The 144,179-nt window shown below is 40.3% G+C and overlaps 6 protein-coding genes, 3 long non-coding RNA genes and 1 other non-coding gene across 14 annotated transcripts in view; 6 read left to right on the top strand and 4 right to left on the bottom strand.

Annotated features, from left to right (window-relative positions):
* The window catches only part of fam110d (family with sequence similarity 110 member D), a 19,134-nt gene extending 12,821 nt beyond the window's left edge, over positions 1–6,313 (top strand). Inside the window, exon 2 of the mRNA XM_086153667.1 lies at positions 2,549–6,313. Coding sequence (XP_086009793.1) covers positions 3,249–4,601 — 1,353 coding nt within the window. The 5' untranslated portion in view covers positions 2,549–3,248 and the 3' untranslated portion in view covers positions 4,602–6,313. The remainder of the gene's footprint in view (positions 1–2,548) is intronic.
* Positions 6,314–14,496: 8,183 nt separating this feature from the next.
* Positions 14,497–14,569, top strand: trnav-uac (transfer RNA valine (anticodon UAC)). Its single transcript has one exon. It is a non-coding gene; the product is annotated as a tRNA-Val (tRNA).
* A 14,003-nt stretch (positions 14,570–28,572) lies between these two features.
* On the top strand, positions 28,573–29,475 carry LOC147230339 (uncharacterized). Its single transcript, XR_015106746.1, has 2 exons — positions 28,573–28,934; positions 29,153–29,475. It is a non-coding gene; the product is annotated as an uncharacterized LOC147230339 (long non-coding RNA).
* Positions 29,476–32,192: 2,717 nt separating this feature from the next.
* On the bottom strand, positions 32,193–37,320 carry LOC147230338 (uncharacterized protein C1orf232). Its single transcript, XM_086154369.1, has 4 exons — positions 37,095–37,320; positions 35,868–35,945; positions 35,204–35,310; positions 32,193–34,453 (listed from the first exon to the last, which is right to left on the bottom strand). The coding sequence occupies exons 1-4, from the start codon at positions 37,173–37,175 to the stop codon at positions 34,096–34,098; spliced, it is 624 nt and encodes a 207-aa protein (XP_086010495.1). The 5' UTR covers positions 37,176–37,320; the 3' UTR covers positions 32,193–34,095.
* Positions 37,321–54,081: 16,761 nt separating this feature from the next.
* On the bottom strand, positions 54,082–62,447 carry LOC147230337 (uncharacterized). The gene is made up of 3 exons (XM_086153665.1): positions 62,272–62,447; positions 57,410–57,518; positions 54,082–56,396 (listed from the first exon to the last, which is right to left on the bottom strand). The coding sequence occupies exons 1-3, from the start codon at positions 62,430–62,432 to the stop codon at positions 56,250–56,252; spliced, it is 417 nt and encodes a 138-aa protein (XP_086009791.1). The 5' UTR covers positions 62,433–62,447; the 3' UTR covers positions 54,082–56,249.
* A 4,690-nt stretch (positions 62,448–67,137) lies between these two features.
* Positions 67,138–70,495, bottom strand: LOC147230336 (uncharacterized). Its single transcript, XR_015106687.1, has 6 exons — positions 70,349–70,495; positions 69,183–69,200; positions 68,676–68,705; positions 68,174–68,218; positions 67,814–67,870; positions 67,138–67,725 (listed from the first exon to the last, which is right to left on the bottom strand). It is a non-coding gene; the product is annotated as an uncharacterized LOC147230336 (long non-coding RNA).
* A 733-nt stretch (positions 70,496–71,228) lies between these two features.
* dhdds (dehydrodolichyl diphosphate synthase) lies at positions 71,229–78,029 on the bottom strand. Of its 2 annotated transcripts, none has more exons than XM_086153659.1 (9): positions 77,985–78,029; positions 77,581–77,661; positions 74,835–74,951; positions 74,603–74,745; positions 74,030–74,146; positions 73,429–73,530; positions 73,229–73,343; positions 72,615–72,722; positions 71,229–71,886 (listed from the first exon to the last, which is right to left on the bottom strand). In XM_086153659.1, exons 2-9 carry the CDS (start codon positions 77,641–77,643, stop codon positions 71,644–71,646), a joined length of 1,008 nt encoding a protein of 335 aa, XP_086009785.1. In that variant the 5' UTR covers positions 77,644–77,661; positions 77,985–78,029; the 3' UTR covers positions 71,229–71,643. The 2 variants fall into 2 exon arrangements, with proteins under 2 accessions (XP_086009785.1, XP_086009784.1); XM_086153658.1 differs by having other exon boundaries at positions 77,961–78,013.
* A 1,057-nt stretch (positions 78,030–79,086) lies between these two features.
* ago1 (argonaute RISC component 1) lies at positions 79,087–98,955 on the top strand. 2 transcript variants are annotated; one of them, XM_086153656.1, is made up of 19 exons: positions 79,087–79,652; positions 83,009–83,195; positions 86,672–86,792; positions 88,038–88,219; positions 89,780–89,916; positions 90,193–90,327; positions 90,744–90,831; positions 91,436–91,583; positions 91,706–91,825; positions 92,652–92,774; positions 92,948–93,081; positions 93,686–93,870; positions 94,779–94,938; positions 95,121–95,211; positions 95,898–96,092; positions 96,196–96,330; positions 96,414–96,515; positions 97,517–97,716; positions 98,775–98,955. In XM_086153656.1, exons 1-19 carry the CDS (start codon positions 79,628–79,630, stop codon positions 98,881–98,883), a joined length of 2,577 nt encoding a protein of 858 aa, XP_086009782.1. In that variant the 5' UTR covers positions 79,087–79,627; the 3' UTR covers positions 98,884–98,955. The 2 variants fall into 2 exon arrangements, with proteins under 2 accessions (XP_086009782.1, XP_086009783.1); XM_086153657.1 differs by lacking the exons at positions 79,087–79,652; positions 83,009–83,195 and having other exon boundaries at positions 86,681–86,792; positions 87,980–88,219.
* A 2,746-nt stretch (positions 98,956–101,701) lies between these two features.
* Positions 101,702–132,112, top strand: LOC147230333 (protein argonaute-3). 3 transcript variants are annotated; one of them, XM_086153663.1, is made up of 19 exons: positions 101,702–102,544; positions 116,403–116,574; positions 116,867–116,987; positions 118,151–118,359; positions 119,326–119,462; positions 122,354–122,488; positions 122,655–122,742; positions 123,537–123,684; positions 123,840–123,959; positions 125,408–125,530; positions 126,346–126,479; positions 127,473–127,657; positions 127,763–127,922; positions 128,095–128,185; positions 128,475–128,669; positions 129,329–129,463; positions 129,892–129,993; positions 130,504–130,703; positions 131,809–132,112. In XM_086153663.1, exons 1-19 carry the CDS (start codon positions 102,526–102,528, stop codon positions 131,915–131,917), a joined length of 2,583 nt encoding a protein of 860 aa, XP_086009789.1. In that variant the 5' UTR covers positions 101,702–102,525; the 3' UTR covers positions 131,918–132,112. The 3 variants fall into 3 exon arrangements, with proteins under 3 accessions (XP_086009789.1, XP_086009788.1, XP_086009790.1); XM_086153662.1 differs by having other exon boundaries at positions 125,408–125,551; XM_086153664.1 differs by lacking the exon at positions 101,702–102,544 and adding an exon at positions 113,755–113,861 and having other exon boundaries at positions 125,408–125,551.
* Positions 132,113–133,768: 1,656 nt separating this feature from the next.
* On the top strand, positions 133,769–140,207 carry LOC147230332 (uncharacterized). Its single transcript, XR_015106688.1, has 2 exons — positions 133,769–134,944; positions 135,059–140,207. It is a non-coding gene; the product is annotated as an uncharacterized LOC147230332 (long non-coding RNA).
* Positions 140,208–144,179: the final 3,972 nt, after the last annotated feature.

Here is a 144,179-nt window from a genome sequence, read left to right as displayed (position 1 = left end):
AATTCACAACTTTATAATGTACTTGACAATTTCAGTATCAGACTGTTCGTAAATTAAGGAGTATGTGTAACAAGTACAGATTAAGAGTGTTCATGTCATTAGATAACATATCCTGTTGCTGCCTTTCATTAACAGCCGATATCAGGATTAATGACTTTGAAAGAAATAATCCCATTTAATAATTCAATATTACACACCTTTTCCCATCCCAGACACAGAACAGATTGTCAGAGCAGAGCTGTTTGATAAATAGCCCACCCCCACCCACCAGTGACACACCCCATAGTACTCATTACCAGTTCAACGTCCACCCATCCCCACCCCCGCACCTGTTACATGTCATTTTTTTTCCCCAGAAGTACATCTAAACTTTTCCCGCGCCTGGGAAGCCTGACATCTGGAAAACCTAACTAGGAGGCCCCCTTTTTTCTCACTGAATATATAGTGACGTGCCATTTCACAGGTCAGAAACGAATGTCACCTTCAACAATACTTGCCGGACTGAAGGGAATTGGGGAAACCAACTAAGCCTTAGACTTCTTCAAGCAACCTGTATTATCACCGTTGTTCTGCCCTACATTTGTGAGGAATGCAGGTATGCGCAATGGGAAGGTTGATCATTTTGAATCTGGTGTAAAAGAGGTTGCAAGACCCACTATGGATAAAACAATTTCTCACATAAGGAAGCGATGGTCCCAATAACCCAATGAGAAAGAGTGAGGGGAAATTAGTATGTCTCGATGCAGTTTTCCTTTTTTGCAACGTGGGCTATTGTTGTTGTCCTTTCGGTATATAGTTAAGAATTTAAAGCATGCGCAGCATTCCAGTCGCATTTTTTCCCCAGTCTTGTTGCTTGGTTCATAAATAACTTGGATCAGTTGTTTCTTTGGATCATAAAATTAGTTCGGAGAGCAGAGACTCGTCTGAGACTCCTCCCGATGATTGACCTTGCAAATGTGGGCTCCCTGTTGCTTCCTTGACACAAAGTTTGGAATCCACAGTGACAGACGGCTGTGTGACTCTTACTGCACGTGAGTAGCAGCCCATTTGTGAGTCAGTCTGTGATAGAAAAATAAAACAAACTTTAAAGAAAAGAAATTGCACAAAGGTCGTGTGAAATGATGCCTTAGGACGTGTGGATAACAGACAAAGTGGTGTGTTAACAAAAACTAAGTGTGTTTATTTGATTGCTCTAATCCATCACAGACTTTTGACTGCAAAATCAGCATTGGTGTAAGTATTTTTGTCACCTTGACTCTTTGCTGCTATCAGCAGTGTCATATGGTTCGTTCAAGGTGAGAAGTCATAGATCCTTTTTCCTGTCAAAGGAGGCTGTTCATTGTTTTATTCCACTTGGAGGAAATGCTAAAATAGCATTTGATAATAGTCAGAATCAACAATAGGGACAAAAATATATCATCTTCCTGCTGTAAAGGGCCCGGGAGCTATAATGTACCTTGGGATATTTTTAAACACTTTCAAATGTAAAAAAAATGTCTACCTAGTCTGCCTGCTGATTGACACATCTCTGGAAACTCAGTGCTGCTGTATGTATGGCAAAAGGAGAATAAAAGAAAAGCCTGATAACCTGCAACCTTGATGAAATTACTCTATGTACCCCCTTGTTTGCAGGGAAGCACCATTTTTTTTCCATATGCTGACAGACATATGAACACAAATATACCAGTGACCACATGTGTTTATAAAAACAAAGTTTTCAAGCTATAAATGCTGTTATGAGCGTGTGCTCCCCTCCCCAACGCCCAAACACTATCCGCCTTGTTTTAAAGGAAACACCATACTAAATGTAGCTGTATTTTTATCACATCTTGGCCTGTGTTTGGTTTACAGTGTCCTTAAAAGTGTTTTTTGTGGCTTGTTAATTTGAAAATGAAGCTTTTAAACCGGGACTATGAAATTCTTATTAGTTACCAGTGGCTATCAGCAATTATACCGTGTCTTTTTAATGGAACAGAACATTTCTGTCTTTTTAGCTCACTCACTGCATGAAAGTGAAAAATATTTTGTTTAAATGTGCAAAAATAAAAATATTAATCGCTTTTCTCTGTTACGCAGATGGTGTTTTTTTGCATCTATACTATTTCCAGTGATGTAATTCATACAGTTTCACCATTCTATTGAAGGTTGCAACTACCATATCAGACTTCTACAATCTCTTAGAAATCCAATTAAATGTCATTTATGTCCTGTTGTTTTTAGAGAGGAAAAAAATTTTCACTGTCTCAGCAAAGACATGAGCATGTTACCTTTTAACCCACGGACTGCTGCCTGAGCTAGGAGTGTCAGCCACATGTTTAAGTCGAGTACACATTGAAGTTATTACAGCCAGAGGAGGCTCGATAAATTTTTGACATGTCAGGTTCGTGTGTCGCTGCAGACTTGCCGCTCCCTTTATCTTTTACGTAACCAAAATATGGGCATAGGTTAAGGTAACACTGTCCTGCCTGCTATCTGGTCTTTGTAGCCTGCCTCGGAGAATAGCACATCCAGCTCAAGCTACTTTTTTTCTCTCTCTCCTTCTCCCTAGGATACAAAAAGGTGAAGTGAGGACAAGGACGAGATCAACATTTATCCATCTTTCCATCAACAATCCAAGTGCCTTGGTGCCAGCTACCTTGAGGTCACCTGATCCGCAACGTTTGCCCAACAATACAAGTCTTGACCCGACGCACAACAGACTCACCCACACAAAGCAAATATTTGAGGCCGTTATATCTAATGTCACTCAGCAGCCCCCTTTGAAAAGATCAACAGTCAAGGGTGTTGTTGGTAGACTGAAAGAAGAAAAAAAGTGGGGGAGGAAAGAGTAATCCTTTCAAAGTGTACCCTGCCTGCTATTTCTGCTGCACTGTGGGCAGGGAGCGCCTCATTTGGGAGTGCAGTTTGCTGACAAAAAAAAGGACTTGCCAGTGACTGTGTAAATACTGGATAGAGATATCAATTTGTGTAAGCTCTAACTTTGCCCAACAAAGAGACTGCAAGCTATCTATAGAAAACTTTACAACACTTTGGGAGTCTGTGGTCTCCTGAATTGCTACCTATTTGTTGCCCTTCAAGGAAGATTCAAGGGCGACGAGAAAAGGAATGAGAGCTGTCCCGGTTTTACATGCTTGAAAACCATTAAACGCTTTGCTTTGAAAACTTTGCAGGGCCAAAAGCAGCTCTCAGGGGGACACCAGTAAATTTACAGCTGCAGCTTTCATGTCTTCCGAGCCTGGTGAATCAGCATGAAGCCACTTACACCCATTGGATCCCCGTCTCCTCTGAGGCTCCTCAACAAGGGTCCAGACTACCTGCGCAGACAGATAGATGGTGGAGGCCATGGCCGCTCAGTCAGCGCTGTTGAGAGGCTTGAGGCAGACAAAGCTAAATATGTTAAGACTCAACAGGTCATAAACACCAAGCAGGAGCCAGTGCTTGTACCATGTGCTACCCCACCACCACAACCAAGACGAGCTATGGCTGTTCCTGGCAGCTTGACACCTCAACTTTCTCCTCGACGTTCATCCGCCACCCCTCTCTCTACGCTGTCCTATACCTCAAAAGACGAAAATGACAACGATGACTCCAGAAAAGAGAACCGACGGACTTCTTTTGATGTTGAAGCTCATAACAGGAGTAACATGAACAAAATAACGCCCCCTAGCCCCAGGACACCCAGACTTAACACCTTGGTCGCTCCACACAGTGCCCCGGTCCTCAGACGAAGCACAGGAAAACGCATGCTGAGGCCAGACTCACTTGTAATCTACAGACAGAAGAAAGAGTGCAAGAGCCCCACCAGTTCTGGTGTGGGAGATAACAATAACATGGAACTGAAGGGCTACAGTTTTGTCCGACGCCTTTTCCAGGGGTCTATGAGAGAGAAAAGTAATGGAGGAGACAGACTTCAAAAACTGGTGATTAGAGAAGAGAAACCACCATCACGAGATGGAGATTCTCGCATGTCCTGGACCAACGATAAAGACACCACAGATGGTGGACCGGCGAGTAGGAGGTCAAGTAAAACAGACCAAGAACGCAGCACTGGGCCAATCCCCAGTCCTGGTATTAGCAGCACACCTGAGGAAAATAATGACGCATTCCCAAAAGCCGACATCGATGGCACGAACAATGCAGTCACTGATGGCCACCATTCAATTAACCAGAATGATGAGAATGACCCTTGGAAGCGAGCATCTCCACCACCACCAGCCAGAAGGGTGTATGGGGATTTGAACCGCTCTAAGTCAGATCTGTATCTATGCTGTTCTGTGGAATTGTCAGACCAGGAACATTTCTTTGACTTCTGTGGTCTGGACATGGATATGATAGACTGTCTAGGCCGGGAGAATTTTCTCTCTGGTGCCAGCTCCATAGACACATTGTCACTGGCGCTCCGCAGCGTCGGCGGAGACGGCTGCGGAGGCTCAGAACCAAGCGAATTCTCACGGCATTCGGGGGACGGGCTGTTCCAGGAAGAGCTCGCCGAGCAGCTTCCGACTGGCGTTTCGATCATCGAGAGAAACGCTCGTGTCATCAAGTGGCTTTATGGGTGTAAGAATGCCACTCGCGAAGGACCAAAAGAGTCAACGGTTTGATCCAGGGACAAGGGTTGGGATACCGAAGGAATAAGCCGGTGCTGACCAGGGCTTCGTTAATCTCGTGCAGACAATTGCTGCCGAACTACACGGCAAAGCGAAAGCTCAATTTGAATCTTGTTCCATGAACGTTGTGTGATATTAGTTCACTAAAAATTGGAATTGCTAAATAGATGTAAGTCATGCTGAGATTTACACAACCAACTGAGGTGAAGAGTTTGCAATGATGGCAAATCTCATGGGAATTATAATATGTTTTAGACAATGATGTCCACATGTTGTGTTTCTTGTACTTCCTCAATCCAGAGGCTCTCAAATGGAACTCGTCTGACTGCAGTAGTTCTGTAAGAGAGTTATTGTATTAATGGGAGTTCCTTGAGGGTATAAATGAACCATTGTTGCCAGCAACATGTTTTTGGCGTCTGTAATGTGTATGAGGTGGATATTACTCTCCTCTCATCGTAGCTTCTAATGACAGAACTGGATTCTGAATCTATCTAGAAAAACCTGTGTAATCTGCCCATCTGCCTCCATCCTGGGCGCACACTCCTTTATTATAACTAAAACAAAAAAGCTATTTTTTTCTTTCTAAACTGGAAAACGGTTGTGTGAGCGTGAAGTGAACCATGAGTACCTCATTTGGAAATGCCCCAGTTTAGTTTGTGTGTGTCACTCTTTTTTTTTTTTTTTCCCCCTTTTATTCCTTAAACGCAGGCGTTAAAACAAACATGCGAGGCACCCCTGTGGGGTTGTTAATGCACTGAACTGGACAAAGAGGAAAAGGAAGCTCGAGATATAGGTTTTACTCTTTAGAGAGATGCATCTCATATGTTTAACACTGAGCTGGATTCTAAATAAGATCTCCATTGTGGGGGACAGAGAACTGTTACTGCTTATAATTAACATTTTTCTTTTCCAAATGCTAGAAAGAAAAGAAATCTGTGTTCAGTGTGCACACTGACCAGTAATCTATTGCAGCACAGTCATTGATTGCCACAGCTAATGCTTCATGCCTCTAAAGTGCTCACAACTGTGGAAGCTATTAAAAAAAGTCCCCCAAATCAAACACTGTATACTTAATGCATAAATACGTTTGAAAATGTCACACCAAAAATGTTCACCTTCAAGTTGTGGGACAACTGCTTGCATTTGATCTAGGATGCCACTTTGACCATCTGGCAGTTTTCAGCTGTTAAACCTCTTCAGCTGGCTCCATCAGCCCGTTTTCCATCAAAACAACTTGAGGTTGAAGCCACCCTCCCTTTCCCTGATAACCACTGATCCTACCTCACTTCATCCATCCATCAGTGATTCTCACTTTATCTCCATGAAAGGTCATTTTTACTGCCTGGCCTGGATGAGGGCACTGAAATACAAAGACGGGGTCTGCCAAAGAATGCAGGGGTTAGACTGAAGACTCGCGTCAGTGTTGTTGAACTCAAGGGCATGTTGTATTTGTATATGATAAATTAACAAGTTTTTTGCTGCCTTGAATGGCCTTTTGTGTATTTCTCATCCAACCTGACACGCTTCAGTCTCCTCCAACTCGGCATTTTTGCATTTTGTAACTCCTTCCTCTTCAAAATCATTTGGTTGCATGTTTACAAAGTTGCTCCATAGATTCTGAATCTTATTTTGACGAGAGGTATATGAAAGACTTTGTTTTTATTCCAAAGATGTTTGTGTATCATGTACACAGCAAATAAAATGAAAAAAAATAAATGTGGTCTTTTTTGCATTATTGTGTCAAATTGAGCATGTAGATTTCACAGCAGAAGGACAAAGTTTTAAAATCTTACAATTCTTTATAAAGCAACACAAATTTCATACATACACCTGACATAAAAGTGAAATCTTTTAACTGTGACTTTTCCTCTAATCTTGGAAGGTTAGGGTTGAGTGAATCACTGACTCAGTCTTGTCCTTGACTCAATTTTCACATTATCTCAAGTGGCTACGTGCTAATCCTTTTAGCATTCCCTGCATACTCTGCCCTTGAATGAGTTGCAACAGGTCATGTTTATAGACGAGGTGGCCTCTGTGCCCCGATGCTTTGTTCCATTGAATGCAGGCCTTCTTCCCGCCACCCAATCTGAGAAAGTGTAATACTCCCTGAAGAAACTTTCAATATGTCTGCATTGTTTGGTCAGCGAAATACCTTACATAAAATATCTTCCAAGTCAGTTTTATCCAAAGGTACTCCAAAAGTGAAGCACGTTTGCCGAGCTGCAGTCTGAAGGTTAAAATACCATGATAGGACTTTTATCCATGACGCAAAAACAAGCAAAAAATCAACAGGGTGAAAGGAAAAACCGTTCCTTCATCAAGCTTGATATAGTTGTTTAATTTGTATTTCTTTCTATACATTTTTATCTTCATCAGACGCCACCTATCGAGTGATAGTGTTGTTTTTTTACGGATTTAAATGTAAAGATGATTTGATCAGGTCTAAGTATAGATCCAATCATTGCCCTTGAAGATAAGTTTTTGCAAAAATTGAAAAATGGGGTTTAACCCTATAACACTAATGTTAAAATAAGTAACACCATCACTAACGTTGGGTATATTTTACCCAATACAATATCCTGGATAAAATACAGTTTTCATCCATTTATAGATGGGCCGGCGGGAGGAGGGAACAAACATACAATCAATAACATCAGTGAGCAGCCTGAAGCTAACCAAGGACCCATAAAACACAATGGCAACATAATGAAAATCACATGACAAGAATTGTGTGGGTGAAAATCACCCGATGTTAGTGTTCAAGGGTTAAGTCAAATGTCAGTGTATTATAGGATAGCTAAATCATTAAAGTGCCATTTGCTGATATTTGCTTTTGTGCGAGACCAGGCACAAAAAGATAAATCAATAACATTTTTACAAGAGCTTTGACAAATATGCACGATATGAAGGGACAAGTTATGTGACAGAAGCTCTTCAGAAAATATGTGTGAAAAACAGATAAAACAGATTTGTGAATAGATATGCAGTTAAAAGCTCTTCACACCTGAACATCACAAATTTTTGTCTGGTCATTTTTACCAAACCTTGACCTCTGAAAATCTGCCAGGAGGTTCTGCGGTGAAGAACTATCCGACTTCCTGGACATCAAAATTTTTGTCAGAATAAGTAAGCAAAAGTATGTGAGTTTTCTCAATTTCTTATGAAACTATGCAAAATATGTTATGTTACAGAGTGATAGGTCTTTCATAGATTCTTGAAGATAGAGGGACCACTTTGCTCCTTCAGCCAACAAATTCTCAGAGTATTCTGGGCCATTGTGTTCAAGTCTTAAAATATCTACAAGCAGTGACTTATTAACCACGCACAGAGCAGCTTGATGCAAAACATCAAAAAGAAGCGCTGGGAAAAGTGTCAAAACATAATGCTTTACTTATAAAGTCCAAATAGAATTGATAAAATATACAGGGCTTCAGATGAAAATTAGAAAAGGTCTCCACGTCCCAGCTCAAATCAACATGTTCTCTGTCGGGCCACAAGTTGTTCCATTATTCAGTCTGTGGAGTCAGTACATTGTATGGATATGATCTCACCAGTTGTTCGCCTTAAAGAAGAGGCTTGTTGAAAATTCCCCACGGGGGAGAAAAGCCTTAGATGACTATTTTAAGAAGCCTTCCCTTTAAAGAAAACTGGATCCAGGACTTCAAACGGTCTTTTGGCTCTGTTCTGCAGACGCAAGACAAAAATTTGCAAGTTGGTTGGTTCTTCAGATAGCCTGTAAGCATCAAATTGAAAATATATGGCAGGCACACACGCACACAAAACAGACAACCGTGTCAGTTTTTTTTTTTTCTTCCTCCCTTAATATGCCTCCATTTCCCTCTTCATCTTTCCCAAAGCAGAAGACAACAATAGCCTTGTGTTTCTGTGTCCATGTCAACCTTCCTGACCGGAGGGCCTGCTGTGACATCCTGTTTTGGGTTCATAGGACAAGGTTTAAACATATGGTCGTGTTTTGAGTTTGGCCTTTCTTCCTTAGCCTGCTTAGATATAAACAGACAACAGCTGTTAGAGGGCAATTCATTGCTTATAAAGGATGTCGGGGTTTTGATAGAACTAGCGCTGACATAGCAGAAGTTTGTCTGTGTGTGTGTGTGTGTGTGTGTTGGATGGAGGGAGGGTTGTTACCTGGTTATGACTCAGAGAAGTGCCTCGCAGTTGAAAAACGGGATGCTAAACTGGCAGGCGTCCTCAGTTGAAGGCTTTGATGCTTCTGCTTTGGGTTTTGCTTAAAACACAGGGGGCCTGCAAACCTCCTGCTTTACAGATTCAACCAACAGTGCATCCTGCCCAGTAAAAACTCCAAACCAGCCAGTCAAGCTGTAAATGGGTCAGGGGAAAGTGTACACTGAAATTTTCACAAATAAAAGCCACAGATATCATCACTTCAGTAGTTTCTTATCTATTCTCCAGAAAGCATCTCATGCTTGAGTTCGGGGTAATGTCATAGGACTTTGGGAGAAATTTCACATTCGCTGGTGTATTGGATGCTTGCGGCAACTGTCACAACAATATTTTTGATTCATCACACATGAAGGTGGGACTTATTCGTGAAGTAGAAACAGAGTGGGTGCAGTGAGCGGCTTCAAACTAGGATGCATTGGTCAATGGGATTTCTTTTCCGCCGTTCTCTGAGAAGCACTAATCTGTGTCAGGGCTAGCATGACTTGTGAAGTGTGTCAAATCTGGCCTAGTTCTTATATGCCAGCAGCTTCAGCAGACTGCAGATGTCTAACGCTTGAGAGAAACTTGGTTCATGACTCAAGGACCAAAAGGGTGAAGACAGACGCAAAAACAGAAATGATGCAGTGTTGCCAAAGCCCACTTTCATGAACACTGTAAGTGACAATAGACATTTTTGTCTATAGCAAACCATAAATAGAGTTGGAATGCCAATGTGTCAAACTGGTGTTTGCATGTGACTGCAAACGGTGTCAGGTGTCAACTTTGAGGATCAAGAATATGGATAATCTCTGTAACCAATGGTGGATAAAGCCACGTTAAGGATTTGATCCTGCCATTTGACCACTATTCCTGATGAAACAAAAAGAGAAAGTCTATTGATGGCCACGGGGGCCTCAAAAAAAAGGAACCCCAGAGTACTAAAGGTGCAACTGTGACACAAACATCAGAGTTTGGTACATTTAATATTGGGCTTACACACAATTATTTTCACGATAGACTACAAACTGAAAGCCAGAAGGAAATTTTCAGTCTTACTGGAGTCCCAGCGTACTGCCTTCATCGCGGTCATCAAGTATAAAAGGTAATCTCAGGAGTTTTAAAGCAGTCTTTTCCTCGTCTTTGGCTTACGACACTATCAAAACTGTTTGAGATTGTAAATCAGGAAAAAGGAAACCTGGTAGACAAACAATCACCAGAACGGAATTGGCAGCAGAGACATTATTTGTTGGCAGTATTGCTGAATGGAAACGAAGAAAGACATCCTGATCAATATGGATCATCCTGAAAGAGGAACGGATGGTGGAGCTGGATGACCAGAACAGCCCGGCATGTACGATGTCAACTTTCAAAAGTATCAGAATGGAGAAGGGAAAGCGATGGACTTAAATAGCAGAGGTTCCCAGGTGAAAATACATTGCATGGTGGTCAGAAAATGCTGAAAGAATCTACTTGTAGCCTTAAAAATAATGGCCCTTTAAGATTCACTGTCTTTGTAAAATCTCAGTCTCAGCCCATTCTTGGAGCAGCTGTGGGATGAGTCTTTTCCAAATTTTTTCAGTCTTTACTGGATGAATAGCTTAAGAGGCACTAAAAACAAAAAAAAAATAAACCACCTTGGACCCAGACCTTTGCTTGCTATGCCATTTTATATTTCACATAATCTAAATAAGTATCATCACCAGTCACTTTCTTTCTAGCCAAACTGAAGTGCTACAATGTGGATCACTTAAAAGCTGAAGAGCCCAGAGACAGGAGGTCACCCAGACTCGACCTCATGATTTTATTTGATACAGATTGAAATGGATTAACACGTTTTCACATTTTCATATCAGAGTCCAAAGAATGACTGGAATGATCCAACACAGCAGCAATCAGTTATGAGTGGTTTTTTTTCCAAAATCCAACAACTGGGTTCAATCAGAGGATGCAATAAATCAAATGGACGATCTTGAATAAATGCAAACCGTTATCTGAACACATGACAAATTCAGCTGGACCTTGAATGCCATGCTTCCCCCTCAAAATGAAACCTTAAACCAACACTGTCAGGAGGAACTTGGCAATCTGCTTTGCTGTACCCTCACCTCTGCAACATAAACCATTCCCAGGCTGAAGGTATCCTATAGCTGCGTCGGGCCATAAATCAGAGGAGTGTCCCTTTTCACTCCCCGCTTATGGGTGACCTCTACAGCGCAGGGGATCAAGGGAGCTGGGATGGGTCTCAGCCCTGCGGGAAACCCGACCAACGGCCCGCGACCCTGTTCAAATAACTATCTGACGTTGGAGAAGGCGGTGGCAGAACAACAGGAGAGCTGCCGGAGGGCCTCTGGTTCAGTCTCAACCAAAATTTCCAGGAAGAAACCAGAGTTTTATGTGTTTTCTTTTCATCGTGCGGCGGGGTCGGCCGACCCTCATTGTCGAAGAAGGGCAAGGTCGGCTGAATCGAAACGAAGTGTCGAACTGTTTGTGCTCTTTCAGGGGAGGAACCCATCCTCTGAGAATTTCTTTGAATCCCAAAAGTCTTTGACAGAAAAATTATTCTTTCCCATATTGGCCTATGGCGCTGCATAATTGTTAAGACTTTAAATTCATGTAACCTTTGCTCTGCCATTAGTTTGTTGAGTTAAATCAGCGGTGTCAAACTCATTTTGTTCCGGGGGCCACATACGGCCTAATTTAATGTCAAGGGGGCCAGACCAGAAAAATCATTACCCAGAAGTGACACTAATTCCAAATTTTTCCTTTGTTTCAGTGTAAAGGAGGTAAACAGGAAAATTTAAAAAATCTTTATATGTAACGAACTGTTCCTTTAAAAATTACATGACGAAGTATTTTTAAGAATGAATATTAAAAAAGAATTGATGAATTACAACGTAGAAATATTGTGAAGTTAAAAGAGAAAATCTTGTCACTGTGGGAAAATTTGTCTCTAAATTTTATTCGAGAGATGATTGTTAGCATGTATAAGAGGAAGTATAATCTTTACAAGGCTAATGGTGGCTATTCTGGTTATTAAATCAATCTTTTTAATTTAGCTTTTTTTTGCTATGTTTTTTTTTTTTTTTTTTATAGAAATGAGAAAAGAAAATATCATTTTAACAATGTCACCAGATGTTTTATGCATCAAAAAATCATTCTGTTTTCAAATTTTGAAGCAAAAAATACATTTCAAAGTAACCTTTTCATTTTTTCCTTGCCCGTTTTCTTTTTTTAAACCCACTGTACAAAACCCCCTGATGCATGTGAGGAAAAACGCGCGGGCCGCACTAACACAAAGATTCGATTTCAGGCACGGGGCCATAAAATATTATTCAGAGGGCCCACGGGCCACGAGTCTGAGACCACTGAGCTACATCTTCTGAAGGACAACTCAGAGTTAGATGCCGAAGGCGGGGAGGTTGTCATAATGGAATTGTCAACCTTGACCCATGACAATGTAGAGAGAGAAAATATGACAGACGGCAGAAGGGTATCCAGTAATCTGGCTCCTTTGAGTTCATTTGCGACCAATGACCTGTTTGGTGCAAAAGGGAAACTCTTATCAAAGATACATTGTCTGATTTTTTTTTTTTTTTTTTTAGTTAAAACAATGTCAATGTCCAAAGCATGTTGGGGAAGACTTTGAGTTCTCAAAATATTGGGTTTTCCACAGGAAATTTGATCTTTATCTCAAGCAAACTGTGACAAAGATTCAAGCAGAATAAAAGAAAAGTTCCAGGTTTACATGAAAAGATGTCCATTCATCCCAGTCTTAGAGAGCGTGTTCGCTCTTCATGCTCCATATTTGCACTCTTTGTCTTAGATGATGGTATTCAACGACATCCATTTGTCTGTCTAGTCTGGCCTCTCCTCCCCCCCGGGTGTCGGCCATCACTACCTCAGTGTTAATAGAAAAAGGTTCCTCCTCCTCCTCTTCATCTCAGACGTCTCCTCCCAACTTCAAAAGCAGGTATTTTCCACTGTGGGACTTCTGCATTTTTGACAGGCCCCTGGTTTCAGGTTCTTTCTCCCACAGCTTTTTAAACATCCCTTTTTCCCCACCCCCTTTCGCAAAGTCAAATCTTTTTTTTAATAGAAACTACAGGTCAGACTAAATTGTTTGGATTTTTATTTTTAATCATTCAGTGTAGAAAATTAAGCTTACATGTATAGTTTTCTGTTTCTGTTTACAGAATGCAAAATAGATGAAGATGATGGAGAACAAAACCTGTATTATTAAGAATCACTATTGAGATTCTTAGTAAGGAGTAAGGAAATTAGTTTGCCATAAATTCTTGCAGAACTTTGAGTGATCACTGATAGATAGATGGAGACACATACTGTAGGTGTACTTTTTTATTGATCTTAAAACTGGGAACATAGGCTTTAATATGCAACAAATGCGTTGTTTATTGTGCGAGTCTAGAGGAAAGCTGTATGCATGCAAAACATTTATATCTCTAACTAGGTGTTTTTGTTTGTGCCTCAAAAATTCTGCTAAATTCAAGTTGTTTTCTGTTCTGTGAGAGGGAAGAATTAAATGCCCACACAATTACACGTCAATACCAATACCAACACGAATATTCAATACCAATATTGTCGAAGAAAAATACAAAAATTCTGATGCAATGTAGTCAAAGTGAAGAAAGATAGCTATGAAACAAAACATTTTATACAGCAAAATCACCCATCTGCATCACTTGTCAGTTAAATTTTCAAACCCTCGATGAGTTAAGGTCATTTTTTCTAGATGGAATATTAACCGTTCAAACCAGCTCTTAAAACAAATTCCCAAAACTAAAATGAGAAATTCTGATGCCAACATAGAGTGAAATGAGACATTTTCATTTTGCCTTATTTAAAAAAAAAAAAAGGAAATATTCCAAAGATCTATGTTATTTATGTGCCCTTTCCTTTTTGTGACCAGGAAGAGGGATTGCATTGTAGCACATACAGTGTTTATCAAGGGATGCAGGCTGCGTGGTGTAACAGGAGCTGCAAATAATCCCGTCTGTTTGTTTTCTCCTGCCTGCCTTGTGGATCAGCAGGATTTACTGTAAGTTCTGGTGTGACAAAAGGAGAAAGTTCAGCCGTGAGTACATTAGATCAACAATCACACATTGGAGCCCCGTCATTCCACAGAAATCCTTCTGATCAGGAAGAAAAGAAAAAGTTCTCTGTTGACAAGGATTTGATTCTGGATGTTTGATTAAAAGATTAAAAGGGAATAATCTGTGACCAGAATCTCTAGAACTGAAACTTTTCATTTTCACAATAAGGAAACATTCCCAATGGGCATTTTAGTAGAGTTTTTTAGTACAGCTTTAAGATGTTGTGCAGTGATGGAAGATTAAGTTAATATTCAGTACTCTGAATTAATTTTCGATCACTTTCTATTCACTACACCTATCTAAAACTTTTAACTTTTTATCCAATAAACAATTAGGGATGTGTAAATCACATAGTACTAGAACTATCTCGATGAATAGTACAGTAGCGTTTTATTCAGGGAAACACCCGGGTGTTTAATAAGCAATAGCTGTTGTTGGCCACGGCCACGCCACACAAGCCTGCAATACAGCTAACTGTTCCCGTTCAATTCCAGGTAAAAAAAAAAAAACATAATTCCCAGCAACCCCAAAATCACACAGAAAACAAGCAGCAACATAACGACACAATTCGTACAGTACTATTATACAGCAGTGCAGGTTCCATGGTGTAGCGGTTATCACATCTGCTTTACACGCAGAAGGTCCTGGGTTCGATCCCCAGTGGAACCAATACTATTTAGGGGTGTCATTGTGTGTAGTTAAAGCAATGGCTTTTGGAACCAAACAGTCCTGGTTAAATACCCAGCTCTTCCTAGTATGTTGTTGAGCAAGGCAAGGCAAAAGACCACTACTCATGGTTTGGCCTTGATGGGTTAATTGCATATGATTGGACATTTACATATTGAAATAAAAAGATTGGAGCACTTTGCCCATCACTCTGACTCAGAACTACATTTTTCCATTTGGTTTAAAAGGGACTTCTTGCTCTTGTCACGAACCGGTGTCATGAATTGTTTCTGAGGATCTGTGATCCCGACGTCATGCGACGGAAGGGGTCAACTGCAGACCACTGTCATCTCCCAGGGTGCCCATCTTCACTGGTTGTCTCAAACTATTAACGTTGCAGTTAAACCGGCCGCTGTAGCTCCAGGTGTTCATGCCAGTGGTCCACCAAGAACTTTTTGCTTAAAGACCAACAATGTGATATCTTGCAATGATGCCACTTATTTGGTTGCACACATAAATAAGATTAATAATATTTAATTGCATTATACAGAGAGAAACTATCCCTTCAGGTATGCTATTTATCAATGAAAACCCGAAGGCATTCAATTTTGTTTGGATCAAGTGCATTCAACAATAGAAAGTATTAAGTGTTTTATGTCTATCAATTGGACCGACTGGCTATATTTTCAATCCATATGGAAATATAGAATCCAGTACTATCAATACTTGCATATCAATCATGATTTCAAGGTTTTAGACCCTTCAAGATGATGCTGCTCAAAATCAGACAAAACAAAAAGGTTGTAGTGTTTCCTGGCATGCCTTAAAATAATTGGCCATATCCTAGTCAAGATAGCAAAAACAAACAGTGAAGGTCGTTGCTTGCCAACATTAAATGAACTGGATTCAAATTGAAAAACTAACCAAAAACAGGTAATAATTTTCCACAGCTGATTGTAACTGAAAAAAATAAGAAATAAATCTGGAACACAAACCTGGAAAAAAAATGGTATATTATAAAACTGGATTCAAGTCAAAAATCACTGCATTTATCAAATCCAGATGATGCGGGAGAAGAGCAGGTCTGAACACAAAAGGAAGGAACCCTCATGAGAAAAAACGTCTATTTTAATCCACGAGATTCATATCGACCAAAAAATCTTTTGAAGTCATGATGACTCACCTATAGAGTTAAAATACTTTTAATTTTACTACTATATCACTGTCCGAATGGGAACATGTGACTCTGTTCAATGGAAATACAGAAATGCCTGTAAGAAGTGAACCAAACATCTGTTGATGGGCAGTAACTGATGAGGATTCAGACTCGATAGGTTGCGGTTGCAGAGCAGACAGACTGATTACAACGCTGAAAACACCCACCAGTCCGAAAACCATGGGTGTGTACAGTACTTTGGAAATTACTGTTATCATTGCAACCATAATCATTTCATTTGCAAGCTGATTTCACATCTTTTTGTTCTTTTATAGTAAATTCCAACGCCACATTGTTCTCTGCAAAAACATTTTTTTGGCCAGTGGGCTGTGAAAGGAGAGGCCTAAATCACAGAGCCCGATTTATTCCCTAGTCATGTGGGAAAAGAAAAGCATCGGGTGGACAGCTGCCCGTGTCCACTTCGAACTCCCGTCCTCACTCCCGCCGCTCCAGTACTCAACTCCTGTGAGCTCAAAACAAAAACTTGCTTCATGGATTTCATTCACTGTGTTTGTGCAACGAAAATGGGTTTGGAAAAAAAAAAAAAAAAAAAAAAAGTCCCAGGACCATGTGTTCACAATATGGTGCACTTACAAGCAATGAAAGGCTCTTTCCTTTTTGGGGGGGGTTGCCGCTTTGATGTGTTCCAGTGCCAGTTAAATTTGTTTGGCAAAACATGCATTTTAAAAAGACAAATCATCCGCACCCTCAAATAGTCACAGAGACAGACAGGGACGGTGAAGCCCTCAGGCAGCATGCTTTTTAGCCGCACCTCACCATGGTAGCTTTCAGGCAGTTATTTGTGATATATGTCGCTTTCTCTTACTTTGAAAGGGTGATCATGGGATTCTGTGCCTGGATCCGTCACATCCCAGAACTGTAAATTAGTTCATTCCCATACATTTGGATGCATTCAAATCAGAGGCCATTTGAATCCTGGTTGTCTGGGGGGGTCTTGCACAAGTATGTTGAAAAATAAAAATCTATATATATCGTTAGAGGTCATTATGATCTCTCTCCTTCTGTGTTGTTAGAGTGTAAATGTTTATGTGAAAAACAGTGTAGTGCCTGTCCTAGGGTAACCTTTCTTCCCCTTCCACATATAAAATGTCATTTTCTGCTCTTATTAAATCTTGTGAACAAAAGGTTGTATTTTTTTTTCAGATTTCTGCACTATTTTCTGTCGTTCAATTTAGATTCCATTCATTTTAGATAATTATTACCATACTTATGGTTTTGTTTATGATAATGCATTTTAAATTTTTTACCAGCGCTTCTGGGATGATCAGTTTATTTGCCGGTATCTCTGGTTTTGGAGATCCTAGAAGTTTTTCAATGATTGGCTTTAATTGTGATTTAGGGACATAATGTTGGCCTTTTTTGTGAATGTATATACACAGTTTCTGATGCAATTTTTCCTTGATACATTTCGCGAGGTACAATTTTCGACCATTTGAACAATATTTCCAAAGCATCAATCACCTAACCTGTAATTCTCCTTGGATTCCTAATCCCCTCATGATCACCTGTTATTGAAGCACTTCTGTACATGATTTACAATGAATTGTTATCGAAGCTTTTTCAGATATTGTGAAGTTCTGGTCACTTTGTTGCTCTATCCCTCATCAGCAGATTACCCTTGGCAACAGCCCAAAACACTGCATGGATTACGTTCCCAAGCACACAACTTTCACTCATATGGAAACATTTAATGTATAAACTTCAAGAAAAAAATATTAATTCAGAGTGGAATGTGGGCACTGCTCTGAAAAAAAAAGAAGCAATTTTGCAGAAGGGGGTTGCCTTCAGGACACAAAATGCCTGAAAAAACGAAACAAAAACACTAAAGCTACTTTCAAAAGCCACACCTGCAAACAACAACTTGATTTGATGCAGTGCGTCAAATCTCTGGGAAATACGTAAATACACAAATCATGAAAACAGAGCATGAAGAAGAGCCTCGGCTTGTGCTGCATTAAACTTTTGGAAAAACGTGCTCAAACTTGGGAATATTTTCAGTCACGGTATTAAGGCCTGAAATACGAAAACGCGCACACAGGCGCCGTCTAAATGCAAGTCATGAATCAACTGGCTCTGTCAATGGTTTAAGATGGCATTTTAGAATCTCAGCAAAGATTTTGTCCTCAGTTTCAGACAAAGAGTGTGACTGGGTGGAGGTGGAAACATTTTCCAGATGGAGGTCAGCTAAAAAACCTTATGATAAGCACGTTAATTTCCTTTCTTTGTTAGACTTTTAATGAAAACATTGCAGGCTCAAGTCCAGGTGAAAACCTCTCTTATGTCGTACATTAATTTCAAACAGAACTTGTGTGCAGACAGACAGAGCTGAGGCTTAGACTTGAACCTTCCGGCTATTTGAGGGAATATGAAGGTATGCAGTCTCAGCAGTGGCACAAATCACTGCCTATATTCCTGCAAGTCTAAATCGCAGAGCTGTATTTATTACTTCATGTCCTCCGAAAAAAAAAAAAAAGATAGGAAAATTGGTGCCGCTTGTTCCCGTTTGGGAATCTAAATGTGTATTTAGTGCTTAACAAGTGAAAACTCAGCGGTACTCAGTCGGGTTCAAGATGAAGAGCATCTTCCTCTGCAGTCATCATCAAAGCAGACCAGAGCGTTTGACCTCACCCTCGTCTGCGCTGGATCTCTGGGGTTTTTGCCTTTTCCTAATTTAACCCCGTTGGGGTTGCCTGGAAGGCGCAGTGCAGAGGAAGGCGCATCACCGCGGCGCCACACTGGGCTGGACCTCCCCTAAGGATCCGGCTGATGACAGCCCCTCGTAACCACAGAGGATCCACACCTGACAAGTATGTCTCTGTGGTATCAAGTTAATGCCTTCAGTGGATCAAATGCTGACTTTAACTCAAAACCAGATATATCTGCCAGTGGAATATCTGAAGATATCACATTTTCCCTCTTTACAAGTGATATTCAGCTTGTCGGGTAAAAATTGGAAAAAAAAAAAAAAAAGCAGTTACTTCCTTTATGGATATTTTATTTTTAACTTGTCCAGTTTGTTTTTTTAAACACTGTTGGAGATGAAGAGATTTCCAAAACAACCTGCAAATCTGCTACTTTCAAAGTGATTGACTCAGGACTTCAGTCCCGGTGTCCACCAACACACCACGTCAATTCTGCCATTTGACTCACGCATACCGAGGATTGAAATAGCCTTTTTTCAACACTTAATATATATACATATATGTATATATATATCAGACAACAGCGAATTACAACGAGGTGGTACGGTTAATGCAAGATTTGAAAAAAGTTAAGTTGCTGTAGTGTTTAAGTGACAGCAGTGAAAAAGCACAGGTGCAATGATCAATAGTTTCTGTTTATGTGGGTGAGTTCGATACTTATTGAGGTCCTATTGATATATAAGATTTTCTGCAAGCATAAAAAGATGAAATCTTGTGTGACAAGAGAATAAACTTAAAGGGGTGATTCAAGTTGGAAGTAAGAACCGACACTGATGTCATAACTGGCAGATTAAACTTAAAGGTATAATTTTGAACAGCATATGAATTATTTGAGGACCAATCAGAACACACTGTTTTTCTTCTCATCCTATTGACCGGCATGATCACTGAGATCATGATTTTTTGCCAAGTTCTGGATCACTAATGACTTTTTCTTTTGATTTACATTTCTGATATTAGCTATTTTTTCCTTATAGAAGGTTTGTGTTATCAGCAATTATAGCTTTGCTGAAAAGCACTTTGTTGAATAAAAAAAAAAAAATGCGCGTTTGATATTGACCACCATCACTGCTTGACTGATAGCATCTGAAAACACTGATTCCAAAGAAAACCCTGAACACTAGCAGCAATTTGCGTCAGATATAAATGTTCAGGTGACATTCACAATGTCTATACTTATTATTTGTATTCAATGTCTTTTAACAATCTTAAGTTCACACTAGAGATTGATAGGTTCATCTGTAATCTTTTCTTCTGAACAGTTTATAAATCAGGGTTGATGGACTTATTTTCACCACAGAGGGGCAGAAAGGATACAGTCTAGTCTACAAAAATCACCTCTGATCGCAAAGGGTTAAACCTCTGGCCAACCGTGAGTGAAGACCACAGCTGAAGGTAAACAGAACTGCCTAAAACATGATATGTGGCCTGAGTCCGGCGGCAGGGTTCTGCTTTTTCTCCAGGAGAACAATGACTGATCCAGACGCCTAATTAACCCATTAGGGAATCACACAGGTTTGAATTTTTTTGAAAGGAACAATTAGTCAGTTGGTAAGAGAAGATCGAAAGACTTCAAAAGCTGTAAGGCAGTAATTTTGCCCGATGCTACTTATCCTGACCCTTTACAAAGTGTCCAGGGAAAAAAGATTTAATCCATAGTTAAATAACCATTTCTACACTATATCAACAAAACCTTTTGTGATGTGTCAACCAGCAGCAATTTTCCAGGACTTCAACACGTCGACAGTAAATATTCAGTCAGAGTAACTCAATTTTCATAGATTAATCACATTTTCAGATAAAATAAAATACTAGTCATTTGTCGCTTTTATGTATGAATTTTTAAATTCCTAATCCGACAATTGAGAAGTGATAATGCCTTCTCTCAAAGTTTAAGTTTAGAATAAACTCAAAACATTTCCAGCATTTTAACATGATGAGTAGTAGAGTTTGAACAAGGTCTAGCAGTGACAAATCTTTTTTTTTTACATGGCACAACAGAATGAATAAAAAAAACTATTAGAATCCTCAATCCTCGCCCAACATTTGTTTTGTGGATCTGGAGAAGGCATTTGACCTTGTCCCACCAACAATCGGTGTCGGACGTTGGTCCTCACTGCCAGTTGTAAGTCGGACGCATTTCCAGTGAGAGTTGGATTTCGCCAGGGATCTCAAGCTCTCACTGGAGCGGTTCGCAGCCAAGCAGCCGGGATGAGGATCAGCACCTCTGAATCCGAAACCATGGTGCTCAACAGGAAACGGGTGGAATGCCCACTCTTGGTCGGGGAAGAGGTCCTGCCCCAAGTTGAAGAGTGGAGAACTTCTTGTTCAGGAGCGAGGGAAGGATGGAGCAGGAGATCAACAGGATTAGTGCGGCATCTGCAGCGATGCGGACTTCGTCTGTCATGGTGAAAAGGGAGCTTCGCCTTTTGGCTCAGCTCTCAATTTACCAGTTGATCTACGTTCCCATCCTCACCTATAGTCACGAGGTGTGGGTAGTGGCCGAAAGAACGAGATCACAGATACAAGCGGCAAAAATGAGTTTCCTCCCAGACTCTCCCTTGGTGAAAGGTTGAGAAGTTCGCTGATCCGGGTGGAGCTTGGAGTAGAGCCACTGCTCCTCCGCATAGAGAGGAGTCAGATGAGGTGGCTCAGGCATCTGGTCAGGATGCCTCCTGGACGCCTCCTCGGGGAGGTATTCCGGGCACCTCCATCTGGGAGGATACCACTGGGAAGAACCAGGACACGCTGGAGAAACCACGTCTCCAGGCCGTCCCGGGAACACCTTGGGGTTCCCCCAGAGGAGCCAGACCAGGTGGCGGGGGAGAGGGAGGTCTGGGCCTCACTGCTCCGGCTCCTGCCCCCGCGACCCGACTCCGGATAAGCGGGAAAGATGAATGGATGGATGTAATCCTCAATAAAGTGGGTTTCTTGCAGTGTTTTTACTATCACTTTTGATGCAACAAGGGAAGCAGAGATAATGGAGAAGTGAGACTTGCAAACAGCACATTTCCATTTGGACTAAATCACGCACTGCATTGTCAAGGAAGGAAATGGTCAAACAAACAAACACGTCCTAACGACAAGACAAGAACCACAACTCCAACACAGACAGCCTGAAAAGTAGCAAATAACAACATATGACTTGGGTAACATTGTCTGATGTGTGCAAAAACCACCGACAGTGCATCAATGTCCAGGCGAAGCTGTTCATGAGACAATGAATACTCATATTCCAAAACAAAATAAATGTAAAATTCTGCTGGTTGCGGTGGTCATTTAGATCAGGTAAAAAAATCTACGAAAACTGTGCAATTGTTTTACATTGGAGGAGCTGTCCACGAAACACGCCGGACAGATGGTTCAGCTGTTTTTTTTTTTAAATACAAATGTTAACACAAAAGACTTGTAAACATTTAGATTTCATAAAATGGGTATGGATATCAGGTTCATAGTATTGTCCCTTTTCGCCTTGTTCACATGGGGTAATCAATACACATAACCAACTGATGTATTTCCGGTTGCACTGGTATAGTTTGATCATTTAATCTGCATTTTTTTAAATTTGTCTTTGTTAAAAGAGGAAGTAAACAAGTGCACGCGGTGTACGAAACAACACATGTATGTGAGAAAGAGAAAGAAGGATCTTGTAACCGCATATGTAGTTTATCTTACAATCTCATGAAGAGGTAATATGAAGAGGTTCAGTCTCATGACAGCCTCCATCAGCTCTTCATTAAGTTGTAAGATCCAACCCGGCACCCGACTAGTCTCCAGGCTCAGAGAGCCCGTGACACCCTGGATTCCCATGTCAAAGAAAGAGTCAGAATGGAGGACAACTGACTCTGAAGAGAAGCAATGTAGGAAGTTTCTGTTGGGGGGTCGGAAAGCCGAAGAATGACTATCCAAAGGAGAGACAAGGCATTTAATGCAATCCTGATGACAGGCTGGACGGGAGAATGAACAGCCCCTGCAGAGGAGGGGGGAGGAAGAGAGGGGGACGTAAGATGAGCCGTAAGGGCCGCATAGCTGTGAATGGACAACTTTTCCTCTCCGCGTCTTCATTCTCGCTCTGATTATACATGATGAGAAACAGGAGCATCACGGACTCCAGCTGTGCATCAATTTGTGTAATTTCCAACTCGGTCGGTTATGTTTCGGGCCAGTGGTTCCCCCAGGCTCAATGGGCTGTGCATGGAAGCATGATCGGGCTTGTATGAGGGATGTTCCTCTTTAGGAAGAAAGTGTTTTGTATCAGTCCTTTGTCTAAATGCTATAAATCTGGACAGGAAAAAGATTACGGTCCCGCCTCAAAGGCATTGTAAAGATGTCTGACGGAAGTACTTTTGTAACAAGTAATGAACAGAATGACTTCAGAAATGTTTTAAACAATGACATCAATAGTTCAGCCTACTGTGGAACCAATAGGGCAAGTTTGATGACATGATTCATGTTTGGCAGTAAAAGTGACCCTCCACCTCCAGCTGTCAACATTGGAGGTATATACCAAAAAAAAAGGTTGAAAGGTACAAAACTCAGTTTTTTAAATGATTTTTTAATTGTAAAGTGAAAAGAAGTCCCTCATACTTCATTTTAAAACTGAAATATTCTCCAGAGAAAGACAGTATGAGGAAAGGTGTTGTCATCTATTTTGCATTGAACTGGGTCCATATCATACCCTTCAAAATATCAAAAAAAGACCGCCCACATCCCGGCTACAAACAATTCTTTCTCCTACCCTCAGGCAGCCCAACGGGACAAACAGGTATAAAAAAAAAACACTTATACCAACAATCAATCAGATGAGGAACAGGGAACAATAAAAAAAAAAAAAAAAGAGTATTCCTTAGCACAGTCACAATCTTATCTATGTCCTGTATCTGAGGTGCAATAGAACCAAGTGAAATCGCATGTTGTTGCAGCACTTTGCTTTTAAATGATTCTCACTGTATATTTATTTTTGTCCAGATTTTGTTAATGTGAATGAGCATGTGATATGTGATACATAATTTTTTCTTCACTACCTGAAGAGATGCAGCAATGCAAATGTCATTGTACCTCTGACCAGTGATAATCAGAAGTCAATCTATCATTCACACATCAAAGTGGTAATGATGGAAAAAATGCATCCATGTCATGAGAGGCATAAAGTGAATGGCTAACCTCACAAAAAAAGATTGAGAAAGACTGAACTTTGACGTTTTTTAATCGTCAAATCCCAACTTTCAGGACCAATTTCCAACAAAGTGAAACACCAAGGTGCCCTGGGGCTGGACCCTTACTCTGCTCCCATCAATAGGTAAATGAACCGCTGGACAGGATAAACGTGCTTTGAGGCCACTTTTTCTAAAATGTATTGCTGTCAACATGAGACAGTCTCCCAAAGATCAGTCACTAGCTGCTTATGACTAATCACCAAGGGGAGCATTAAGGTGTCAACAAGCTGGAAGAGTGGCAGAAAGGTCCAGGTTATTTTTCTACTTGGACTCATTAGTGTTTTCCCTCAAGAATAACTTTTCATTTTGAATTATAGGGGCAATGCCTTTGACATATGTTCACAACAAAAAGGCAAAGGCAATGGTATTTATATTTGGATGCGTGTACATGGGCAATATTTGTGTGATATGAAATTCATTAATATCGTGCTTCCCAAATTTTATTATATGGATGAATATATTATCAGCATACCCCAGTTCTCGAACCATAAATGTACGCTGTTGTTCGAGGATATGAATCACCAAGAACTAACACCAGCTTCTCTGCCACCATCACACGAAAAACAGCTATTTTTATGCATCATCTCAAGAGTGAGTCATATCGCCCTTCCTTATGTTCTTAACCCAAATTATTAATACAATGAAAAATAAAAGGTTTTATTGTATATTCGTCCTGCTACACAGACCACATGAAAATATATTATACAACCAAAACACAGCTGAAGTTACCCGCTGGTGTAAGTTTGTGCTAAGCAAGTGAAAAGCAGATAAAATGGCTTCTACGACCAACTCGACGTTCAGCGGCTCAAATTATTCAACACCGAATCCAGTGCCAAGATTCCCGAAGGGATAAAGCTGTAACTCACTGGAGATGATGTACAGGAACTTTGCAGAGTCGGCGGCTGTGGAAAGCAGTGAGGAAGTCCTGTCAAATTGGAGGTAGAATCTCGATCTTGATCTTGAAACTTTCAAGCGGCAATGCAGGTATCCATATCAACAGTATAAATGTAAAGTATAAATGTAATTCAATCAAGTAATGGGTTAAACAAAAGGGAAAAAAATATACAGATATCAGGAAAGTATGGAGACATGAAGTCTAAGCCAAACTAACAACGGCACACAGGTGTCACGATTCAGGCAGAGCTGATTGGACGAGTGGCTCATTGACTGATGGGACACTGTTGGTGATGGTTGCAGAGACAATGCTGGGAAATCACACAGGAGCAAATATCAATCAAATAAAACAGGGAATCAGAACCAAGCAGGTCCAAAGCAACATCAGTTACCAACTCTGGGCATGAATCACAAATATCCAAAACATCCAAAATCAAAAATGATATTGAAAGATATTGCCTGAATCACAGTATCAGCGTTTTAGAAAATCTATTGTATTGAAGAGCAATGAAAGTAAAAGTGTCGAATGAGGGAGTCCCCTGTAGGAGCGCTCTCTAGCAGCCCCTCTAGGGACCCCAAGAAGGGCGGGTAAACTGAACTTTTGTTGGGTGCATAGCCACAAACAACAGTCAGAACACAACCCCCCCCCCCCACCTGAAGGCAGAGGGAGGCTACCCTCTAGGTTACTGGGTTGAACCCAAACGTGCAGGTGCAGAGATAGGGGGCAATCAATACGCCCACACCTGCCCAGCGCCTCTCAACCAGAGTCAACTCCAGAATAAAAAAAGAGTCCAGCCCCTCTCGAGAGGGCCTGGTTCCAGACCCCTCGCTGTGCATCGAGGTGAATCCGACTATATCTAGTCAGAACCTCTCAGCCTCGCGCACCAGCTCGGGCTCCTTCCCTGCCAAAGAGGTGACATTCCTTGTTCCAAGAGCCGGCTTCTGCAGCCGAGGATCGAACCGCCATGGTCCCCCGCTCTGGTCACTGCCCGGCTCACACTGCACCCGACCCCCTTGGCCCTTCCTGTGGGTGGTGAGCCCAGGGGAAGAGGCATCCATGTCGTTCCTTTGGGCTGTGCCCGGCCCAGCTCCATGGGTGAAGGCCCGGGCAACCAGGCGCTCGCCGGCTCTGGCGTCCCCTGTCTGGGCAAGGGAAAATAGGTCTTCTTCATGATGGTCTTCTGAGCCACACCCAAATTGGTCCCTCACCTGGGACCTGTTTGGGATGCACAAACCCCCTCCCACGGAGAGGTGGCAGTTCACGGTGGGGTTCATTAATCCCTCATGGGGAAATTGCCTCTCTGCATTTAATCCATCATGAATGAACCATGAGCAGTTGGCTGCCGTCCACCAGGGGAGCAGTTAGGCATTCGGTGTCTTGCTCAACAACACTTTGGCGCACTAGGAGGAGCAGGGAATCGATGTTCAGTTTCAAGGACGCTCACTCTACCTCCTGCGCTACGCTACCCCTTAACAATGGGCTTGTCCGGGATTTTAGTTCGGGACTTTTCAAACCGTAAGTGAGAGTCATACCACTAGACCAATGAGCTGCAATCATATAACATACAATATCATATATGGAATCCACAAGGGAAACAGGGGAACATAAATTACCACTGTGAACTCTTAAGTAGTAGATTTTTTGATTAAAATTTGACCCCTTAAAAATGTGATGTGGAAAAAAATCAATAATGAGACTGTTTTTACCTAAAATATTCTAAAAACTCATTGCAGAGTGCTTTTTTTAAGCCTTTGAATACCTTTATTGGTTCTCACAGTGAGCTTAATCTGTGTGTGTGTGTGTGTGTGTGTGTGTGTGTGTGTGTGTGTGTGTGTGTGTGTACTTAGGTTTATAGGGGCTGAAGCTGCAGGTCAGGAGCAAGAAGCAAAGAACAACAACCTTAAACAGCTGTAGAAACAGAAACTCGAGCCTGACACAGACTGTAGTGGAAGGCTGGAGGCATTCCAGCAACCACATTACCGAAATATCAAACACACACACACACACACACACACACACACACACACACACACACACACACACACATACATACACACACACACTTGTATTTTTACTGAGAGACCATGACAACCAGTGTTGACAAACAACATCTTGATAATCAGTATGACTGATGGACGGTAACTGTCTGCCATTTAAAGAATCCTTAATAATAACCCCACAATCCGACATTTTGGCATCAGAAATATCTCTGCTGCTCTGTTTCACATACTCGCTCTCGCTGTCATGCTCATGTTCGACCGGCTCAGAAGTCCTCAAGGTAGGAGGCTGGTTGAAATTATCATCAGCAATGATCGATGCAGCCATTAAACAGACAAACACTGTGTGAAAACATGTTGATGGTCATGTGACTTTCCTCAAAGCCCTTGTCATAGCGACAGGAAAATCGATCTATTTACAGTAGAGAGAGAGTCGGACGAAGATTCGGCCACGAGTGATCAGATTTCAACAGGGATGAAGATGGCAGTATGTTGGTGTGCGTCTGTGTATGTTTGTGTTTTGGTGGGTTGTGGTCAGAGGCAGGGGGGGCTTAACTGAGAGATTACCGCACAGCTGGGAGATAGAGGGGGTCGGATGGCCAGTTTTCTTTTCTTGAGGGGGAACCAAATCTCTTCCTAAAGAGCCGTAGGATTACAGACGTGAGGCTGAGCCTGCAGCTTACGGGGATGAAACAGTCCGTGAGAACCCTGTGAGCAAGGTGATGGACAGAGCATAATGTGCCCTTTTGTCTCCTAAACATGGTTAATCTCCCTGCAGGCTTTCTCTGAAACCGTAACAGCTTTAGAATAACATCAATAATTATCTTACTTCAGAATACACAGAATACAGTGGTTCGTTAGTGGGCGGCGTGACGCAAGAGGTTGAGTGATCGTTCTGGCGTGTTGAAGTGTTGTTGAGCAAGACGCTGAAACCCTAACTGCTGGGGCCCTGATAGGGTAAATGCAGAGAAGGAGAAAGTATAAATTATTATAGTTAATATGTTTAAAATAGTTTGAGCCCTGGTTTGATGCCTGTCCACTTTCCCCTGCATCAACCCTTGCCCATTACAGTAATTGACTTCCTGTGATTTGTCAACACCATGAGCTGATTGGTTAGACACATCTGGGCCAATTCAAAAAGGAAAAGTCCATAAAAGTAAATTATCATGTTCTTTTTCTGACTTCTGAAAGTTGTTTTTAATTTTTCTTACATGAATCAATGCCAACCTGGTGAAGTATGATCATCACCACGCCACATAATGATGACAGTCAGCCATGACGATCTAAAAACAACTGATGTCAACAGAGTGTACTTATAGTTTGAGTATTTGACTACCAGCCAAAAGGCAATCAACCCGTTTCTGGTCAGTTATCATTTTCATCATCATAAAAAAAGGATGTTTAAAGAATCACCTCCAATGTTTCTCACCATCCCAAGATGAAAAGACGAGGCTTTCACCAACACAAAGAAGTCATAATACCCCAGAAAGAAGATACATGATCCTTTAAGAATCTACTGCTTACTCTGCAGATACATCTGACAAGTGCTTTGGATTCCTGTTTGTTTTGCACACCTCCTGCTTTTTGGCCAACAAGTCTATCGAGAGTTTTAGTCTGGTGCAAAGTCACGGCTAATCTACGTTTTCCAGCTCGAAAAATGACATGTTTTTTTAATCCTGGTTGTCATCTTCCCAAGAATGACAGTGCAATTAGGGATGACAAGAGGAAACATGAGAGGGGATTAGCAACCTCCAAGGATATATATATATATATATATATGTTAGTGGTAGATATTTATATCATGCTCCTGGGCTGGGTTTCGTGGTAATTATGCAAGTAAATGTTTCCTACTTGGACGTCAACAAACATGGGCTACCAGGAAACGTACATATGGTACGTTTAAATTGAGAAACCAAACCGTTGGATATTTGACCAACTCAGTACGGCTCATTTCTTGGTTTCAATCCACCTGTTGAACGCCACTAACACAGAACGATAACCCCGGGAGCCTGATGAACCGCTGAGGTTATACTTTGAAGATAATGACAATTCGCCTTTTCACGCACTCGAAGCCAGGACGTTTTTGAAAAGTCAAAATCTTCTTGTCGTGGCAACTGGACTTGAATTTCTTCATTTGAAGACGTTTCATCCATCAGGCGAGAGGCTTCTTCAGTTCTAATGACCTGTGGGGAGTTAACGAATATTCGGAAACAAGAATTCACCATGACCTGGATGACTGAAAACCTACACAGACAGCTTGTGAAAAGGGTTACTCAAGGGATGTAATAATACCAGAAAAGTGATAAGAGAGACAAACAAAGGTGACTTTATTTATTTGTCTGACTTGAACTCCTACCAATTTATTTTCAGAAGAACTGAGCATGAAACTAAACAAATCTCCACATTGTAACCGACACAATAAGCAGTCTTCTCTGTGTTGTTTATTTTTTTCACTCAGTAGTTTTTTACATCATTGTTTATGTTTGCTTTGTTCATTCATTCATTATCTATCGAACTATACCTGTTATTCTGCACTCAGAGTTGCAGGGGACCCGGAGCCTTTCCTAACTGACAGTGGGGCGGGAGGCGGGATTCGCCCCTGGCCGGTCGGCCACGTATTGAGACATGCAACCATTCACTCACTCATTCACACATCTGAGCAATTTTGGGTTTCAAATCAACCTTATGCATGTTTTTGGACTGAAGAATGAAACCGGGGAACCCACAGGAAACCCATGCTGCCAAGAGGAGAACTTGAAGACTTCATGAAAAGGCTCCATGTTGGAATTGAACCAGGGACATACTAGCTGTGAGCCAGAACTGTGCCATGTTTATTTCATTTTATGTAAAAATAACCAAAAAGTCTGTAATACTAACATAAAAAGTAGTAGCAAAAATAACTCCTGTTTTAATTCTGCTCTGACATTGTCATTTGCCACTGACAGTTAAACACACTGGCACTTTTCCTATATTTTTATACTGCGTTTGAACATGTTAAAAGGAAAAAAAAAAAACTTTGAATGCACTTTTTGCCTCCTGGACATCCAGACTGTGAACGTGCTGTTAAGATTCTCCACATCCCAGTGCAGCAGGTGTGGTGGCTGCAGGTGGAGCTCAGACAGTGTGTTTGTGTGCGTTGGTTTCCAGATGGGGCTTCTGCTGCTGGAGAAAATGAGTCACTGTCTTCGCGGAGACGCCGCAGTGTCATACCTGAGTGCTACCAGACATGTCTGTCCGTCAGACCTTCCGAAGTTAGAACTGTGTGTGTGTGGGCGTGTGTGTTGGGTTGAAAAGACAAATATCACATTACTTGCTTGCTTATACTGCCACCCCTCCAGAGTTTCGTCTACATCTCTTCTTCACCCAGTTGACTTGGCAATCTCAGACAAAACAAGACGGCCAGATATCACCCGCAGGCGATATTTTGATGCACATTTCTATGTGATGAACTATTTCTCAAGTTGAAAAACCTCAAGTTGTCACCTGTAATCCAGGCAGCAAAATCCCCCATTCTGGCAAAGTCCACTTACTTTGACTGTATAATTTATGACTGTAAGACTCACCCATCTGAGTTTTCAAAGGACCTCGTGCTGCAAATTCAACATCGACTTACGATATAATCACACATTAGTCTGAGCCAAAAGTTTCCTGCTGCACTGAGTCTGAGATGGACCTACTGACCTGATGTGAAGCTTTTCATTTCTCCTCTCAGTCTAACATCAGCATAGAAATATGTTTTGTGGATAACCAAAGTACCCACAGACAATTACATAGGCATCAACATGTGATCTGAGTTTAATTTGAATTTTTTTTTCCACTTTGGAAATCCATCGGATTTGAAATGATTTCTGTTGAAGAGCCGTTGCCTGAAACCACTTTTGATTGAAAAAAAAAAAAATGTGATCAATGCTGTAAGTATTTTTATTGTTTTTGTTGTTATCATTGATAATTTCATCTAAATGTAATGCAAAAATGCTCACAAATTGAAATATTGCTCATATTTCTAAATATTTACTAAAATCTGAAGAATAAATGTTTTCATATAAAAATAATATAGGCGATGCAAACAACTTGAAATATATATCTCAACTATGTGACACAAACTTTAAGTGTGAATGTAATGTATACATCATTTTTGGGGTTGTGCAAACAAATTAAAATTTATGGTAAACCAAACAATAGGGTTTATTTTTTATAAACGTATCTTAAAACTAGTGAGATAATGGAGATGAGAAGATAATCAGACTAAATTTAGCACACAGAACCAAATTATAAACTTAGATTTTGTAAAACTAGGAGTGAGTGAAAAATTTGATCTCACGAGGAAAGATGATTGCAAAAGTTGAGGAATCTTCATCATCTTACTTTCAACCAGACTATTACATGAATATTAGTATTTCCTCAAAAATGTACATGTGTCCTATGGTGATAATGCAGCAGAAAGAAGATGATATATGGTGAGATCCGACAAACAGGTTCTTCAGTTAAGCACTACCTTTGTGTTGAGTAATGAGAGAGTGTGGAAGTGAGCCCAGGGCGAGGTGAGCTCACTGCTCACCTGCAGATATGGAAAGTGTAAGCCAGGGCTGTTTGTGCGTTTCTTAAAGCCAAAAGTCAGCCAGGTGACAAAGGCTACAGACCGGATTTGAAATGAAACTCTAGCTCCTGCTATAATGGTATAACATTATGTTATGAAGAGAGATACGTTTTTCAAGTACTTTGCATTTTCATGCAAACATTCATGCAAACCTGATCCATAACAATTGGTGGATTTATTCTTTCACAGAAACTGCACAGTCATCATTGCATCACAAAGTGCGGTGTTACCCTAAAAGAAGATCCAAAACCCATTTTCCTCCATTGCCTGTTTTCATGCTCTCTGACTCAAACACTACACAAAGTGTCCCAAAGACGAAGAGAGGATCTCTTCCGACTGAAAAACGCGAAAAGCTAGAATGAACAGATCGGACTCACTGAGCCTCAGGGATGTTGATTAACACTTTAAAAGACATGCGATAAAAAAAAAAACACATATGTAATCCACAGCATTTATTGTGACGTGTTGTCAGGTTCACATGGAAACAGCAGTGGGTAAACTGTACAGGAAGCAGTATTGTATCAGAGGAAATGGCACAGAGGGAGGAAGTGGGTGTCGTACAAGAAAAACAAAGGATGAAAGAGGAAGAGGAAGTAGGATTTACATGAGTAGTATCACTGTGAAGAAATGCTGCCTTCCTCTGACTGCCGTCTACATGGGGCTGCTGGAGATGATGGTGTTTGTGCAGAAGAGAGGTGAGGAGCACTCCCTGCTGGTTAAAGTACAGGCCATACAGTCTGGATGTGTATTTGTGTGTGTGTGCATGCATGTGTGTGTGTGTGTGTGTGTGTGTGTGTGCAATCACAGGTCCCAAAAAATGAGCCCTTTGCACTCCACAATTATCATGAATAGTTTCCATGAGAAAATCCCTGGTCCGATGTATAAATACATAATCTATAATCTGAAATGAATTGCAACATTATAATAACCTTTTCGAATTATTTATGTTTACATAGATACTTATATTTATTCTTTTGTTTATTCTGATGTGGATACCTACAAATGACCATTTTCAAAATTCAAGCTAATTTTCAGATTATGTTTCAAAAACATTTCCTTTTTTGTTTTCTTTATTAGTATTTTGTCTTGGTGGTTTCTGAACATTAGCTGTTTATTGGTCTTTTTTGTTTAATTGATTTTTAACTGTAATGAGCGCTTTAGAATAAAGTAGTTCAGGATTTTAAAATAATGAAATTTGGTGAAAATTACTGAAATTCATTTTTATTTACTCATTCGCTCTCGCCCAAGTTACACAATGGGATACAGCAAAACAAAGAAACACAACACTTTACAGTACAAGTGGAGAACAATAAATAAGTGAAAGGAGAAATACTAAAATTCAAATCTCACTAAGTTTCGGAAGAATGAAAATCACACACCTTTCAGTCTCAACGGCAGATTCGAGTTTGATTTGTACGTCAGGCCTTGACAACACACACAGACACGCACACACACAAACACGCACGCTTAAGTGTTCACACGTATTGTAATCGTTCCTGAACTGTTCCCATTTCCGGAGCATTTCGGCAATTCCTGCAGAAAATCATGCAGTGACTAATCTCTCAGCTGCCCACCAACCTCCCGCCCGGACAGGTTAAGTGAGATAATCCCCAAGTAATCCTGTAACTGCTGCCCATGATCTCTTAATCCTGTTTTTACTGGACTTCAGATTAGATCAAGGTTAACGGCAGGTGGAAAGGCCACTTCTTTGTGATCTGAAAAGCTCTTTCAGTTAATTGAGGCAATCCCAGAAAATGGAATTTAACACCGAGCGGAATTATGATCCCGGTATCATCCAGGTGTACTGTATGTAGCCTTGTTCTTTTGCAATGCAAACGATATCAGAAAAGTGTATTGTTTACAATTATAGATGCATGTGCTTGCTTAATAACACTTCTGAATATTGTATTGAGTTGGACAAAAATTTTAAAATCAAAAAAATATGTTGTCTAAGATTTAAAACGAGAGTTTTATAATTTTTTTCCCTTTAAGCAATCCAGTATTTTCATGCTCAGATTAATATTGATTCTGGTATCTTTTTTTTAGAAAGACACTCTTCATAATTATTATTTATAGCAGCCACTTTCAAGAAATACATCTAATCCCCTAATCAAATGTCCCATATTTTTTTCAAAAACACAGTAAATAATAATAAATACATTCAAATAGAAATAATAATTCCATATTTTTGAATGGAAAATGTCTTGTTCTCAATGAACGCGTGTTCAGTGTTTGGGGTTGAGATTGAAGGATAATAAAATGAGCCCAAACCACATTCAGTTGCTTACATAACATTTCCATAATATTAAGGTTATTTCACGTGAAACCTTTCTGTCTTGGATCACTTTATTAATGCTTGCCAGGACGATTTGAGTGGGTGGTGAGTAATGAGTGAATAATGTATGATTCAAAATATCATTCAATTGAAATTGTTCATAAAATCTCACTTCCTACAGGGTTTGGGAATAAGCTTCTATTATACAAGAAACTATAGATTCACGCCTCTTTAGCATTTGCGTCAAAATTTAGCATTTTGTAATGATAGTTAAGATATCATGCTGATAAATGTTGTGATGACACATTTGTGTGTCTTTAATTTACTCTGCAAAATTATTCACTGTCAAGTGTTTGAGGAATCAACACCCCTGATTTTTCCTGTTTTTTGTAATTATATCTAAAGCAGCACACCTCAGTACTCTGTTACTGTTGCAGCCTGGATGTGGATGTTAAACTATTTAAAATATTAGATTATCATATAGTGTTAAATGATGTGTGTGCAAACAATGAAAAGCAAAATTGACCAATACCAACAGTTACTTCCTGTGTCAAATACTCTGACTTCCTTACGAGGCTTATTTATCCCCTGATTTCTATCTTGAAGGCTACTAGTTGGTCTTGGTCTTCAGCTCAGCCAGTTTGCTGGAGATAAAGTTCCATCTGAAGGAGGCATCCTCTCCATCTCTGCCCAGAGACACATATTTGGAAAAGCTGTTCTTGCTGCTTCCTGCGCCTTCCTTCTCCTCTCCCTCTGTGATCTGCCCGTCATGCCTCTCCTCTCCTCCGGCCTCCATCACCCCTTCCTCCTCCACCTCCTCACCCTGCCCTGGCGCTGCCTCCTGTGCGGTGGTGGCAGCCGCAGCAGCTCCCGCCTGCTTCTTGGCAGCCCAGCTGGCTGCAAAGTTATCCCAGAATCCCGCTCGCTTGGTGGGCCGCGGAGGCTCCGCCGGTTTTGCCGCCAGCGGGCTGATGATTCAGGAGGAGACGGGAGAGAAAATCACATACACTATTTCAGTGTCAACGGGTGTTTCATTTTAATGCTAAGCTCCAGTAGATGAAGGTTCACATTAACACACAAACTCAGATAGATTCTAAATTGCACTGATATCAGGCTAATGTGCTTTTAGCAGCCTCTTCATCTGATCTAAGTAGCACTCACAGCAGCTCAATTCAAAATGGCAATTCAAATGCTTTTGCATCTACTGGGCTGGTATAAACCCAGAGAGGGCACCTTCAAGATCTTCAAGTCCACAGAATTAGGACCAGCCATCTGAAGAGTTCTACTTCACATCAATTTTGGATTTGCATAACAAAACTATCTGGATTTTACTCAAGGTTGCACAACCCATCTACTTCCTTCCGTCGTTGCACTACAATTACTTCTTTAGGTACAAGTAGTACAGGAAGGTCTCTGAGGTAGGATGAAAATTGCACAAATCAGTCAAATTGGGGTTACTATGCAAAGCAGTACAACTCATTAAAACAATTTTTTGAATCCCTAGACCCCTGTGGTCCAGTCGCATATCACAAATGCATATTATTACATTTTCCAAAATGTATTTTGGGTTTGATAATTGGATGTCTTTTCTTAAGACAATCAGAAAAGAAAAGGCTACTGGGTGGTAACATTTGCTCCTCGGACAAATTGCTTCATGATAAGACCTCAGAGATCCTCAGAGATGGATCTGAATCAAGGCAATAAAAACTTGCACTCACTGATCTGCTGCTGGAGGGCTCTCAGTTTCTTCTAGAAGCTGATGTTCATCGTCTTTGCTGAAGAGAGCCGAGAGCCTGCTCCAGCCTTTGGTTCCGGCCCCTTGCATCTAAACACGAGGACCCGTACAGGGTTAAAGGCCAAAGGAGTTTTATTGGGTTTTTTTTAAGGGTCTCAGTTGAATGTGGACAAAACAGAGCAATGCTGAAACACTGAAACCAATTTGAACACTTTCTCTCACTGAAGAAAATAATAATTTATCCTTTATTAATCCTCGTGGGGAAATTGATTCTCTGTAATTAACCCATCATGGATGAACCATGAGCAGCAGGCATGCCATCTAACAGCGCTAGAAGAGCAGTTAGGAGTTTAGTGTCTTGCTCAACAACACTTTGACGAGCCGGGAATCAAACCAGGAATGTTTGCTTCCAAAGACAATTGCTCTACCTTCTGCGCCACACCAAATTTAAATGCTTCTTAAAGTGTGAGTGTCAGATTTAGTCTGTGATCAGATTTCAATTAATCAGTTATTGGGTGATTGGGTTACTTTTTGGAAAGGATTTGGCATCACAATAACATCACTAGAGTTTAAGCAACACAACTTCTTGTCCATACTGAGGTACTTCATCAACTTTCACAGTTCTAGTATCAGATGTGTCCACTTACTCTCCGGGCCAGCTGGGATACGGCAGCCGGCCCCAGTTCCTCTTGCACAGGACTCATATCATTTGCCATCTCATCGACCTGCAACAGCCAAGGAAAGGACAACACGTATATATAACCTGCATGCAAGAATAGGAACTTTCAAAGAACTGCATAAATCACAAAGACATTGGTTACTTCGGGTGACATCTAGTGCACCAATTGGATATTACAACAGATTAAGCTGATCCTGACACAATAATTATTTCATTTATCCATGAAAAATCTATCGTTTAAAATCAAAAATGGTTTGATTTTCAACAAATTTCCAGTTTGCATACGAATGTGTATTTTCACCGCAGGCCATGTTTCGACATTTTGAAAGGTAATAGTAATCGACTAAAGTCATCTCACGTTTCCCAAGTGTGCAGGGAACGATCCCGACTCAAATAGCAACTGCGCATTTGTCTAAATGGAAACTATCTGTCAACACACACGCAGGCGCAAACACACATCCATATCATGGCCTCAATGTGCTGGCATTGCCAAAGTTTGACTTAGTGCTATGTCTCGTCCTCCCGCCAGTCACTGGAATGCCGGCTAATCCATCACTTCAGCTCCTGTGCGGGTGAGAGTTTCAGAGCTCTCTCGAGATCTGGGTCAAAGCAGCACTAATGGTTTTGCTGATACTAAATATCAACTGGGGTACAAAAGGAAGTGCAATGAGACAATGCAAACTTCCTATATTGCCTGTGCAGAAGTACAACAGATTCCTTTTGTGTCACTGGAAAACCTGTTATAAGTCAGTGATAACAATAAAAATGCATCATGTTAGCATGACTTCTGCTTTCCAATATGAAAACAAGAATTAGCCATTTCCTCTACTGGCAAAGCTTTATCTTTCAGATATATTAATGTCTATGAAAATGGCCATGTGCAAGACATCGAAGAAAAAGTCTCATATATTTGAGATGTCAAATATTTTTACTATAGTTTATAAATCTGATTTGACTGTCATACACATGTATATATACATATATATTCATGTGTATGACAGTCAAATATATATATGTATGTATATATATATATATATTTCTTGCAAATTAAAAATGGCACAAAAAATAAAATCTAGCTCTTTTTGCCCATGAGTTCAAAATTGCTTTGCAAAAAAATAAAAACAACATGAGTGAAATAAAAACCAGGAGTTTTTATGATGTACAGGGGACACTAGGAGAAATGGTATAATTGTACCTCTTCAGCAGGGTCCTCTTCATACTCAGGATTAAGGGTCTTCATCACTTTGGTCTTATAAACTTTCCACAAAGGATTCATATTTGCTCAGAAAGATGCTCAGTACTCAGCTGTCTGCGCTGTCCAGCCTATGACCGGTCTCCGTGTCCAGCTTCGGTTTCAAATCTGCCCAGTCAACTTTGACCTTTTTCCATTCATAAATTTCTCAGCAGCTTTTGTAAAAGTGTAAAACTTCTTCAGCAACGGGACATACGCTCCGTCATTGTCTTAAGTCTGTCTTATCAAACGAACAAGCTTGATAGTCCCCGAAGACTGTATGACAAGGGTAACTGGGCTACTGTGTTGTTTTTTGTGCATGTGCCCATGCAGGTGTGCACTCACACAAACATACACACACACACACAAGGGCAGGGTCACGCTTCAGAATCCCTGCGATGGTTACCTGGAAACAGGTGTTGAGTTCCTCATGCATAATTCAGGAAGTCTCTTTTCCAAAACCAGAGGTCCATTGTCATCCAGCATCGGTAGACTGGATCCTGTAACCCTGACACACATGCGTGCATGCATGCGCTCAAACAAATGCATACACACACACAAATACAACATCCTGGTGTTCTGCAGAATATAAATCTTATTTTGACATTATTTGTATTGCAGGGCTTCCGCATGCTGACAGATGTTCTTCATCATCTTTGTATGTTCTTCAAGATGATGCTGAGACCATCTTTAAACAAGTGCCAATTTATATAAATATTCTTCATGAACATGCATTTTACTAAAAGACTTGTGTCAATGCGTGTGTACATATATATATATATATATATATATATGTATATACATATATATGGGAAAGGAAATGTACCATACTATTCTCTCACTGTCACTACCTCAATGACTCCTGCAGCACATTTCTCAAACACCAATCACATTCGTGCAGACTACCAGGATTTTTTTTTGCGACTGGTTGCTTGGCAACCTGAGAAGCCTATGCCACACGAAGCTGTCTGAAGCATTGACGACTGATTGGGTCTCTGCCTCTGGTCATAGAAACGCAGAGAAATTAGCTTCAGGTGCCAAGATTAAAAAAAAAACAAAAAAAAACAGGCATCAATTTCCAGAATAATACACTCGCCAGAATCAGATAAATACAGGATCTCTGTCTGCTTGGTCCACCAGTGACTATAAAGAAAAAAAGGAAAATAATTGTTAAATCATCTTAGGCCATAAAAGTATCATAGATCATGGGTTCCCTGTATTACCCTTTTACATCAACATGCACAGACTGGTGGCTAAAATATTCGAAGAACAGCCAGTCTTTCACACTGTCGAAAAGGTTTCACACACATACACACACATACACACACACACACACACACACACACACACACACACACACACACACACACACACACACACACACACACACACATATGCAGACATGTCAAGTTGTAACAATGACATGCTTCTGAATACCTTGAACCTATGTTGTATTGATAAATAAAACTGGAATAAAAAAAATATGGATTTTGTCACCATCAAGTTATGAGAGGAGCGTCATGGCTTCGGCAACAGTCGTTGTGGCAGCTGCAGGGGTACAGTTCACCAAATAATCCATGTTCCAAATGACGATGTTCTGTTCATTAATGATATTTTGATTTCCACAAACACACATACACATCAATATGTATATGTGTGTGTATATATACTATACATATATACATACACACACAAGCACAAAACGAAAAGATGCAAACACACACATAGTGTTTGAGAGTGAGACACGTCCGCTTCACGGCTGAGGCCTCGGATAAAAAGGCTAGCAGTTAAGAACTAAGACCATAAAAGAAGTACGCTCTGGAAGATAGAAAACATCTACACTGATTTCCACATTGAGATTATTATGACATTATACTCACATTAATATTTAAAATAAATGAAGATTGCATCCTTTTAAAATGGATTCTGTCAATAAGCTGTGGTACTGAATTTATTAATTTGATTTAGTAATTTGCGACTTAATGAAAATACACTGCTCTATTCATATGTATTTTTGTTGTGCAATTAAATGTTTACATGTGAGGAAATACGCTGTAGAAACTTGTTTAACTGTATGTCATAACGTCAAATTACCGCTAGATGGCAAAAGAGACTTTCCAAAGATTTAGAATTTCGAGGCCGTCTTTTCTGAAAATTTGCAGTGAAATTTGTTTTAAAGTCCAGTGTGGCAATCTGAGATAGGATTGCAAAATTTACGTTGTTTTTTTGTGTTTTTTTCTTTCTCGAACAATTAGCTAAATGTCTGAATTGAAGAAAAGCATTATACTAATCATCAGTTTGGAGATTGTTTGTTGTTGTTGTTTTTGCTATTCATCCCATGCCAGATATTTATGGGTATCCATGTATTTCAATTCAACAGACAACACCTTAAAACATGAATAAAAATTATTTTGCTTATATTTACAGTAGTTTGTTGCTCATCTTAATATCATTTTGGATGTAGGGCTGGATTAGGATTGATATTTTAAGAACTAGTTATTTTATTGATCAACCACTTAGATAATCCATAAGATGTTAAGTAGTGGTAAGATGATATTCTAATATGGTCCCAACCCAAATTTATTCAACTTAATGGCATAGATAGATAGATAGATAGATAGATAGATAGATAGATAGATAGATAGATAGATAGATAGATAGATAGATAGATAGATAGATAGATAGATAGATAGATAGATAGATAGATAGATAGATAGATAGATAGATAGATAGATAGATAGATAGATAGATAGATAGAATGGTTTGTCGCAGCAAGAATATATATGTGTGAATGAGAGGAACCTGGTTGGAACGGTGAGACCACCGGGAGTGGAAATCAAGATGTTGGAGGATTTCAAGTGCTTAGGGTCAACACGCCACAACAGCGGAGAGTGTGGAAGAGGTAAAGAAACGGGTTGGAATGGGAGGACAAATGTGTCAGGGACACTGTGTGATAGAAGACTATCAGCCAGAAAGAAAGGAAAGGTGTACAAGACAGCGGTGAGACCAGTGATGCTGTGTGTCCTAGAAACAGTGACATTGACAAAAAGACAGGAGGCAGAGCTGAGGGTTGCAGAGATGAAGATGTTAAGGTTCTCTTTCGGAGTGACCAGGATGGATAGGATCAGAAATGAGTCTTTCAGAGGAACAGCACGTTAGATGTTTTAGAGAGAAGGTCAGAGAAGCCACACTGAGATGGTTCGGTCATGTACAGATAGTGAATACAGGAAAGTCTCTGAAAAGTAGAATATTGTGATAAAGTTCTATATCTTCTGTAATGCAATAGCAAAAACAAAAATGTCATACATTCTGGATTCATTACAAATCAACTGAAATATTGCAAGCCTTTTATTATTTTAATATTGCTGATTATGGTTACATCTTAAGAAAACTCAAAAATCCTATATCAAAATATCAGAATATCATGAAAAAGTAATTTATATTTTTTTAATTGCATTACAGAAGATAAAGAACTTTATCACAATATTCTAATTTTCTGAGACAGTCCTGTATATTGGTAGACGGATGCTGGAATCGGAGCTGCCAGTCAGAGGACTCGAGTATGACCAAAGAGAAGATTTATGGACGTAGTGAGAGAGGATATTAAAGTAGTTGGTGTGAGAGAGGAGGGGTCAGAGAATAGGGTTAGATGGAGAAGGTTGATTTTCCATGGCGACCCTTGAAGGGAAAAGCCGCAAGGAAAAGAAGGAGGAGGAAATAAACTCTTTGTGCAGCGAATGGTTATAGTGATAATAGGTGTACAGAGATGTGGGTCGTAAAAATAAAAGGATAATGAGTAAGGTGTCTTGGAAAAATCAGCACTATAATCAGCAGGTTGATCTAATGACCCCTCTTTTCAACACAAATATTAAAATATAATGTCTTTGTGTGTGTGATCCTATGATACCAAGTTCCTCCATGCCTGAAGCCAGTAATAATACTTAACAGTACATTTGAGATCCATCCTTTTTTGGTAGTGTTCCTAAGCTCAACTCTATTTTTGACCACTAGATGGCAAATGTGTGGGACACAATGTACAGAACAAAGTGTACGTGTGCATTGCTTTGTCATGTTTATCCTACACATGCACTGCAGTGTCACCTGTTGAAAGTCACAGAGAAAAAACAGCTGCACAAGACTCCACAGAGCTGGGAGAAGTGACAGAGGACACGCTTGTCCTGTGTCACTGTTCCAGTCCCCTCCCCTAACGCAAAGAATGCGAAGACTCCGGCTAAGAGAAAAGTGATCCAGTGCAGGAAAGGTGCAAGAAAACTGCACAAAGCCAGCTAAGCACACACACGGGGTTCGTTTTATTTTCTTTTGTTTTGTTTTTGGTGGGTGAGGTTGATGGCCCTGTTATGTCACATGGACAGAACTTCACATTGCCTAAATTCAGAACAGCAGCCATAAATTTGACAATGCATTACATGAACCAGGACTGACAGGTTAATGGGTAAACAGGTGAAGCTGAACTTTATGCTGTTTTACGTAGGGCACTTATTTTACCAGAGAATCAACTTCAGCAATGCTTTCAGAATATTTGTTTTGGGATGGAAACTAGATTTAGAAGGGGGTCGTATTCTGTATTACATATATAACCAGTACATCATTATAATATAAAGAAAGTTTATTCAAACAAACATGACAGACTTGGCAATTTGATCTTAGAGAGGACTCATAATATGTTTATAATTAAGTTCCAAATTGCTTGGGTGCGTGATACATACGAAATCTCCGTACCGTCTTGTGTGATGTGCGGAGGGCAGGTGGGGGATGGGTTATTGACATATGTCCAATGATGATGTAAGGACCGGCCAATAGAAATGGGATAAAGTTTACATAAATACAAATAAATTAGTCGTGCTGTCACTTTGAATCAGTTTTGAGTGATGAATGCAACAGCAATGACTAATAAATGGTAATGAAACACAGTGGAGAAAAAATTAAAAAAGAATAAAAAAAACATGAAAACTTGCTGCAATCTGTCTTGTGTAGTTTATCAACATGTTGAAAGTTGTGATGTCGGGAAAAACGCTTTCGATCCTCAGTGACAGCATGGCCGCACCCAGGTCAGCGGACACCGCAGCATATTAATGCTAATTTGAAGGTGAAGATCCTCAAAGCAGGCCACCACGTGTGTGTGCTTGTCCTTACTCTCAGTCTCTCGCCAACCCCCACCCTGAGCCCCTCGTCTCAAATCCCCGGGTGTCCCACCTCCTGCTGGCGCCTGGATAGGACAGAGACAAACTGGGAGATAAGGATTACATGGGCCGTGTTCATGAGTAAAAATGCCAACCAGTGAAATGTTTCCACTCCAAAATAGCCCTGGGCGTAGAGATAGATCAGCACACGGGCAGGATTGGGTGAATGCATGTAATATGGATCCTGTTGCCTTTTGCTCTATATCGCCAGAAGAAAAACATGGCCTGAATGTTGTAATGTTAGAGGTAAAGGTTAATGCAAATGAAATTATCAAGTTAGAAACACCTTACATTCACTCTGAGGGATGATGATTTCATCCAGGTCAGTGGGTCAGATAGAAAGGCAGCTGCTTGGCCTGCGTTACATGAACGATCGGCGCTTCGATTTTTTTCTGCTTAACAGCGCATATGAATGTTAGGAAGACAAAATAATATGTTAAGTTGCGTTAGTCATCACGGGGTTGCAGAAACAAACTCAGCTCTTCAACCAGTGAGGTTGATTATCTACTTTAAATGGCTTCAAGCTCTTTTGTATCAGCAGTGCTTTAAAAGATTTTTTTATCCCCAAAAAAGATAATTCACAAGGGGTCAATGTGTATAGTTTACTATGTGATAGTTGCAAACTATAGTGTATATTTGTGATAGAGACCATCAGTGTGAACTTCCGTTAAGTGAGGTTGCACTTGCAAAACTAGCAGCAAAAACAATTTTTTGTGTGTATAATTGCTACTTTTGTTTGATATTGACATTGTTTGATTTGAAATGGTATTAGATGGGTGTCTGAATATTCAGTACTCAGTTCACTTTTACTCACTACTTGCACTGACCGCACTGACCGTGTGGTTTACTTTTGCAGCCACTAGTGGACGTAAAAGTGTACCAACATGAGGACGGGGCAGGGTCTTCTGATAACTCAGGGTAATGATAGGCTATTTAAGATTATGATCTGGCATTATTTTAAATGGACAGAATGGGCAGAGCTGGACTTTTTGCTGATTTTATATATTTCTCGTAACTTTTTGATTGTTTGTTGATTGTCATTGTTCATACTCCACTTGAACATGTATAATTGCATGCTCTTCATACAATGAGCCTGTTTAAATGCGGTTACATAAACTAGCCACGACATCGCGTGAGCAGCTCCACTTGTACACACACTCCTCTATTTTCCTGTTGTGTTTACGAGACCTCGCAGACATGTGTGTTATGAGCCCATGCATTTGCCATCCTGCCAACTGTTGTGTAACACCCAATAAAGTACCCACTCACGGCTTGTTTTATTTTCCAAAATTCATTTTAATGAGTCTCTCTTATGTCATAACCTTGTCTCAAACTGAATTCTATTGTTTCATAGTTTTTAACTTATTCTAAAAGAGATTTCTGTTTTCCTTCTTAATAAGGGGTGAAGTCTTTCGCTATGCTCTGCATCTTAGGGCATAGGCTATGATAGTGGAAGAAGGTAGTTATTTTAAAGAAACAGCACATCTGTATGCATTTGCAGAAAACAAGACTACCTACTTCACGACAGAAAATATTTGAATCCTTTAAAGCAGAAAGTCGGGATCGGTGCTTGATGTAGTTTGGTATCAGATTACCTGCAGCAAAATAACAAATAAAATCGGGGAGCATTTAAGATACATCTATAAATCATTCATAGTCACTTTATCCTTTCCGATCAACCCAAATTTTTATTTAAAGTTTTGTCATTTAACTTGTTCTCTTATTTTTTTTATTATGGATTAGAAATTTCATCCTAAAACAATACTTGACATGAAAACATTAACAGCAAAGGCTTCATAGAAATATCTCACATATTTTCTTAATCCTGGCTTCCCTGGAAGACACTCCTACAAGGTTATAATCCATGTGATTAAAACCCAGTCATCTGCAGCCCACAGGCTGGCCTTCTGCTGCTGACTGACCCCATTGTTGCCATTGAACACACTTTTACACATAAACACAAACACAAGTTGTCTGTTAAAACACCCATAAAAACAACTCAGCGGTAGAGATGTTCACTGACACATTCCAGTAACTGACAGGAGGCACTGATGATTCAATCATCCTTCTACTACTAGTGACAGGATGAACAGATGCAAGGTGACATATGTGAGTACGTAATAAACAGATTGTGAAATTACAAATGAAATCCTGTTTCCAGGACATCTTGCAGTGGAATGATAGTTGCATCAACTGACATCCCAACCATCTAGACTCAGTCTATCACACCTTCATCAAAGTACCACTTCTTTCTTACTACTGCAGGTAGTAATGAGCTTCTCCATTATTCTTTCTGTCCTTCAAAACTATGCATGTGAAAATAACCGCCATTGCCTCCACCAATAGAAAGCTGTGTTCAACAGCAGTGGAGAGAATGGAGAAGAATCAACAATGGAGACGGTTTGGGGAACAGGAATGACAAATTAATAAAATAATGATTATGATTCTTTCATTATCTATACCGCTTATCCTGCAATCAGGGCTGAGAGACAGGGTTTGTCCTTGGACCGGTCGCCAGTCGAAACATTCACTGTCTCATTCATACGTCATAGAAACGAACAACCATTCACTCACTTATTCACAGGTCTAGGCAATATAGGGTCTCCAATGAACCTACTGCATGTTTAGGACTGCTGGAGAAAGTAGAGAACCTTGATGAATCCCACAGAGACAGGTGGAGAAAATGCAAACTTCAAATTGAACCAGGGACCTTCTTGATGTGGGGCATAACTGATAACCACTGCACCGGCATAATGATTGTTATTATTTTAAATCAGTTTCTTTCTGAATATAATTCAGGAAAATGCCTTTTCGGGGCCTGGTGACTGACACCATACTTGCAACTCCACAATTCGGTCACAAAATAGGCTTACGGTGTTTTCACTGTATTGATATTTCTTAGCCTGGAAAGCGGCAAGTTAAATAATAATTTATCAATCTCCACAGGGAAACTTGTTCTCCACAATTTACCCATCATGGATGAACCATGAGCAGGAGGGTGCTGTCCACCAGCACCAGGGGATCAGTTAGGGGTTCAGTGTCTTGCTCAACAACACTTCGAAGCAGTAGGGGGAGCCGGGAATTAAACCAGGAAAGTTCAGTTTCAAACACTATTATTCTACCACCTGCACCACGCCGCCCCCATCTACCTTCTCCCTTGTGCTTCTAAGTCATAATATTGAGCACATTAATGGTAAAGAACTGGTCTTTTACTGCATAGAGCCTATAAAGGGTGCAAATCTGATGGTTGGTTTGAGTCTTATCTCTGGTCTGCATGCCCAATTATCCTTAGGCAAGACACTGAGCCCCAATGGTCTTGTTGATGCCTTGCACAGCAGCTCTGCCCCTATTAGTGTGTGTATGTGTGTGTGTGGGAGAAAGAGAGAGAGAGAGAATGGGTGAATATAATCTAGTGTAAAGCACTTTGAAACCACAAGGTGATAGAAGCACAGTATAAGCAAAGATCACTTACCGTATAAAAAGGAACTGCCGGAGCTTCCCAGCTGGAAACTAATTCTTTCTGAATACTTGTTATGTTTACTGGAAGTTTGTATGTGTTTGTTTAACCTGTATGCTTTTTATTTGCTACCAAACATTTAATCCTCTCAATGGACCCTCCTTCAAGAGTTTCAAGACACTCCTTCCCTCCAGCCCTTTTTAGAGCCACAATCCAGGTGACCATTACCTGCAGGTGTGGAGGATTTTTTACTTTCATGCAGGTGTTGGTGAAGCTGCTTATTTGCTAGAGTCCGTGAAATTTGCTCACGTGACTTCAGATTGGGGTGGCACAGTGGTTAGCGCTTCGGCCTCAAACAACCGTGGTTCAATTCCAACAGGTTTGCATGTTCTAATCAAAACCTACTGCAGGTCAATTGGAAAAATTGCCCAGATATGCAAATGAGAGTGTGCATGGCTGCATGGTCTGTTTATGTGGCCCTGCGATTGACAGGTGACCAGTCCTGGGTGTGATACACCTCTCACCCGATAGCATCCCCTACAAGCTGGGTAGAAAAAGCAGTAGACGATGGATGGATGGATGGATGGACTTCGGATGGTTCAGCAGGCTGCTATCAGTTTAGTTTGCCTTTGCCCTCTCATCACATAGATAATGTGTACGTGCCTTTGTTCATGACACATGCTAAAGGGGCAAGACATGTTTAAAATTGGGTCATTAAATGGGCTGACAAATGTGATTTTTGACTAAGTTTTATTGAATTTATAAGGGAGAACTGAAAAAGCTGCTGAATTTATATATGTAATGTGCAACATTTCTCTGATGTGCAGTCATGCAAATATTTCAGCACAGCTAGCAGATTTTTTTAAAAGGTACAAGCCTGTCATACCCCTGTGTTCACTGTGTTTCCCGACTTCTCCGAGGACTTGTGTAAGATTTTTTTTTTACACGGGGCAACCAGTTCTAACCAGATGAGGAGTGGCTCAGAGCTGGTTTTAACTGAAGCGCAGGAGGCATTTTCCTAACAACCAGCCTGCTCTTTCTCCTCACTTCAAATTAAAAGTTCACTACCAAAATGTAAACACAAAAACAGACATGTTCAGAATGTGTTAGATTGATGCGGTTACATTTAAATCACAAAAACACATTACACAACTTTTCTAAAACAGGAACACATAACACACAGGTGTGAAATTCATCACCAAACAAAGCCCATCTCAGTAACACTCAAGCAATGAAAATGAATAGGTCAACACACAAGCATGAACCGATGTGCTAAATGGGAAAACATGGGATTAATACAACTTTTTTTAAGTGCACAAAAAGAGATACTAACGTGACACGGATTCAGGATCGAACTGTCGATAATAACAAGGATCGGATGAATGCTTTACTGGTTCCAGTCCAACAAAAGCCCAAAAAAACCCTGTCATTCTGCCAAAATAACAGCACATTTGGCACTGGTTGCAGCATGAAAATTAAGGATATGCATTTCAAGAGCTTGCATTATCCAAGGATCCCTCTTTGTGTCCATCTTAGCTAATGCATGACCTCAGTTATAGCACTAAGCACCAAGTCAAAATGGAATTTTGGACACTTGATGCCTAGCTGTCAAAGCGCCTCCGGTGGAAGCAAGATGAGATTCTGATGAGTGATGGGGAGCAGGTGTGGGGAAATCAGCCAGGTGAAAGAAGCGTAAACACAAACCAAGAAAAAAAAAAGAAAAACTTGCTGTACTAGTCAACCCAGAGAAACTGATTAACAAGAAACAGAACAACACACAATAAACATATGCAAATGTCCAAAAGATTAATTCTTTGCACTCATAGTTTACTCTTCAGCAGCCCCGGTGAGAAGCAAAGCAAGACTGAACGCAAGACACCGACCAATAAATGTACACAGCAGACTATCTGCACATTATGTTAATTAAACATAAACATCAGTGTATGTAAAGCACATGTGACCATCTCAGTGGGAAACTATGCCAGCCTAACTTTACGCTGTCACGAATCATGTTGTGCAACTAAATGAAAAGTGAGTCTGCGTGTTTATGCACCTAAAAGGACTCTGCACCACCCCCACCCCCGCTACCGCAGAGCAGAACTGGTCTAGAACGTCTCGAATTTGCATGCAAGTATAAGTTTTGCAACAGAGGAGAAGGAAGTTATGCTGCTCAGGAAAGATTGTACCGACAGAATTAATTTACAGTATTAAACTGTGACAGCCAGTTACAATAATTAATGCCTTTTTTTAAAGTAGTGGAAAGACACTAAACAGAGAAGGTACTTTTTTGGTGCACAAAAGCAAGTGTTTATTTAATACTTTTGTCTTGTTTTGATTTAGTTTTTCAGAAACAAAAATTGCTGTCAACACTAAACTAGCATACCATTGTCCTTAAAAGCAACTTTATGTTATGCTTTTGCACAGTCAACTGACATTAGAGATAACAAGTGTAAGACTCTGGTAACTGTGAGTGAAGCAAAACAATAGTACAGGAATTGAGGCATCAGATGTAACAAAAACAAGAACTTTTGCCAGTACAATTGCGTTCATTAAGAATCTGATTTAAAATACTGATCATATTTATGATGTTGATGCAGTGGTTAGCGCCTAGATCTCACAGCAAGAGGTTCCCTGGTTAGATTTTGATAAGGAGCTTTTTTGTGTGGAGTTTGCATGTTCAGGGGGGTTTAGTCCACATACTCCGGTTTCCCTCCACAGTCCAAATACATACAGTAAGTTCACTGAGGAACCTAAATTGCCAAGACATGTGAATGGTTGTTTGTCTCTACATGGCCCTGTGATTGACTGGCGACTGGTCCGGAGTGAACCCTGCCTCTCACCCAATGACAGCCCCCAACCCCACACAACCCTGAGTGCAGGATTAGCAGTGCAGATAATGAATGGATGGTGTATAAAAAGCTTCTGAATCTCCCCCTGTTTTCTGTGCATATCTGTCTCCAAGGGCGAAACAAAAAGAATGCACTTCTGCAGGGATGGCCTGATGGGTCTGCTGTTTTTCTAAAGGAAAGTTTAACTTGATCTCTTTGCACAAGTCAAGTAACACTAGTTGGATTCTGTTTCTGACCAGCAGCTCTGGTTTGGATGCTGGCCCCCAACCATGCCTAAGAGGCCCAGGCCTGAGAAATATGACCTGTTTAGACCCCTTCGTCGGCAGTGCTGAGCTGAAGTTACATAGGGTGAAATTTGATTGACGTTCAATACAAACCTGAAATTTTCTGACCTTTGATTCTGTCATGGAGCTAAATCATGTGAACAAAAATATAACCGAGGACAAAGAAAACCATCATCCAACTTACTTAATGATTCTGTAGAACTCAGCAACATCAATATTCTGTGTCCTTTATAACTGATAAGTTAAAGTCTATGGTAAACTTCATAAATATATAATCAGTATTACTCACAAATCCCACAACTTTATGTTTAATCACAGGGGAATCCATATAAGCAGCCTGATAAAAGCTGTGAGGTCATTGGAACAGGTATAGAAAGGTAAAACAGAAGCAAAAGTGTGTCAAAGTTCATATATAAGGATGTAGTTTACTGCTGAAATCTAGGTCATAGCGGCTGCAGGGCATGTATATGTTCTGATAAGAGACAGGCTTACACACACACACACACACGCGCACACACACACACACACACACACACACACAAACACAGGTAACAGCAAGTGGAGGAAACAAAACAGCAACAATAGATAAATCTTTTGGCTCAAATCCTTTTTGTGAAAAAGAGGAGTTTGTGAAAGGTTGGGATGTCCATATAGAATGAGAAGAGAGGCAAAGTGAACAATGTAGAGAGAAGCATAAAAAAATCCAGTTTTTCATTTTGTTTGCACTGATTTCATTACTTTTAAAAATGTTTTTCTTTTAGATCAAATGTTCCACATGACTTTCTCATACAGTCTGCCTTGATGTTGTTCTAATGCATTGTAATGATGTCTTTCTATTGCCTTCCAAACAAAGTTGCCTTGCCTGAAGGGAGACAACCTCTTCAGGAAATTAAAGTGGATACCCTGCATCAATGCGATGCTGATGTTAACTTTCCCAGGGTAACTATTAAAATCAAACAGGAATATCTGAGAAAGTACCAAGTCTAACTTTTAAAACCATCAGAGCCAGTCTGGAATTTCCCAAATCAATGCCTATTCCTGGTTCTGGCTTTCACAGCCGCTGTTCCACTCGCAAACATCCCCCACCCGCACCGACAGGAAATCACAAGCTCATCGGCTCTGTCCCTCTCATTCAGCAGCTCAGCGCAAAAATGTGCCTGTCAAAGCCCTGCGGGGTGTTAAAAAAACTTTCTCAGGCTACAGATAGTTAATGAAGTACAGTAGTAAATGGACAGGTTGGTCGGGAGACAGTATTTCAGAGGTTCACAGAAAATTGACAAACTTCAAGTAATTTAGCATTTTTCAGTAAAAGAAAGACTCCAAACAGGCCAGTGTGTCATGTTGACCTCAGTCACCCCTGTCGAGTGAGAACAAGTTCAGATTACATTCCATCCACGTGAACAACCAGTCAGTCTAAAATCCAGGAGTACATCTTACCTTTGGCTTTTGGAGCCTTTTGTGTGATTTGTTTGAAGAGTGTATTTCTTGCTGAGTCTCTTCCTGGGGTTTCCACACTGGCGATAAAGGAAAAAAAAATCTAGAAATAAGATTGTTCCTTTTACCTTGTCCTTTATCATTTTAACCTCATTCTGCATTAGTAAAAGCTCAAAGGGTGTTCTCTCCAGATCCCTTTTCATCACCTATGACCTGGTAAAGTGTGGTTAGTGGAAATACTGCTCTTTGTGAGAGAAACTCGGCATCATGAAACATTAAAACGCATGACAGCCCTGCAGTGCCCTCACCGAAAACTAAATGTGGTTACATGTCTTGATTAATTTGTTAAATCATAGGAAAAACAATTCATAATTTTATGATCCCCATTTTACCTCTCCATGGCACCTACACCACTTTGGGCAATCTAGTCCCATGCGCTGAACTCAAAATTATTATCATTAAATAAAATGTCGGATTAAGGCAGACCGTTGTATAGTCCTGGTGACCCATATGCAGCAGTGAAGAATTAAAAACAATAAAATCTCAAAACTAAATACTAACAGTCTCATAAAGAAAAAAAAAGACAATCAACTAACAAACAAACGCACCAACAAAAGTAGAGCTAAAACAACACAAGACAGGTGTGTGACAGAATCAGGGCAGATTGTGATTGGCCAGACACCAAGTCAAGTCAAATGAAGGCATATTTTAGTGCAAAATACCTAAACATTTGACTGATGACATTCTATATGTAGAACAGGTCTGGACCAGACTCTTCAAAACGATTTACAGAAAACCAACGTTTAACTGTAAACAAGCAATTGGCGACAACAGCGAGGAAACATTGCCTTTAACCAGTGCAGAAACCTCAGACAGATCTTTGCTCAATGCGGGCAACCTTCGGTCTCGACCGGTTGGCATAGAAAGAGAGAGAGTGAGTCCGCTGCAGTAGCAGTGCCCTTAGGGAACCTGCAAAATGAGAGAGCGCAATAAGTCAGGAGAATATTTGAGGATGCCATCCTGCATGGAGTGCAGACAGGATAGGAAGAGTAGGAGGAATAAGAGAGGTCCATCACGGGATATCCCTCAGCAGAGTAAGCCCATGGCAGCATAACTAGGGAGCAAGCAGCCGGCAAGGACAAATTATTTGAAGAGAATATATACATATGAGGTAAAACCCAAAATAGAAAAACGTCATTAACCAGAGACAGAAACTCTTCATATCAAAACAGAACCATGGTAAAGAACACAAAACCAAGGAGATAAACAGGATCCGAATACCCTCTTGTCACTTCATCCAATCCGCTGTAATAGATTTTCCAGCACAGGGGTTTAATCCCTGACATGGACTGAAACATCCACTGTGAAAAAGCTTGATTATAGAAGAGATGCCAAACAAACACCAGAAATATTCAACTGGTGAAAGATTTGGGAACTTGTCCATTGTCAGTTGTCAGGGGTTAATGAAACATGACAGTCAACCCTTTCTTAAGTTTTATAGCGTTTATATGTAGTCTTGAGGTCAAGGCGGACATTTTAATTTTCTAACTTGACACAAATGGTGGAATTCAAATGGCTTAGGAAATCTTATGGTAAATCAGTACCATGAAATAAAAATAGATTTTTCATCTGAGCATCAGTATTTGCCAACAGAAATACAGCAACTTCCACACAGCATGACAGCATGTTCAGTGTCAATCCTTTATATCAATGTTATGTAACAGCTTCTCTCACTTCTACGCTCTGTTAAGCTTTCAGTCAGTGTAAAGCCATACAGGAACATGGCCTTTGTTTTCATATTAGCGTAAATATGTGGACAGAAATTTGGCACAATGGCCGACATATGGAGTGTCACTACTGATGAGTGTATCACAATGACTGCGGAGGCGCTGAAGAAACACAGGAAATAATGTCACAATGATTGTTGTCGCCCCCAATTTATCCTGATGAAAGCGGGTTCTGGCTTACACTAGATCAACGGGTGGCATGTCTGAGAGCAGACCGGACTGAAGTCAGAGTTGATACTTGTCCTGGAAAATGAGACACTGACCGTGACAATATCGGTTTAATGAACATGACAAAATGTCATAAAAAGATTCGCAGACGAGTCAGTCGGATGAGAAGTGCGTGACTGAAGTCGAATGTTGCATAACATTTCTGTTTGTTCCATTAATAAACAGGACAGATGGCGGTTTAAGTCAAATCACTTTTCGTCCTTCTGTGAGTTTCATTGAGGATGTTCAACAGGCTCTATTCATGTTTTGACGAAATGCTGACAGTGTATAAAAGAAAATCAGCAATAATTCTGGTGTCATTGCTGAAACTGCCTGTTGAGCCCATGATGATAGTTATTGATTAAATTCCACTTGTAACAGAATAAACTGGTAATTGCAATATATTTGAATACATATGCAGGTATATTTCTATTAAAAAAAACATAGAATACAACAAGCTGGCATGGTTACACAGTGATTAGCACTCCTGCCTCATAGCAAGAAGACTCCAGGTTCGATTCTTTCAGTCTTTCTCTGTGAAGTTGGCATTTTTTCCCTTGGGGTTTCCTCTAAGAGTCCAAAAACATGTAGTAGGTTCATTGGTGACCTGAACTGGCCAGACATGTGAATGAGAGGATGAATGGTCATATATTTAAATATGACATGTGAATGAGAAGGTTAATTGTTGTCATGATATAATGTGCTCATCTTGATTGCAGGATGAGCGGTATAGATAATGAATGAATGGACATAGGATTTAATATAGAACAAATTTTCTCCGAATACAGTTCGCATGTTAGGCTGAGATTACAATATGTCGTTGCTGATGTAAATGATGACATGGTGATACTATTCTGCATTTATTTTCCTTGTCTAAATAGTTAACATAGTATAGATAACACAGTATATTAGATTATTGGTAACTGTAGAACAGCAAAATAGATTAAACCAGCCTTTTCAAAAAATATTTAACCAGAATCTTGGTACATCAATCAGAAAATTCTCTATTGTTTTTTTCTCTGAATACAATATGTGGCCTCAGGCAGCAGCTGCCAAAGGTTAAATGATCATAAACCCAAAGGGAGAAAATCTTTCAAGCCGTAAATGGGAAGCTGGAGATAAGCAGCTTTCTAAGTGAATCCTTATCAAAAGGCACAGTAGGTAAATAGGGAGAAGAAGAAGAAAACATTTAACAACGGGGCATAAATCTTTGACAAGATAAGGTAAAGGGCTGTGGAGAACCTCTAAACTATAACCTTACAGCTGTAAATCAAAAAATAACATCTTACACCTCCACTTTGAATAATGAGCTGTTGAAAAATAAATAAATAGAATGAAAATAGATCCAAAGTATTGACCTTGTTTTTTCCATCTCATGAGAAGGATTTGATGTAACGGAAGATATAAATGGACACTGCTGAATGTGCTGCGATGTGTGCGTGTCGGCAAGAAGAGACATTGTGTTCTTTACACTTGGAAAGTTTCGTGGTAGTTACAACAGCAGTTCTTGGGGTGAAGGCTAACCCGGGGCGAACCCTCTGCATCCAGACCAAACCTGCTGGATGAGAGCTGATGGGACACATGGGTGACATGTGACCAGCCTGTGCATATTTTCCTTCTGGTGTAAAAATTGCAGATTACCTTAATGCCATGAGATCATGCATGTCAGATGTATAAAACCGTGACAAATTTTTCAGCAGTGTTTCAGATGGCCGAATAACCAGAGAGCCAATATCTTCACAATTTTTTATTGGTCAAAATAGCAGCAGAAAAAAAAAACATGAAACATTCTTGAAAGTCTAGCTAGACCCAAGACTTCATATATTGGACCATATACAGTACTTTTATTCTGGAAAATAAAACGTTATCAGTGCAGTGTCAGTCTAAAACAGAGTTATTTGATTTATTACATCAAAAAATGAGAAGGAAGTGCACGAAGTGATGGCACAGTTAGTGATTAAATAAATGTGGCAGGTGAGAATGAGCAGCACAGTCTTGTTTGTATCTCTTGTTCACACCTGTACCCAGGAATTCCATCCATTCCCAATCGAACCAACATCATCTCAGAAAACGTGTTTCAAACCGCAGTCACCCCTCCTCCCCCACACACACAAACAAAGACCCTCCCATCCATATTCCCCACCAATAGCCTTTCTGTCCCTTAGTCTCTGCGGTTGAAACCAGGTCAGTTCTGGTGACGCGTCAACGCTCGGCCAATGGGCGCCCTTCTTCAACGTCTGTGTCCTGAGCTAGCATCGCTAGGGATGCCAAAGTGAGATGCTCGCGGGTGATGTGCGAAGGGAGGAGTTTGTGTTTAGGGTCAGACGAAACACTGCGCCCAATGAAGTCTGAGCCTGTCATTAGGAATCATGTCAGGGGGAGCAGGCATGCGCACATTATCACGACAAGGGCCAACATGCTGAAAAGCAAGCATTGACCGCAGTCAAACCTGTCTGGGACAGGAAAACGTGGAAGCGAGCTGCCAAAGATAAACGTTCGCATCGGCCGGGCAGCCGCCATTAGAAGCTCCACATGATATGCCATTGCCACGATCAAGCATATAAACCAAAACGTTTAACGTGCCTGAATCGTTTCCATTTGGGTTTCCTTCACACATCAGCCGGCCAAAATAATCTTTGGCCCTTTCCCACATTCCAAAATGTTCTCATCGGAACATTGTATTGGTTGCCCTTCCTTATTTGCTATTACTGGTCCATTTTTCAACATTACAATTTACCAATTGTGTTCAGCACATTACCTTTGTCATTACAACCAAAAAGATTTTGCTGATTCATTTGAAGTTTGGGCTTGCATGTGCAGAGAACCACACATAAGAAAAGTGGGAGTCTCACAGTCACATAACAATTTCCTGTTGCAACAGTCAGGCAGGAAACATGTGGCAGGACCAGCTTGCAGTACCAGCCTCCGCAGCGATCAATTCTTAACTTGCAAACAATCACTGTTTGCTCTTCAAGTATCGCAACTCAACAGCCACTGTGCAGCCCATTTAAAGTATTCACAGCTTTATTAAATCAATACAAAATAAAGTCATACATTCATCAGTTAAAAACAGACTCATGAATTTCTTTGATTAAAAGTCTGCACACTCATGCAGTGGTCAATGTCTAGGTGGAACTGTAGTAGATACTGCAGGAGGGTAAACGTAGCAACATCTTGACAGGACTTCATCTATTAATGTTAAAAGCTAAATAAACAAAAAAAAAAAAAAAAGTCCCTCTGCAGATCTGTTGTAGTATTTCAAAATGTTTTCCTCAGCTTGTGCAAATACAGGTTCTGACATTGACAGATACTCTCTTTCTCTCTCTGTGCGTGTGTTCTAACTATAGCTCAGTCTGTTCACAAGGCTTTAAAAAGGTTTGCCCATTAAAGGCAAACACCTGCAGGGCTTTAGGTTCCAACTACATAATGGGTCTGCCATCACTTCCTTACAGGTATATCAGTTGTAAAACAGTTTCCCCTTGTAACTGTTACTGCTTAGATTATTCACCCTGTTTGAACATGCTGCCCCCTTGCTTACAGCATAGAACAGTTCTGGTGGCATCTTGAAGCCTGTACCTTAGTAAGGACTAATGGTTAAATCCAGCTGATTGTGCTCAATTCATGAACTACCAGCCTTATTGAAAACACCCTGAGTGAACCAACCCCCAATAAACCCCCAAGTTTCCCGATACAGGAAATGTGGAGAATGCAAGGAGCCCCGGAGCAGCTGAAGAGCGAGGGTTGTGTTAATTCAGTGTGTTTGTGATTGTTGGGTGAGGGGACAAACAAGGCCTCAGAAACCACTGCCATGTCTTCGCTTGGTGTCCTCCCTTTCTGTGTCCTTCACATTTCATTGGCTCATCCTTCGACATCTGTCATGTCAAAAAAATTTAAAAATCTTCAGGGCTCCGGCCTAACATGGACCTTCTCCGTCATCTGTTTGGCACTGTAGTAAGAAAGACTTAGACCCATGATTGCCAGCATCATGGCTATCTGGTTGATGGCACGGTCTTGGGGCTGGGTCTGCACCTCCCCAGCAACTTGCCTCTGCAGAGACAAACAGAGGTCAAAGGTTAGCCTAGGCGTATACACTGACCCATTCAGAAGAAGTTTGTGACATCAGATGACAGCACAGCCTGTTAAGACCAGTTAAAGAGCTCATTCAAATATTTTACCCCTCCTTCTGCAGTATGTGATCCAACATTAAATTTAAGCACAAAGTTCTGAGTCACAGGGTAGTGGATGCCATCTACGACAGCTGGGCATAGAAATGTCTGCATTTTACTGGCTCAGGCATGTCAGGCAGCTGCCCACACTCAAATACTCTTTTTACGCTTCGAACAAAAGCATCAACCAATAACGGCTGGGGGATTCCCCTTTGCAAAGATCCTCTGACTTATCTATTTTAAACCACATGCTTGTGAAATAGCTGCAAATGGTTAAACTATATCTATCATTATGCTGAAATAAAGAATGATGAGTTAAAATCCTTTTGAGTAAAATCTCAATTATTTCAACTGACAATAAGAGCAGTTACTGCTACGTATTGCCACATATACAGTCATGCAAATGTGCCTTATGTAATCACTTCTCTTTAGTGTCATGAGCTTTGAATCACAGAAACATGGCTTTTGTTTTTCAGTTACTGAAAACCCACACAACCATCAGTCACCTGCATTAATTATTAAAAACTAAATATTCTAGAATACTGTTTTGATCCCCAGGGGGGAAAATTGCTCACAGGGTACAGATGAGAAATAAGTGAAAGAAAGAACAAAAAATAAATAAAGACAAATATATATTATAAGTTATTGCCCAGCAAAAGGAGATTAATTGCACAAGTACACTCAGAGAGGAGTTATACAATTTGATGGCCACAGGCAGGAATGATTTCCTGTGGCACTCTGTGGTGAGATCACCCTGGTACTAAAAGAACTCCTGTATCTAGCCAGCACATCAAGGCATGGGCTGGACATGGGCTAAGATTATTTGTGACAAACCCAATATTTATTCTGAGCTAAGGTGTATAAGAATCGGTTTCTGAATCCAAGATTAAATACCTGCAGGAGGCGGAAGTATCCAGGTGTCAGTCTGCCCAGTCTGATGATCATGGCTTCTGATGTGGTGCGGGGGTTTTGGGAGAAGGAAAGGGCTGGGTTGATTAAACGCCTGCAGAGGGAAATCAGACTAAGTTTAAAATAAATAAATAATAATCTTACATTAGTATCAATCCCACAATTGAGAGATTGCTAATGAAAGAGTGAGATCAAACTACAATTGACATTTTCAACCAAGGGCTCAAAACAAAGGGACATTGCGCCAATGGGTTTGCAGATAACCTAAAACCATCTGACCTGAGCGCGGAGGGAACATCTCGTTCCAGAAGTACCTTCGTAACACCCCACCCCCCACCAACATGTGGATAAAAACCCGTGGTAGTGCAAATAGCCAGTGTCACATCTGGAACCAGTTTAGATTTGACCTACTTGGCAACAATTTACCCTTTGTTTTATCAATTTTAAAAATATCCCGTGTTATTAAATCATCATGAGTGAAGCCCATCTGTGTCTGAGGACAGTACTTTTATTCATGCTGCATCAAAGTACATTAAACTATTGCATCCATTGATAAGAAAAGGTGAGACTTCTGCACACAAACCGCGTCCACCCGACAGCAACACAAGCGCTAACGATTTACAACTGTCCAACTGGTGCAGGGATGGAGAAAAGGGAAGACAAGGAGGCTGGATTAAAGATCTCCCCAGTGTCATGAGGCATTCTGAGACTGTTTGCTTAAAATGACTGGGAATTCACCTTCAGCTGGGTTTCAAGGGAAAAAGTGAGGGAGGAAGGTCATACAAGCAAGACATATGTGAAAAATTAATATCCTAACCTGGTCAGAGTCAAACTCCGAGACTGAGAGACCAGTCAAAGCTTTATAGAAAAAGAAGTTGCGCCAGTGCAGAAACCGTCTTGTTCGGACTTTCCAGAAGCCCTCTGGTGGAGGGGAAAAAGAAAAAAAAAAAAAACGTCCTTACTTCCACAACGAAAATCCTAACAGATACGAAACAACGCGGTGAACTACTAAGCGCCTGTGCTCCGCCTTTATATAAAGCCAAGCTCTCACCCAACCAGATCGGCGGGCTTCGCCCCCACAATACACACCCCCTTTCAAAAATACTGCTGTCAGGATGCATTACTCTCAATGGGCCGCTTTACCAAACACACCCCTCTCCCTCATTTGCCCAAAACAATTGGGTGGTTAGGATTCGTCAGTTTAGGCAACACGGGGACGTGGAGGGGTGGCCACGCTAATGAACGTGGCTGTGCGTTCCAATAGGATGCATCATGTTGGCCAGCCTGAGATTACGCAACAGCCTGATATGTCCGCCGATCTAAATCTGGGCAGAAACAAAAGGTCACAGACCTCAGTACAGATGTGCAAAACAAAAAGGCTCATCATAAAAGTTTAATTCAAGGAAGTCAGTCTTTTGTTATGGATAACAGTCTCATGAGGCTAAGCCAACAGTGGCTGCTTCCTATGCAGATCTATGATGTAATCAGCAAATATTAACTCTCTTAAGTTTCCAATACTGACTTAAGTCAAATGATCTATCATTTTGTTCCAAGGTTGGTTGTGACCAAAATGGGAAACAGCTCAGTCTGAAGTCACCAGTTGGCGGGGGGAGGGGGGGGGTCTTTGGTCTCTGTTGGTTTGGATTGGTACATTTGGAGGTTCTTGGACATCTACCAAGAGTGGCCTCAGACTACAAGTACAGGAAATTTGGATTTCTTCTAGCTCGATTTGAGGGATTTCACCGTCCTTGTTTACATCAGAGCCACTTAGTCACCCATTAGGGACACTAGAATTAAAAGATTGGATTATGGCCGACCCTGCCCAGAGTGATGAACGGTAAATTGATTTTGGGACGATAAGTAAAAGCATTTTTGCTTTGTCAGGAGGGACAGGGTTTATTAAAAAAACAGTTATTGTACAAATACATTTCCGTGTTTAACTATTGAATAAGAGTCCAATCAGAAGACTGATTGACAAAGCCTTATAAACACCCAACAGATGCAACTCTGTCATGCAATTGCATGACCCCCAGCGGTTTTTCACGAGCAGCTGACTCATGGTTTTTTACTTGAGGGCGTGGTTCATTACATGTTTCTGCATGAGCTCAGGTGAGAAATACTCTCAGGGAAAAGAATGTTTTTAGTACATGGGACCAAAAAAAAAAAAAAAAAAAAAAAGACTAGTGACAATAAAGACATTAAAAAAAGTCACTGAGCAGATTTTAAGTCCAATTGACAAGACCGTATAATTGCAAATAAATGCATTTAACACGCGCTTTCAGAATAATCCTTTTATTCATTATTTCCTAAAGCGAAGTCAATCATGCACCAGGCACTGTAACATTCAGAGGGAACACCATGTACTTTACTCCAAGCAGCCAATGAGATGGCATCAATTCCCTCTAAGTCCCGCCTGCTCACAACCAGCCCATCCTGCATGAGACAGGACAACCTAGGCGGGGTGGCTCCTCGGAAACACGCATGAGGTCTAATACAGGCTCCCCATCACTGCAGCAGCGGAGGATGACAACTGGACAGTCCTGTCGGGCGACTGCAGTCGAGGCATTCCTTGCATTCCTGGTTTCTGCAGGCACATGGCTGCAGCTGTGGTTTTGCCAAAAATGTTAATTGCTGCAACCAGCAGGTACTATGGACACTGGAATGCCTACAGGCTTTCAAAAAATACATCCCACAATCAGCAACCTCCTTCATTGACGTGTTATCAAATGTAATTTCACAGCCACTGACATGCCATGGTTTCTTCTTCTTCTTCTTCAATAATCAAAAAAAAAAAAAAAAAAAAAAAAAAAGTGAGAAAGGCATAGTTAAATCTTACATGGTGTGCTTTCACCGAGTAACAGCAAAGTTGAAAATGTTCTGGGGGGGCAATGATCATCTCATTATCAGCAAAGTAGGATAGAATAAAAGTGACTTATTAACCAAAATTTAAGCTGTCTCAAAAGGAGGTTTGAAGACATGAAAAATGTCACTACCAATGACTTACTCTTACTCCCAGTGCCATAAAATAACCACATTGCTATCAGGCTGGCCCCACCCCCAAAATGCCACCAGAATCAGGTGGGATGCTTTTCCGATGTGACCCCCCCGCACCCATAGGTGCCTCTTCAACTCTTTACTACCCCTACTGCTGGCTAGCGGTGGGACTAAGAAGTACATCTCCTGTCCGACCTTACACCCACCCCACAGAAAAAGATTTTAGAGCTCCAGCAACAGGATGATAGCAACCCTCAAAGGGAAATCTATTATGGTTGCTCCCTTCAGGGGTCGCCACAACAAATCAAGCTCCTCTATCTAACACCATTCTCTGCACAGTTGAGCTAGAATATCAGCCGTAATCACTAAATTGCATATGAAAATTCTTCCAATCTTCATATGCAATTTTCAATTAAAAAAAAAAAAAAAGTCACCATATTGCTTAACTGTTATTACAAACCTCCAGATCACTCATCAGTGTACACTGATTTAGAACAAATTAATTACATATTTTCATTCTGAATATGTAAGGCGAAAAGTGGGTTCAAAAGTACGATATAACATTCTCCCATACTATGAATACTCTAATTCACAGAATGTTAAGTAGACTGCAAGCACATTTGATGTGGTGTCAATGAGACGGAGCGCAAACTCATTGGTAACAGGCAGTGTTAGTTATATATTGAAACATATACATCCCTAAATACCTAAGATTTTTCTTATGAGATTTTACCTTGGAGACTGGCTGCATGACAATCAGAGGGAAGGAAGGAAGAAAGAAAGAAAAAAAAAAAAAACCACACACACACACAAAAAAAAAACAACACACACAAAAACCACACTCCCTCCAGTAAAACGGATATAAATTACAATCTGGATTGTACATTAAATGGGCTTATAATGAATCAACAGCAATATATCCACCTATTGTGGGGCATTTTGTGCGTATATTTTATTTATTTATTTATTTATATTTAATTTTTTATTTTATTTTTATTTTTTTAAGTGCCCCAAACGATTTACGAAAAAGACTTAAATGATTGCAGATTCAATCTTGTAGCCGGGTTGCAAATGTTAAAATTAATCCAGATTAAGATACACTTTTGGACTCTTGAAAGCAGATATGTACCAAAGACACGGTGGAAGCAAGAAGAGTCTGCAGCCCTCCAGTTACAGCCAGGGCACAAAATGTACTGATGCGTTGAGGACAAGGAGTCTTTGGAAACGGGCAGGAGACTCGATCGGCTAAAGAAAACAGGATATATCCCGGAATATGGCTAACATCAATATTTCGAAAAGTGATGGAAACTGTTTAGGTTCTTAACTGACACATCAGGATTTTGGGTGATTAAATCACATGGGGAAATTATACCAGTCTCTTGTCTTCAGGTAATTTTTTGAGACGAGAAAAAAAAACACAACAACGAAGATTGTGTTCTTATAACGTATGAACAGTTAATTTAAAAGTACTGTTTTTACCATTTCAGCCCTCTGTTGAAGGTGGTAATTTCCCCCCCCCCTTAGTTTTCTGTTAGCATTTTTCAGAAGAAAAAAAATGTTCCTTCAAGCTTTGCAAGACAAAAAAACGCACATTTGAAAAGCTTGTAATAAAGTAGACTTTGAGAGAAAATTAAACTTAGTAAAAAAAAAACCTACAATAAAATTAGTTAATTTTAAACAAAATTTAACAAAGGCGACAATGCGGCGTATAGCATGAATGTTGCTAATTGTTGAAAGACAAAAGAAACAGGAGAAAAAAAAAATCAGAAAAAGAACTCTATTCAGTCCGACACTTGTACTTAAAAAAAAAAAATTAAGTTACAAAAAAAAAAAAAAAAAAAAAAAAATCTTACCGGCACCAATTCAGGCGATCACTTCTGTTTTCCGGGGAGCCTGCTGGGGAACACGGCGTACTAGGTTCGACCTCAATCAGTCTATATAGGAGGCCGGGACATGTTGTATACCATGAGGGGGGGGGGCGTGGCCCTCGTCCTCCAGCACACACAAGACACATTTATGTACATGCCGGCCGCAGGGACCCCCGCGTCTAGGAAGGAATGGGCTCGTCCACTCTACGCACGTGTTGTTACGTGCCGGAACGTCTTCTTCTACCTACGGTGACAAATGTCGAGAAATGCCAAGCAGGGGATGGACACGTTACCTTCAGCCATTCCGGGGAATGAATGGACATAAAACATTGCACAGGTGAAGGTATCTGAGGTAGTAGGATGTCGAACTTTGTTTGGGAAAACGACCTGAAAACTTTCAAGATGACCAGAATATCCACTAAACGAAGGCAAGAAAGGTTAAGATCATTTTTACCTATAATACCTTTAAGAAGATATAGATATATTCATGGGATTCAACCATGGTGCTGACTGCTTGAACTAAAACACAGAAGACAAACAAACAAACAAAAAGGTCATTTAATATGACCTGAAGAAAGAAGTTATCCTGAAAAAAAGTCAACATAAACTTACGTAAAAGCTGACAAACAACAGATGAGTATTAAATTTGAGTACGAAAGGATGAATCCATTTTTCTAGACAATTTCATTTTGCAGCATCAACCAGTCGCTGTCGCCTCTCACATGCTGGTTGACGTGACAGTGAACTTATAATACACATGTAGCCATGTGAGCCCAGGGCCAAAAATAAGACACATTCATGCAGGCACAAAGGCACAATCTCCATAAAATTCAAAATGTGAAGAAAATACAGCCAAGGAAAACTTATATCAGGTTTAATTCATTTTGTCCTTGTCTGGGTTTGGACAAGTTGTGGAAATGAACTGATTGTTACAAAAAGGAACTGATCGTTACAAAAACAGTTACAAAATAGAGCTTTGCTGCTCATGACATCTTGCAGCTTCTCATTGCTGTTTTGCACTCATTCTTAAATTTGGAGAAATGCTTTTTAAATATCTGATAAGTTTCACATTGCAGGAAAGCTTGCACTCAGCTAAATTGCCATTATTTTAGATAATTTGCATATATATTTCAATAAAATTAATCTGATAGTCTGTACCAAGAGCAAAGAGTTGCCACTTTCTTATTTATTTGCATTCTTTTCCCTCCCACTTTGTTTTGTCCTCAGATTGTATCATCCCTTGTGCAAGAATGCCACTAAAATCTGGGAAAAAAAATGACTGTCCAAAAAATCTGAATCAAACTATCTGGAAACATGCCAATAGTTACTTAATCAAGTAAACAATAATTTAGGATACTTAATGTATTCCTGATAATGGGTGCAAAAGGAAAATGTCAAACATGACATGGTTTCAGATTTGATTTTTCTCAACTGTTTTATGCCTTGATGAGTTCTTGCTGGGTGGCAAAGGTGCAGTGGTTACACTTTGGCCTCACAGCACGAAGGTACCTTGTTTTAGTTCAACAGGGGATCTTTCTGTGCAGAGTTTGCATGTTCTCCTTGTGTCTGTTTGGTCTCCTCCCACAATTCTAAAACATGCAACAGGTTAATTGGAAAATTTGCCCGGATGTGCAAATGAGAGAGCGAGGGTTGTCTGTCTGTATGTGTGGCCTTGTGATTGACTGACAACTAGTCCAAGGTGTACTTCACCTGTCGCCTGATGGCCACCGGGGTGGGCTCCAGCATCCCCCATGATCCTGAGTAGAATAAGCGGTAGACGATGGCAGTGTGTTCGTGTTGATTTTTCGAAACCCACCCTTTAAAAATATATATCTTATAGTGCTCTCTCCAGTGTGAAATGTGCTCTAGAAAACCTTTTCCTTATTAGGTTTCATTTTTTTTCTTTTAGGTGGAAATAGCCTTCAAAGAAAACCTGGGACAAAGAGGATGGCTGATCATATGCTTCTTCCAGAGAAAAGGCAGTTTTAACACATGCATGAGTGGCATTCACTGACTAACGGTTACAGGTCTTCTACCTCAAAAAGGTGAAGCACTTAGCATCACTTTAAATCGGCCAGTTTACTACTTTTAAAACGTCACAACCTGGCTAATGCTTTCAAAACAAAACTCGTCATATTTGACCGACTTTCGCGGGGTGAGGAAATGGAGGAATACGGTGCCCTCTAGTGGGAAAGAGATAAAGGTGTTTTACTTCACACACGGAGCAGGCCCATCTGCACCCTCCAGAAACACCCACCAACAGAACCACATGAGCCTCAATTCATGTGATTCACTCTTTTGTTTGGCTTTATCTTTGCACATTCCAATCCAGATAATCCCACCGAATTGCTTTCGTTCCAACGAACGACACCTCCATTAGCACAATCCTCCTTACACCTAGTTTTTTTTTTTTTTTTTAATTGAACATAAACTGTATAAACAAATATACATATGTACAAATAAACATGGCAAGGTTGAATCGAATGAATCAACCGGGGATGAGGGAGCAAAGAACATAAGGACATGCGTTCTGTATGTAATCAGAAGTTAACAGTGTTAAAGGTTTGTGAGAAATGTTTAATGCTTGACAAAAAAGAAAGTAAAAGAAAATAATTAAATATATAGATAAATAAAATAATAAATGAATAAATAAATAAAAACTTGCAAGGGGAATATAACATATATTTAACTTGGTGGTTCACAAGAAATCTCAGACATCAAACTATATATTTTTTGGTTTTTAGATTCTTCCATAAGTTTTAAGGATTTTTTATATAATTCAAAATCGTTTATAAAGAATGTAAAATTGGGGGAACACTTTTATATTCTGTTTTTGTGAATGAAGAACTTGGCCAGGCCTGAAATAACATTGACACATAGTTCATCTCTTTTGTCACTTAAAAGTAAACCAAATGTGATGTCATCTCTCGAGAAGGAAACTGGTGACGATGGAAAATTGTCTTCAACCCATTTTTGAGTTTTAGCCCAAAAGCCCTGTACTTTCTCGCATGAGAAAAATATATGGTCAGTGGTTTCAATGTTGTCTTCACAAAAGGTACAAATATTATCGTCAATATTGAAGCGTACCCTCAATAATTCCTGAGATGGATAGATGTCATTCATAATTTTGAAGTGGGTTTCTTTTGCCTTGGGGGGTATGGGTAGAGTCAGATACATAGTTTGCAGCCTGGCAATCGATTCCTTATCAAATTTATTTAAAATATTATTTTTGTTTTGACGTCCAGGGAATAGGTTTTCTGTAAAACATTTCCTAATAAAGGAGTTGCTGCATTTTCTATCCAGAATTGAGATTCCCTGGAGTGATAGTGGGGGTAACTGTGGTTGTATGGTTTGGTGCGTCATTAAATTTTTGTCAGGAATACAAATTGTCGAGGTAGTGCGTTATGAAACTTTATGAATTCTAATATGAGAGTGTCAAAGCTGTTTTTAGAACAGAATTGTTCATAGTCTAACACATCACCATTGTCACCCATCAAGTCAATTATTGACCATATACCTTTCTCAAACCATCCATTGTAAAATGGAGATTTGTTGTGTTGCAGCACGCATCAATTGTTCCATATTATTGTACCATGTAGTGAGAAATTGTGTACATATATCATTTTCCAGTAAAATAATACTTGTTTATGGAACTCTGAAAATTTGACAGGAATCTTGTTGATATCAAAGTCAGAGATAAGCAGAAGACTTAGGTCACCGATTTTGTTGAATAAGTAGTTAGGAATACAATACCAGAAAGAATGATGATGCTTGATCCAGGATTTCAACCAGTTCACCATCAATGTCCCATTGAGGCAGTCCAAATCAATCACTTTCAGTCCTCCTTCACTTGTTTCTTTCACCATATGATTTTTTTGGATAATGTGGTCTATTCCTCCAGTTAAAGTTGAAATTTATTTGGTTAATAGATTTTATGAGTTGAGTTGGAGCAGCATTGGAATACATTGGGTATATTCATCTAGATAAACATTCCATTTTGGCCAAATATATCCGACCTAATATTGATAAATCTCTTTTGAGCCATATATTCAATTTAGCTTTACTTTCCTTACACCTAGTTTCTGCAGAGCAACTTTTTAACTTACCTAACAAGCCACCGTAATCTAGACCCCGCAAAAAAATGTCAGTTATACTCATAAAAACTCCCCATAGGTCATTAGAACTGAAGAAGCCTCTCGGATGAGTGGTAAAATGCCTTCAAGTGAAGAAATTTAAGTCCAGTTGCCAAGAGGAGTTTGACATGTTTTACTTATGTTGTGAGCTGATAATGCCACTTACTGTCAATAGTAACGACTAATCCTTTTAAGACAGAAACCCCTTCAAGTAATCGTTTTTAATGAATATATTTATTGTTCAATTCAATTTTGTTGTTTTCTACCTTTGAGGTAAATGTATGATTTAATTTAGTACTTTCACCTATTTCATGAAACGCCTGCCAACCATATATTTTCAAGTTGCTTTCAGAATTTTCTTCCATACTCTTGTCTGCCCTTCCAGAATATCGATGCTGATAATTTTTGCAATTACATAATTTTCAATTGGTCTTAACTTCCAGGTAACTTTTACTTTTTTTAAACTCATTTCTGATGACTTTTAACAAAACTAGGAAATATTTTTATATTAAGATGCATAAAATCAAGTTTGAATTTAAAAATAGTTGGACAATTTTCATTTTTCACATTATAACCTAGATGTACTGTCAATTTATATGGTCCTTAATTCAAGGTAACTCAGTGACCTCAGCTGTCAACAGAAACAAGTGTGGGATATAGGTATCCCAGATATTGAGTCAACATATCAAGCTCTATATTTCCCATTCTGACAACAGGACACAATTTCAAAAGTTTTATTTAGGAACATTTAGATCAACCACTGAAGTCAGAAAAGTTTCCTTTGCCTGGAACAGACCATAATTTACCATCAGATGAGTCGCATCATACACCTAGTTGGGGTGTTCATCAAAAGCATATTTTTTTCCTGTGGCATTTTCACTGAGTCTCATTATGACATACAGTGTCTCAAACATTTGATAAGTAATTTCAATTAGTTGTGCATTAAAACACAGGGAGAACAAGGTTTTCTCCCCTCAAATTTTGATATGCTTTAGCTGCCTTTCTCTTAAAATAAGTCTGGAAAATATCTATTACTCAGCAGTTAGGAGGAAAAATAAACAAATATACCCCAGCTTAGACACCAAACTGCCACGTCTACAAGATATGGACGGCAATATTTTAAAGTGGATATGCATGTGAAGAAATTTCTTGTTACATCAAGTGCAAGCCCAAAAGAAACCTATTAAATGACATTTGCAATATAAAACTTGGTAAAAAATACTTATTTAAAACTGTACAATCACAGAGTACAGAGAATGAACACAGGACCGCTTCATTTGGCTTCAGTGGCTTCGACCTTTGGCTCCTGAGGAGAAAAAACAGGCCGTGAGGATGAGAAAGATTAGTCTTCACAAGTTTTCACTTCCAACCTTGTTGAATGAAGAGCTACAAACCTCAGTCTTGGTGCTTCCATTCTCCGCTGGCTTGGCTTTCTTTGCTCTAGGGGCCTTCTAAAAAAATAATAGTTGTGGTTACATTGCGTAACTCAGTCACTCTCCCAAACCCCCCTCTCATACAGAAAACAAACTTGACAAAATTAAAAAAAAATTCAAAGCACAAATTTTAACACATAATATGCTAAGAACTGAAACCAATTCATTGTTACATTTTGATGTATTTAATTGTTTTCAGAAAAATGTCTTGACCATTTTCAAAGATATTTTTGTAGTTTCTGCCATTTTCCACATCTTTTTAATGCACAGAAAACTTGATCTACTGAATCATGACATTGCTACATGTTTGAAGTTCCATACTTTTGCAGCGGGCTTTTTCTTTTCCACTGGAGCAGGCCTTGGTTTCTGTAAGATAGCAAGGAAGGTGTTTCAAACTGTGGAACAGATTGGTCAACACAATGTCAACACTTGAAAAAATTTATCAATTACTGAACTTCTTCAAATGGCCACTTTTGATTGCACCCAAAATATTTCACTTCCTGTCATCATTGGGAAGTAATCACAAATAACATTTTAATCGACAGGCAACAGCCTTGACTGTGGTGCATAGACAGATGTTTTTGATATACTGTCAGTCCCATTTCAATGATCTTTGGTTTTTGGTTCATCAGAAATTAAAGGTAACGTAACGAAAATAAAAATCCCTCTCAATCAGATTGAATTACATTACAAAAGAGTGACCTCAAGTAACTGGGGACTTATTGATGATTTTGTTTTATCTGCTGTTGTGAAATTTAGGTCCTGTAAACAATCAAGTAAACGATCAAACACATCATAGTAATTGTACTGTTGAGAAACTTACCGCTAACAGCCGAGGAGATTTTCTTGTTTGCTGTGGAAATAACAAGAAAAACTGAAAAATGTTGAACTTCGTCATGTGCTGTAGTTACACCATATACCTATCTGCTTCTTAACTCCTGACAGCACTTCCCTGTCTTACAGTTGCTGCAGAAACAGCAGACAGTGACAATGGCTTAGCAAAGTCCGACTTATAATGTGTTTTTAACTTGGGAATTGTAGTTCAAGCGGTTTGATTGCTATAGCTCCTATTTGAGCTGTGACTGGGCAAATAGATTTTATGATTTTTAAAGTTGTATGTAAGTACGTATATACATACATTATTGAAGAGACACATATTATATAAAATGAACTTATAGATAGCCAATGATATTTATTTTTCCATTATAAATGTATTTCGTTATCAAGTATGATTTTAGTGAATAAAAAATTGCATCAGGGTTTTCCTAACATAAACAGTGCTAAATTGAGCTTACTGCAACCATGCCACCTACAAGACATCTTTACAAACCTCAGGAGGGACAGCTGCCTGGAAGACAACAAATAAACAAAATGAAAATTAACACACATTAGAAATTTAGAAAGCACCATATGCATGAAAAAAGAAAAAAATAATTCAAATATTTCAGGAAAGATGTCACACAAGCTGAAAGCACTTCGCTTAACAGTGAATTTCCCGCGCATATTTGAATTCAAATCTGACTCGTCTGTCACCACAACACGGTGCTTGGCGCGCTGACAGCTTCCTTTGTTTTGTATCACTACGCGCCGACTGGCAGCCGTTGAAGGAAAAATATTACTCCTCGCTGCTACACAACTAAACCACCTTGAACATAGCAACACTTTAACCTGCAAAGGTGGTGTCTGATTTATTTTTAAAATATGAAAATAAAATAAAGTTTTATTATTATTTTCAAACAACAGGTTGCTTTGGGTTGTGTCAGAGCGGAACAGGCGTAATAACACATTGATTTTTAAACTAAAATGTCACATATTTTTCGAGTTGTTATTTAGCGTTTGTCTATCAATAGCAACGTATCGAATAACATAATTGACGAGTGAATTCAAAGTGGCAGGTGACGTTCCACCCATTTGGCGGCTGACCATGTCGGACTTTTCTCATTCAAAACAGAATAAAAAAAAACATGTCGCCTCTTTCCACCTTCTCCTCCCCCTCCTACCCTCGACAAGAAGGTTGTTTCTGAACTCGTTTTGTCGACTGACAACGGCCGAAATTCGGTGCGACATCGACGCGTCAAAGTCGGACGACGGTTGCGTTTCGAAATTTACTCGCCCTTTCCCTTTTCGGCAAGCGACTGTCAGAAGAAGCAGCCAGTGAAGGCGAGGAAAAAACAACTCAACAACTGGGCTGCACCAGCCGTAGCTGCTGGCGCAGTACGGGAAAGTGACTTGACGGAAATGGTCGAACTGACATATTTTGCCCCCGTTGTTTTGGAATGTGCGTGCAAATACTTGGGCAAATCGAGGCAGCCCGAGGAGCCCTCCGCCGAGCGTCCGCCATGGTTGTTAACGGTTGTTAGGAGATGATGACGTTCCTCTGATGCACAGATTATCCATATATTTCGACCCCAAAATATCCCGATGCCAAGCTACCTCCGACCACCCCCGAGTTAAAATAAATAAATACACGAAAACAAAAAGACATAATAATCTCACCTTTGCTTTGCCCATTTTGATTCCAGGAAAAACTCAAAAATTATAATGGCAAAAATGTTTTTTTTTCTCTTTCTGACAGTACACAGTCTACAGCCTGCAAAGAGCGGTAATAAAATGGCGAATGTATATTACAAACCAATGGTTTTGTAGTTTATACGGTAAAATATAAGAAGGAAACCGGTTTGAACCAGTTTAGTATTTTGTAGTCTCATTGGAGGCAAATATGTCACATGTTTACAGGCGCCACCCATCTGCTAAAGCAGCCAGGGGTTAGAATTACCGATCTGTGCCGCGGGGAGGCGTATCGATTAACGAACCCCCAGATTTTCCAAAGGACAAAATCTCGCGATGATAATAAATCTCGGGGCTCGGAAAATGGTGAAACAAATAGCGCAGCAATGTATTGTGCCCCCCTCAGGCAGAAGGCTCTGAAAATACCATTAAATGGAAACAATTCAGTTTTTTACTCACACATTGAGAATTAATCTTACGTTTTAACACACCAAGTTTGTTAGAGTTCAGCAAAAAGCTAATTTTGATGAAAAATAAAACAAAACATTGATACAAACATTTCCAATCAGCCAAGTCAATCGAATTATCTTTTGTATAAATGTTAATGTCATACATTAGCTATTCATCTGGTAGTTGTGACAAATCAGGTCCAACAGCCACGCTGTCAGTTACATTTTTTTTTAAATATACAAGGGTTATTTGCTTCTGACTAGCAGAAATCAATAACTTAAGGCCTATCCAACAGAGGGAGAATTTTGTTGATTTGTCTGTTTATGGAAATGCCTTCTTCCTTTTAATAAAATTGCAACCTTGAATAAGAGGTTGTCATGAATTTGATACAGAAATGAAAAGCAAAAGACTTAACATCTGACATACAATAGTCCATTTAATTTGTTTCAGATGGCTGGTCAAAATATAGTTACCTCATTGATCACTTACCTGACATTTCAGTTGGGTCAACAAAAAAATATAAAACCTCACTGATTTATACTAATCAGAAAAATTGTGTCCCAAAATACATTTCTCTCCTTCGATTGTGTCTTCCAATCAACAGCATGCATTTGACAGCTTACACTTAAATTTAACTACATCTTGACCAGACACTTCCATGTATTTGACTTTTTTTTTAAAGCTACAATTATAAATATGACATTTACTCTACAGCCCCATGGGGGTAAAATTGCCCTCTCCTCTCAGTTACTCTTCTTTTCCACTGCAGCCCTTTCAAGAAGAGGAAAGGAGAGGATTCTCCTCCGCCGCAGGATGGAGGTAGTTCAGATTTACTAAGCCAGGATGGTCTGGTTGCACAAGTCATTAAAGAAAGAGTCTCTCTTTTGCTTCAACGCTTGTATGAAGTCTTGAACTCGCTCCTCCCGGCAGGTGGTGTAGTGCAGCAGTGCCTCCTGTCTTCTCTGGGCGTCGACAGGTTTTCCGTTGCCGTGGTGCAGCAGGTGTTCAGCTACGCAGGCGCGGTCTGCCTCCAGCTGCTGCAACACCTGGCGCTCTCGATGAAGGTCTCTTGCTTTCTGAAAAATCAAATGTTAAATTACAAAAAAAATATATCAAATGACAGCAATGATACTTTCTGGGTCTTTTTTTTACTAATCAGTGTCAAGGTGTCACTGATTGCAAAACGATATAACTGATGTTTTTCCACTGCAGACCCTATGTTAACTTTGTGCAATTACTGCCTCCTGCTCTCCTGAATCCTGAATTACTGCAAAAACAGTAATTCCGGCATCATATAATTTCTCATTATTTCATTATGTAACGAATTAAACAAGTTAAACAAACCCTCAACACAAGATCATTCATTGTGCTAAATTGTGTAGTGAGCAGCTACACAGCCCTGTCACGATCAAAATGGAAAAAATACTTTTTTTTTTTTTAAATCTTAATATTGTTATTGTTAATTGCAAAGGGACAACCTCTCAAAAGTCTGGAGTAACCTATTTAGACAAAAACAACAGCCAGGAGTTTTAAAGATTTAAGATATAAATGTATCATTTAAGAATGTCCCTTCAATTTGTAGTATTCCTCTGATGCCCTCAAAAATGTACTTAGCATCCATATAATTAGAAGAACACACTATATAGAATTTATTCAAGGACATTTGTCCTAAAACACTTAAATGATTCCTTTCTTTCCATAGTTATTATATCAACCATACGTTTAACATTTTCTGAAGGATTCAACTTGCTGTGCTCTTTCTCTTTAACATCGTTACAACAAATTTTATAATCTGAAGACGTACCTGAATAGATTTGTGATTGACCTGATACTGGAGAATGGCCTCACATAAGTTCCAGAAGGAGTATTCAGGCCATAGAACCGACTGAAATACTAAACATGAATGAGACGTCTGTGGATAAGGAAAGAGATAATCAGTATAGTGGCACTGAGATGAAGTTCACAGAGTATGTTGCACTAACCTCTAAAGAAAAAAATAACATTTTTCAAGAAAAATCATCACACAGGAACAATGGGTTGGTTTCATAGTTAAACTCTATTATTGTAGTGTTGTCCAGGCCACCACCCCTGCTGGAGAACGTCAATAGTGTCTAGTGTTTCATGATATCTGCCGGGGGGAAAGGGGAAATACACTTCACACTGTGGCAGTCTACCAACCTACCTGCCTACCTACCTACCTACCTACCAACCAACCAACCAACCAATCACACGAATGCACGCATGCACGCACACACACAGATGCATGACCGGGCCAAAAATTACAATTTTCAAAATTTTTGATTTTGGGAAAAAAAAAAAAAAAAAAAAACTACAGATACTCTATTAGATATATTGTGACATACTAAGCCCCATTTCCTGGTCTGAGATGTCTACATCAAAATATCCCAGTATTATTACCTGCCAGAGGAGGAAGTCGCTGAGTCGCACCTCCCCAGATGTCCGGATGAGCAGATCAGGGTTGGGGGAATTATTGCTATACAGGCATTCGCTGAGAAGTGCCTCAGAAACATCACTGACAAAAACACATGACAGGGAATCAACAGGATTTTATCATGTTCCTGTGATGTGGAGCACAAATGATGTGTTAAAATGTCTACCTGGCTTTGATCAGGCCCTGCTCCACTCCCCACGCCATCTCCCTGACTGCATTGGTGATTTCATATCTTGACGTGTAGGCAAAGCACACATTCAGAAAACACCTGCAAAAAGGCCATCACACATTTTAAGGTTTTTAACAAAATGTCTTTGGATCAGTACATAGTACATACAAAATGTAGGGACGTGTTTGCATGAGAGGCATCTCTGAAGATGGCCAGCAAAATAGCACATACGTACTTAGACAACACAAACAGACACAGTATGTGTGTGGATATATATATACCATTATAAATTAGTTGTGAAACTATAGGTAATATTTGCAGATTATCAGGTAATTGCATAATTGGCTGTTATTGACATCTCAAGCATTTTCTTCTTGATTTAGTGATTAACTTCTTACCAACTCAGAGAACTTTTTGCCCATTTTACGGCACTCTACTGCTGAAATTTTAAAAAGTTATCACTGATTTATTGTAAGTATCTTTCATAAATCTGAAAACAATTAATTCTATTTCTTGTTTCCCACAGAGAAGCCTGGTGGAGAAAATATTTGCTGTGATGAACCGGGACACAGACTTGAAAAAAAATGAACAGACATACTTGTTGTGAGCTCTGGTGGTGAGCACAGCTTTGGAAATAAGCTGCTGAAGATCTAATGGAAGCATATTCAAATCACCCAGCACCCTGATACACACTCCATGCTTCTCCAGATTTTCTCTGCAGAAAGGGGAATAGGTAAAGCAAATAAAATACATTTGAAATGGGCAGAAAAAGAAGGCAATTATGTTAGTATACAAAGCTCATTGACCATCCCCCCCTAGAACACACAAGCAGTTGCCTTTCAGCAATAGAGACTGAGTATTGACATTAAGATGCATGTTCTGTCACATTAATGTGACATTTCCTATAGCATCAGTGCTGAAGGAGATGATATTTATCAAATGTAATATGGATATGCAATGATCATGGACTTAACTTCAAGTGTTTTTTAACATTAACTGTCACAGACAAAAGGGTATTTGCATTTTCCTCAGCACTCAACTTTTTTAAAGAGACTGAGCCATATGATACAAATGTAAATTCTCCCTCAGGCAGTAAAAATAGGCATGGTGAAAAGCAAAACCCAAACATTAATCATTAGAAATTTGAGAATCTTATGAAACTTGAACTCACCGTTCCTCCAAAAGTCTCTCAAACTTTTGTCGGGCCAGCGCCATCAGCCCATCAACCTCATCTTTGGTACGCTTGAAATTCTCAATGCTGAATGCGTAAACAGTCACCTCTTGGATGTTCAAATGTTTGCACCAGCGCAGAGTCTGATTATGGGGGCAAGGCAGGGGTATATGTGTAAGTTAGCAGCAGGCTAAAAGACAACTGGATGACAGAGGTGTGAGTGCAGCCTCACCTCTGCCAGCTTGTTGAAGCCCTGTGAATGTCCCTCCTGTCGCTCCATGTTTTTCTTTCGTGCAAAGCGGCGGTTGCCATCCATGATAAAGGCCACATGTTTAGGCATTGGTCCTGCCTGGGAGACAGAGCAGACTGGTGACTCCAGGGCTCACTGACTGATAGAGCAATGCATAGCTGAATTTATATAACTTTATATAAGTTAGGTAGTATATTTATTTATTTATTATTAGAAAACAATCTGAAACAGTCATAATTCCAACTTCTAATAGAGCTGGACAAGAATGTAATCTATATATAACTCTATCTCCAGCTAAAGTATATCATTTGAATTCTGCTTTTTTTTTTAAATGATCAGCAGATGTTTGATATAGAGCAATATGAAACAGTCATGTGATTGGGACTTCTCTCATAGGTCTTTTCCATAACGGCAAACTAAGGATGTGCAGTTCAATTCTGGAAAATGTCACCTGACAGAAAATGTTTTTTCCTATTTTGCATTGAAAAAAGATGTTGGAACTGTCTCTCCACTTGATGAGATGTATTTTTCAACTTTTTTCCAAGATGTTGAAATTAAGTATCCATCATTAAATTTTGACGATGTAATTGTATGAACAGAATGGAAATAAAGCAGATAGAAGTACCCTTCAATGGAAAATAAGAAGCAAGAGTCCATTTTCACAGAAATCAAAAACTGCAAAAGTTTGAACATTCAAGTGTTACTATAATAATTCATTCTTTATTAATCCTTTGTGGGGAAATTCGTTTTTTGAAATTGACCCATCATGGATGAACCATGAGCAGTTGGCTACCCTCCACCATCGCCAGGGGAGCAGTTGGGGGTTCAGTGTCTTGCTCAACAACACTTCGACACTAGGATGAGGAACCAGGAATGTTCAGTTCCAAAGACAATTGCTCTACCTCCTGCGCCACACCGCCCCAAAAATCAAAAACAATTACATGACAGGCTTCTATACACGTACCCTTTTTTTCTCCATGACCTCCTCATAATTGCACACAATATTAACAATTGGCAAGCTCATATAAATGCTCTGTTACCAAAGTTGTTGCTATGCAGCGGGGCTGTACTTTAAAAGTCATGTCGTACACAAAGGTTATATTCATGTGTCTGTCAACTTTTAGGGTGCTGAACTGTGTCAACAAGAGGTAAGGGGTGGAAACAGGGCATGTGCAGGCTGAACTATTTCTGCAGTAATGTTACCTCCCTATTTCTTGACTGTAGACAACTGCTGAATTTCATCCTGCAGCACTGAATGTGCGCCTTTTCGCTGTTTCAAAAGTCACATGTTATTTCATTTATGATACCTGTTGAATAGTTTGCTTGAAAGGACAACAGTGAAAACAGTGTTGTTACATGTCATTATTTTATTCCTCCTGCTCTCCTGCTGCTAAATATATTCAGGATTAATAGTGTAGCCACTGTTCTTGTTTTTGAGGTCTACTAGTGTCACACTGGGGCCATGAAAAGAGATTGCCCATCAATATTATATCAAGTTGTCTGAATGAACTGAAGGTAGAGAAGGGGCTAAACACATAGTGATGGAAACAACAGCAACTCCAATGGCTGGAAATACATTTTCTGGAATGTGTGTAGAGATAGCGAGTTGCCACTTTTAATTTCTCTATTGTGGAAAACAAGAAACACAATGATGTGATTTGTCACCTGTAAACATCAGGCTTTTAAACACAGTTGTCTCACAAGCAGAAGTCCTATGTGAGGAGGGGGACTAATCTCTGAAGGGACAGGGGCTGGTTGTTGGAGAAAACACTTTCCACAGCCTAGTCTACTTTCAGACAAGTGGATTGTGATGACTGGGCAAGTAATGTGGGTGAGTTTAAGTGAACATCAAAAGTAGTTGAACTGATAGCCGATCAATTTTCCACAAAGATTACCATCAGAAACAGAGTCAATATAGCAGTTCCTGATGTGTCAGGAAGCTGCAGGATGAAGTGAAGTCACATGCAGAATGCATCATCCACCATCGAGAATAGTCCAGAATCACACGCATGTCTGACCAGTTTAGACTATATCTGGCAGGGAATATTGCACTGTGGGCTGCCTTTGATGTTTAATATCTGTGGTATAAATTAGATTTGAAGTAGTATCTTACATCAACTTCATGATGTTTTAAGAACTTCTTGTGACAGTATGAATGAATAAATAGTGTATGAACATATTTGCATTTCTAAACCTCTATGATTTTGTTGCTGAAAGATCCACACAATACAACATATAAATCAATAACAACAACAGACAAAATATCAATATGACATTGTTTCTAACAGTTGAAGCTTTGACTCTTGAAAACTGTGGCTGAACTTGGAACAACAATTTATATTTTCAAATATAAAGGGTACATAACATACTATAAGGTAATTATATTATCTTTTTTTGTGAAATGTATTTGAAATGTATTTGGACTACTTTATGGAAGAATCTTTTTGTTGAAATTAATATTTCCATGCTTTAACTTTTGGATGGATAAGGAGATTATACAAAAAGGTAAAGACCATGTTCTACTAAGTTTCAATTAAATCAGCTGTCATAATACAATCATGATTAAAATATTAACATTAAAAACGTTAATAAATGCACACATGGTTATACATATGTGGTTTGTAGAAATGAGTATCATCTTGCAAATACACGTCCAACTGCACTATCATAATGAAAATAATGATAAATAGGATGCCTAACTAAGCTCCTTGTTCAATTCATACCTCACCTTAAGAATATTTGCTGAAATCCTTTCGAGCAGATTTAATTCACCCTCTTTTATCCACGACATTTTGTGGCACCAAAGAGTCTGAAAAAACAGTGGAGAAAAAAGAATTAGACATGCAGTCATCGTGGAAAAATACTCGCCGCGGTGTCTTATAGATGTGTTTAAATTTCCACGGAGCCTCTGCCTGGCCCATCTACAGAAGCGCCAGCTTGGCTCCCGAAGCATGCAGACGGCTTGGTTAGCTGCCGTGAGGCTAAAATACACAGAAAACGACAACAACATCGCTCGCAAATGATCCATTCGCAATAGAAACTGCTTCATTCATTCAAAGTATTGAACATGGTTCTTTTAAATTAAGAAAATAGTATACATTTCCTCACAATTTAACGAACCCTCCAACTCACGGCTTTAACGATGACGAGCTCTTCCGCATTGGAGTAAGGTGACGTATTCAGATGGGGGTGACTTCCTGTCACGTGTCTGTAGATTTCACTATCATATGAATGCGTCGTTTGAACGCATCATGTCGTCCCGAAATAACTCAACAGAGATCTAATTTCCAACAATAACAATCGATTCGTTAAGCGAGCAGTGAGAGCAAGTTTATTTTATACTTATACGTACAACATAAAATGGGGTGGTTTATGTGTTTGTTGCTCTGCAATATATCACAATAATTTTACAAAACCTTGGAATATTTATATTCCAATACAACGAATAAAAAAAAATGTAAAAGTGATATTTCTATTATTTCTATTTTCCCCATGTAAACAATTCAATTCAAATCTCGCAGAAATTTTGAATAATAAATAGAACTCAAATATAACATATTATTGTGCTTCAGTGAGATACGATAACAACAATCATATAACCAATCAGAATTAAACATGGAATCTCGATGTAAAAATATTATTGCTTCCAGACATTATACATTTAAATACAAGATAATGTATGAGGAAAATTCAACCTTCAAATCCATCTTGTTGTTATTCATATGATTGTTATTATTCTTGCCATATTATCTTTTTATTTGTATTTTAGAAATGTTTGCAATTAGCAAGTTATACTACTACAACTTTCTGGAGGGATGTTGGAAATAAAGACAAGAGGAGAACTCAAATGTTTTGGATACATTTTTAGCGTTTTTAATTTGCAATGCTTTGGGGCAAAAAGCCTGGATGATCCTTGACTAGTGTTCTGGAAGTTTCCAATCTTATCAAAATCTGTCATCATCACCGTCTGAGTTATAGCAAATTTATCATTCACTTACCACATTAACCTCGCGGAAGCAAAAAGAAAGAAATCCATCTATTTCATAAACTTAATGTGTAATCAATTGCAAAAAAATACAACATAAATATCTAATAAAATCCCAAACGTTATAGTTTCAATACAGGGTATCTGTGTACATTTGCATATCTGCAGTGCAGTTCCGCTTTCCACCTCTGGGATGTGACGATAAGTTCATCAACAGTTCCATCGCCGTTTTTAATGGCAAAGAAGAAGTTTAGTTGTTTTTTTTTTTTTTTTTTTTTTTTTTTTTTGGGGAGGAAGGCGTGGAGGGGTGTTGAGGGGCTGGCCTTTTTTTTGTTCCTCTGGCTGGAGAATCCTGCTTGAACAGTGAGCAGAGGCACAACAGACCGTCTCGAAAGCCTCAACACCGCCGACAATCGGCCAGAATCGCAGCGCCGGCGGCGGCGGGGGGCGGAAAGTAGGCTGCCCGGAGAGGGAAGCCCGGATTGGAATTAGACGCTCTCACTTCCCCGCTCAGCCGTTACTGACTGCAGGGTCAACGGGCAGACGAGCAACTGGCAGCTATCGCCGTTAGCCTAAACTCCCTCTGTGGGTCTTCGAGGGGGAGTTTTTGGGGGGCGGGGGGGTGTTGTTCCAACAGGGGTAAGGGGCGGGGGTACACCGTGAAGGGAGAAGACAACACGCCGAGAGGAGGGGGCTGGAAGTCTGCGACGCTACCAGCCTGAAGGGGCCGGCGGTTTGGGCACAGCACCCTGGATTAGCTAGCTTGTACCCGCGCTGCTAAGTGAATGGGATGGAGCCGGGACCGTCTGGCGCTGGTAGGTGTATTTTTTTTCTTTTAACATGCTGGGTTAAACAGTTATGACCGACGCGGTCGGGATCAGTTGAGAAAGCGATGTATTACTGCCCGGCCTTGGCGCCAGGGGGGACGTAAACGTTACAGGGAGGCTTGGTGACAGCCTCGTCTGTTGCATCGCAACCGTGTAAAGCGAATTGCAGATCGACTGGCTCTGTTTGTGCCCCCTGTACGCGAACCGCTTTGTAGAAAGCATTATTATTTATACAGATTTATAGCCACAGACAGGCCTTTTGAGGGCTCTTGACAATATCCTCAGCCGTGCGCGGGGGCAGGGAGGTCGTGGGAATCTCGGCGAGGAGGGACGAGGTGAAGCCCGCCTTCAAACGGTTGCATCTAGCTGCAGTCTCTCCCTTTTCGTTGACAGCTTCTGCAAGCCGGAACGGTCCAGGCTTCTTACGTGCACTCATCGATCGCGGCTATCCGCGAACTGTGCTCAGCCTCATGTTGGTCATGTCAGATGTTGAGACACACGTGTAGCCCCAGTGTCTGCCATGCTTGTTTTTCGGATTTAACAGGATTGAAGTCCCATCTGCAGAAAATATCGAACCCCCAAGTTGATGCTGTTGAAGGGCTTGGCCACAGTTTATTCATTTAATGTCGACCATTAGTTGGAGACGCAGGCTTGAGATTTAAATAGAAGTTTAATTCTTGATATTAAACCCAGAACTTTGGGAAAAGGCTTTTTTTTTATTATTTAGGGGTTGGCCCTTGAGGGCCCCTTAGCATGAAGTTTGCTTTTGTGCCTGAAGTGTGATGATTCAATATGGTGTTTTCAACACTGATCTGATTACCATGCTTAGATCATGGTCTATGGCTAATTATTCAGAGAGCCACATAGTTTTGCCAGAACAATTGCCCCCTAATTGGCTGTTCGTATCCATTCATGCACTTGGGCTATTGAGATCTCCTCAGAGGATTGGATGGTACATAATATTTACAAATTCAATATTTTACTATTTACTATTGTTTCGAAATCAAGGGTAGTTTAAATATGCTTAGGTAGTTGTGTATTTTTCCCTAGGTGTTCAAAACTGTCGCCAAAATGGCCAAAACATGTTGTGGTTGAAGTAATCGAAGTTTTAGTAGACCTGATTCTTGAGCGCAGTAACATTTCAACACATCCCGCATGATAAAGTAATCACTGGCTCGTCATTTGAGGTTATTGCTTGTTATGTCATTGTGAAGCTGATAAGAACTGTCCTCAGTCTATGATGCAGCACCGAAGCTCTGCTTTTAGACTCACTGCCCGCAAACGACTGCTATTGTCTTGGGATATGCGAGAGCCTTGGCTCAGCTTCTCACCATCTGTCTCCGCGGGCACGAGGATGACGTGTGTTATTATGTGTGAGTTTGTAAGAATCACAATACAAACGAGACACTTTTAATAGTCACGCACATTATTTTGTGGAACGTGTATATGGGCATCACATGGTGGTGTGTTTTGTTTCTTAGATGTATCAAAGTGAAGTGCGTTCATAGACCCATGATTAGCAGAGGATTCCCGCTGTCCCCTCACTCCTAACCTGAGTCATTTGTTTGAGGGAGTAAATTCTCTTGGAGAAAAGTAGATTTGGGGGTTTCCCTATTTGGGCTACTTGGGTTCCCACTTTGCTCACTGCTGGGCCAAAAAGGCCAAGGTCTCTGTGGTTTCACTACAGCAGCAACCTGCCTCCTTCTCCCATCTCCTATAAACACACACACACACACACACACACACACACACACACACACACACACATATGCACCCACACCCACACCGGGTCTCCTGATATCCATGACAATGCTGTGTTGCCTTGGAGTCTCCATGGTGAGGCTGGGAATGTAGGGGGGGGGGGGTGGCCCTGTGTTTGTGTGCATGAGTGTGAGTTAGCCGTAGCAAGGGCACTCCCTTAGTTGTACACCCACGTATTTTGTGTGTGTGAGACGGAGGAGCAGGGCAGCTGGGGTCTTTGTTGTGGTGGAGGAGGGCTGTTCTCTTGGGACCCAGAGGTTAAGGCATTGGGCCCCTCTCAGGCAGGAGTCACAGCTACCGTCCCATGTAGCACCCACTCTACAGCCCCCCTCAGCACTGACATTCAGACTGCCTCCAATATGTTTTAAAGGCTGATGGAGGTAGATCAGTGAGACTGAAGTTGTGTATTATGGTGTACTTGGGATTTCTTGCAGTGATATATGGCTGTGTATGCTTCAGGCTATGTAAAACAGTGGCAAATGTAATACAAGAAGCATGCACAAATGGAAAAAAAGACCAACTACAAGGCTTGGAACCAATGACTAAGACAGCTTGATAGATGTTAACCAAAAGCTTTATTATTAATCAAATCCTGCTTTTAGATATGCCTGCTGAAATCAGAAGGATACGAGCATTCTAGTATCAAATGATGTCTTCATTATTAAATTGATGACTTAGAGGTGAAACATTTAATTTATTTGTCATCAAACATTATAGCAACCACTAAAATTATTTATGTTTCATGATATAGAGGTCAGACTAAAATTCTCTCATCACAATTATTCATGTGAATATTTTTAGTTTTCCTTCACTTTCTGTGACAGTGAATTGAATCACATTATGGTTTTTTAAACATGTGAGGATGTGACCCTGTGCGTTAAGAAACACTGATCAACGTTCTTCATCCTCAATGACAATTATAGTTGTTATTGAACATAACACGTAAAAAGCAAAACCCCTGAAACATGTTATGTTTTTGAAGTTTTAAAATGTTCAATAATCAGTTTGTAAAGATGCATTCTTGTAACGTGTTTCTTTTCTTCTCCCTGCTATTGCTCACTCTGTTCTTCCCTACCCCCTCCCTGTGCAACCTTGTATGACCCTTTCTGGTGTGGCGTTTGAACCCCTCCTCTTCATCATGTCTTTTCAATGCCCCACTCCGTTGCCCCTTTACATAATATGTTTGTCCTCGCTCCTGTCCCCCCAACCCTCATCTTCTGACCAACTTATTCGTTTACCGTTTTCCTGCGTGCCCGCTCCCTCTTCCTGGCTTTCTGCTGTGCAACTCATTCTGTCCACCGGACTCGCCCTCTCGCCCCCTGCCCACGCTTCCTTTCCTGGCATATGCGCTCATTTTTACCCTCTGCGCCATGTCCCTCCGCCACTTCCCTTTCCACCTTTCGTTACTCGCCTAACTGCTCTTTATCTGTTTTGGCCTTGCCTTCCTCTGCTGTGACTTGTCTCTGCTGTCTGCTGCTTTGTGTGCTCATCCAATCCCCTCATTCCCACCCCCTATCACCGGACCCCCTCGCCTCTGTCTCCTGTCATTGTCTCTGCCGCCCTCCCCGTCTATGTTTGTCTAGTGCCCATGGGGGTCTTCCCCCCACCCCTGCAGCAGGTGTTCCATGCCCCACGCCGGCCAGGCATGGGCACCGTGGGCAAGCCCATCAAGCTGCTGGCCAACTACTTTGAGGTTGAGATCCCAAAGATGGATGTCTACCATTATGAGGTGGACATTAAACCAGACAAGTGCCCCCGACGAGTCAACAGGTAACATAGCCGACTGGCTACAACCTTTGCCCTCCACTGACCAAAGTATGACATACTTAATTTGATGCCCTGTATTGCCCTATTTTTTTTTAGTTGACAAATTTGCCAGTTAATGACTAGCCAGGAAAGAGTTTTGAAAAGCAACAAGCAGCTGAAATATCTGCTGAGTGAAACAGTCCGATATTGAATAATAAAATCCCAGCTGCCACTTGTAATCACTTTGTTGGCAGACACACACACTCTCAACACAGACAGTAAAATGAGATTTAAATGTGATTCTTTGTAACAGCAAATTGCAATGACAAAAGAGAGGATGCAGCTGAAGCAGAGGTCCCCTCAGCTCAAACCTGCCCCACACACATTTCAACATATGCTTTCTATTATACACAGTGCTGCTTTATCATGAAGTACACACTACTGGCACATGTGAAACATTTCACAAACAGATTCAATTTATCGCGATTAGCAGATCGTGCATTTTATTTGTGGCCTGATGGTGGAGGATTCTCTGTGTACAGGGTTGATGCTCAAAAAATTAACCTGCCATTTTTCATTTTGCACTTGTTTATCTGTCAGAATCAAAATGAGCCAGCTAAATCTGTTTGAATAGGACTTAAAGGTGCAAAAGTGTAAATCAAAGGTTATTCTGTCCGTATTTTCTGTCATCAAGCTCAGATGCCATTTTGTGTTTATTTGAAAGTAGATAATAGAAGGGGAGTTACACTGTCTGAGCTGAAGCCTGGATAGCCTAGAATATTTTTAGGATTGGCATAAATTCTCAATGTGTTGTCATATTAAATGTTTGTGTCCTTTATAAGAGTCCACAAAACATGATGAGCTGGTCAGATTACATGTGAATAGTTCCTCAGAAAAAACAAGCAAAAAATTTTTAGTATGAAACAACTGAAAACTGAACTTGACTTGAAATGGTGAATTGGTATTTAAATTAATGGCCCAAACAATTCATTTCAAGCACATGTGCACATTTTGATACTTAAGTTTTAGCCTAAAATTGTGCCATGCAGGACAGGCAAGACCCCAAAGGCCACACCAAGCAGAAGGAATCCTCATCGGCTGTAGCCTCTGGATTAAACCAATGGTGTAGTCTATCAGTCACAAGTGAATCTTTCTTGATGGACTCCATCACCTTGGCTGTTTGCTTGAAGAAGTCCTTGTAGCTTAATACCCCTGTTTTGAGTGAGGATTTGCAGGGTATTACTGGATGGCATAAACATACGATAAGTGACTTTCTAATCTACAGTGTGACATGAAGCGGCAGCAGACATAGGTAGTCTTTCGGTTTAAAGGTATTAAAAGTTTAATGCCTGATTTAATAGAGCTTTATGAAAAAAAGGCAGGGCTCTAGAGAACAGGGGTATCCTCTTCGTGCTTCTATTTACCGGTACTCCTTTTGGTTCCTTAATGAATATAGACAATGGTTCTGTGAATAGCATGCACGGTAGGTCACCAGACTGTTTAACTGAATCCATCCAAATTCACTTTAGAGTGTACAAATTAAAAATAGATCACCGTCCATGCTCATGATTTCCTACTTTTATTGATTACCAGCCATAATGTGAAGTGAATTTCCAAGGTTTGAAGGAGACCGTGTTAATTGTCTTCACGATTGTCTTGAGAGTCATTTGTCTTAAAGACTGTTCAGTTTCCTTTTCATGCTAAAACCAACAAACAAAACTATCCCTGAATTTACTCCGAATTTTCTCCACTTTGAGTTTACCAAAGTGCTGTGTTGTCAGCTGGAAGACAGAGGCAGCTTTGAACATTATATGAGTCTATGTGTACATAGAGTACAGTCTCTAGTTGGGCGTACAGTGATGTTTGGCCTTGTTTTATGTTTACACATAATATTGAATTTAGGAATCTTTAACTTAAATAGCTTTAATCAGTCATAATTTTTCTGGAGTAGCTATGAAATTCATACCATGTTCGTATAGAATTTAAAGAGGCAGGACTGTGAGCAGCCTGAATATTCCACAAACATCACACACATAAGTAGGAGGACCATTAAAATTCTGAAAGTTCAATAGAAATTGCAGTTTCCCCCACTCTGGAAGATTAAATTCTAAAAAGAAACACAGTTGATTTTGTTGACAGGACTATTTCCCCTCTACCAATTTTCCTTGCACAAAGGAACAGTATCTTCAAATAATCAGTTGTAAAGAAAGGTAAGAAGGAGAAACAAAAACTCTTAATTGTGGAAATAATTTTGAAGTGCCAGCCTGCAGAATACCATTAGGGTATCATCTGTTTCTACCTATTATAATTCTTCATCAGTGTATTAAAAATGGGTAAAACTATTCTGTGTTATATTGAGGCCATTTTAAAGATAGATCTTCAGTGTGGTAATGTTTTACGAGGCTGCAGGATCTAACAAGAAAAAAGGAAAATATCAGCTTTCCTGCTTGTATCTGCCCCTAAAAGTAGCATTAGAACAACTGTCAACATGTTGCCATCATCTGCCTATCAGAGAATAACCTATCAGCACTTGTTGGCGGTCATCAAAAGGTCTTATATTGGTCTTGTCTTTCTTTGTTAGATATGTTTCGTCTCTCGAGTTTAGGATTCGGTCATGACAGAGTATAACAGTCGTCAATGCAACATTATTGATCAGGTCAAAATTGATCCCCAGAGGTCTGTGCTGACACATTGTTACAAACTATGACAAAGTGTTTGTTTCATGTGTTTTGGGTTTTTTATGCTAGTTCGGTCAGTGAACTCTGTTTCAGTGATACAAATGTTTCACCAGTAGCCACTTCAGGCCATTCACCGATCTTTAAAAATGTTAAGCAGAGAAAATAGGATAAAATGTATTGTAAAAAAAGGGGGACTGTGTCATTTCATATTGAGGTTGGATAGTTAATCCAATTTTAGGATTTTGTGATGAGTTATCAGCACTTTCGGAGAATCATTGAACTTTATTATTTAGAAGTTAGTTTGGAGTTAAAGAATAAGGAGTTGAACAGAACTGGAAATTTTAATTCTCTTTTACAATTATAAGTTAGTAGGCTGGAAAATCTGAAATTCTAAGGAGAGGTTTCCCTCCAAAATCAGTCACTGAGATTCAGTAAGTATCTTTGAACCTCATTCTCCTTTTGATTTGAAGGTTTGAGCGTAACGGCCCGAGTTGGTTTCCAGAGGTCAAGCCCTTTCACCTTTACTTTTCAGAGCTGCTTCTCATCCCCCACGCCTGTGTGAAGGCCAAGGCATTGAAATGTGGCCTCTCACCCCTCCCACTTATTGTTCTTGGCTCTCCCACCGTGACCGTGAGATATTGCCTCTACCAGCTGCATCCTGTGTGATCAATATTCCATCATATTAAAAATGGCCCCCCACGATCACAAAGGCCCATTTCAGTCTGGCAATAGGTTTAATTGATGGAGTGGCTCAGTTTCGGGCTCTAATGCAATAATTGGCCGCGCATATTCATGCCATATTGTGTTTGTGGCTTCTCTCAGGGAGGTGGTGGAATACATGGTCCAGCACTTCAAGCCCCAGCTCTTCGGTGACAGGAAGCCGGTGTATGACGGCAAGAAGAACATCTACACGGTGCTAGCTCTCCCCATTGGGAGTGAGAAGGTATGCGTTTGGAATGGTTTCGTGGAAATTATCCACAGGGATCCATAAAGCCTGTCTTAAGCCCAATAAGGACACGAACAACAGCATCCTTAGTTATTTAGAGAAGCACAGGCATGCAGATGCATCGACAACCACAAATACTCGCATTTTTACTGTACAAACGGCTTTGTGCTTGAGAACTAGACTTTCCAAAGGTTATTTGAGTACAAAGTGCTTTGCATTACAGTGTTAAGCTTGAGGATCAGATGGAAAATTTTTGGAATTGTCTTTTGTCTGTAAATATTTCCAAAGTCCATTTTTACATGGAGCTCTAATAAGTACTGTCTGTGTGGGCGAGGCATGTATAGTATATTCCTCACAACTACACACATTCTTCATTGTTTGAAAATGATCATAAGCATCTGAGCCAAGCCATTGCATAGGCTCCAAGACTGCATCAATTTGAGAAAGCAAGGGCAAGACATTTTTTTGAGTAGATTTCATGCATCCCATGGTACATACTAAAAAGTGAAGTGAATCTGACATGAAATGATCAGGACAATTACTGACCATGGCGGAGGAGAAACCCCTTCAATAAGAGATGCAAAGCAACAGAGGTGGGACAGAATTCGATTTATGGTTTCAGTGGAGGGGAAGATGATAGATTGTGGAACCTTACCATGTAAATTCCAGGTTTTTAAATTTTGAATGTTGAAATCTGGAGTTCATACATGTTTGGTGGAACGTGAGCCGCTTCCAGGTGCCAGATGGGACCACGTAGTGATAAGAAGACTAAAACACCCTATGAAGCTGCATGTTCATGTAGTATTTATTTTTATATAAATGAAGATAATGTTAAGATTTTGAAAATAAGCCTTGCACGTTTTAGCTAGAAAGATCATAATGTGTACTCAAACAGGGCTCTCAGATTGCAATTCATTTTTCCAAATAACGGTAGCACACCTAAGCTTCTCTGCCAATCTCATTGCAGCTCTACTGAAACAGCTGCCATAGCATGCGGTTCCTAAAGGCATGGCTCATGATCAACTATGGCCTGGGTTAAATTTAAGAACTAGCAAGTGTGAAAAAAACAACATATAAAATAGAAAGCAAAGCAACGCAAGCTTGTTAGGGCAACACATAACATGACTATTTAGTCTTCCTGTAACAATGTTTGACTTTTTACTTTGGGATCCTTTATCACACAGACTTTTACCAGAACATCTCCCCAGACATGCCCAAATGCTTGACATTTTGTCACCTCAGGTTGATTTCGAGGTAACAATCCCTGGAGAAGGCAAGGACAGAATCTTCAAGGTATCTATCCGTTGGCTGGCCAAAGTGTCATGGCGCCTGCTGCAGGAGACACTCGTCAGCGGGAGGCTGCAGGTTCCACTTGACTCAGTTCAAGCCCTGGATGTGGCCATGCGACACTTAGCCTCTATGAGGTACTTTCTTTATTACTCACATGTTGTACATAACCATTTACAACAAAAAAATACCTATTTTATTAGACCTTAAAAGTAATTGAATATTATTTGACTTGGGTTATAATTTTGGCATTTTATGTAATATCTGTCCTTTAATGTCTTTTCATAAAACTAAGTCAAGCTTGCAATGTGACTGTTATAGATATTATAAATCTCCCATTGAACTCTTGTACCGCCTCTTTAATTTATGCTTCTGTTTCACTGTAAGGCAAAATGTAGAATAACATCACTGTCGCCAATAACTATCTTCCTTCATAAGACCCACCTTTGCGTGGGACAAAACTAACTGTATATCTGAAGTGCTTGAATAAAATTATTGAACTCTCCATTACAGTCTGATTATAATTTACCTTTAATAAACTAGCACATATTCAGTTGTAGTATGAGTGTTGTCCAGGGTTTGCCTTGTTGACTGCCTTAATTCAATCTCAAAATTGGATAGCTTTCACCCATGGCAGTGATTTATATTTCCCCTTGGATTTATTAAGCCAAAGGTGCTACATGTGTATTTGTGTGACTGAACTTGTGTTTATCCTGAAACAAAACAAAAGCACTTCAAAACAGTTCTGTTACTAAAGTTTTTTTCTGTGACACAAAAGGGGAAATAATTAGCAAAATAAAGAACAAAACAAAACACAAATTAAGATTTGTGGGAAATTGGAAATTTAATTCTGTAGCCCCTGCATCCCACAGCTGACCACTTTCTAAGGTCCAGATGTGCAGGACAAAAATATATTTGGTTAATTTAGAATTCATTGGTTTAAAGTGTATGTATGTTAGTAGACATTGCTTGGTTTTCCACTTATTTCAGTGATTCCAAATCACCAGAGGAAATCAAAGGTGCTAAACAAGCTACATCTCAGCAGGTCAATCAACCAAGCAACCAAGTATTTTGTATATTGACTTGTATGTAAATATTTTTCTGCTTCAAAAGTGGCATTGGTGTCGGTCTTGAAAATGCCATGACAGGCTCTCAGTCTTGTTACTTTGAATACCGCACTATTGAATTTTCCCTAGAAAGTACATGCTCTCCAATATCTCCTGTTCCTTGTACGCTCAGGTCGACCTTCAAGTTTTTGTCAAACTCTTTTACTGTTGACATTTTAAGTGTGCAGTCTAGCAGGGTTAACTGGGTTGTCCCACTCACATGCATCAGACATAATAGCTGCAGGGGTCAGAGTCCCAAAACAAAAGAATCTTGTTAGTTGAGATCTGTGTGAAAGTGTCCACTGAACAATGCTGTGCCACAAAATAGTAACTGGCTGGAGGACTTTACCCGCAAATGGCTATAAAGTCACCAATATTTGATTCAGCTGAATGATCATGTGTCAATGCTTCGTCGGTTTCCACAAAGAATGTACACTATGATGTGTTATTTTTCCACATGTGTCAGTCACAGATGGTTAGACAGCCTCTCATATGAAACAACTGGAGATGAACTGACACTGAGGTCATGCTAAGAAGTCACTTTGCACATTCATCGTTTTTCAATTTCAACTCCCCGCCTCCTCCAATTAGGTACACTCCAGTGGGCCGCTCATTTTTCTCCCCACCTGAAGGATATTACCACCCACTCGGTGGGGGGAGGGAGGTCTGGTTCGGCTTCCACCAGTCTGTTCGGCCTGCTATGTGGAAGATGATGCTCAACATTGACGGTGAGTCAATGGCAGCATTCCCCTTTGTAAGATGTCATCATTAATAATGTCAGTATGTATCACTGACATTGCCACATGACAAGACAGGATAACTAGGACACATGTATCAAAAGAAACTTTCAAAGAGGTCATAAACCAAAACAATTTGTACTTCCTGATCACATCCTTTTGCAGATAAAATGCTTTCAAACTTGATTGGAGCAGCGTTCAAACTTTCCCCCTTGCGCTACTGTTCAGCTGTGTGTGGGCTCACTTCTACTGTCTGTCTCCCTCTAGTGTCTGCCACCGCCTTTTACAAAGCCCAGCCTGTAATTGAGTTCATGTGTGAGGTTTTGGATATTCGCAACATAGATGAGCAACCTAAAACTCTGACTGACTCGCAGAGGGTCCGCTTCACCAAGGAGATTAAAGGTAGGTTGCATGAAATAGGACCTCCTGATGACGTCATGAATCAAACCTGAATAAAGAAAATGCTGATGTTTTCAGTCTTAATGAATCTCTGTTCATCTAAACTTTTCATTGATATAAGAATACATTTTAAACCTTTAAATAAAGAAATGTTAACATTTGTGATGAGCATCATGGTCTTTAGAGTCGTCGTCCCCCCCCCCCCCCCCCCCCTTCATTCAAGAAAAAAACTTTAGAGCAGTTATTATGTACGATAATGGTTCACCTGACCCATTGTAGCAGTTTGGATGTTTTTGTGCTGTAAATTAAAAGGGACAGAAAACACAGAGCCAGTAGTGATCTGTAGTATGGAATATAAACAGGCGTCAAACTTTCTGCTTCAACTTGTGGATTGCATTTTCTGTTGTTGATGTGTACAGGCTTGAAGGTGGAGGTAACCCACTGTGGCCAAATGAAAAGGAAATATCGTGTATGCAATGTCACCCGACGTCCCGCCAGCCACCAGACGTGAGTACATATGTAAAGACATTATTGGAGGGACTTTTGGATGAGCATTGAGAGTCAACGCTTCAATTGATTTGATAAATATAATTAAAGCATTTTTTTCAATTAATCTGTAAAAAAAAAAAAAGAAGGACGAGTATAGATTTAAAAACATCCAAAGTTTAAAATAACCAGTTTTCTCTACTGATGACAACTGTCTTTGGCTCAAATCACCATCAGTATGTGTTTATGTGAAAACTACACTGATCAATATTTGAAATTTCTCATCAGTAAATTTCTCATCACCAATCTCATCAGTTTGGTATCACTACACTGGACACTTGATGATGTTAAGAGGATGCTATTTTAATAAAGGGCCTATGTTTATATTTTATGACATAACTTGATGTTTTGTAACATTGTCACTGTCAGGCTTATAAACACCATCATGTTTTCATTGGCCCAAGTTTTAATGCTTATGAAATATCAGTTGATTGATAATGTAATTTCTTATTACTGGCGTATTTTTCCAACATGCAGCATTGATCAGGTCTAGAATTTTTGAAGACACACACAACCTCACACACACACCATTACATTCATTCATATTTTACCTTCTTTCTATCAGGTTTCCCCTCCAGCTTGAAAGTGGACAGACAGTAGAATGTACAGTGGCTCAATACTTCAAGCAAAAGTACAACCTGCAGCTAAAATATCCCCACCTACCCTGTCTACAGGTGGGACAGGAGCAGAAGCACACTTACCTGCCCCTTGAGGTGAGGATGTAACTGTTTAACATGTGATGCAATGATCACGATGGTGCTTTGTGGCATCCTTCCTAGGATGGGTTTAGAGATTCACTCAGTAAGGGTCAATGATGTGGGAATGTTTGTTCCAGGTCTGTAACATTGTAGCTGGTCAACGGTGCATCAAGAAGCTGACAGATAATCAAACCTCAACTATGATCAAGGCCACGGCTCGGTCTGCACCGGATAGACAGGAGGAGATCAGCCGGCTGGTGAGTGCTAAAGTGACCCACTGAGGGTGTTTCATCTATCCCAGTATCCAGGGTGTAACATGAATTAAGGTCCAGAAGCCCAGCACCACCTTAAGAGACCCCCCTCACCTCCCATACGGAAATCTGGCTGTCATTCAGGCATTTATAAGGCATATTAATCATTGATATTGATATATATGCCTTATAAATGCCTGAAGTCATGCCTGCAGCCAAGGTCACACATGAAAGATGTGGCCCTCTGTAAATGTGTGATGGATCTGCCAGTGTTGTTCATTCTTTGACAAATCAATGCCTCAGGTACAAGAAGCCTTTAATAAAATCCCTGTTGTTTCTTTCAAGTTAAGGAGTTAGATAATTGCATGTAAAGTTCTATTCTTCCTTATGATGTCTTTAAAGGTAATTCAATATTTTTAATATCATCAACATAATTCAGAAAGATAAAATCCATTTGTAAAGCACAAGTGGTTACAGTTTCTGGATCAGGCTTATGATAACTGAAAAAAAAAAAACAATAACAAACCACCACCAACAACAAAAAATAAAAATGTTTCCAAAGTGATACAGATTCACTCAGGAAGATTTTGGGGTGGTACATTGACTTATTGTTAGGGGATTAATTTATCAAAAGTCAGATAACATTTCTTTTTGATTTCCTATTTAGGTCTTAACCAGCTACATGACAATGCAGCACTCTGTAAAGAGCTTTTGTGATAGCCAAAATTCCAGGATGGGTCTATACTTTCGTAACTAATCGTGCTCATGTATGGACCCAGTAAGACACCAAACAATAATAATATGGTGGATGTCTCCAACCTTTTGTCCCCAGATGAAGAACGCCAACTTCAACCTTGACCCCTACATTCAGGAGTTTGGGATCAAGGTGAAGGATGACATGGCTGAGGTTACAGGCAGGGTGCTTCCGGCACCCATCCTGCAGTATGGAGGACGGGTAATACATTCTCTGTTCATTTTTTTTTCTTTCGGGTGTCTCTGCAAGCTGTTCTAGATATGGACTCAAAGTGCATTATACATCCCAATCAGAAGTCACACTTTATTTCTTCCTGCTATGAAATGATTTTATATTCTGGAGGTTGAATATTTCCTCCTCTGCTTCTCTCACAGAACCGTGCCATAGCAACCCCCAACCAGGGAGTGTGGGACATGAGGGGGAAGCAGTTCTACAACGGTATTGAGATCAAGGTTTGGGCTATTGCCTGCTTTGCCCCCCAGAAACAGTGCAGAGAAGAGGTGCTCAAGTAAGTACCAGGGCAATAGCAGTTTGCTGATTTTGCGGGAGGGATTTCCCACTGGTAACTATATATAGATGGGGTTTTCGCACTGAGACAGCAGCACCACTAGTGGTATTTTAGCCCCCTCTAGGGGTGTACAGAGGAATTTTAAAATGTGACATAACATTTATTAAATATATATATATATATATCACACTGCAAACTTCATAAAAAGAATTGAGGAGGGATTCTTTTAACAAAATAAATATTTGGACTACTTGGCAGTTATAAGTGCTAAGCAGAAGAATATTTGGAAAAGATCAGCAAAATATGTTGTAATCTTATGTGAGGTTAATTATTGTGAATTTTTTGTAGATTAATACAACAGAATTCTGAACTGTATTTTAATTTTGGTCACAATGTATGTCACTCACAATGATGTTTCTTTAAAAGACACATTTTATAAGGTGGTACTCAAATTTTACAAGGTGGTACAACAGATCTAGGAAAATGTGCTCTAATAACTTTTGGGGAGAAAAATATTGGTGTCGTCATTATACTCACAGGACAGGACTTATCAATAAACCCTTTCATTGAGGTCCAATTTTTCCCAAATCCCCTTACTTCGCAGGAACTTTACAGACCAGTTGCGTAAGATCTCCAAGGATGCTGGGATGCCTATCCAGGGTCAACCATGTTTCTGTAAATACGCCCAGGGAGCGGACAGTGTGGAGCCCATGTTCAGACACTTGAAAAACACCTACACTGGACTGCAGCTCATCATTGTCATCTTGCCAGGAAAGACCCCTGTCTATGGTATGATGTGACTTTGGCTGTCCTAGATGGAAGAGATTGAGGTTCCTCCATGTAACTGGATAATCCTAACAGCCTATCAGGTTGAATTTTCTGCCAGGTTCCAGATATCAGAATTTCACTGAGCCTGAACAAAAAAGTAATAAATAACTAATAATAACATTATAGAATGATGGTGGAAAAACATCAAATTTAGTTTAAATATGTTTAGCTAGCACAGTGACATAGGGGTTAGTGCCAAAGCCTTACACAAGGTTCCAGGTTTGATTCCGACAGCATGCCTTTCTGTGGTTGCATGTTCTCTCCATGTCTGTGTGTTTTTCCCGTATTCACAATACAAAAACATGGTTTTTACAAAGGTTAATTGGAGACCCTGAATAGGAATTCTGTGAATGAGGGAATGAACAGTTGTTTAACTGTATGTTGCCCTGTGATTGACTGGTGATGGATCCAGGGTGAGCCCCACTTGACACCCTTGATTCCATAAGTAGTTATGATGAGTGATGTATATAATGAATGACTGAAGATTTTTTTTTAATAAAATAAATAAAATTGTATTATATGTTGTAAAATAAAGTGCTCGGTCTTAGTTAAAAAGCTGTGTGTTATTTATAAGGTCAAAATGATGTTAATTAAGTATGATCTCTACTGGCCCCATTTTATTGGCTTTTCTGATATCATTTTAGTTTTATTTCAAAGGCTATACATTATTCATGGCATTGATTGAACAGTATAAAAGGTGTGATATAAGCTTACATTGTACTAATAAAAGGTGCAAATTCAGGTTTTTAGTTTCAAAACTGAGGCCGTGTTCCGAGCTTGGACAAACTGTTAGCGCCTAGGATGCTCTCCACACAGTGCTGAAGCATAATGGTGTTCATGACTTGGATTTTCCAAATTGCCATCTACAGCGGAGGTGAAGCGTGTGGGAGATACTCTCCTTGGCATGGCCACTCAGTGTGTTCAGGTGAAGAATGTGGTGAAGACGTCACCCCAGACCCTCTCCAACCTCTGCCTCAAGATCAATGTGAAGCTGGGAGGCATCAACAACATCCTGGTCCCTCATCAGAGGTCTGTTTTACCTGCTTTCTGATTGTTAGGGACTATGAATTGCATGAAATAGACCTATGTGATTTGTCCATTGCACTACATGTTTTAGCTCTACATGTTTGAGTCTGAGTTGACATACCAATAAGCCATGAAAAGCCCTGTACAAATGCAAGTCTTATGTGTTCCTGTATTCGTCACTTCAGGTCAGCTGTGTTCCAGCAGCCAGTTATCTTCCTGGGAGCAGATGTAACACACCCCCCTGCTGGAGATGGCAAGAAACCCTCCATTACTGCCGTAAGTCTCAGAAGAAAAAACTGATAATACTACTTGCATGCTGGTTAAAATCTGTAATTTATCTCATTTTATTTCATCCATGCCTTTGTAAAATATCACCCTCAGGCATATCTCACCATATACTTACGTTGAGGGAAAAAACATAAAAAAAAAGGGAAAAATAGGAAATGACGTCAACCCTCATCCTCACCTGACCCTAGCTCGTCTCTGGTTGGCTGCGCTGTTGCCAAGCAATTATGACCAACGACAAAGACCCACGCAGTGAAAGGATAGGGCAAGTTAGGGGAGTCTTTTTGGATCATTCTGAATGGGGGAAAATAATTAAAAATGGCCAGTTAAGCCAAATTATTTGATGGATAAACAACAAAATAATGTTCAGTCTTCTACATTTGTCTGAGGTGTCCTTTGGCGGGTGTTAGTGTACATCGGCATTGGCAAAAATGCTTATCGTAATGCTTTTCATACTGATTCAGGAATCACATTTTTCAAAATAGAAAACAGTTGCCATGTTGCAGTGCAGTAAGAATGACACAAATTTGGAATTAGTGTTAGCTAGCATGGGCTTTGCAAGTCAAAAATCTCAGCATAATCATATTTTGTACTCTACACATTTATCACCTTCAAAGGATGAGTGATGCTGTTATGCAAAGTGCTGTACAACACCTCACCCACTCATTTTCTCTCAGGTGGTCGGTAGTATGGATGCACATCCGAGCCGATACTGTGCCACCGTGCGAGTCCAGAGACCCAGGCAGGAGATCATCGAAGATTTGTCTTATATGGTGCGGGAACTTCTTATTCAGTTCTACAAGTCGACCCGCTTCAAGCCCACCAGGATTATTTTCTACAGGGATGGTGTTCCAGAGGGACAGCTGCCACAAGTAAATGCCCAAAATGTGACAAATGACATAATGATGCGCTTTCAGCATTTCTCAACAAAATAGTATCACCTTGAGTGCTCACAAATTCTGTTCCTATGCTCAGATCCTGCACTACGAGCTCTTGGCCATCAGAGATGCCTGCATCAAGCTGGAGAAGGACTATCAGCCGGGCATTACATATATAGTGGTGCAGAAACGCCACCATACCCGCCTCTTCTGTGCTGATAAGTCTGAAAGGGTGAGCTTTGTACTTTCTAAAACAATTTAACTTTTAATTAATATACCTATAGTAACTGTAACCTCTGTCTTTTATTTGGTTAGATTGGGAAGAGTGGGAATATTCCTGCAGGGACCACAGTGGACACCAGCATCACTCATCCCTTCGAATTTGACTTCTACCTGTGCAGCCATGCAGGCATACAGGTAATAAGATGCTTCATCACTCTCTGCAGAAGGACATCATTGAATGTGCTGAATAATGAGGCAAGGGGACAGAACAAACCCAGCGGGAGGTTAAGAATGAACATTCAATGGTGATTTTTAGTTAACAGTTGCGTTGCCGGAATGGCTTAGATGCCAGCAGCTTATCAGTGCTGGTTCGGCTCAAGGTTGTCCAACAAATCATCAGAAATGTACATGACTCAGGCTTCCTTTTCTCTTAGAAGTGTAATGCCCTAAAGTAACAGCGAAACATGTTTTATAATACATAGAATAAAGTACAAGGTTTTCTTCCTCCAACAGTCACTACAACAAATTGAATCAGAATCAGAAAAACTTTCTTGATCCCCGAGGAAAATGTACAGCAAAAATCATGATTTGTCTTTCAACGGAACAGAATTCAAAAGTAACTCATAAAGATAGACTGTTTCATATCGGAGGCCTGCTTTTTAGTCTTGTGGCAGCAAATATTTCCAGAGTGTTTTGCCAGACTGCGGCAGGGCTGAGCTTTAAATATCCTTGTCTCTGCTCAGGCACCTCACTGATATCATTAATGTTCCATACATGTGTTGGTGATAGTCTGGCGCTCTTTTAATCCGCACAGTTTTCCGATACATTTTGGGCTAATTTGTGATGTTTCCAGTATATTTATCGTACCTGTTTGAAAATTTGATTCGGGATTTTCGGACTTTATGAGATTTCATTTCCATGGTGGGGATGAATAATGACCATGAGAGGTTTGTAGTGATGAGGAACCGAAAACAGCTCACATGCTCTACCGATGTGCCCTTGCTGCTGCAGCTTTGAGAAGGCTCTTCAACGCATATCTCTGCAAGATCAATTTTTCCCTGATGTGAACTGATTGTTGCTCGAAAACAGACCAATGATGTTTGTCTCCCACAGAGTTCACACACTGTCATGTCATGGGTTTACTTCACAAAGCCAGTTTTGTTCACATAATTTACTTTCATCCTCACTCTGTCTAGGGTACTAGCCGGCCGTCTCATTACTATGTCCTTTGGGATGACAATCGCTTCACGGCCGACGAGCTGCAGATTTTAACCTACCAGTTGTGCCACACGTATGTGCGTTGTACCCGATCTGTGTCCATCCCTGCACCAGCCTACTATGCTCGTCTTGTGGCCTTCCGTGCCCGCTACCATCTGGTGGACAAAGAACATGACAGGTTGGTGACGTGGCATGTTATACATTCTGTTCCCTTTAAACTATTGGGAACAAGGGCTCTTTTCTAGATTTTGACTTATCCGCATGTTGAATACACGCTCCATGCACCACACTTAATTATTTAAGTTCTGTCTAGGTTGAGTCCTGTTCGTGCCTCCCCTATTGATATTCGATGTAGGATAAATTGTCGTGGAGGCAAGGGACCAACAGGGACTATCTTCCCCAAGACATTGCCCTTGAAATTATTGTCAAGATCACTGTAGAGACCTCTTAAAGTTGGTCTTTGACATAAAGAAGTCTTAACCTCTGGAAACCCTTAAGCTACATGGGGAATACACATTTTTTATTTTTGCCACTTAAACTCCATGCTGCTAAAGTTTGATTTGTTGTCCACTTGTGTGGAGACTTTTTTTCTGCCTCCAAGTGGCAGAAAACAACAGCAACTAAATTAAAAACATTACGGAATCACTCTGCAGCAGATCTTGATACAAAATTAGACAAGGCACAAAGGATCATATACCCGAATGAGTGAGTGAGTGAATGTTACCGGTCTTTGTATGTGGCCCTGCGATTGACTGGTGACCAGTCCAGGGTGTACCCCGGCTCATACCCAAGGACAGCTGGGACAGGCTCCAGCATCCCCCTGCGACCCACAGTGCAGGATAAGCCGCAGAAGATGGATGGATGGTTACAAGCTACATTACAGCTAATTAGGAAGTACCTATATGAAGAGCCAAAAAAAATCACAGCTGTTCTGTGCTACTTTTTTTGAAAAAGTTGTTCAAAAACGAAAAAGAAAATAAATTAAGTTTTCTACATATTTAGTTCCTACTATTACAGTATAGTAAGGAGACCTTGGAAATTGCCAAAAAATTAAATCTTTACTTGTGATGTAATATCTAATTTGATTCAAGGGTGTTACATATTTTCCATTTTAAATGAGGTGTTAGAGGAAATATTATATAAATGCATTCTCCCCTTTTTTTTAGGTTTTGGAACTTTATACTTTATATGATGTTTAGCTAAATTTTGTTCTACAATTTCTGTTCATGTACACAGTGGAGAGGGCAGCCATGTGTCTGGTCAAAGTAATGGTCGGGACCCCCAGGCGCTGGCCAAAGCTGTTCAGATTCACCATGACACCCTGAGGACCATGTACTTCGCCTGAGCTAAACCTGGCCACCATTGCCGTCGTTCCCTCCCACCTCATTTCTACCTGGGCGAACAGGTCCACGCCACCACCTCATCCCCTTTCCTTATCCCCAATGACAACCCACTACACATACTCCACAGACCTGTCAGTCACCCAGATCAAGAAAAATATGGCCCATCACCTGTAGAATGCAGACTCTACAGCCTCATGCACTCAAAAGGTTATGGTTATTATTATTATTATTATTATTATTATTAATATTGTCATTTTGTTGTTTTTACATTACCAGGACAATTGTTCTTTTTATGTTGTTTTTTGTCTGTATTACAATGTTATTGTATTGTACGCTACCTTCACTTATGTAAGTATGCAATACGGATGGGGAGAAAAATAGGCGATTAAAAAAAGAACTCCCCAAATTTTTATAACTGCCACCACAATGCTGCCTCTACCCATCCGAATGCCGGATGCCAGTGTTCCAAACCCCATACTTTGGGGAACCTCCAGTGGGGTGGTACTGGGCATGCACACTTACATGTCTCGTTTGATGTTGTCATGAACTGCATTCATGTTTTTAATTTTTCTTTGAACTATGTTTTTAAATCGCCTTGGGGAGTCGGAGATAAGGTACATTAGCACTTAGTGATAGTTTGTAGGTGCCACCAGTCCTGCACAGAAGAGTTTGCTAGTAACACGTGAAGCCTGCCCTCTGATTTTATAGAAGCAGTGACAGAACGAGCAGGTGTAGCATATCATAGATACACAAGTGAAATCCTGCCGCACTCTCTGTGCCGGTTGGCTAGTCCCTTAGAGTATAAGCCTATAGAGGCATATTAGCATAACAATAGAGGGACCATTTGCATAGAGTGTATAAAATATACCTGCACCCCATGCACCTAAACCAGCATTATCAACCAGCCAAAAGCGATGCCAACCAATGGAAAAGCGGCACTTGAAACAGGAAGATTTTTTTTTCTGTATGCATAGCTCTTTAAGGATTTACCAGGCACTTTTTACTATTGATTTTATTTTTCTTTTGAATGGTCTGGCCAGATGCTTGCCACACAGACCACATTTGTTTTCGTTGTCATGTAGCTCACATTGTTTCAGAGCAAAGAGGTAACTAAGGCAATAGGCAAGGTCAACACTCTTATGTAGATTTGATGCAGGCAAACAAAGCCTGATCACTTAAGTGCTGCAAAGCTGAACATTTATTCAGCGGTTGACTTTGTTTTGATCATTCTGCACATTCCAACATGTATCGGTGGAGATCACACCTCGCGGTGCTCTCTAAATCCTCCCTCCACCTGCTTGCTTCTTTGCGTACCACTATACCTGTCCTTTTTTTTGCCCCTCTACAAAGCTCTTACCTCTGCGGACATTTACAACACCCAGCCTGGATAGCAGAAGCACATGCAGCCCTCTCTCTCATCACATAGAAGCCATTGCTCTTCAAAATGCACTTCTCCCACCATTCTCCTTAAAGCCAAAACTGTAAGGACATCCATCCACTCATCATCCTTTCCATCATCAAATTTTCCCCTTGCAGTCTACTTTCACTTTGAACATCGCACTCTTGCAGCAGCCCCTGCCCCAATCCCCTAGCTTGTGTTTGCCAATCCCCATTGGTGCTCTGTGTGCATGGGCAGCACAGATAGGGGATTGATACATTGGACAGGGTGGGTCACTTTTACCCTGCCTTTACATCTAGTCACTTTCTGGATTTATATAAAAAATGCATGTAATTATTTTTTATGACTGGATATTCTGAGCCACCTTATTTTGGTTTCCTTAGAGGTAGGAGCCCTGTGCTCAACCACTGCCTGTCAGTCGTTTGCCTCGATTGTGTAATGGTTAAAAAGACTGCTTTTTTCTGTCATCATCATTGAGTCTTGTGACTAGTGTCAGAGTGTATCCTCAAGAGGGCACTGTGGAGATGGTCTCAAACCCCTCCTCAGTTGTCCGCAAGCGCCTCAAATCTTGTCTGATGGTCAAGACCCTTTGAGCTGAAAGGGATGAAAAGATAAGAGATCAGACAAGTTTGGTTTTTAAAATCATGTTTATGAACTTGCATAATCAAAAAAGCCTTTGTACAACATTTTACTGATCCTTCATTGTGTTCAAGGTGATTTGTATATATAAATATATGATATTAATCTGTTGTGTATTTCGGCTCACCGGTCGCTGAGCCTCTCACAGTTGGGGCAAAATGTTTTCTATCCCCAATTCTGTGCTGAAAAAAGAGAAACAGTTAAAAGGTTAAAATAGTCTGGGGGTACTTCCCAGCATCACTGAATCCAGATGCAGTTCCTCACTCACTGAAGCCACAAAGCACCTTGCAAAGGGGGAAGACGAAATGGCAGTCACCCTGGAAATGCATCATGTGGACGCCTGAGAGTCCGCACCTCTCCTCACAGCCTCACTGTCTGACTAAGCAATATCGAAGCCACTGATCAAGAACAGTCCTTGTCATAGCACTTCCCAATAGATTTGAATGAAAGGACATGGAAGCATATTATTTTGGCTCTGTATGTGATAGTATGGGAACTCTGTTGGGGAGGGTTATTTTTTAAAAAGAAAATAAAATTTGTTTTTTATTACCCGCTTTGTTTTCGTCTTACTTGGGAAAATCATCGGTGCGTGGAAATGCCCTTGGGTCATCGTGATGTACGTGGGATTCGCATGGGGCTTTACACACAGTATCTGTTTGAATTTAATTCAGATTCATATCGTTCAATGTACCGTTACTTCTCGCAAATACACTGCTTTACCTTTAGATAGAGGCGGAGTTGGCTGTTCTGACGTCTGTGAGCTGAACCCTCCTCTTCCTGTCGGTGTCAGAAGGCAACTTCACCATATTTAGCTGGTTTACCGAAGCCCTGCAGAGTTGATCTGTCAACCAGTCTCAAAAATCTTAAGACTTATCCGAGGACGCGGCGCGGCGTTGACAGCTTTATTTTTTGCACGGCGACACAAAAGACAGAAGACGGCGTCATTTGGATACAACACCGGCGGAGACGAAGCGGCGAAAGTAGCTGTTTTTTCACACGATAAAAGTAACCGTCGTCTGTCAGAATTCCAACTATCCATCTGCCGTGCTAGCCAGCTAAGCCGTTAGCTAATTGGTACTGCTAACCGGACGTTCGCTGTGTGTCGTCGACATAAATTAATGTCGTTTCTTTTCGTGTTCGACCAACGATACCAAATAGTCTGGACTCTATGACCCCGCTGAGATGATCTCCTGACAGCTCTTCTCATCCCATCCCAACACTTTTCCACATCTAGCTTACGAGCTAACTCAGCTAACTAGCGGGTTTGCTCTGCCACAGCGCCGCGTTGGACATCCAGTAGCTCCCCTCCTCCTCCCCTCCGTGGCAGTGAAATCCGATTGGATACGTTGAGCGTGTGTGATCGGCGGTGTGAGGACACCGGGGACACGAAGACCCGGCCTCGGCCGGTGAAACGACCGCACCGAAAGACCCCCCCTCCCCCTCGACAGCCCGCACAGGAGTTGAGCTTCAAGGGACCGACCGGCGTATTCAGCCTCTGGGCGCTGCAGAGGCGTTGTTCCACCTCGGGGGACACCGGGCTTAACGGAGGAGGACGAGACGTTTGACAACTGTGATCCGGGTAGCGAACCGGGCAGGGACCTCATGAATGGAAATCGGAACTACAGGTTAAACATTTTATCTTTATTAAACCAACTTAAGTGGCAGTTTGGGTGGAATGAAGTTTGAAATAGTGAAATATGATACTCTGGTTTGTAATCCTCACTCCTCCAACATGACTCAGTTTCATATTGTGACACCGTTCGTTAAACACGACTGAATTCTTCCGCGACTCTCAAGCCCTTTTCAAATATATCAAATTTGTCATCAATGAGAAGTTATCGATCACTGGATCATACAGATTTCTTGGGGGAGATAGTCCACTCCGCTTCATACAGGTCCTGAGGTTGACCTCCCTCTCATGTAGATTATGACATTATACAGGATAATGCGCCATCACATGCTAAATACATGAATCGCAAAAAACAGTAAGCACATTTGACAGTGGGCCAATTACTATAGCTTTCCTTTCATGGACCAGGGTCACGGAGACCGAATGACCCTGCGCTGACCTCGACATATTTAGAAGAAGCTCATGTCACTCTGCATGCTGTTTTCTCACTCCTATTTAATCAGTGTTTTTAAATTGCAAAACACAGACACTATCATTTCAGCCATGTTATGTCTTTCGTTTAGCAATCAGGGCGATGCAAAAATTACCACTTTTTTTAATGGACTCTGGGATGGCACATGGATCAGCATATTTTATTTGAGCTTTTTCAACATTTTCTTTCTTGCCCTCTAAACCACTCTTATTTCAGAAAACAAATATGTTTTGCATCATAAATATTTTCTTAAATGTAGTACCATTGATAAGTTATCCTCTAAGTTACCCTCATCTTAAGTGGCAGTTTAACAATTTCAAACTACCCGCAGTCTTAACCGTAACGACTGCTAATCCATTTGTACAGCCAGAAACTGAAAGCCAGGTTCTGTCAATCAGTTGCTGACGTTTAAGGCCGGTCACTCCTCAAACTATTTGCCCTAATCCTCCTTTTGCAAGGAAAGCCCTCTCTGCCGTCCAACGTTTCATCAGTGTCTGGACTTGCCTCAGTTGGGACACTTCCCAGAGCCTGTGAGGGGCCATGAGGTGTTTTCCCAGTAACTGAGCACCTTCACTATTGACAAACAGAAAAATTGTGTGCGCGCCAGCTTAGCAGGTGTGTTTTGCAATACTCTACAGCATAATGACCTAAAAGAAGCATCTGTGTTGAGACTAAACCTCATTTTTTCATTACAGAACCTTATTTATGCTACTGTTGATAAGGTAGACTTCATTTGGGTCCTACACATTTTCTCTTCAGATCATCAATCATCATATATGACATAAGGAAAACAAGCCAATAAGCTCGCCATGAATGTAAGGGTGTTCACTCACAACACGTTATTCAGCAGTCATCCAAGAACATGTCAAGCGCAATATTGCGTGGAGGGGGGTGCACTGACATTTTGCAGGAGGCATTAATGCCTTCCACATTTTGTTTCTCTGTCAGATCTTACTATGGTGTTTGTTGGCATTGTTTTACAATGAAATATCACTAACGGCCGTAGACCCATCAGTAACCTCTCTGCCTGGCTGAATGATTAGAAGAGGCCCACTTTCAGTCATCAGCTTTGAGACTTGCGTGAGAAAATGCAAATTGATGGCACAGCCCGTTGTGAAAATGACAGTCACTCCTTTACACAGTAGTAACTTGTGTGATCCATGCAACATGTGTCATGGAAACCACTGTTTTGGAGGAATCACAACAAGGGATATGTTAAGTGCAAGGCTTTTCAGTTAGGACATGCAAACTGTGCTCTCTTCTCAGCTTTCCTCCCAGTAATTATATTTTGTTACTGTGGAATTCTGAAGCCAAAAGAGTCAGAAAATATCTGTAAGCCTTATAGGTAAAGTTTATTCAAAGCAGAAATGTCAATATGGAGTTCTTTCTCCTCTAGTACAGGACTTGAGATAAGTGACCGATGATGGTCAACTCTCACAGAGCTTTGAGAATTTACAGTTTGTTTGTTTTCTGTCCAAATGACCTGCTTCACTAGCTTTCTAACAATTTACTCTGAATTCAACAGTTAGCAGACTCAGCCCTCCACTGCGCTGTCATTTGACGCAGTTTTATTAACTTACTCTGCAATAGCACCATTTATAAATCACCCATGGATTTGTTCCTGGTGTCTGTAAGCTTTCAAGTTGAGGCATATGGACAAGCACATCCACCAAGAAACATCAGACTGCAGCATTAGCAAACCACCTTATCTACCTGGCTGTAAACACCTCCTTTGTTTGGGAGTCATGTTGGATATATAATCTCATATTTTCATTGTCGTCATCACAGTTAAGTATACTTTTGTTTCAACTTGAAATTTCAGCAGGTTTGAATGGATGGAGGAAAGTGTCAGGGGTAATATGCACTAAAAGACTATTGGTCATAATACTCGGAGGAAAGGTGTACAAGAAGTTGCTGAGACCAGCGACGTCTTTTTTAGACAGTTGTATTGAGGAAAAGCCAGGAGGCAGAGCTGGAGGTCGTAGAGGGTAAAATGATGCGGTGCTCTTTGGGAGTGACAAGGATAGATGGGATCAGGAATGAGTCCATCTGACAGACAGCACGTGTTAGATGATTTGGAGATAAATGTAGTACAATAAATATAATCGTGTGTGTGTGTGTGTGTGTGTGTGTGTGTGTGTTCTCTCATTAGTCCCTGATAGTCCCCCTCTGTATGTTGTACTTAAAAATGTTCCACATGCCTCACCTCTGACCACATTTTGGAACTTAGTTTATAGTAGCAGCTCAACCAGTCTCACCATTTATCTGTGTCTTTCTAAGCTGCTAGTTAATGTTTTACCCTTCTGCTTCTGGTATCAGTCCCCCCCCCCCCCCCCTGCTTTCTCATGTGTATGTTTCCCGCTCTTTTTTTGGTTCTCAGGGGGCGCCCACCCCATCATCCCATTCCCACCCATGGTTACGGCCTCTGTCAATGAGGAACTCTGCCTCCCCTGTCATTCTCCCTGTCGATTGACTCTGTGTTGGCAGTGAGGTCCACATAGAGGGAGGGCTTGGTACTTAATTTGTAGTCTCTCCCCATAATACTCAATTCATTCAAGCAGCTCGTCAACAAGGAGAAACCCTCGTCTGCAACCCCAGCCACCCCTAAGATGAACCACTGCCATATTATTTTAGATTTCTCTGAATGGAGCCTGGGCCTAGTTCTTCAAACCTGCTTTGTTTCTCCAAATTCTTGAGCCCTAACTTCTCTTTGAAGTTGGTGGATTTGCTTGTTTTTATTTTGTTGATGCTAAAACAATTGACTCATTATTCCAATTAGGCAAATAACTGACATAGTTTGAACAGTTTTGATCATCTCAAAGCAGCTAAGGTAATTTCTCAAAAAAAAGAAAAGAAAAAAAAAAGAACTGAACATGCTAGACACACTAGTTTCAGCTTCAAAAGTATGATGATTTTCTGTTCTCTGCTTCTTTTAAGAAGTACTAAACGGGACAGGAATGTAGGGGGATTCGATTGTTGGTCAGTGGAAGCAATGAAGTGGAACAAGTGACCAGCCTTTTTCTAAAATTTCTGTCCATCTGCAGTTTTTGGATTTTCTGGAAGATGGTAAAATTATCCACAGATGAGGCTGTTATGTAGTTTATAGTTTACAGAGAATCATGTGATATGTTTTACAAATTTAGTACAATTTTTGAAAAAGAAGGCAAGGTGTTAGATTATTCACATACAAATAAATAATTTGAGATCAATGCCTGGAGGACTGTCACATGGGTAAAGCAACAGGTTGCCTCCATTCTCAATAATCAAAGCTGACTATTGTTTGGTTTTGCTGCAGCTGAGAGAGTAGGAGGTGGCAGAGGAGGGAAGGAGGAGGGAGCCTGGAGGTTGTGATGTGTCACAGAGATTAGGAAGTCAGAGCAGCCAGACCATGCACCCCACACACACACGCACATATACACACACACCCTTTTTTTCCTGAGACCTGTTTTTGGGGGAGATGCAAGGGGCTCATTTTAGGGGACAGGAAAAGAGGCACTTGGATGGGGAAACATGCATGTGTTATGTGACGGGTAGACAGAAACAGCTGATATATCCTCAGTATAATTCAGGCTTTAAATGAGGATTAGTCTCATACCAGGCTTATTTCTCACTTTTAAAGTCCTACAGCTTTTTGAATCTACGTGTATTTATGATTGAAGAACAATAGGCTGAAAGTTTAACCTTGCCATCTTCACAAAAATTCTCTGGATCTTTTTCTGTTTTTATCTCTTTGGTCAGATTTTGATTGTCATATATACTTGAGTCCTCACTTGTATGGAAACACATGCTCTTCAGTAACCAAGATCAGTCAATAGAAATTGTATGTGGCCAAGTTGTGATATATATAGACTTTGGAGATTGAAGCTAGATTTACTGTAGATGCATGTGGTGAACCTTAGAAATCTAGATCCACGTTATTGATGTAATTTCATTTGCCTGATATTACCAGACAAATCTATACTAGCTTACAGAATGGTCTTGTTTCCCGGTATTTGTGGTTTGTTGGCTCTTTATTGATAACACTGACTAGAATGTGAATAGAGAACCAGTAACAAGCAATTGGATTTGTCAAGGACTAATTATATTTAATTTATCCCTTCCTTTTATTTATGCCATCCTATTTTTCTTACAGTTGCATATTAGACACCAATATTATCAAAGACATAGATGGCTGTGTACTTAAAACTGTCTGTTTTTCTTTGTGAATTATTCTTCCCTCCCAAGTCATTCTCGCATTGTCTGTAAGATGCTCAAACAGCATGGAAACAGCAACAATAGATGACTTCAATTCCAGGAATGTGTTTGACACTGTGCATATGGATCTAACCTGAGCAGGTCATTTACAGAAACATCCATCCATCCATCCATCCATCCATCCATCCATCCATCCATCTATCCATCCATCCATCCATCCATCCATCTATCCATCCATCCATCCATCCATCCATCCATCCATCCATCCATCCATCCATCCAATATTCCCGCTTTGTTGAACTTCAGATGAATGTTCAGTGTCAGAATTGAACATCCTCAGAATTTCACAAATGGTCCGATGTGTCAAGGCTAAGTGATTTGGTAGCTTGAAGCTTGTTAGCCCAAAAAAATCCATACATCTGCATTTTTGTTAAAGGCACAGTGTGCGAAAAAAGTAGCAGCTTATTGTCTGGAAATTATGGTATATTGTTTACCTGAGGAAAGCTCAATTATAGATGAATCACTGACAATCACTAGCCACTTCTTTTGATTATGGCATTGGTATCAATGCAATCAGAGCAATTCTTATCACTTTACTACAATACCTGACAGATGTGCGTGATAATGCCCAACCAGTGAGGTCAATGTGAGCTGTGGAAATTCATTTACAAATGTACATAACTGAAATATGTTGGTGACTGGGCCTTTTCAACTTGGTTCATTTCCTCTAAAATTTCAGCGTCCTTTAATGGTGTCATAAAAGTGTCACTAAAAAATATAAGTAGCCAAAGCGACCAGTCCCAGTGCACACACTTCTCACATCAGAGGCCCATCATGCGGTTCATTTGAGAGGTGGTGCTTTTTCAGTGGCACTGGTGCTTTTATTTCATTTTTCAACATTTGTGCAGTGCTAAAAACTAAACTTGATATCCCATACAGTATGATTTTTTTTCAGATTTTACCATATGAGTAAATATCTGAAGTCCCTACTGAAGTGTATCACCAGAAGCCAGGTTAACAATATCATTCATTATGAGAAGCTCTGGGGCAGAACAGCAAATGTATCAACCCATCTTATGTAATTATATGACTGTAAATAACCCAAATTTAGCTAACAACAACTTAATAACACTTATAATTATACATTCATGATATCAATCTGCCAAACTGCACCCTAAATGGAGCCTGGTAGCCACTCTATGAAAAGGCTTGAGCATGAAAAAAGTAAAAATATACATATAAATATACAAATATGTAATATAAATATACATATACAAATATACAAAACAGTAACATGTTACAGAGTTTAACCTCAAAATATCATGTCATATATATGTATATATTTTTTTCATGTCCCAGCACTTTTGTTTCCAAACAATATTTTTGACATGAGGAAAATAAGCAATATTACCATTTGTATTGTTATCAGCCAGGATTGTGGTACTAATTGTATATGTAAAAGAAAAACACAGGAATCAATAAGTCAATCTGTCTATATTGATTTAAAACTAAAAGGTTAAGCATTTTGAATTGGATTTGTTCTGTCTTTTTACCGACACAATCCTCCTAACTTTTTGCTGGTCTTGGACTGTGGCACTGACCACCATACGTGCCAGATGTAATGTCTGTAAGGAAGATAAGGGCAAACAGAGGAAGGAGTATGACTGTGTGTGACGTCTGTCAATCCTTCTCCGCCAGCGAGGTGTGGTGTGTGTGTGTGTGTGTGTGTGTGTGTGTGTGTGTGTGTGTGTGTGTGTGTGTGTGTGTGTGTGTGTGTGTGTGTGTGTGTGTGTGTGTGTGTGTGTGTGTGTGTGTGTGTGTGTGTGTGTGTGTGTCCAGGGTTGGCCTGCTGTGACTGACGCCATTGTGCTTTGCCACTAAGCACTTGCTCTGTTCCCACCGCTCAGGCCCCTCTGGATTAGAAATACAACAACTGTATTGTGTGTGCGTGCATGCGTGTGTGTGCGCCTGCCTGCCTGCCTGCCTGTGCTCCAGTGTGGGCCTATGTGTGCGAACTTGTGCACTTGTTAGCAGTGTGGACATTTGTGTACCACAGAGTAGAGATGTGGCAGGGGGATGGTTAGCAAGTCCTGGATGTTTGCCTAGCTTCTCACTATCCCCGGCTTTCCTGGCTGCTGGCCACCTGTGTACAGTGTAACTGTGTTGTGCTACAAAGATATTGAGTGGAACAAGTTCACATTGCTGGGATGGATCTCCAAAATACTCATGTCCAACCATGACTTCAACTTTTCAATATGAGATAGAGTTTATGAATTGACTTTGTCATTCTATCTACATTTGCATCAAACCATATGTTTTGTTTTGAAACAGCTGTGAAAAATTAACATTGGGTTGACCTTTAGAACAGATTTGGAAAAGAAAAAAAAAGATTAAAAGCCAAGGTTAGGCCATCTTTGCAAACATTAGCAAATAAATTTGACACAAACATTAAATTGAGGAGGGAGCATATCAGTGATGACAAACTGCCCTTCCTGGACTGTACAATATATATTCTACAGGACAGAAGCCTGGACATAGTGATCTATCGAAACCAATATTGTTCTATTCTGCCTACCCTGTTCAACACAGAATACGGAGCATCAGAACTATCTACCTTCCGGTGGAGAACATTGTGACAACCGCTGATGAAAAGAAAACAGAAGACAAACATATTAGGAAAGCTCTAAAGCTCTATCTTGTGGCTACCCGAGCTGGATGTTCGCCAAAATAGAAACTGCCAGAACAAAACACACACACAGAGCATGAGGACAAATACAAACACCAAGATACCGAGAGACCATCCATTGCCGCAAAAAAAAAAAAAAAATCCCAGCACAGCTCAAACCCCACACTCAGGCAAAGTGCAATGAGAATTGTGATGACCTTGTCATAAGTGAGACAAAAGGACCTCTGTAGAAATGGATGACCCAGTCCAGGAGAGTCACCTCTTAAGGACAGGACTCTTGTCCACCTACTCCTTAAGGACGAGGGCCTCTTCTTTTGACAACAACGTCCAGATTCTGGCTACAGAAGGCAGGTGGTTTACAAGAGGGGTCCAAGAAGCTGCCTTTGTCAAACTGTGGAGACCTTCACTGAACAGGGGAGGCGGGTCCTCAACACAACTTTTCTACATACAAATCCGTGCTTATTTCTGTCAGATCAACACACACGTAGTTGCAGATCCATCCGCAGCCTACAACTCAACTAGAGGTAAACCAACCCAAACCAGGCCCCAGCAACTCTGGGCCCATCATCAGCCCAAGTGGACTTCTTCTGTTTTACACAATTAGCCTTACAGTTACCTATTGACATTCCAACTCAGGTATGTCCTCTGATTCTAACCTTTGTTTTCCAAACGACACACACATAGTGATGCATGCATTAACATAGCAATTTCATTCAACCCAATTGCTGCCTAAGAACTCAGCCATCAACATAACGAACCCTTTCAGTTTAGACCAATGCCCAACCCCCAGCCGTTATATACAGGAAACTCCCCACAGTCCGTTGGAACTGAAGAAGCCTTTCTGATGAGAGCTGAAATGTGACGAATGCCAGGAGAATATTTGACAATAACTAGAAATTAAAAGTAAAAGTCAGAAGAATCCGAATCCGCTTCAATGGCCAAGTATTTTTGGTCATAATAGAAATATGGCTCTGGTTTACACCTTTAACTGAGATATAGGTAAACAAAGACCGGCCAACTGAAAATTATACACAGTACAAAGTAGAATATCCCTTTTATAACCGTAATCTCTTGTGAAAGATGATGTTAAAATGAATCACAGAATATCCCACGCTTCTTAGTCAGTTCTTGACATCTCTGACTTACACACACTGACTGACAGAGAAACTCATCCAGTCTTTCATGCTGTGAGCGTGTGTGACAATGACTGTGTGCATGTAATAGTGAAAGGTAAGGGCATTCTGGCTGTGCCATCTATTTTGATGAACGTTGAGGGCACTCACGACAGCATTAATTTAACAGCACTTACAGGAAAAATTCAAGTTGAATGTAAATAAAAAAAAAAATCTTTATTGATGGAAGGACCAAATTAACTGACAGTAATATTATGACTTTATCCTGCAATGGTATGACTATGCTATGATATATATTTCCATTTTAATATTTACATATGCACCTCTGCAATACAAGTTTTCGATGTAAAAGCCTCTTGTTCAAAAAGTAGATCAGATGTGGATTGTGAACGGCTCTTATAAATTTAGCATCTGACTGGCGGCGCAAAGGTGTGTTCATCGGGCAGGGTTGTTCACGTGCACAATGAAAAGTCGATGTAGCAAGGCCAGGAAACCTTGTTTTATGTAGCTTCGCTGCTCCAGCAAATTGCACATATTGATTATTACATTTTGCGGCACATTACTTACATTTTCTTTGAGTCCTAGATTGGTTAATTAAAGCATTTCTAAATTCAGTGCAGTTAAGTCATCTAAACATTGATTGTTTAATTGTTTACTGATGAGTTTCTATTTATGATGCATTGAAGTGTTCAACTTACATATAGTTTCTAATCTGAAAACTTTCATGTAGATAAAACCCTAACTTTCACTCAGGAGATGCCTATTCAACCGGTACATCCAGTTCTTAATTCTAGCTTCTTTCTCCCCCAAATATACATTTTGAAAAAGGTTTCATTTATCCAATATGTGAAGGAAAAATCAAAACTTAAACTAGCCTAAGTCAAAGTCCCCTCAGGGTTAATATACAGGAAAGGCACACTCAGACAAGGGGTGGGAGGGAGTATCTTCTATTTGAAGTTACTCACTCAACGTACATTTTTTTTTAATTGAAAAGGAGTAGGTTTGAATTAAATTGTTCTTAAGTCGTTGTCAGGTAAAGTATTTAGCATATTTTTAAGCTCCTTTTATTTTCTTTGGTTTGATCATGGATGCCATGTACCAGTTGGTAAAATGAACCACTAATTGAATTGTTTGTCACAAAACAGTTACCAAAATATGCAGCTGATAATTCTGTAAAAAATATGTTTGAACTTAAACTTGTGTCCCTTCTGATGAAATGGCCATTATCCTGATTTCAGGTGGACCAGAGACCTGAATTCTTCTCATATGCAATCAAAGCAAGGGTTTTCTACATGCAGAAAAGTTCATTTGGCTCATGACAGCATCATTTTTTTAAACTGGGTTTAAAACCAGTTTTGCCAAAACATGGACACAACAGAGTCAGCAAGCTGACTGTTATAAACCTCATAGGGTATTTGTTATTGCTCCAGCCTGGTCTGAATTGTACATGAGAGGGTGCTTTAAATGCCAAGGAGAATTGTGTTTGCACTACAATGTGCAGACGGTGATGCTCATATTTGTGTGCTGCCATCTTAAATCAGTTAGTGAGCTGACGCATAGCTACCTAATGGGTCAATGGGACTGCAGGCTCTGTGCTATTCATGTGTATGTTCATTTTGTGAAGAAAGAAATTGGTCACAACAAGGACTTCAATGATACTAGAGGGCCCATAAAACACCACACGGCATCAGTGTGTTATAGCAAATAGACAAGCGACAATAATCCAGAGGTCTTTCATAATCACAGGAAGCCAAAGAATGCAGAGGCTGGCTTGCCAGACATCATGGCGATGGAGCTGCCGTTTTGATTTGAACCACACAAGTTGTTTGTTTTTTGAGCCTTTTTTCATCTTTACATCTGTGTTATCAGGAATTTTTAGTTCTCCGGGGAGTGCATGCATGCACTTGTATGTCATGGGAAAACAAAGGTATAAGGTTGCTTTTCTGAAAAATTGTGGTAAAGATTTCTTGGTGTGCCAGTCTAGATGTAGCATGCGGGGTTGAAGTTGTACAGCCACAAACAACTGCACATTTGTGGTCGAAATGTTTTAGAACTAAAAAAAATGATTTGTGTTTGTGCGCGCCTATAGGTGGAAAAACACATCAGAAAAACATTTTTACTTGTTTCAGTTTTTCATCTTCTCTCTACATTTAGTCTTTTACTTTAAATAAACCTAGTCAGCACATTACTCAAGAGACATTTTTCTGACTAAATGACCTCTCTAGTTGTTAGTTACACGATTACTCAGTATTAATTTCTTTTATTACACAAGAACAATTTTGATCTCAAATATACACCATTAAAGTTTCATGGTATATAGGAGCAGCCAGCAGTGTTAGGTGACTGTGTTGGGGTTGCTGACTATTTTTTACACAGTTGTGACACAATGTGCCCAGACGGGCTGCCAAAGTCCTGAAACCCAACTCCCTGCTGCTTCCTGCTACAGTGGGTGTCTCCTGGACCCCATTTTGCCTTGATGACACACACAGTCATGAGGTGAAAAGCAGCCAACGCCAGCTTGGTTACTGAGGTCAGGAACAGGATGCTCTGCTGTGCTTCTTTGCGTGTGGTGCCTCTATGACTCACACTGAACAGAAGCCAGCTCCGACAAGCAGATGTAAGCTGTTAAACACCAAGCCTGCCCCTTTAATCTCACCACTCCCTACTACCCTCCTGCCTCTGGACCTCTCCCCCAGCTCCATTAGAGCACAGGAAAAACACACTCAGTGATGGACACCCTCTAGACTCACTGTTTATTTCCTGGACAGACATGACTACTGAGATCTGTCTGATGGACAAGAGGTTGAGGCAGATCTACAGAAGACAAGTATACCCGTACCCTTAATGATTGATCAGAACAGTCTTTCATCCCGTTATTATTTCTTCTTCTTCTTTTCCTTCCAGCTACTCCCTTCAGGGGTTGTCACAGTGAATCAACCTCCTTCATCTAACCCTGTTCTCTCTATCTCTTCCTGTCAGTGTTTGGGTTTGAGAAATAGCTGCAATTTTAACATTTTCAACTACGCAAGGCTCCACCCTAGAGCTCAGGTAGAGAGAGAGTGAGCTGTTAGCGAAAAACTTCCACTCTGACTGTCAACAGTGTTGCGTATGTTGCTTTCTGCTTCTTCACAGAAGCTTTTTATGTTGTTGTCTGGACTTTATTATTTTTTTTTCCTCAACAGTCCTCCCCTTTGCAGGGCCTCGGCCCCAACATTACCCACACATGTGAGCCTATGAGTTAAATCAGCAATGAATCACTCTTAGCCACTACTCTTATGTATCATATTTGGATCAGTTTTACTGGTAGAAACAGCACCAAGCTTAGTGCACCTCAATATAGGCTTGTTTTCCAAAGTGTGGTGAGGCCAGTGAGCCTCAGCAGACACAAATAGACAAATAGCACCAACATGTGTGACACATTTAGTTGAGAAGAACTCTGTTTGTGGATCAAAGTGACTCATGTCTAAGAAATCTCATGGCCTATTGGGACAGCATTCATGTGCACTAACAATGTTTTTGGAACAAATGTGATTTTGTTTAACTCTTTGGTGTTTTTTGTCACAAAGCTAATTGCTGGTAACAAAGATTATATTATAGAGGAGCAATTATAATCATATTCTTCATTGATTTATTGTCCATTGGTATGCTTATTTTTCAGCATACTATTGGGATCAACTTCATTTTAGCAACTAATATTTTCACAATTCGTGTCTTACCAATATTTAGTTCTGTATTTCCGCCTCAGTAAAAGAAGTTTGAATAGAAAGGCTTCTTTACAACAGCAACATTTTTGGCTTATTGCACTTTTGTTTGATTGGTTTGTTCTTCTGTAGTCCTATCAAAGATTTGAACTTAGCATTTGTCTGCAGCTGTTTGCTTCAGAGTTGGTGCTCAATGCATCACATACACATCTGTCAGTGTTTAATGTGCTGATTTTTTTTCTTTTTTTATTATGGGTGTGTTCATTTTGATTCTGCCTTAATCCCACCAAAGTACTAATGTCATCGTTCCACTTTTCATAGTTGGTCAGCTTGAATTTGAATTGCACATGAAAAACAACAGATTTTTTTTCCCACTGGTTAAGTGGGTGTGCATAGTCAATAGGTGAAGAAGTCAGATAGAACTTTTCAATTTTAGTTTGTCCTTCAATTTCAACATGTTAGAAAAATAATGCTTTAATGTTACAGTTCGTATTTCAGTGATTGTAGTCCAAACTCCATTTTGATATTTAAGGTTAAAAAGTATGTTATTGAACTGGACTCTGATCCTTTTTAATGATTAAATATTTCATGTTTAATTTTGAATGCACAAACTATCAGCATACTATTAGAATAAGAGATTATAATGTACAGTTTTCACTAAATCTGTTTTATTGCATTTCAGGATATTTGGACTGTATGAAATGTAATATTTCTCTTTTAGCCTTTGTACAAAATGGTTTGGAAATGTAAGTAATCAGGAAAGTGTAGAATCATTTTTAAGTCTAATGTTTAAAAAAATGTATTAATTGCATTAACGGTTTAGCTGCTAAGTTATCATCACATTTTGTCCTTCTCAGAGATTATCAAATAATGGATTCACAAGCAGTCTCCTTATCAGTTGCAACCTCTTCCATCCATATTCTGTAATGTGGTCAGTAGATAAAACTTCTGAGGTGGCATAAAGAGTTTTGCCATTTCATTTATTCATTCATCTTCTACTTATCCTGCAGCTAGGGGTGTTGTAAGTAGCTGGATCCTATCCCAACTGTCATTGTGAGAGGCCAGGTACTCCGTGGACTAGTCGCCAGTTGATCTTTTTGATTCTGCCTTAATCCCACTAAAAGCCCAATGTCATAGGGGCAGTTCAGCTTTTGTAACAGGCACATTGCTGATTAAAAAAATAAAGCAGCACCTCAGCGGCACTATTTGGCCTTGAAGACAACTCACCTTTTCATAAGTGAACTGAAACAAATTGACATTTTCTGTCTAAGTCAAGGAATTCTAGAAGTGAAAGAATTTTTATTTTCAGCGTCAACATGAATATATATTTGGAGGTGTTTGAAGAAGGTGGCTATGCCCAGGAAATCCATATTGGAGTTTTACATCAAGCTTTTTGAAATCGCCTCCATGATTAAATGACTGTGGACAGATGAAACTGAGTTAAACTCATACCAGGATGATTGAAATTAAAAAAAAAAAGAATTCAAGAAAGAAAAAGAATTTCAAACATTTAGGGGGAGTGGAAGGTATGCATTAATGCATGTATGCATTAATGCCAGGGGGAGGTGGCTCACTGGTGGTTACCAATGATGTGACGCTGCTGGAATCATCAGGAGGGATTCACTATGAACACATCTGACCCAACTCCCATTTTTTTCTTTTCTCAGGAGCCGTTGGGGCCCAGTCCCTGTTCTCCATGCCACGGCGGCCTGGCTATGGCACCATGGGGAAGCCTATCAAGCTCTTGGCCAACTGCTTCCAGGTGGAGATCCCCAAGATGGATGTCTATCTCTACGAGGTGGACATCAAGCCTGACAAGTGCCCACGGCGTGTTAACCGGTACGACAGGTCACACCTACTTGGCTTTTTAAATGATCATTTGTTTTTGAGCTGGTTTAAAGATAGTTTTGTACTAAAGACTGAATATGTCATAGTCAGGGAATTAACTAATTATTAAATGAACTAATTATCTTGATTATGTGACCCTCCGAAGCTCACTACTGATCATACTGTGTGTGTGTGTGTGTGTGTGTGTGTGTGTGTGTGTGTGTGTGTGTGTGTGTGTGTGTGTGTGTGTGTGTGTGTGTGTGTGTGTGTGTGTGTGTGTGTGTGTGTGTGTGTGTGTGTGTAGGGAGGTGGTGGATTCCATGGTGCAACACTTCAAGGTGACAATCTTTGGGGATCGTAGGCCAGTCTATGATGGAAAGAAGAGTCTGTACACAGCCAATCCACTGCCTGTGGCTCCCACAGGGGTGAGTTTTCAGAACACCCTCACATTTTAACAGGGAAAAATACACTTCTACTTTTAGTATCACAAGTGTAGAGGTAGTTTTTGTGTGTGGTTATTCCATTATGCAGCACTGTGGCGCAGTGGTTAGCGCTTTGGCATCATAGCATGAAGGACTATGGTTCGATTCTGACAAGGGGGACCTTTCTGTGTGGAGTTTGCATGTTCCCCACGCAGACACAGGGGGAACATGGCATTCTCCAGTTTTCTCTCACAGTGCTGTAGGTTATTATGGAAAAATTGGGAATGAGTGAGTGAATGTTTGTCTGTCTCTATATGTGGTCCCGCGATTGACTGGTGACCGTTCCGGGGTGTACCCCGCCTCTCAGCCAATGACAGCTGGGACAGGCTCCAGCATCCCCTGGGACCCTGAGTGCAGGATAAACGGCAGACGATGAATGAATGGATGTATGGTTATTCCATTACCTGCATTCGCAACGCAAAATGCTGCAATTTACATGACTCCAAAGTCAACACTGAATGTACAATTTGAACACGGTGATTTATAATATTGATTTTTTTCATAAAAAACCACTTCACTGATGATAAATTATTGTTGATTGAAAGTTTGTTGATCTTTTTTTGTTTCTGTTTATGCAGTGTACCTTCCTTTTTTTAATAGCAGTCCAATAGTTACACTGAACTGGGGAACCAGTTTTAACACTTCAAGTCTAATTTTCTGACCGATGAACATGCTGCTGGTGATTAGTTGTGGTTCGCTTTTTGCAGTGTCAGCCTTTTAGATTTGACATTAATTAATGTTGGAATGCAATTTCAAAACATTATAAATTAAAATCTAGAAATACAAAAAAATTCAAGATCTTGAAATGAACAAAAATGTTTCTGACCCTAATGTTAATAAAAAAAAAACAACAGTAATAACTGTTGCTATAATCAGGCAACCCTACAAGAATCCAATTACTCAAGTCAGACCCAAGGCCATCATCACTCTACACATCAAATTGCATAATTTTGATATGCACCAAAAACAAACAATATTTTAACATTTGAAAATAATAAAAACAAATCAAACTTTGACGTCATACACAGATTACCTTTGAAAGGTTTCTTTCGCTAAACAGTCGGTTGCTACCTGTGCTGCTTGTCACACTGCTGTTGTTCCCACAGGTGGATCTGGATGTCACTCTGCCAGGTGAGGGGGGGAAAGATCGACCCTTTAAAGTGTCCATCAAGTTTGTATCTCTGGTCAGCTGGCACATGCTGCACGAGGTGCTGACTGGACGCAGCATGCCTGAGCCCCTGGAGCTGGACAAACCCATCAGTACCAACCCTGTCCATGCAGTGGACGTGGTGCTGCGACACCTGCCATCCATGAAGTGAGTTCCATTACAGTCAGAAAAAAGCAGATAAACTATATGAAGCTGTATTGTGATCAGTTTTTTAAATTTTGGAATCCTTTTAACTTTTTAAACAAATGTTATCAGATACCAGAGACCTTCACTAATTATAGTCCTCACCCTTTTTCAAGACAACATGCATATACTACCCAGTGTAAAAGACATTTTCACACCTGCTCTGTGTGACAACAAAGGACTAAATATTATTGTCTGAAATTGGTATAATAGTAACAAAATTATTATATTATGCCTTTTCCCATTTGTAGCTTAGTGAACGTGTCCTTTCTTTCATCATAAACTAGTGTTTCCGAACAGTAGCCATTCTTTCTGTATCCCCTCCAACCATTTTCTTCAGTCATTACATGGAAAATTGTGCACATTTCAAAATAGAATCCTGCTAACATTTTGAGTAAATGCAGTATATTTGTTTTTGTCACAGCAGCTCTTGCATCAGCACCCACACTCCAATCCCAACGGAAATCAAATGTGGATTAAATAGGATGTAACATATGGCGATACTTGAACTTACACAATCTTTCATGAGATATCACGTTCTTAAGCCCAGCAAAATACAATATCGATGTTGCTTTAATGAAATTTTTCTTTTTCTTTTTCTTTTTTTCTAGCCATTATTATAAAAATGAGAACAAGGTCCAGGTATTACACTGCTGTCACGTCAGGTCAAGATTCATGAAGAGAAAATATTAACCTTCCCAACAATTATTGATGTGTGTCCTAAGCAGAATAATAAGAGCTTAATGGTCAGGGCAGTGCTGTTGGTGAATGTGACAATGCATTAATCCACATTTTAAGTATGATTGTCAAACAATCATACTTTTCTCTCTGCCCCTGCACCCTTCTTCAATGAACCCATATCCTCGGAGAAAATACTAGGTCCACAGTTATTGCTCTTTTCTCATATTTGTATGCTTTTCCTCCATCTAGATACACGCCTGTGGGCCGTTCCTTCTTCTCAGCTCCAGAGGGCTATGACCATCCGCTGGGTGGTGGACGGGAAGTTTGGTTCGGCTTCCACCAATCTGTGCGTCCTGCCATGTGGAAGATGATGCTTAACATTGATGGTGAGTCCCAGATATGATTGCGCTTCCTGGAAAAACAGACTGAACAACAGCTGACAGTTTTTCTGATTATGTCAGAGGATGGAAATGCAGAATGTCTTAGAAAACACTGTGCTATAGTGGAAACAAAGTAAACTTTTGAATAATGAAACCAAGACAGTTCCCTTTAAACCGGTCAAATATTAGCCAAAAATAAGCAAGAAATTACAAACTATTAGAAAATCAATTACATTTTTTTTCAATTTGTTATGATTTTGAAAATATAAATGTAGTTTGAAAACTAAAGATTTACTAGGACTTTTAAAACTAATTCAAAATGTCAATGAATATTCAGAAGAGAGGCTGAAAACTAGCCAGATGTCAGCGTAAAATCCTGGGGGATTTCAATAATTAATCAGATTGGAATAACTTACTCCATACAAGCTAGAATTTGAGATGCATTTGCTTGCAGCAACGTTTGGGGAAATGTTATAGCTTTAATTAACAAATAAATCTGACCCAGTGCTGCAGCGCTCATGGGACCGTTACCTTATTGGAAAATATGTTCCACTGAATGTGTCCAGACTGTGAGGAGCCTTGTGCTTAAACAATGCTTGTGGACAAAATTATCATATCTCACAAGTTGCTTAAAACCGTTTTTATAATGTGTCGGGAGTGATCAATAATTATACTTTTACAGACAAAGCCTACATCTCTTTCACGATCTGTTTATTGATATAGGTGCATTTTAGAAATCACATCTATCATTGATTCTAATTTATGTACAAGGCAACATTTAATTATAACACAATAGTAGTTACAAAGTGAATTAAAATTCAGATTTTTACAAATGATAAGAGATTTCTGTGTAACAGGGGCATTTGCTGATGGGGGTTATCTTTTCAAGAATTTCTAGCTGATCTTTAACCAGTTCTGTGCTGATGTTTGGTGTAAATTTTCTGAATACACCAAAAATGTATGTAAAATACCAGATTAAGATCCTCTTACAGATGTAGACTGAAATTGTATCGCAATTCTTGTGTGAAAAACAACGCTGAAACTACATTGATGCATCAACAGCCCTGAAACTCTCATTTGTTTTAGAGGAAATCACAAGCTTGTCATTCTGAATATATTAATTTCCTCATATGAAAGAACCTCAATCTGTATCAATATTGCATTAAAGTATGAAACTGGTTTGGTTGGTTGGAGAATTTAGGATCAAGATTACGTTTGAACATAAAATGAAAGGAGTATGTGTGAGTGTGCAACTTGGAGGAAGTAAGGCTTCTACTTCTAGGCTGGCTGGTTGCCATGGAGACCGAGGGCTTCTCAAATGCGTGGGTGGGTGATTGTGCCTGTGCAAAGTGAGACGGGTGGGTGTAGTTGGGGTCACAAGGGTAGCTGAACAGAGCATTTACTTGAGGCGCCTTTTGTTTTGCTCTAAGTACTCAAAGCCCCTGACTCTTTTTCAACCTCTCCCCCTTTTTTAACCAATTGATCCACTCGTTGTGTCCGTTTTCCGCCTTCTCATCCCGGTTTGCAACCTCAAGTCTACCCTTCACTGCCTGACAGCACAAACTATGTGGGAATACTTTGTTTTGCAACTATTATACGATGATTTCATTTAATCTGCTTGAAGGTAATAAACACTTCCCACACTTGGCATCTTGTGCCAACACAATGACACACATTTTGTGAGTTAAGAAGAACTCTGAATGACTCACACCTCCAAATAAAACATTCAAAACAGTATGCAGGGACAATTGAGAGTGATGACACTTCCTGCCAGTGGTGAAAGCATCTCTTGGGGCAAAATGTGATGTGTTAGATAACGTGTCCATTTCTGTCAACAGCACCCTGTGACTTTTGAGTCAATAACTGACTTGCAAGGTTCCTGATGTAACAGCAGCTCACCTTTGTTTTTTTCAGCTCTTGGTTTTGTTTTCTTTTTAAATCACTGTAACTTTTTGAAAGTTCTGGCGTGTCTGTTACATCACCTTTGAGCTCAGCATCCCACCTGTCAGACTTGAGGTTTGAACTTCAACTTGAATTTCCTTCCATTAACCACAGACAAGTCATGTTGCGCAGCTGTATTACATTGGAATTGCTACACATCATGTAATTGCAGCTATTAGTTTTCAGTTAATACCATTCACATATAAATAAGTGGAAATATAAAAATCTGGTTGCATATACATTGCTCCTTTAGATCTTTAACTGGATGGAAAGCCATTCATATTGTTGTCCAGTGCACATGCCATGTTCAGTTCTTTATTTCAGGGCAGGCAGTGGTGTCCTGCTTGTTTTCATGATGAGGCTGATCTGTTGATGTTGATACCTATTAAAAAATCTCACTCAAATGAAAAGATAAGGTTTTTGACTTCTTACAGAAAATATAGAAAAAATACACTTTTGGCCTTAACAAGGAAAGGAAAACCTGAAAGAAATCCCTAGTTACCTCTCAATAAGGGGAAAAAAATGGACCCTCACAGGAGGGTCGCTTACCTCGGACATTGCAATAGATTCAATTAGTAAAGAGAAAATGAATAAATACAATTATATTTCAACAACTAAATTTTTAAAATATAAATGTCAGTCAGATACATTGGAATATGTTATTATTTGCAGTAAAGTTGCAACATCAGGTGTCTAAACAAGGGCTCTAAGCCGGATGGCCTCCACATGGCCAAGCAGAAAATTTGGGTGCTTATAAGAGAACAAGCCACCTCCTGTCCAACATTTGGAGACAGTGTGAAGTGTTTGATGGCTGTGACCAGAAAGTACCTAGAGCACTAGTCATGCCAAGCATGTATCCTGTGTGCACCAGGGAAAACACACAATCATTAATTGATGGAGGCAATGGTACAAGCTTGAATGTCTGCTCAGCTCGCCTCTCTTCCTTTATCTTTCAGTATCTGCCACTGCCTTTTACAAGGCCCAGCCTGTCATCCAGTTCATGTGTGAAGTGCTGGACATCCACAACATAGATGAGCAGCCTCGTCCTCTCACAGATTCTCACCGAGTCAAATTCACCAAAGAAATCAAAGGTAAAAGATTCTACTCCACAAGACATGGCGTTAAATCCGATGAAGAAAGTACATTAAGTGGACAAGCGAGTGAGAGTGTCTGAGTGGAAAACCAGCAGAGCCGTTCTTTTCTGTTATTCAAACACAAGCACTTTTCCAAAAGCCTTTTTGTTGCCTGTTATTCAAGGTTTGAAGGTGGAAGTGACGCACTGTGGAACCATGCGGAGGAAGTACCGTGTCTGCAATGTAACTCGCCGGCCAGCCAGCCATCAGACGTGAGTCAGCCTGTTGGCGGGAGGGAACAGGAGATTTTGGGTGGGGTGCGTGGATGGGAACGGGGGCAGGGAGCATAGACCACAATGGATACCATCACCAATCTGGAGCTGAGCAAACCAGATCGTTGCTCAGTCATGTCTTAATTATGCAGCCGGTATTAGTCACTTCTCTGTGATGCGGCTCCCCGCTCCTTATTGTCGGCAGGAGAAAATCTCACATATCCTTTCGAACAGGACAAATGTAGCTTTTACAATGTTCTATGATGAAGGCCTTTATAATGTGAGAAGGTTATCATCATGACAATTAAAAATGATTTTAAAATCATCATTCAAAAATGTCTGTGGAGATCATGCAGATCAAGGTTAATTATTGTCAAAATCTGCTTCTCGTGGCAACTGGATCTGATTTTCTTTCCTCGAAAGGAAAAGAAAATCAGGTTCACATGAAAGGGACAAAGTATCTTTATTAGTAATTGAAAAATACATACATATCACAAGAGACTGATGTAATCCCCCATCAATTGTAACTTGTCTGACTTTTTTAATAAAAGTCACTCGTAAGGTAGACTTTTTTCTTTTAATTGGCATATGGCAAATTTAGCATTTTCTGACAATTTTTGGGGGGTCAACTTTGACAGATGTTGCATGATATCACTTATCACTTTTTGCACTTTTTAGTCATATTTTATTTTAAACCTCAGCTGGAGATATCAGTCAAAGAAAGCTGGCAGAGTAAACATAAAAAAACAAATAAACACATAAAACATTTTGTTGGTCTTCTGTTCTTGCTTCAGGTTCCCTCTACAGTTGGAGAATGGTCAGACCGTGGAGCGCACTGTAGCCCAGTACTTCAGGGAGAAGTATAACCTGCAGCTAAAGTACCCACACTTACCCTGTCTACAGGTGGGCCAGGAGCAGAAACACACCTACCTGCCACTGGAGGTGAGACAAAAGACAAAGTTTGTGCATTTCACATGATGAAATCTGCAACATTTTTATATCAATGGGCCCTACTTAGCTGTGTCCATCTCTTGCATTGTTAAACTCCCTGCCTCAGTTGTTTTACCTATCTAACATTTTTTTTTCCTCCTGTGCAGGTGTGTAACATTGTAGCAGGTCAACGGTGCATCAAAAAGCTGACGGATAATCAAACCTCCACTATGATCAAAGCCACAGCTCGGTCTGCGCCGGACAGACAGGAAGAGATCAGCAGGCTGGTGAGTCCTGGAGATGGCATCATCTTCCCCCTCAGACGCCATAACGGCTGAAATGAAAAGCTGGCTTATCTGGGACAGTAATAACACAGTCTGAATGTTATTAAGATACTGGCATCTAAACATAATTTACTAGTTATTTGAAATAAAATTTGATTGTTTTGAAATAAGCAGTAATGACATTAAAACATAGATAATTTCCAGTTGCATTCATAATATTGTAAAACATATATTTAACATTGGAACCTCCATATTTACAAGTTGTAGCATTTTTCACTCATGCTAGACAAATTGCTGGACAACCAAAGGTCCCAGAGTAAGGTACAGCAGAGAAAAAAGGGTCTGACATCTTTTCAACGAAAAGGGCAGGCAACATAACATTTGCATCCACCTGAATTTGTCAGCATGTCAAACTGTGAAAATCTCATCCACTGTCCTGAGCTTATTACTACTATTACTTATTAATAATTGATATTTGTTCAGATTGTGATACTATTATTATTACCATTCATGTAAAATGGTTAACATTTTTCTTCTAAAATGTGTCAGGACATCTTGTTCAAGCACAGATAGTTATACAGGTATTTCAATTATAAGTGTACATGATTGAATTTAAGATGTTTCAGCCTCACTACTGTGAAAAGATGGGTGTTTAATCATGCATTTGTCACCTCAAATAATTTTTCTCGTACCATGTTTATCTCTGCATGTGACAAAGCTGCAGACCTTTATCAGACACCACATCCTTTTCATCTAATGGCCTTGTTGCCAGCCTTGTCAACATTTGGTTGCCATGTTGCCACATCTTGATATCAAACTGCCTGCTTAATCACCTCTGCCAGATTCCCATTTCATTGTTAATGGAGGTGTTCTTATCCATCACATTTGGCAATAACAAGGCTGGCCCTACATGGATCTGCAAAATGCCAATGGCTTTAATGGCCTGGATGCTGCTCCAGTGTTTTCAGTTTATTATTTTTGGAAGTGTAGTTTCCATTCATAATTTACACTTAGTGGTTATCACTCACATCCCTTGCATCTTCACTTAAAGCAAAAAAAAAAGTAACAATACATCCTTTTAATATATATATATCATTGTGTATTTTGACCCATCATTTGACACCTTCACATTTTATTAACAGGGATTAAACGTGACTGCAAATTACATTTGATTTCAGTTTAGGTTCCTTAATCTGTTTTGACCAGGCATAAATCGTGAAGCTAATTCTGCACCACATACATAAATCTTTTATACAGTTTTGTGGAGAAAGGAGGCTTTTTTTATGATGGCTTTATAATAACTGATAACAGAAGGCTTTGTGTTAGTAAAGACCTCAAGCTATAGCACACATTGTAACACATAAAACATGATTCGTTGAATTTCCCTGAACATGTTTTAAAAGTTTTATCCCTAGGTTCATGTCTTTTTTTTGCATCCCCTTTCTGTGCAGGTGCGCAGTGCCAACTATGAGGCGGACCCTTTCGTGCAGGAATTCCAGTTCAAAGTGCGCGACGAGATGGCCCACGTGACGGGGCGAGTGCTACCCGCCCCCATGCTGCAGTACGGCGGCAGGGTGAGCACAGAGCACTTTATGGTACCCTTCCTTTAAATCACGCCCATTCTCTCTGTTTGTCTGACAAGCTGTCCCCTTCCTCAGCATTTGTATCCCAGTGTCTCTGAGGGGAACTAACTCAACGGCTTCTGTTTCATGGTGTTAGTCTTTTTGCCTTATGTTGTGGCTGAGTCTCAACACCTTTGTTAATTTTTATCAGCTATTGCATTTGGTAATCCCCCCCCCCCCAAAAGGCAAATTCTGCAATCATAATCAGATTCAATAAAATGTGCAAGTGGAGAATTTCAGCACATGCAGATTAAACACTTTCCTGTTCAAGTCAAGGAGCAGGTTAAAGATGTTTCCAAATTAGAATATGTAAACTGCTTGTTGAGACTGAGCCAAAGTGTTGATTAACACATGTCTGTATCTGTCATGAAAAGCACGGTTTACTATTATTTTACATTTTTTCATCATCTTAATATGATGATGCATTCTTCCATTCCTAATTTTGGTAAACATATTGAATTACCGGTACATGTTACATGTAAATTTCCAAATAGATATAATAAAGAAAATACACTTCTCATCCTAAAATGTCACTTGTCTGTTAAGAGGAAAGGCTTTTTAGCACATTTTTGAAATCTTGTTCTCTGTGTGAACTGATGTGAGAAAGCAATAATTAAACTGTATCTTTATGCTAGAGTAGCACGACTGTGTTTATGTTTATTATTGAGTGTGAACTGCTCAAGTTTGGGTTTGTGTGAACGAGAAAAATGTGAGAGTTGTGACCAAATAATCTGGGTACATGTGGTGAGATTGCAATGTCGTTTCAGAATCGCACAGTAGCCACGCCGAGCCATGGTGTGTGGGACATGAGGGGGAAGCAGTTCCATACCGGAGTGGAGATCAAGATGTGGGCCATTGCCTGCTTTGCCACACAGAGACAATGTCGAGAAGAAATTCTCAAGTGAGATCAGTTTATTTTTTTCACTTCCCCATCTCAGATTCCATTGGAACCTCACTGACAGCGCATAAAATTGCATGAATAATATCTGGCACAAATGTAAGATGTGAAGCAAAAATGCTATTTCTTTCACTGGGAGATATTCCAAAATGTTAATAGATTATTAAATCTGGACATCAATTTAAGGAGAAGTTACATTTTTTCCAATATACTCCTGTTAAATAGTTGTTTTGTTTTTTTCCCTCAAGAACTTTGGTGGTAAATTTTATGTGTGGAATATATTTTTGTGACAGTCAGTCAGTCTTTAAAAAAGAAGAGGTTGCAGAGATGAAGATGTTGAGGTTCTCTTTGGGAGTGACCAGGATGGACAGGATCAGGAATGAGTCCATCAGAGGAACAGCACATGTTAGATGTTTTGGAGAGAAGGTCAGAGAAGCCAGACTGAGATGGTTCAGTCATGTACAGAGGAGGGATAGTGAATATATTGGTAGATGGATGCTGGAATTGGAGCTGCCTGGCAAGAGGTCTCGAGGAAGACCAAAGAGAAGATTTATGGACGTAGTGAGAGAGGATATGAAGGTAGTTGGCGTGAAAGAGGTGGATACAGAGAATAGGGTTGGATGGAGAAAGTTGACTCGCTGTGGCGACCCCTGAAGGGAAAAGCCAAAAGAAGAAGAGAAGAAGAATCAGTCTTTAAAAAAAACACTCCTTCAACACACAATAACTAGGCTTGAATATTAACAGTGTGGCATTTATCATAGTGTTACTCACATTTTAAGTTCTATGTGTCAGTGTCATAGGAATCCCAGATGTCAATGAAGAGTTGAACACAGGGTGCACAGACCAAATAAGCGGGTGAAGTGTTGAATGTATAGTAACTTTAGAGAAGATATCTAATACTGCTCAAACACTGTGTGGCTCAAACACCACAAAGTGGCCAGAACCACCGACCATTTATTCAAAATCAGAAGTTATATCATTGCCTTTCGTCTACAGGGGTTTCACAGACCAGCTGCGTAAGATCTCCAAGGATGCTGGGATGCCTATCCAGGGCCAGCCATGTTTCTGTAAATACGCCCAGGGAGCGGACAGTGTGGAGCCCATGTTCAGACACCTGAAGAACACCTACGCTGGACTGCAGCTCATCATCGTCATCTTGCCAGGGAAGACTCCTGTCTATGGTTAGAGAACCGAAAAATCTGTATTTTTCAGTAAAAATCAGTATATGCTCTTTTGACTTCATGGTAAACCTGACCTTTTTGTTTTCTTTCTCTTGTGTCCTATAGCGGAAGTGAAGCGTGTGGGTGATACACTCCTTGGTATGGCCACCCAGTGTGTCCAAGTGAAGAATGTGGTGAAGACGTCCCCCCAGACCCTCTCCAACCTCTGCCTCAAGATCAACGTGAAGCTGGGAGGCATCAACAACATCCTGGTCCCTCATCAACGGTGAGTTACTGAGTGTCTCCGCTCTCTCCTATATGTTACATTTACTTCTGTAGATTCTTTTTTGTTTGCGATGAAATCAAACACTATGGTATCATGTACACACACACACACACACACACACACACACACACAATGTAAAGTAATTAATATTTGATGATGCTTGGATCAACAGGCCATCAGTGTTCCAGCAGCCAGTTATCTTCTTGGGAGCAGATGTTACACATCCACCTGCTGGAGATGGAAAGAAGCCTTCAATTGCAGCTGTGAGTTGTATCTGTAAAATGTTTTTTAGTAGCTTTTATCCCTGTGGTTACATTATTTGACCTTAAGGAGGAATATATGCCCGGAAATTTTAACCCTTCAATTTATCCCAGATTTATCCTCTTTGGGGTTTCAACTCAAAACTAGAAGCTTTATTCTGGTAATAACACATTCAGCAAAAGAAATGTATTGCTATTTGCACTTTTCAGCATTTAAATACACATTTGTAATACAGTTACAGAAAAGCCTTAGTTTAACACTCTACTAATACACTACTGTTCTCTCCTCTAGGTTGTTGGTAGCATGGATGCCCACCCCAGCAGGTACTGTGCCACTGTACGGGTCCAGAGGCCAAGGCAGGAAGTCATCCAGGACCTGGCCTCCATGGTGCGGGAGCTACTCATCCAGTTTTACAAATCTACTCGTTACAAGCCCACCAGGATCATCTTCTACAGGGATGGAGTTTCAGAAGGCCAGTTCAGACAGGTCAGTGTGCGTTCACAGTCTGTGAGCTGAACCAAATAAAAAAAAACAACCTATGGCCTCGTAGCTTACTTTTGCTGCTCTTAATCTGGGTGTTTAGCAGGGTAAGTAATTCTCAGCAGCATCTTGAAAGCACACACACATGAAAACATTTTAAATTATGTCTTGAAAAAGAATATGTTGAAAAATTAGATAATACATTAACAGTAGCAAGGCCACAGAATACCTGTAGAAAGCTAATATGCTAAAAGATATGTCATATGTGCTTTTGGATTCTGACAAAAGTCAGATTTTTTTCCTGTCTTTAAGGTCCTGAGCAGAGTTTAAAAAATTACTTCAAAATAATATTAGTTATATTTCCATTGAGCAGAAAAACTATATTCATGTGATATTTATCATCCAGCTCTGTCTAATGTAAACAATGCAATTTATGTCAATCAGACATAAAGAGCATGTTCATTACATCCTTTTTGCAGTATCTTTAACTTTAATACACGGGGCAGTTTTGTTTGTTTGACTTGTGTCTACTTTCCCTCTGTGATTAAGAGGCGGTTTATGGGATCAACTATGTTGCCAAAAGCAGGAGATACTTTCAAATACAAGCTATGTAAGGAGTTCATCAGAAACACTTCACTAAGTATTGCTCTATTGTTTGTCTCCAGGTGCTGTATTATGAGCTGCTGGCCATCCGAGAGGCCTGCATCAGCCTGGAGAAGGAGTACCAGCCGGGCATCACTTACATTGTCGTGCAGAAACGCCATCACACTCGCCTCTTCTGTGCCGATCGCAATGAAAGAGTAAGTCCACAGCCATGCAGAAATAGACACACATTCACTGCATTTGTTTTTGGGTGCTTTGTAAGATTTTTATCCATGTTGATATTCATACTCCCTGCAAGAATTTTCAGTCCTCATAATGAGCCTCCCTATAATAATCTTTGTTGTCAGAGGGACTGTTCATCCTTCTAACTGTTTTTAATCACATTCAATTAAAGCATCAGGGCCCAATCGGTTGACTGGTAGGCATTTGGTAAACCTTTGCTTCAAGTCAGTCCGTCAACCAGTTCCATTTTTGGCAATTAGAATTTTTTGCTTCCTGACTTAATTTAATGCTTTGAAAGCTTTCAACGTCCTGCTTTGCGTCATTTATGGCAGAAAAGCAGCACAGATGAGAATGAGAGGGGATTATCTTTGATTTACCGACCTCCGTTCACTTTGTTTGCCAGGTTGGACGTAGTGGAAACATTCCTGCTGGTACGACGGTGGATACAGACATCACACATCCTTACGAGTTTGACTTTTACCTCTGCAGTCACGCTGGAATACAGGTCTGGCCAACCTTTGCCGGCCTTTTATATGAATGGATCGAAATTCTATGCTTGTGAATCAATTATACCTGTTTAACTGCTGAGATATTACTGTCAGACTGAACAATATGCAGTAAACTGTCTTCGATAAACTGTTTTCATCAAACAATGTTTCAATCAACAGGACCTGTTTATCAGAGCATTGTTTTTCATAATGAATTATTACTGCTGTGTGTGTGTGTGTGTGTGTGTGTGTGTGTGTGTGTGTGTGTGTGTGTGTGTGTGTGTGTGTGTGTGTGTGTGTGTGTGTGTGTGTGTGTGTGTGTGTGTGTGTGTGTGTGTGTGTGTGTGTGTGTGTGTGTGTGTGTGTGTGTGTGTGTGTGTGTGTGTGTGTGTGTGTGTGTGTGTGTGTGTGTGATATGGCAAGTACCCAAATTCCTATCAGCTATCTTGAAACAACCTGTGTATTTAGTCAAGAATCAATTATCTCAATGAAATTACAATAATAATGAGTTGCTTTCCTCCCCTCAGGGCACCAGTCGGCCCTCCCACTACCATGTGCTGTGGGACGATAATTGTTTCACCGCGGACGAGTTCCAGCTGCTTACCTACCAGTTGTGCCACACCTATGTGCGCTGCACCCGCTCGGTCTCCATCCCTGCGCCAGCCTACTACGCCCACTTGGTGGCCTTCCGCGCCCGCTACCATCTGGTGGACAAAGAGCATGACAGGTAAGGAAGGTTTTTCTTTATTATTGGGAACTAGTACTTATGACATCAGTATAATTAGAACCTTGACTTACGAGTTTTCCGAATAGTGTGCCATTTCATGGCTGATTTATTTATTTATCTATTTAAATTATCTTTTTTCTTTTTAATTATTATTATCTATTTATTTTTATGCGGGCTGGATAATGTTCGACACCAACATGGCTGCTGCTCTCCATGAGGTGGCGTTCAAAAAAAGTCTGATGCACTGCCCACCACTAGATAGCCCAGTGAAAATCATAAAAAAAAACATGAGCGAGGTATTTGTGTTGTCGACTCGGCTATGAAGAGGTCAAGTTGTCATTGGTGAATACCCTGATTGAGAGCATCATCTATGAGAAGGCAGGAGACAAGCCAGTCGGGAATGGTTTGTTAATTTTAAAAAGAGGACTGGCATTCACTCTTTTGCTGAATTAAGTTTAGTGATAAAGCCTACCATAATGTGCATGTTAAATTTGGCAATACATTGTAGCATTGTGTAGCGACCCCACTTAAGTTAAGTGATTGAGCCAAAAATGAAAAACTTTTGTCTAATCTTCAAGGTAAATACACTTGATATTACACATTTATTTCTTATATTCTCTTTCGTTACACATTATTTCTTGTTATACATTATTTTTCATTTCTTAAGTATATAACAGAAACTGGGGCTGTAATGGATTAATAGCATTTAGATAAATGGAAAATTGGGTACATTGAATTTGATATACAAGCAAACTGAACTACAAGCCTGGTCACGGAACGAATAAAACTCGTAAGTCAAGTTATTACTTTATTACAATGGCTTATTCCTCAAAAGGCCTACACAAACAACTTTTAGGAAGCTTGTTCAGCATTAAATTATGATCGCAGTGCATCTGTTTGATCCAGTGGCCAAACTAACCGGAAAATTTTGGCAAATTGATAAATCGGTCAGGCCATATATCCAAGGAGAAAATCTGCATCAAATATTACTCTCCTTTGTACTGGCATGTTGGGTTGGGAGCCTACAGAGCAGAGAGAACAAGTGACTGCAGCCCGTTGTACTTCCATATGTGTATCTTCATGGCCGCTGCTGTCTACCCTGCAGTGCTGAGGGCAGCCATGTGTCCGGTCAGAGTAACGGTCGGGACCCCCAGGCGCTGGCGAAAGCTGTTCAGATCCACCATGACACCCTGAGGACCATGTACTTCGCCTGAGCTACGACCGACTCTCCCCGATATTCCCCCTCCACTCTCTCCCCCCACCCTGACTCACATTAACTCACACAGACACAGCCATGCACGCCCGGCTTGCCCATGAAAAAGTCATCAGAAGTGCAAGCCCCCCCCCCCATACACACACACACACACACACACACACACACACACACACACACACACACACACATACACCTTGTCAATCCGGACCTGACACTGTGCAGAGGAAAGGAAGGAGGGGAGGAGACCCCCCCCACACTGGACTGAGGATGCAAACGCTGCTTTAAAAAAAAAACAAGAGAAACTCAGCACTGTTATGCAATATTAAACCAGCCAATTCCTTTTCTCTCCACCCTCATCAGGCTCCCTTTCTGTTGCCCCGCTTATGTTCTACCCCTGTGGCCCAGGAGGGTGTTTCTCTGTTAGTATTTCCTTCCAAGTTTCTCTTCTTTTTGTCTACTAATCTGCTCCTCTGCCCCTCATCTACAGTACCTCAAGTCAGTTCGAGCAGCAGCACTTTTACATTCTCTGTTTTATTTTGATACTCCCCAAGTCAGACACGGGGAGTCCATTGAGGGAGGGTCAGTTTCTGGAGCTGTCAAGTGGTATTTGATTTCATTCATTTAATTTTAATCTAACTATGATCATTGTCTCTCAGGCCCTTCTAATTGTCACGATTTTCCTCTGTTTCCTCTCCTTTAGTGTGAAATAACCTTACCATGTAATGAAGAACTTGTTGTTTTTAGCACACTGCCACCCTGTGGCTACGAGGTGTAAATGTCCCCCCCTATTGTCACTAATAGGTGACGCCTTGGAGGTTTCAGATCACTTTTATGTATCTCAAGGCGTCAACTATTCTCTATAAACCGGGGGCACAGTTCATATTGGCAGATATATCCAATTGCAACTATCTTTGGATTTTATTTTAACACTGTTATTTAATTCTGGATGTTATTTTTCTTCCACATTATGTGAAGCGTTTTATGATTCTAAGGTTTGTGTTTTTTTTAAGGTAATTTCTTTTCAATCATGGTGTTTGTCATAGTCTTCTCAGTGCTTTATCTCACGTCTTTCCTCCCCCCGAGTATGAGATGGCAGTTTAAATGTCGATCTTGTCAATGGTTTTGTCGGGTGCAATAATCAGGAGAACGAATGGAAAAGAGGTTTTGAGACCTGAATCGATTCAGAACGACGGTTTTATTTGCGAGTGTCCTTGAAAGCAGAAAACGGTTGCCAGTTGTGTGGCATTTTTATGTTGTTTTCCTCTCAATGATTATTGATCTGCATGTTTCATGGGCTCACCCCATGGGTTCGCTGTCGGGCAAAATCGGTGCATTTTTGACAATTTCCGCTAGCTTACTTGAACAGGACCTCTGTGCTTTGAGAATACTTGCTCATCAATGTGCATACATTCAGAATTCCTGATCATTAGGTTGCTAATGATGCTGATTATCTAAATTCCCAAGACTTACCTATTTCGGAGGAAAGCAAATGCAGCAAAGCGGTGTATAAAGGCCATAAAGAGGATTAATTTAAGTGCCTGGTGGATGTTAAGAATTAAATTGTTGAAAGGTGCATAGCTCATTATTGGAATCCTAACTGAGGGGATGATAATTAAAATGCATTATTCAGCAAACTGTTGAAAGCAAGAAAGTTTCACCCAATGCCTCTTTTTCCTCTCAACTGTCTGACTTTTCTACGCATCATTCAAGTTGTGCCGAGATTAGGGTCTTTTCAAGGGTCTCTTGCTTAATCTTCACCAGACATGGATTCTGCTGCTACAGTGTGTTTTTACCTAACGGGCCAGGTCGATGGGCATTGGGGGGGGTGGGTGGGATCAGCCGAATCGCAAAGAAACTTTTCAAAATGAGCTTGTTAAGTTTCAGACTGGGCTCAACTTCTGTCCAGCCAAAAAAAGTCAAAAGTTGAACTGGCTACAGAATAAAAGCAGAGTCGGGGGGACTGCCAATATTTCTGTCAGCTGTCTTTCTCTGCTAGTACAATGAAGTGCATTTGTGGATGGTGGATTGCCACTCTTCATCTGAAGCTCTGTGTGCGAGTCTTTGCATGCGTGCGCGTGGGTGGGGAGGTGTGTGTTTTTAAAAGTAATCTGCACTAAATAAAAAGAAGAAGCATGTGTTTCCGAAAGAAAACACGAGCGCGGTGCTACTATACCTGACTTAGAATCTGACGCTGAACGTCTCTGAGATTGTACGGGGTTAGAAAAAGAAAACAAACCTCTTTCACAGGGGGGATGTGGGAAGGTGCACCCCCCCTGCTTTGGTCAGGATTAAGGATTTCACTGGGTAGTTGTGGTCACCTTTGAGAACCTGTAAAACGGTACAGTGGCAGATGTCTGAAGGCAGGCGTCCTTCCGGTGGGGAAGCTAGTGTGGTTTGAGCCTTCGTGATTTCACTAGTGTCTGAAAGCCTTTTTAGAAAAAGAAAAAAAAAAAAGCCAGATCAAAAGTATATTTGTACATTTTAAATTATGTAATGCACACCACTTATTTTTGCTAACAGATAAAAAAAGATGTAGTCTAATTATTAATCTTAGTCAGAAATGTATCATGATATTGGAAAAAATATTGCAATAGACTGTTGACTTGTTCACCTGTGTCACTGTAAAGTAAAGTGTGTGTGTGTGAACAGTGGTGGGGTTGTTGAAACTAGTGATGTGTGTTTGGACTGTCATACTGTTATTGATGGGAACGTGGACTTAAAAACACCCTGTCGCTTCATTGTTTGGAGAAAAAAAAATCTGCAATATGTTTATGTTTTTCTTTTTTTTTTTAGATGTTTATATTGTCCGGGAATTTCCGAGAGGAAAATATTACATACCGCATATTAACACCGAAAGCTTTGTAACTGTTGGACATTATATCCCTATTCATATGACATACAGTAGATTAGAAGTACAGTCCAAGGATTTATCAGGCAGTTACTGCTTTTGAATGTTCTTGGTTTTTGTCCAACTGGTGCTGATGCCCTGCTCCTTATCCACAGTTCAGAGAGTGAAAAGGAACAGGTGAGTGGTTCTGAATGAGGTTTTGACCTGTTTACGGACCCATGTGATCAAAGAATAACAAAATTAGTAGCTATAGTTCTTTTTTAAGTGTTTTTTTTTTTCTTTGTCATTCAGGAGCCCCTAGTATGATATATTCTGGATTGCAGCCTTGCTGGCGTCATCCGCTCCCAGACAGAGATGGCCTTCTTTTTAGCCTGCAATGTGACAGAACCTGTAATCTTACTGTTTTTCCTATAAAGTTACTCCCTGTGACAACCCTTAACCTTGAGTCTTATCTACTCCATGGTGCAAAATAGAACATATAATAATTTCCAGTCAAATGTTCATGGGTATAAGGGTGGAGGACAAATTGAGTGAGACGAATGTTTATTCAATTAAAAAAAAAATATTAACTGAGAAATTAGTAAGAAAGGGACCCAAATATATTTCAAAATGAGACATTTCTAAAAAAAAAAATAGATTAAAATGCCAGGTAAAAGGGCATAAATTGTCTTATATTTTACTTTTAGAAACACTTTTGCGATGGGAAATAACTATAGCCGAAAATAGTCTTGAAAATGATATTAATTAAACAAACTGCAAGCTTGCTGGATTTTTTTTGTTCTCTTTTGAATGACCAGCTACAAAATGCATATTTTTATTTGATAGAATTCTTTTCCCCCAACAAAGCCCCAAATTCTTGAACTTCAAACTGGTCGGGTGACCTCAGAGGGATTATGGGATAAGGCTCGGGTCTGGCAGCCTCTCTGATTTAATCTGAAAGAGCGAGATAGAGTGCAGTGCGAGGCTTCCAAGGATGATGTTGGAACAATCTGGAGGTGATGAGTCAGAATTAGACTCCTGTTGTAACTCACCATATCCGCCATCTAATGGATGTTGAGTGTACTTGGAAACTCAGGCTGGAGAGCCGTCACTCTGCCCGGCATTGTGTTTTTTTTTTTCCTAGTTTCCATCTGAATTGTTTTTGGCTCTGCTTTAGCAAGCGCAAGCAAGCAGACGGGTGACCTAACATGCTTGAACCACTGCGGCCCAATGGAAGTCAAAGCCGGACAGGTCACTGAGCACAGCTTTCCTTGTACCACATCTGTGTTAAAATGGCGGACTAACAACCTTGTTTGTCCTCCCAGTTCTATTAAAAGGGACTTTATGGGAGGTGCATGGACTAAAGTGGTAAACAGCCATCAGCCATGGCTGATATGATCGCCAGCAATATAGACATCATTTGTCGGAGGTGAAGAATAAATATTTTACCCATAAAACAAACAACTGAAGAAAAACAGCCAGATTCCTGTGAGAGGTCATTGTGTCCCTTTTATGGAAGTGAAGGCATTTCCCTTTTCAAGTCACAATTTGATATCCCTTGCTCTGGAATGGCAGTGAAAAGTAGCAACAGAGCGAGAAAAGTCCATAGAAAGTGCCTTTGCCTCTTGATTCTCCTTTTCAAGAACCCCGTGGATAGAGGAGAGTCTGATTCAAACTCCACTGTTTCTTTTTGTAGAGATGGCAATGCAAACTCGTATTTCTTGTATTTAGACTATTGCATTCAGTGTCTTGGACCAATGGCGTTGTCGGTACAGTGGAATGTGTATGTGGACAGGTGGGTAGGTGAGTTGGCATTTTGGGGGGAGGTGGGTGTGGGGGTTCAGGGGTGACACTATAGTGCAGTGTGACACAGCCCATGAATGACAAACATAGCACAGCACTTTAGCGACAGCCACTCCAAGCTTTCTGTATCTGTCCCTACGGTACACCCCCCTCCAGCCCCCCCGCCCTCTCAAATGGAGGGAGGGCAGGGGCTCGTAATCAGGAGACGAAGGGATGTGTTTTACCAAACCCAGCAGTACGCCTTTGAAAGTGTGCCTCATGGTCTTGCGATGCTGTTGTCCGCGCCGGTGAGTCAATCTGTCCCATGTCCCCCCCCAATGTTTGTGACAGCTGGAGTTGGGTGAACTCAGTTGCACCTCCTGGATATTGTGAAAGTCCAAAAATGGTTGTAATCCTGCACTAAGGAATCAAGGTTTTATTCTTGAAGGGCATTTTTTTTTTTTCTTAAACTTAAGAAAGTCAACCAAAGTTGGATCTTAAAAAGTCTTGTGAAGTAGAAAGAGATAATATTGCTTGTTCTTCAGTTTCCTTTAAACATTAAGCAGGTACCCAGGTTTCTAGAGCCCGACCGATTGTGCATTTGTTGAGCCAAGTAAAACACAAATATTGATGGATAAGCAGACATCTGAGCCACTTTCTAAGAGTTGTCATAGTGGAGTTAATCCGTCATATGGTTCTGCTAGTTAGAGTCTGAAATTTTGACTTTGAATGGAATATGACTTGGACCAATTCCAATAGTGTTGCCATCAATTTTAACCTGTCACTCTGCTCTTGTACCAGTTAGCTGCTCTTGATTTCTGTCGATCCTCGAGAAGAGCTGTTGTTAAGTCACAGTTGATCTTACAAGCATCAGAGCTGAAAGTTGTGAAAACAAAAACTTGCACAACCTGCATCTAACCAGATTTCAACATGTAAACTATGGAGGATCAGTTTCTTCCTTGGAAAACAACAGTCGTTTTTAAAGTATTCATGTCACTCCTCTCTTCCTGGTATTGACGTCCCATGACACGCAGATGCTGCTGGCTCATGCGTCGGTCGGTTCATAGAAACTGGAGAATGGAACCAGTGTCAGTATCCCCTTCCCCCCGCAGATGCCTAGCCTTTGTAGCAGCCCGCGGCATTCATTCATCCTCGTGCCCTGCCATGTCTCGTCTCCGTCGCAGGGACTGTCAGCCTGGCTTTAGCCAGTAGGATGTTGACTGAGAATCCCAAGGGTGGTCTGTAGTTGTGGCGGTACCTTCAGTCCAGGAGGTGAACTCTCTCAATGACAAGAGATCTCAAAAACACAGCACCTCACTTACCTAGGTATGCTGCATATGTAATACTACATGAAAGAAAACTGCAAATGGCTTTTATTATGACATATAATGCTTGAGTAATGCCTGATTGCGATATTCTTATACAGTAACTATTTTAGAGTCAAACACGAGTATAACTGTAAAAAAAAATCCTGTTTTGTCTTAACACTTATCTGATTTTGAGAAATTGTTCTTGAGCCGACTTTATTTTGTTGTTCTATTTAAATGTTGTTTTTTGAATATATATTTCATATATATGCATATATATGATATATATAAAAGAAATATATATATTTGAAATATATATACGGAATATTTTATGGCATATTTATTGAGTGTGTTTAAGTGGCTGGAGTTGCCGCATCCTATTGCAGCATGGTGGGGGCGGAGCCAGGAGAATGGCACTTAGTCCTTCCTCCTCCTCTTCCTCCATATGGACGCCTTATTCTCTTACATGCAAGCACAACAATGTTGAGGGGGCTGGGGGGGAAGAGGCGGGTTGAACTCCCCCATCTACTCCTCAATAGTTACCCCACTCCTTTTTTCTCTCTATGTTAAATTGTTTTGTTTTGAACCACCTGAGGCCAAACGCTGCCCCCCCCAACTCCCCGCCCCGTTCCCTACGTTGCAGCTCATCTCTGAGGAAGTGAACCGTTTTGTGAGCCACACTGACTTTTGAGTGAATAGCCTTTTTATTTTTATTTTTTTATTTTTATCCCAAGCTGCTAATGTATTTTTTCCCCCAAGCCAGTAAAGTGCAGGTGGGAACGCTAAGGAGAAAACACAGTGGGGGTGGGGGGGGTCTTTATCAGAAAGGTAGATTTACTGCAGTAAATTTTTCAGCATCGCCTTTACAGCTTTTTCTCTCAAAGGTCAACGTCTCTTCTCGTGCCACAGCATTTCAGAGCAGGATACCCGTTTCATTCCGCACCCACAGGCACGACTCAGCCTTATGTGTTTAACGGCCATCAGATTTATCGGTGACTGCCTTGTTTTTAGAAAAAAAAAAAAAAAACAAGCCTTACGGACTCTAGCTGATTCATCATCTCTCGTGAACCACTGACCTTTTCTACGTGACTCAAACCCCGGTGTACGAATGGATGGACGATCACTACAAAAAGGTTGCTCCGTCCGTTTTGTGTGCCGACGTCAGGGCAGAAGCCAGGCCGAGGTCAAGCAGCATTTGGACTCTGTTCTTGGTGTTTGTTCTGGCAGACTCCAATGACATGGTCTGGATGACCTAAAATAGAGCTGGGCAATAAACCAATCTGTCTGTCCTCCTCCTGTAACATCATGTCTGATTGTGTATTATTTTACCCGTCTCCATCCAGATAGGTAAAATATCCATCATTTTTGTCAACGGTTATTTATTTATTTATGTTCTGGGGGCTTAGCAGTGACTATTAGTAAGACATTTTTGCACAAACATCCATAAAAGAAATTATCTGTGAGAAAATGTCAGAAGATTAACTTGGAATTCGCTAGTAATTTAGAAAATCAATAAAAGACTACAAGCGGAATATGAGAAAATTACTCCGTATCAAAAACAATACTTTAAAATGGTTCTTATTTGAAAAACATTTAAAAAATAATTGGTTTTATCTGAAACAGTTTCCTTTCTTAAGCTGCTATATACAAAACATCCAGATATGATTGTATTCCACATTGCCAATTATACTGTTGTGGAATCCCATAGAACAGCTGGTTTAAACGCTGCTTGACTTGGCCTTCGGTAGCCAGCAGGGGGCGCTGGAGGACCGAGACCTGTGCCTGGATAGTGAAGCACGGACGAATCGCTGTCACTTTATTTCTGTCGGTTGTCCTTCACCTATATGGAGGACCAGAGACATGGTTGATCGGTGCTTTGTAGTTGCAGTTCAAGTACAGATCTGCCATTAGACAAAAAGAAAATATTGGCTTTGACAAATCAAGGACTAAACCTCAAGGTGATTTGGACGGTAACCAGCCTTCGTCATTCCAGTCAACTCTTCTGACTGACAGCAGAAGAGAAGACCCCCCCCCCCCCCAAAAAAAAAAAAACTGCGGCTCCAGAGGTGGATATTTGATCACGGCCAAGGATTCAAACTTTTCCTCTCTGCTTGACGTTTTGTAGCATCACTCTGGTGTCGGGCACCATCAAACAGGCGCGTGGAAACACCGAAAAGTGACCCACCACCACCGCACCACCCATGTCTCAGTCTCTGTGCATTGCAAAGGCTCTGTCGTACCAACAGCTCAATTCCTTTCACCTCTGTGTCCTTTCTTTTGTAACTCTTATCGGTTGTTGCCTTTTTAGTGTTGCTTTGCTCCAGTTTGAAGTGTATGTTGGACTAATACTTGCAATAAAATGCTTTGCTTTACCTTGGTAAGATGTCATACATGTATGAAGATCAGGCCTTCTATTCATCTCCAGGGTGGTATTGATCAGGGTATAACTGATATAGGACTTTTAGACAATTTGGTGGATAAGAAAAACTATATTTGCTGATATTTTTCAACCTATGCAGCACATAATTAATATCAGCAATATTAAAAGTATCATTAGTGCAATTAGTCATGTAAATAGATATTGATACTTTAGCAACTTTATATTTAATGCAACTACTTGGTCCTGCCTATCTAACCTCAAAATGAAGTGTGTTAATATCCAGCTATTCACCTCAAAGCTGCACAACTTTAGAAAAAAAAAAGTCTTTGGAGGCCACCATTCAGACATTTGAAAAATATGTGCTAAAAATGTAAAAAGGGGCAGCACGGTGGTGCAGTGGTTTGCGCTTCCGCCTCACAGCACGAAGCACCCTGGATGGATTCTGACAAGGGGACCTTTCTGTGTGGAGTTTACATGTTCTCCCTCTGTCTGCATGGGTTTCCCCCCGGGTTCTCAACTTTCCTACCACAGTCCAAAACATGCTGCAGGTTAATTGGGAAAATATTGGGAAAATGAGTGAGTTAGTGAATGGTTGTTTGTTTACGGTGTGGCCCTGCGATTGAGTGCAGAAGATGTATGAATGGATGAAAAACTTAAAAACTTATAAAAAAAAACAACACTATCAATGTCGGCTATTTGCAACTAAAGGAAAAGACTTATCAGATGTAAGATAAGAAACTTCATTGATCCCCATAGGTGAAATTCTTTTGTCACAGCAAGAGTAACAGTGATAGTGTCAAAAATAAATATGAATATAAATAGAGACACAGAAAACAGAAGATAGCAAAGGCATCCATGGATAAATAGACAGCAAGGGGAACACATCAGCAACACTGTCATGGATAAGAACAGAATGGAACAGTAAGGGTGAAAAACAGACAACCAAAACTAAATGACAATATAAATAGAGTGACAATGAATAAAGTAAATAAACAAAAATAAGCAGGATTTTTGCAGGCTGGGACCAACAAGGATAAAAAAAAGACAGCAGTGTGTGTGTGTGAGAAGTAAAGCATGCTACATTCCCTGTAGACGTGCTGGTTGTCGATGAGGGTTGCCAGTTCGTCATATTTGTCGGCAAGTGACCTCACTTTCCCCATGATGGCCGAGGGCAGGAAGGGCTCGCGTCTCCTGTCTCTCTCGGTCCGCTCTCTCACCTTCGTGCCGGCTTTCCTCCCCCAGCGGGTGCTCCACCATCGCTCCTCTGGGATGCACGCAGCTTGGGGTTCGGCACCTTTTCTCAGTTGGAGAAGTTCCTCCCAGGTGTATTTTATAATTTTCCTTAGCTTTGGTCGAGGGAACATTGTGACAAATAACACACTGCACCGGAGAAACGTTATATAGTCTCACCTGCGTAAGAAGAGTGGACAGGTAGATAATAAGTCAAGTAAGTAAAGAGATAGAGGTTAAGATAGTAGGAGCTGCTGTGACAGGCTTCCATCTTCCAGCGCCACCTTGAAAATAAATGAATAAATATTGATCAAAATTGATAAAAGACACTAGTTTTATGCAAGGTCCCCTGACAAGGTTGTTCTTTTGTCCCATCTCGGATTTTACTTGGGTTCCTAATCGAGTAAGTAGTGCTTGTTTCAATTTCAAAATGTCACTTATTTATACTGTTCTACAATTGTCTTGCATGATAAACTATCCTGGTGAAGATTACATTGAAAAAAACCTTGACGGCAACATAAACTGAATACATTTAATGTGCCAGAAAAATTGAAACGGATCATCTCCAGGGATTGGTTTTGTTTACTTACCACATTATTTAGTGGTGAAAGAACCCTCAAGGAGGGTCTCCATCAAGGAGACCCTGACTCGGGTCAAACTTGAGGAACACAACTGAACCTTGCGGGGATTCGTGTCTGCTGAGAATTGATCCGCATTTACTCAGTGGCTCATTTAGCACTTTCGCTTTCATATAGTCACAAAGATACTTAATAACCAACTATTAAGACATTAAGTTCTTCCATTGGCCTAATGGCTGTTCTTATCTTGATTTTTCAAGTCATAAACTACAAAATGAATTTCACCTTTGGCTTTATCTACACTCCTCTTGTCTCATGTAGTTCCACTATCAAGCAGCAGAGGAAGGCATTTCCCACCAAAACATGCACTCCTTCACTCTGTGGGCTGCAGATGATTGACAGGAGAGATCCCTTCAAACTGTGGCCTCAAAGCAAAATGAAGAGAGGTTTTTTTTTTTTTTTTTTTTTTTTGCTGAAATCCATCAGATTGTGAATTATTTGATACCCCACTGCATTATTTGCTGACATTTAATTTTCATTTCTCTAATGTAGTAGATTTAAATCAGGTTTTTGAGATTATTTACTGATATTTTTAAATTGCTGTTTTTAATTCATGTAATAGTAGTAGTATTATAAAGTAGCTCTTAGATTCTGGTATCGGCTAAAACTAGGTAGAAAAAAGGTGGATTTATAGCTCCTTTTTAAAAAGAGTTTAAGTAAAGTTGATTTCCTGCAATTTTTACCCCTGTAATTTATTTTTCTGTCAGGGAATAATGTTGTTATTTTCAGATGAAATTCAATGGCTGTATCAAACACATTTGGAATTGTTTTTTATTTGAGGTGATGAGGCAGTGATGGGTTTTCTGTAACATCCTAGTCATTTTCAGATCATCATTATTCAGCTCTTTGGGTGTTCTTCCTACATATTTTGGCAGTTATCTGTAGATATTTAACTGAATTTACGCATTTTAAATGAACATATTCATCAATGTAAAAGAGAGTTCACTTTTTTGTTTGTTCAGTCGGGATTTCCTGCATTTTTTATCCGTCATCTTCTCCATCCTTACAGACCCTCACTCCCATCATATTCATTGGTCAAATTTTGTCTTAAAACTTTAATCTAATGCTGAGATTATGATTAGTATCGCTTCTAACTGCATTAATGTGCCAGACCATCCGCAACTCCTTTGTCAGGCCTTTACAGGTCCTTATCTGTGAACACGAGTATGTACAGAATAATTCTACCAAGGAAACGTTGCAGTGGAGTGGCGCCGCTGGAACCAACGGGGAGGCAGTTAATAATTAGGGTCAGCAGGGGGGAAACGTGTTTTTCATGGATGTGACATGGATCGATGCTCCACTTGTTCCGGCCCGCAATGACAACACAATACGACTGACAAACACGAGCCGAATGTTGTACATGTGAGACGCGAGACACAAAAGATGATGTCACCCTTCTTATCAAAGACAAGGAAAGGAAAAAAAAACATCGGATGAACAGCAATTTTATTTCCTAATAGTTAAAACTACATGAAAATAAGCTCGAAACTAAGCTTTATTTAGAAATGTCTTTAAAATTGTTGGAAAAGAAGCCAGGAGGTTCACAAATACTGCACAAAAATAGCTTATCAGAGATTTTATTTCTACATGCCCTGCAAAAGAAGGAGGGAGTTCCCTGTCTGTTGAACTTCTTTCCACAAACACCCATATAAAAAAATGTTTTCATTTACAACCAAACTGAAAAATCACCTGGAGATTGATACCAAATATCTGGAGAATGAACCGGAAATGACATTACTGGTATAGCTGCATCTCAGCAAACAATTATGCAACATGAATTCAATAAGAAATATAAAAGGTTCTTTTACTACAAATATGTGGTGCAGGCTAAATATACTGCTCAAAAAAATAAAGGGAACACTTGAACAACACAATGGAACTCCAAGTCAATCACACTTCTGTGGAATCATAGTGTCCACTCAGGAGGCAACAGAGATTCATTTTGACTTGTTTTAAGGACATTACATCAAAGTTGGATCAGCCTGGAGTGTGTTTTTACTCTTTAATTTTGAGTGTGATTCCTAATCCAGACCTCCATGGGTTAATACATTTGATTTCCATTGATCATTTTTGTGTGATTTTGTTGTCAGCACATT

Source organism: Fistularia commersonii, chromosome 10, assembly GCF_037954325.1.
Source record: "Fistularia commersonii isolate RoL2024-O1a breed Wild chromosome 10, RoL_Fcom_v1.0, whole genome shotgun sequence".
In the NCBI taxonomy this organism is placed as follows: domain Eukaryota; kingdom Metazoa; phylum Chordata; class Actinopteri; order Syngnathiformes; family Fistulariidae; genus Fistularia; species Fistularia commersonii.
Note: the sequence above shows the minus strand (reverse complement) of the source record. Positions and strands in the feature narration are given on the sequence as shown.

What these genes read in the sequence shown, in the direction of transcription:
- LOC147230338 (XM_086154369.1), bottom strand. Translation starts at nt 37,175, where the DNA reads ATGAATCCTTTGTGGAAAGTTTATAAGACCAAAGTGATGAAGACCCTT. An exon ending in TATCCCAGCTGGCCCGGAGA is followed by an intron (nt 35,311 to 35,867) that starts GTAAGTGGACAC and finishes CCTCGTGTTTAG; the next exon opens with ATGCAAGGGGCCGGAACCAA. An exon ending in AGCCCTCCAGCAGCAGATCA is followed by an intron (nt 34,454 to 35,203) that starts GTGAGTGCAAGT and finishes CTGAATCATCAG; the next exon opens with CCCGCTGGCGGCAAAACCGG.
- LOC147230337 (XM_086153665.1), bottom strand. Translation starts at nt 62,432, where the DNA reads ATGTGTCTTGTGTGTGCTGGAGGACGAGGGCCACGCCCCCCCCCCTCA. An exon ending in GATCGCCTGAATTGGTGCCG is followed by an intron (nt 57,519 to 62,271) that starts GTAAGATTTTTT and finishes TTCCCTCTGCAG; the next exon opens with GCGTTTAATCAACCCAGCCC. An exon ending in GATACTTCCGCCTCCTGCAG is followed by an intron (nt 56,397 to 57,409) that starts GTATTTAATCTT and finishes TTGTCTCTGCAG; the next exon opens with AGGCAAGTTGCTGGGGAGGT.
- dhdds (XM_086153659.1), bottom strand. Translation starts at nt 77,643, where the DNA reads ATGTCGTGGATAAAAGAGGGTGAATTAAATCTGCTCGAAAGGATTTCA. An exon ending in GCTTCAACAAGCTGGCAGAG is followed by an intron (nt 74,746 to 74,834) that starts GTGAGGCTGCAC and finishes CCCCATAATCAG; the next exon opens with ACTCTGCGCTGGTGCAAACA. An exon ending in TCAATCACAAATCTATTCAG is followed by an intron (nt 71,887 to 72,614) that starts GTACGTCTTCAG and finishes TTGATTTTTCAG; the next exon opens with AAAGCAAGAGACCTTCATCG.
- ago1 (XM_086153656.1), top strand. Translation starts at nt 79,628, where the DNA reads ATGGAGCCGGGACCGTCTGGCGCTG. An exon ending in TGCCCCCGACGAGTCAACAG is followed by an intron (nt 83,196 to 86,671) that starts GTAACATAGCCG and finishes GGCTTCTCTCAG; the next exon opens with GGAGGTGGTGGAATACATGG. An exon ending in GCAGCCATGCAGGCATACAG is followed by an intron (nt 96,516 to 97,516) that starts GTAATAAGATGC and finishes CACTCTGTCTAG; the next exon opens with GGTACTAGCCGGCCGTCTCA.
- LOC147230333 (XM_086153662.1), top strand. An exon ending in GATGATGCTTAACATTGATG is followed by an intron (nt 119,463 to 122,353) that starts GTGAGTCCCAGA and finishes TTTATCTTTCAG; the next exon opens with TATCTGCCACTGCCTTTTAC. An exon ending in GCAGTCACGCTGGAATACAG is followed by an intron (nt 129,994 to 130,503) that starts GTCTGGCCAACC and finishes TCCTCCCCTCAG; the next exon opens with GGCACCAGTCGGCCCTCCCA.